The sequence below is a fragment of the Mesoplodon mirus genome (assembly GCF_964341445.2).
Source record: "Mesoplodon mirus genome assembly, chromosome: 3".
Classification (NCBI taxonomy): Eukaryota; Metazoa; Chordata; class Mammalia; order Artiodactyla; family Ziphiidae; genus Mesoplodon; species Mesoplodon mirus.
In genome coordinates, this window is record NC_138978.1 from 38709407 (window position 1) to 38848540 (window position 139134).

The following is a 139134-nucleotide window of genomic DNA, read 5'->3' on the forward strand; positions in this document are numbered from 1 at the left end:
AATGTGTTTATTTGTGCACAAAGTGACAGAACCTAGTAAAGTGGAAATAGCCACCATTTTGTCACAGTTGCAAGGCAGACAGTCATTTCTTGGCAAATTACACCTTCCAGCGGCACTGGTATGGTTGTTAAGCACTTGGGTTCTAAAGCTTGATGTCCTGAGTTTTACCTCTTAGGAGGTGTGTCATCTTAGGCAAGTCTTTATTTGCATCTCAGTTTCCTCATCACTCTAATGGAAATAATAAGACTATTATGAGGATTAGCTGAGTCAGTAGATATAAAGTGCTTAACACACGGCAGCATTGTAAGTAGCACTCAGTAAACGTTGCTCTCCATGCTCATGATACACCCTTCTACAGCAGTGAACATGGACACACATAGAGGCTTATTCTGCTTTTGGTACATGGTCAAAAAAATGTAACCCCCCCATCTCCCTCCCACCACAGGCCTGTATCCTCTCTTTCAAATTCCTCCTACCCTCCTGCCCACTCCCACGCCCCCTCCCCTGGCCCCCGGCCCCAGTGTGGTCTGGATGGGCCCCACAGGGGCAGGGACAGGGACAGGACGTGGGGCTGTATCTGACAGGAACCTGAGGGGCTGGCCCGGGAGGGGATTGGGGCCCGGCTTCCTGCAGGGAGGATGGGCTAAGGCAGGCACACAGTGCCGGAGAAGATGCCCTCCTGGGCCCTCTTGGTGGTCATCTCCTGCCTCCTCCCGGCCCCCCAAAACCTGGCACAAGTCACCAGCCAAGGTGAGGTATGTGGAGGGTGGAGATCACCTATACCCAGGAAGAGGGAGCCCTGGGAGGGGGATGTGCAAAGTAGGAGGCTCCCATTGGTCCCCGACTCTTGCCCACAAACACACCAGGGAGGACCCAGAGCCCAACTCACCAGCTATTCCTCAGATGCCTCCTTGCTGGCCTCGGACTCAGAGTCCCTGAACTGTTTCTCCCGAACATTTGAGGACCTCACTTGCTTCTGGGATGAGGAAGAAGCAGCGCCCAGTGAAATATATCAGCTGCTGTATGCCTACCCAGGGTATGTGCTGCATCATATATATCATATATATGTACCATGTATGTACCACTCCCCTGTATCTGTCCTGTACATACCACAGCTGAGCCCCATTCCAGTAGCTTCCCTGCCTTTGGCCCTGTCAGAGGACTACTCCAAGTACATGCCCTAAGTAGCCACTTAATGAACAGATGTGCTTTGGATGTACCCAGCTCACACCGCTACATAACCCCTAATCCCACCCAGGCACTGAAAAGAAAAATGGCAGTATTGGAAATAGAAGTTGGGTTTGGGCCCAGACCTGGGTCCTCAGGGCTGAACAGGTAGCCGTGTAGGTAGGATGGACTTCTCCTGTGCCCACAGGGAGAAGCCCCGTGCCTGCCCCCTGAGTTCCCAGCGTGTGCTGCCCTTTCGAACCCGGTACGTGTGCCAGTTTCCAGCCCAGGATGAAGTTCGCCTCTTCTCTCAACTGCACCTCTGGGTGAAGAACGTGTTTCTGAACCAGAATCTGACCCAGCGGGTGCTCTCTGTGGATAGCGTGGGTACGGACCATCCTCCTGCCATCCTGGCCCCCCTGTTTGCTGCCCTCAGGCCAGCTCCTAGAATCAGACTGAGCTGTGTTCTTTCAAGACGATGTGAATGTCCCCCCACCACCAGACCCCCAGAGGCACCTCAAGACCCCCTTCTCATTCCTCTTAGCCTCAGCATCCAGAGCTAGACTTCATTTCACACCAGAGACACCCTGACTTTCCCATCATTAACCTATTCATTGACTCACTCATTCATCAGTTACAGAATACCTACCATGTGCCAGGCACTGTGCTAGGTGAAAAGGATGCACAGATGAAGAGAGATCCCTGCTCTTGAGGAGCACTGAGCCTAACAAACCTGCAGTGAGGTCACTGTTCTTCCGAGGACAGGAGAACAGGATAAGGAGCCGCCCTGCCCTGCCCCAGGGGCTGCCCTCAATCCAGCCTCCAGTAGCCCCTCTCCACAGTCCACGGGTTGAGCTGTAGACTGTGGCCCCCAAAGAGTTCTCATGTCCCCTGTCTCACCTTCAGGCCTGCCAGCTCCCCCCAGGCTCATCAAGGCCATGGGAGGGAGCCAGCCAGGGGAACTTCAGATCTGCTGGGAGGCCCCAGCTCCCGAGATCAGTGAATTTCTGAGGCATGAACTCCGCTATGGCCCTAAGGATCCAAGGAACTCCACTGGTCCCACAGTCACACTGCTGCTGTCCACAGAAACCTGCTGCCCAGCTCTGCGGAGACCAAACCTAGCCCCAGCTCTGGACCAGTCTCCATGTGCTCAGCCCATGATGCCCCAACAGGATGTACCAGAGCAGACCCCCACAACTAGAGAAGTATCCTGGCCTTCTTCTGCTCCACCTCCTAATCTCCTACCTACAATTTTGCCCCCAGGAAAGGATAGGCCATACTTTGGGGATCCCAGACTGGGTTGATCCTTAGAGAGTTAGTATAGGCTCTGATTAGGAGCCATGTCTATTTAGGGATCTCCCACTTTGGGTCATTCATACCAACAAAATTGACAGCTTCAGGCCTCCAAGTTAATGGGGATTTCCCTAAAAAGCCCTGAACTCCACCTGAAACCCACTGACCTGGCTCCCAGTCTGTGTGCATATCTATCCAGTGAAGAACTGAGTGTCTCTCCACAGGCATGTTGTGGGGCTTCAAATATAAGAGGTGGAGGCTCTCTTGGCTGAGAGGCAGACCTAGATTCTGAGGCTGGGATTCTTCTCCCAAGGCTCCATCTCTGACAGTGAAGGGTGGAAGCTGCCTCATCTCAGGGCTCCAGCCTGGTAACTCCTACTGGCTCCAGCTACGCAGCCAACCTGATGGGGTCTCCCTCCGTGGCTCCTGGGGACCTTGGTCCCTCCCTGTGACCGTGGACCTGCCTGGGGATGCAGGTGAGTCAACAAAGGAATAGGGAGATGGGGAGGAGATAGAAAAGATCTCTAGAGAGGCCTGGGCTGGATATGGAAGCTCTGGGAACCATGGTCCTTCCTGATGACCTCAAACTTGCCACTAGACAGAATGAACTATGTTCAGGGAGAGAAGAAAGAATAGGAGTAAATGTCCCAAGTTATGTGTGTAAAGATGATCTGGATACCCTATAGAGTAGGAGCACGTGGGCTCTGATGCGACTTCCTTCTCTGACCCCAGTGGAAATTGGACTGCAATGCTTTACCTTGGACCTGAAGAATGTTACCTGTCAGTGGCAGCAACAGGACCATGCTAGCTCCCAAGGCTTCTTCTACCACAGCAGGGCATGGTGCTGCCCCAGAGACAGGTGAGAACTAAACTGCTGATTGAGCTTGATGTCATGGGAGAGAAGCACAACCTTGCAGAAAGAAGGGAGAGATTGTCTTGGTCCTCTTCACTCCCCTCCCTTGTCCGCCAAACCAAACAGCCTCCATGCTCTCATCCTCCAATGGGTATTGTATCTTTTCAACCTCTCTTCATACTCTCTGGGAATGCCTTGGTTTCATGCAGCTTTAATCATGTCACCTGTACCATTCCAACAGCCTACATTCTCATCTACCTCCGATTTACCCCCCATGCTGCTGACAGACTGACTTTTGTTAAACTCAAACTTTGCATGGCCTTTCCCTACTCAAATATGTACTGCAGCTTTTCACTATCTATCAGATCCAATCAAAACTTCACCTGGCCTTCAAGAATTTCCACCAAACACCTCACTGATCTGTCGCTTCCTTCATATCGAGTATATAACCAAGTCTTACTGATTTTACCTATTAAACATCTCTAGAATCTGTCCACTTTTGTTCTTCACTGCCATCATCCTAGTATAAGCCATCATCATCTCTCACTTAGGCTATTGAGAAGACTTATTAACTGATCACTTCTTGGCTCCTCCAAAACATTCTCCACACAGGAGCTGGAGTGAGTTTTTAAAAGTGCAAAAAATAGGGACTGCCCTGGCAGTCCAGTGGTTAAGACTTCGCCTTCCAATGTAGGGGGTGTGGGTTCGATCCCTGGTTGGGGAGCTAAGATCCCACATGCCTCACGTCCAAAAAAACCAAAACAGAAAACAGAAGCAGTATTGTAACAAATTCAATAAAGACTTTAAAAACGGCCCACATCAAAAAAAAAAATCTTTAAAAATAAATAAATAAATAAAAGTGCAAAAATAAATACAACATCCTCTGCTTAAAACTCTTCCAAGGTCCATAGCTTCCATTGATTTTAGGACAAAGAAAAGAACACTACTGTGACCATATAAAGTTCTAAAAGGCTCAGCCCCTATCAATGCCTTCAGTTTCATCTTATACTATGCTGCCTTTTGTGCTCTGTGCTCCAGTACTGGCCTATTTTCATTTTCCCCTACCTGCCATGTTCCCTCCTGCCTCTGGATCTTTGCACATGCTGTTTACCCCACTCTCCTATCTTTACTTAACCTTTATTTATCCTTCAGATCTCAACTCAAATGTCACCTCCTCAGGGAGCCCTCCCCTGACCTTCCTCCTTAGGTCCAATGGCACTATTATACATCCTTGTTGTACCACGTACTTCTCCTTCTTAAATACTTATCATAGTTACAATTTTACATTTATACCTCACATAGTTTTTTTTTTTTTTGGCTGCATTGGGTCTTCGTTGCTGTGCGCAGGCTTTCTCTAGTTGCGGTGAGTGGGGGCTACTCTTTGTGGCAGTACGAGGGCTTCTCGTTGCGGTGGCTTCTCTTGTTGCAGAGCACGGGCTCTAGGCGCGCGGGCTTCAGTAGTTGTGGCACGTGGGCTCAGTAGTTGTGGCTCGTGGGCTTAGTTACTCCGCTGCATGTGGGATCTTCCTGGACCAGGGATCGAACACGTGTCCCCTGCATTGGCAGGCAGATTTTAACCACTGCGCCATCAGGGGAGTCCCATGGTTATTTGATTGATAACAAAATTCTGTCTCAGAGCTCCAGTTGAGAAAGGCTGATCTTGACTATACATGATCCATGAGGGCAAAGTCAGTGTCTGCTTTTACTCACCAATATGTTCTCAACTTACACCGTGCCTGGAACACAGTAGATGCTCAGTAAAAAAAAAATTGTTGAATGAATGAATAATGAAAAAAACCACTATTAACAGTTTTAATGTATTCTTCCAGATTTTATATGCATTTACATATGTCTATACACAATATTCAATTTTCAATATAAATTGGATCACATTATATGTATGATTTAGTAACTTACTTTTTTACTTAAAAATATGTCTTGGAGATCATTACAAAAAGATGTAACTCATTCTTTTTAATAACTGCACAGATTTCCATAGTATGGAGGGGCCATGAATGGATTATGAGGTGGCAAAACCGAATTCACATATTCCCTACCAAAACCTGCTCCTCCTCTTCTTGTCCATCCTGCTATCAACTCAGTTTTCCACCCTGAACTTCTGCCATTTCTACACCCTCCATATCCAATCAGAAACGCTTGTCATTTCTACCTCTACAGTATCCCTTGAATCCATCTATTTCCCTCTACCCCAACTACCACAACCCTACTTTCAGATCCTCATAACTTTGCATGTAAAATACCATAACATTGTCCTAATAAATTTCTCTGCTTCTAGTCCACCCTCACAAGTCCTCTCTTACAAACTGCAGTTAGAGTGACTTTCCTAAAGTACAAAGCTAATGATGACAATTCCTGTTTAAAATCTTTAAATGTCTCCATCATTACTGCAAGATTAAGTTTAAGCTCCTTAGAAAGGCAATAAGGCCATCCGTGACCTTGGTCTGCTCACATTTACCACTCCCCACCAGACCCTCTATGCTAAAAGCATTCTGCACCACTTAGAATTTCCCCCAGAGTACCATATCTCTTATCTGTGTACAAGCATGTGCCTGGGATGTCTGTTTGTCCCCGTTGCCTGTCCTATTTATAGTCCAGGACTCAGTCTAAGCACTGCTTTGCACGGGAACTATCCTCTGACCCTCCCCATCTGGGTTAGATGATCCTCCTTGATACTCCCAACCCAGCCCGTGCACATCACAGAAAAATATCATCTGTTTGTTTTTCTACCTTTCCCATTGAAATGACAGGTCCTTGAAAATTATTCCTCTGTGTATTCATAGGGCCTATCACAGTGCCTGGCACATAGTATCAATTATTTGTTGAATAAATTAGTAAACATAAAAATATATAAAATGATAAATAATTTTAGTAATAGCTAGTCATTTAGGGGTTATAATCAGGAAGGAGACAGGATTTATTTGTTCAATAAACAATTATTGAAGGTGACTATGTTCCAGGCACCGGGGATAGAGTGACAAAACAGAAAAGCTTCCGGCATTGTTGGGGCTTCCATTTTAGTTGAGAGGAGGGAAGAGGGGGTGAGAAACAAGTAAAGAAATAAAGGAACAAGGTTATATGATAGAGACTAAGTGGGAGGGTGGGGGAGGGGTGCTAATTTCAACTGAGTGGTTGGAGAAAACCTTGCCAAGGAGGTGACAGGTGAGCTGAGACCCAAGTGGCAAGAAGAAGTGAGTCACGGGAGATCCAGAGGCAGGGCAACCCAGGGCAAGGTGAGCTGCAAAGACAGTTCATCTGGTATATGTGCTGCACAGAGAGAAGGACTGTGTGCATGAAGGGTGGTAAACTGGTGTGAGAATTGTAGGAGATGAGAATGGGGAGGGAGGGAGGAACTCAACCGTATGGAGTCCTATAGGCTCTGGTATGGAGTTTGGATTTTATTCCAAGGGGGATGGGGAGCCATTGAAGGATTTTAAGCAAAAGAGTGACATGATATGATTTACATTTCGAAAAGATGTTTCTTTGTGCAATTAAAAAGAAGTAAGAGTGGAAGCAGGATCACCAGTTAGAAATTTGCCTTAATCCAGGCAACAGATAATGGTTTCATCTAATGCAGCAGGGGTAAAGATCAAAATAAATGGACAGATTTGTCATATATTCTGGACATTATCAGATCAACATTTTGGATCTGGTTGCTGTGTGGAGAGTAAATTGAAGGGAGTGGCAGAAATGGAGGCAGAAAAGCCAGTGAGGAGGCTGTCGTAATAATCTATTAGTAAAATAACATTTAGAGGTGACTAAGAGGGCCGCCTAATGAGAACAGGTTAAAAACATGTTTTCCTCCAGAAAGATGAAAGCTCTTTAATCTCTGAAATAATATCATTCAAAGTAGGCATTATTAACCCATTTCACAGATGAGGAAACTGAGGCAGAGATAAATCAAGTAATTTGCCCAGAGTTATACACCAATAAGCCAAGACCTGAACTCTATAGCCCATGCTATTTTCCTATCTCATCTAGCGTTTTCTTGAGAAGAGGCTGGACACCAAAACAAACCTCAGAAAACAAAACATTATGACACGGGAGAGAAAGCCCTGTAGGCCCATCCAAAGAACAAGTTAGATTATAATCCAGTCCCCTGTGGGATGGGGGATATCAGGATTAGTCTCTGAGGCAAGCCTGATTCAATGACTCTATGGGACTGATTTGTAGGGACCCCGTCTGGGAGAAGTGTGAAGAGCAGGAGAAAAATCCAGGATCACAGCCCTCCCAGTTCTCCCGCTGCCACTTCAAGTCACGAAATGACAGTGTTATTCACATCCTTGTGGAGGTGACCACAGCCCAGGGTGCCATTCACAGCTACCTGGGCTCCCCTTTCTGGATCCATCAGGCTGGTAAGAACTTTCTCCCCTTCTCCTCCCACATAGTTCCCACCTCTACCATATCTGACCCCATGCCCAGGATCACCAACTCTGATACTTCTGACCCGTGGCCCTGGTGACATGATGTCTCATGCACAGAAGGGCTTAGGCCAGTCCCTGCTGACGTCCCTGTAGTGCTCATCCCCACCCCAAACTTACACTGGAGGGAGGTCTCCAGCGGGCAGCTGGAACTGGAATGGCAGCATCCATCACCCTGGGCAGCACAAGAGACCAGCTATCAGCTCCGATACACAGGAGAAGGCCATCAGGACTGGAAGGTACAGTCAAGGAACAAATGCCCCCAGACCTCATAATCAGGGTATCCCTGAGTTTCACTGTATCTGTTATCAGGAGTGAAGGTGTCTGTGTATTCATGTCTGAGCTTGTTTATCTATGTCTTATCTGATTCAACTGGTGTCTTAATCTCTCTTTGGCATCTGACATGCCAAAGACATGGCATCTGACATTCAACTGGTGTCTTAATCTCTCTTTGGCATCTGACATGCCAAAGACATGGCATCTGACATACTCCTATTTAAACTTTTCTCCTTCCTTTCCTTTTGGGATATCAGTCTCTCCTAATTCTCGTACCACCTCTCTGACTGAACCTCCTCGCTCTCTCCTGGCTCCTCCTTTCCACACTTCCTTTATAGGTTGTGCTTCCAACAGTCCCATCCTAGACTCTTTTCTCCTCTAGATAAATATATACGCTCTCCCTAAGTGAGTGCTTCAACTCTGTGGTTTCAATGACTATACGTTAACCATCCCAAACTTATCATTCCAACACCCATATGAAAAGGAACTTCTATACCATAGGTGAATTACTTAAATTTTTGAAGTCTCAGTTTCCTCATTGGTGAAATGGGGATAAAGCTATGTACTTTCCAGAGTTACAGTAAAAAATAAATATATAAATATTTAGCATACTGCCTGGCAGATAGAAGGTGCTCAATATACATTAAATATTAGTTTCTTTCTTTATTTTTATTCTCATTCACCACACATATATACAACTTCTTACCAGACAGTTCTATCTAAAAGCCCGCAGGGCATTTTAGACTCAGTATATCCAAAACTGAACTCATCTTCTTCCCCCAACTTATTTTACTTTTTTACTGAGGTATAAGTTACATAAAGTAACACAAATCTTAAATATACCACTGATTAATTTGTACATGTGTATACAGCCATGTAACCATTACCCAGATCAAGACAGAGATTACTTCTAGCACCCCGGAAGTGTCTCATGCCCACAGGTCACATACGCACACCCTCCAAGGAAACCACTACTCTGACATTACCACTCATAACTTCTGACTGTTGTTGAACTAATAAAATAGAACCATACAGCATTTCTTCCTCAGACTTACCTCTCCTGTTCCTTGTCTCTGACAGTGGCACCAACACTTACCCAGTTACCCGAGTCTGGAATTATCTTTGACTCTTCTCCCTTTTCCCTTCCCTCTATTTATCAACAAATTAGTTGAGTTTATTGTACTAATAGGTCTCATGTCCCTACTACCACTGGCTTAACCTCACCTTTGACCATCCAGCCGGCCCATGCACGCTCTTAGTACACAGAACACTCTGTAACCTCCAATCAAGCAACTCAGGCAGCATTACACTCTTCTTGGTGCTCCCGTGGTACCTTACTTATATCATTATTATTGCACTAATTATTTCTTGTAACTATTTACTCGTTTGGGTGTCTTATTCTTCATAAATGTTTGCTAACTGATCAAGTTAATAATGTCTCCCTGCTTGTACACACGATTCTTGTTCCCTGTGCTTGGAATCTCTCCTCGTACCCCCAGCACCTAGCACAGTGCTGGCATCCTCTACTCAAAGGATGTTATTTGTGGCCTGGTCTACGTGGCTCCGAGCATCTGAGCGTGTCCGGGGTTTCCATCAGCCGACCTGGTCTGGGGCGTGCCTGGTCACTGTGCGTGTACCATATCTCTGTCGGTTTCTCGTATGTATATGTGTCAAGATGAGTAGTCCTCTGTGTAGATGAGTCTGTGTGTCGGGGGTGTACCGCGCCAGGCAGGGCGAGGCTCTCTGTCCTGGTGTTCTCTCCAGCCAGCTTCCGCCGGGATGAGAGTTTTTTTCTAGCGAGGCTCTCGGGGGGGAAATCTCCGGGGGACTCAACGCAGTAGGATTTCGGTCAAACAGATGCCGAGTTCTAGAGGCCCCGACGCCGGCCCACCCGGACCGGGAGCCTGACCACCCGCTCGCTTCTCCTCTGCGCAGGTGCTGGAGCCGCCTCTCGGGGCCCAGGGAGAGACCTTAGAGCTGCGCCCGCGCTCCCGCTACCGTGTACAGCTGCGCGCCAGGCTCCACGGCCCCACCTTCCATGGGCCCTGGAGCGCCTGGTCCGACCCAGTGAGGGTGGAAACCGCTTCCGAGACCGGTGAGGGCCGAGCCAGAGCAAAGGCGGTCAGCGGCTGCGCGAGCGGAGGGGCGCCGGCTCAGCGAGGGGCGGGGCCGCGGCTGAGCCGACTTACCCGGCGCCCCGGGGCGGTGAGGGGTGGGGCCTGGTGGACTGGGGCGGGGGGCTCCTGCCAGGCGTGGCCCCCCGAGATCTCACTGCTTTTGTCCATTAGCCTGGATCTTTCTGGTGACCGCTCTGCTCCTGGTGCTGGGCGTCAGCGCCCTCCTGGGCCTGCTGCTGCTGAGGTGGCAGTTTCCTGCGCACTACAGGTACCGCTCCGGTCAGGCGGGAGACGGGGCCGTGGTCCGGGCGAGGCCAGCGGCCTCTAAAGAAGCATCCCCGCGTCACTCTATGTCACCCGCCCTCCGGACAATCCCACATCCACACCTGTGGCGTCAGCTGCTCCCAGCGCGTCTTCCCCGGGAGTCGCACTGCCTCCTTACACTCTAACATGCCCACTATACGGGACACCCCAAACAGACCCACCTTCTGACTCCTCATCTCAGTAACAAGGCTACTGTCCCCCTGTCACCCAAGCCGGAACACTTAGGCGCCACCCTCGCCCTTATCCAGTCTGGTCCGGTCATTCCACCTCCTAAATCTCGCTCAAACAATAGCCCTCTTTCTCTAGCGGTACAGGCACTACCTGACTCACCAAAACGGAGCCCCTTCTCCCTCCAATCTAGCCTCACGCAGCCACCAGAATAATCTTTCTAAAAATGCACACATGAAGGTGTCACTCTGCCTCCTTAAGTCACATTATTAGCTCCCCAGGATAAAGTCCAGACTCTAGAATGACAAGGAAGGCTGTGCAAAATCTGGCCCCTGCCAGGATTTCCACCCTCCCACCCTGTGCATCAGCCTTGCCAGACTGTTGGTGATTTCCTCCCCAAGTCAAGGCACTTCTCAGTGCCTTTGCACATAATGTCCCGTCTGCCAGGAATATCCACCCTGGATGACTAATACCCATTTATCCATAAATAACTTTCTTCCCCAACTCCTAGGAAACCTTTCCTGACCTTCCCCTATTGGCTACTTTATTTGTGCCCCAATACAGACTTCTTCCATAGTACCAGAAGCATTTTACTGCATTCATTTCTTTATACGTCTTCCCTGTGCCTTACTTGGTCATCCTTAAATCTACAGCACAGGGCCTGCTAAATAGCACACACTTAAATAAATATTATTAATGAATGACTTGTTTATGTGGGGAGACTAAGGCTGAGGAGAATTGTCATTGGAAGTTATAAACATAAAGGACAGAATCCATACCACCTCAGTCCTTCAGTTGGTAACATCTCTCGATTCTTGAAGACTCAGCTCAGAAGGTAACTCCTGCACGTGGCCTCTTTAGATGGCCCTAGGCTAGATTAGATGCCCCTCTTCTGTGCTACATCTCTCCTTGAACATGTCTTTGAGCTTTTAATCCACTCATATGTATGAGTAGACTGCAATGCAGCCTCTATGCAAGTAGCCAGATCCAACAAAAAATTTGGGAGAGAGGAGGGAGGTGGTGCTGCTGAACCAGGCGTACTCAGTTCCTTTTCCCCAATTTACCAGATACATCACTCCTCCTTCCCTGGAGAGATACGAGTGAGGTCACAGAAGAGGCCTGAAATGTCGTTCAGCTAAAGTCCCTCCATGTGGAAATATGAGCCTAAGGAATTGGAGGTTCCCCCAACGTACCTTAATCCACGTTCTTCCTGGAGAGACCACCTTACCCAGTAACTTAATAAAAGCCCCATTGGTTCTCTCCATTCATTCATTCAACTAATTTCTTGAGAACCTATTATGGGCCAGACACTGTTCTACACCCTGGAGCTACAGGAGTGAGCAAATAGACAAACTCTTTGCTCTCATGGAGTTTACATTCTCGTAAATGTGACATATATAAGGATCTAATAAATACGCAATAAGTCAAGTGCTATAAAGAAAAATAAGCAGAGCAGGAGACAGAGAGTGATGGGGAAGGGAGGTGGTTCTATTTTAGGGCAGTCAGGGAAGGCCTCCTTGTCAGGATGATGTCTGAGCAGAAACCTAAGTGAAGTGAGGGAACAAATCAAGTGTTCCAGGCAGAGAGAACAGGAAGTGCAAACGCCCTGAGGCAGGAGTGTTTGAGGACACTCAAATCCCTTTTTTGAACCTCCGCACTGCTGAGTTCCCTCTGCCACCAGAGGTTTCCTGTTCACCTATGCTCCACTACCTTACTTTACTGCCTTGACTACACTGTTACCTCTCCAAGCTTGCTCCTCCACCTCACTGCCTCCCCCCACGGCCCCCCCTCAGGGATCCCCTCCTAACTCACTCCCACAACTCAGTCTCCTTCTCTTCCTTCTCCTCAAGGAGCCTGAGGCATGCCCTGTGGCCCTCACTTCCAGACCTGCACCGGGTCCTAGGCCAGTACCTTAGGGATACTGCAGCCCTGAGTCAGGTGAGTGCACCCCTGCTCTCCACCACCCACCACCAGCCCTGTGTGGAACTGGATCCTTGCCCTACCACACAACTTTTCCAAGGCCCTTGCCCACCAGCATACCATCCCTGGGCCCCACCTCCAGCCGAACCCTCCTTTCTATACAATCCAGGTCCTGCTCCCACAAGACCTGCTCTAATCCAGACCCCTTCCCTCCTCTCCCATCTTTCCCAGCCCAAGGCTGCAGTCTCAGATGCCTGTGAGGAAGTGGAACCCAGCCTCCTTGAAATTCTACCTAGGTCCTCAGAGAAGACTCCCTTGCCCCTATGTTCCTCCCAGGCCCAGATGGACTACCGGGGATTGCAGCCTTCTTGCCTGGGGACCATGCCCCTGTCTGTGTGCCCACGCATGGCTGAGACAGGGTCCTACTGCACCACTCACATCGCCAACCATTCCTACTTACCACTCAGCTGCTGGCAGGCCCCTCTCTCCCAGTACCCTGGACAGATGCAAACCCTCTAGTCCTTCCTTCTGAACTTCCCTACCCACCCCATCCCAACAACACAACCATCTCAGACCTCATGTCCTTCCCGGTTGTCTACCCTCCTAGCTGGGCTTCATAACACTGATCTTTCAGTGCTGCTGCTGACATAAATCCAGGACAAGGCTCACTTGACTAAGCTCCTCTAAATTTCACCTCCTTTCTCTCTCCTCTTTAATGCCAAACTCCTTGAAAAGGAGTCTCCACTTCCTGACTCCCATTTGCTCTCAGACTACTTCAATTCATCCCCCTACTACCACTCTGCTAATGAAACTACTCAGGCAAAACTCACCTCAAATTTTTCTCATCACAAGATCCAATCGGATTTTGTTAATTCTCAATCCGTTTGATCTCTCTGTTGTCATTTGTCCTGGTGACTACTCATTTCTCCTTTAAATTCTCTCCTCCATGGCTTGCATACATCACCATCTCTCCTGGCTCTGCTCGGGCCTCTCTGAGTATACTAATAGTTAAGAGCATAAGCTCTGGAGTCAGAGCTGGGTTCAATTCCTGTCTTTCCCATTTGCTAGCTGTATGGCCTTGAGCAAATAAAGTCTTTGAGCCTTAATTTTCTCATCTATAAAACAGGGATCATAACAGAACCCCGCAGAGTTGTAAAGAGCATTTAGTGAGATAATCTCAGTAAAGCACAGTAACTAGGACATAGTAAGTGTTTGATATGTCTAAACTATGGTAATTATTCCTTCCTAATTTTACCCTGGAATCTCTTCCACTCCTTAATTACTACAGTCCCTCAAGAGTCCATTCTTAACAGTCTCCAATCCCATCCGCTCTCATTGCGTTTCCTATATGCTGACCATTCCAAAGTTCTTATCTCCAGCCCAGACCTCTACTACAGCACCTGTAATGGTTTATGCAAGTAACCGTTTACATGTCTGTCTTCTGTTACTAGATTGTGAGCTCCTTGAGGGCAAGGGCTGTGATTTATTTGTCTTCCCTCCAACCCCCACCCCCCAGCACCTGGAGTAGTGCTTGGTGCATGGTAGTAGGCCTTCAATAAATGTTTTCTAAATGAAGGAAATCTTTCTGGACAATGCCGCCTTAACCCCATGCCTCTCATCCTCTCTGCCATCCGTATGCAGCAGTAAATGTGCTTAGGCCATTCTGATGATGGATTCCCCTGACCCATTCAAATTCTCAAACAAACAGTATTTTTTGCTGACTCCAAATATACCCACTGTGTCAGTCAGGGTCTTGGCAGAAATAGATGACGCACTCAATCTGGGTATCTGGATGAGAGTTTAATAAAGGGCATATTTATAAAGATGAGGCAGGATTCAGGAAAACCATCAAGGAGTAGTGCAGTACCCCGGGGCTAACAAAAGCTGGGAGCTGGTACCCACCACACCCCACCCTGGGCATCGAGGGGTAACGGGAGAGAGTAGTTATGAGACAGGGAGAGAGTAGCTACAGAGAGGGCCGCCTGGCAGGAGCTGTGGCAGAGAGCTACAGCCAACCTGTGGGGATATGGCGGGGATGGAGCCAGGGGAACAAATAGTTCATGTCTGCCCTCCCCTTCCCCCAACCCTCACTCTCTGATCTCCTGACCTCCTCCATCTGCCCTAACAAAGTACTGCAAACTTGGTGGCTTAAACAACAGACATTTATTATCTCTTAGTTCTGGAGGCTAGAAATGCAAGGTGTCAGCAGGGTTGGTTGCTTCTGAGAGCTGTAAGGAAGAATCTGTTTCATGCCTCTCCCCAGCTTCTGGGGGTTTCCTGGCAATCTTCAGTGTTTGGATTGTAGAAGCGTCACCCACACCTCTGCTTTCATCTTCACATGGTGTTCTCCCTGTCTGTGTCTGTGTCCAAACTTTTCCGTTTTACAAGGACACCAGTCATACTGGATTAGGGCCCAGCCAAATGACCCCAACTTAACTAATTATACCTGGAGTGGCCCTATTTCCAAGTAAGGTCACACTCTGAAGTACTGGGGCTTAAGTATGCAACATATAAATTTGGGGGGGGAGAGACACAATTTAACCCATAACATCCTCCCATTGGTGGAATATAAACAGAAACCAGGGCCCAAGGGAATCCATTGATGCAGGCCATATGAGTCAGCCTCACAGGGCAGAGTACAGGATGAAGAGTGGACCTGCATGGGACAAATGGATGACATCCGGTATACTCACTTTCCATAATTCCTTCCCCAAGCCACGTTCAAGGCTCCAACTCTACTCCTAGGGACTCAAAACTAGGATTGAGATCCAAACCACTGAACCTCTTACCTTTACACCGATTCAGCCATCATGTCCTGACTCCTTTTACTTCCTAAATTCGGCCTCCTCTTCTCCGTCTCCACTGAGCTATTACTACAGCCTCTACCTAATATCTCTGCCTCCAGTCTCTCTCCCTAAATCCAACCTGTATGTTGCCTCCAGATTGATCTTCCTGTTCATCTCACTCCTTGCTCACTCCTTACCTCTAAATCTTTAGCTTGACCCTTCAGAACTGATCTCGTTCTCTTCTACTATTTCCCTGTGTGAGGATTAACGGTGTTAACACAATGCCATGCATATAGTAAATAGTCAGTGTTTACAGGGTTATCTTTTTTTTAAATTAATTTTTAAATTAATTTTTGGCTGCATTGGGTCTTCGTTGCCGTGTGCAGGCTTTCTCTGGTTGCGGCGAGCGGGGGGCTACTCTTCGTTGCAGTGCGTGCGTGGGCTTCTTATTGCGGAGCACAGGCTCTAGGCGTGTGGGCTTCAGTAGATGTGGCACACGGGCTCAGTAGTTGTGGCTCGCAGGCTCTAGAGTGCAGGCTCAGTAGTTGTGACGCACGGGCTTGGTTGCTCCGCGGGCATGTGGGATCTTCCCAGACCAAGGATCGAACCCGTGTCCCCTGCTTTGGCAGGCGGATTCTTAACCACTGAGCCACCAGGGTAGTCCCTACAGGGTTATCTTTATTTTTATCCCAACTAGGCTGTTCCACCCGCTGAATATCTCCTATATTTTATTCCCTCCATGCCCTCTGCTTCCCTACATTCAGGTCCTTCTGCTGGGAGTTCCCCAATCCAAGCAGATCCTCAGCCTCTAATTATCTATCTCTAAAGCCTTCTTGTTCTCCTTCTCTCCAGCCTAAGAGGAATTGATCTTTCTCCCCTAGACTGAAAAAGCTCCCTGTGTTTTCTCTCCCCTTTCTTCCTGGGCAAGGGGCTTGTTCTACCCTCCTCCATTTCCTCTGGCTCTTCACCTTCAAAGATGCATAGGCATCTTGATGCTGGCATTCCCTCCAGCTCCCATGCACTGCCCTCTTTTTCACTCCCAAATTTCTTATACAAGTAGCCCATGCTTGCTGCCACCACGTTCTCCCCACCCTTCTTTCTGCAACCCCTTCCAAACGGAACCCAAGCACCACCTCGCCTGATCCCTTTCTCTCCAAGGTCACCGAAGACTTGTTTCCCAATAGCCAACTCTGACCTTTTCTGTCATCACTCTATTTGACCATTTTGTATCATATTAGAATCCCTCCAACTTCAAGGTCCATGTCAGTTATAATCTCCACTGGCTTCTTTCATTCCTTTATTTTTAAATGTTCACATTCCCTGAAGTTGTACTCTCATTTACCCTGTTGTTCTTTTCCTCTACAGTGACCCTTACACCAGAAGCTGCAAATTGCTCGCTATGTTCTGCCCTCAGAAATGTTTTGTTTGGCCCTTACCTGCACGGAAACTCTCACTGACTCCACAATGCCTGGCAGATAAAGTCCAAATTCCTTAGCTTAACATTTAAGGCCCTGACCAGCCTGACCTTTCTACGTCCTCTGGGGTTCAGGGACTCCCCATTTCCAATCCCAGGACATCTAACTCCTTGTTTTCCAAAGTAATTGGAAAGAGACAGCATGAATGCTTCAAAATTAAAAATAATAACAATATCATTTGGGTTAAGGGCCCCCAAATTTTCTCTGTCATCATCAGAGTTGATCTTAGGCTAATGATTGTAAACGTGCTTTTTTCTAGCCTCTCTCTGGGGCAGTGTAGCATATGGTTAGATTGCTGAGGTTAGTTAGATAGTTTGGCTCCACTAATTATTATGGCCTGTATGCCTTTGGACAAGTTTCAAACCTTTCCCTGACCAGGTTTCTTTTTTTGTAAAAATGGAATAAAGCATCTGCTTTAAGGGATTAAGGATTAAACGCAGTAATGTATGTAAACTGTTTAAACACTGCAGTTAGCAGATGGCCAGTAAATGGTACCCATGATTATTTTTATTATTGCTGCTTCACCTCTAAGCATATCATACAATTCATTGAAATCATTATTAGAGCACGGATTGAATGGGAGTCAGGCCTGGACTCCTAACAACATGGGACCTCAGGCAAATCCTTTCTTGGGCCGTGGTTTCTTCACCTGTAAAATATGGATATGGGGCTTCCCTGGTGGCGCAGTGGTTGAGAGTCCGCCTGCCGATGCAGGGGACACGGGTTCGTGCCCCGGTCCGGGAAGATCCCACATGCCACGGAGCGGCTGGGCCCGTGAGCCATGGCCGCTGGGCCTGCGCGTCCGGGGCCTGTGCTCCGCAACGGGAGAGGCCACAGCAGGGAGAGGCCCGCGTACCGCAAAAAAAAAAAAAAAAAAAAGGGTATGTTGCTGGGACGGGGAGGGTGCACCATGTGCACATTAGACTAGCGGATCTCTAAAATTCCTTACAACTCTAAAGCCCCATGGGGGTGAGCCCCTGTTTCCCTCACAGGGCAGTCCAATCTTACCTCCCAGATAGGCAGATATGAATCCTGAATCCTGATCTTTTTTCTTGACCATAGGAATTCACCCCTCTTTCAGCCTCATTTTTCTTGTTTGTAAAACAACAACAAACAAAACAGTTTTTAAAAACAAACAAATGAGCTACTTCCTTCCTATCAGTGTTTCCGCAGGCACTAAGCTAACAGTGGACGCTCCCGCCTTCTTTCTGCTTCTAAGCTGCTCAATCAACTCCTGCCCCCGCCTCCCCGCCCGCGGGCCGGCTGGCCGGCCACTACCTGTAACCTTCTCTAAAAAGGCTCAAGTGCTTTAGGTCATTACGCCGAGTCCTGCACTTTGTATCATAAACACGACCCACAAGCAGAGTTAACTGTGAAGGGCGGGTGCGGGGAGGCTGAGGAATGAATGGAAGCGACGGGGGAATGCACGCAGCTCAGGCCCCGCCCCCAGACGCGACGCGCCCAGCCCCGCCCAGCCCCGCCCAGCCCCGCTTTCCGACGCCTGGTGGCGCAGGACCTGCCTTTGCCTCTCTCCCACCCTTCAAATCCCGCTCCACTGCTGGACTCCCGTGAGATCTGCGACTTGCCCCGGAAGACCCGCCCCCTGTGCCGTGGAGGCCAATGGGCAAGGGCGACGATTGCGACGGTTGGGTTTTGAAGGAGCCAATGAGTGCTCGGAGCGGAGAGTTTAAGAAGCGTAAATCCGCACTGCTAAGGCCGGTCTGGGATCCGAGTCTGCTTTGAGCTGACGGTGAGAGGCGGCTGGGCCGAGCAAACCGGGGTGAGGCCGCGGCCGGGGGTGCCGGGCTGGGAGGGGCTGCGGCCGGGGTGGCCCTGTGTGGTCGGCCGTCCCAGAGCACGGTCGCCTTTCTTCCTCCGGGGCTCAGCGGGTAGCCTCTCCCTCCAGACACTCCCATGGCCCAGTTCGTGTTCGAGAGTGACCTGCACTCGCTGCTGCAGCTGGATACACCCATCCCCAATGCACCCCCTGCGCGCTGGCAGCGCAAGGCGAAGGAAGCCGCGGGGCCGGCCCCCTCGCCTATGCGGGCAGCCAACCGATCCCACAGCGCCGGCAGGACCCCGGGCCGAACTCCCGGTCAGTGGGGTGCGGCGGGACGCGGGCAGGAAGAGGGAAGGGCTGAGAACAGCCTTCACGACTGCTCCCATGGGAGCCTGTTGTGACAGTCTGGCTTCCCTCTCCCTGCCCCAGGCAAATCCAGCTCCAAGATTCAGACCACTCCCAGCAAACCTGGCGGTGACCGCTATATCCCCCATCGCAGTGCTTCCCAGATGGAGGTCGCTAGCTTCCTCCTGAGCAAGGAGAACCAGCCCGAAGACAGTCAGACGCCCACCAAGAAGGTATGTGTCCCAGGGGGGCTTAAGGCAGGAAACCGATCTGTATAATCTGAATAATACCACCACCTCACCACCACCTTTATGTGCCAGGAACATCAGAAAGCATGGGCTTTGAACCTGAACGGTTTTGATGTGGAGGAAGCCAAGATCCTTCGGCTCAGTGGAAAACCACAAAATGCCCCAGAGGGTAAGACTTGAAGTTTTCAGCTCTTGGAGGGGAGGTGTCATTCCATCCCCAGGGCTCGGGATAGATGAGATGGCTCTTCCCACCTAAGACTGAGGGGAGGGAAGGTGCTTCTCTGGCCTTCCTGGTTAGGGGCAGGGGGAGGTGTCAATCCTCCCAGTGTCTAGACCCACTCCGTTGCCACAGGTTACCAGAACAGACTGAAAGTACTCTATAGCCAGAAGGCCACGCCCAGCTCCGGCAGGAAGACCTGCCGTTACATTCCTTCCCTGCCAGACCGGATCCTGGACGCCCCTGAAATCCGGAATGACTACTGTAAGTGCAGCCTTCTCCCTGTCCGGTGGATGGAGAAAAAGGGAGAGAGAGGGACTAGGCAAACTCGAAAGCTCATGCTCTTCCCTTCCCCTTCTGGCAGACCTGAACCTTGTGGATTGGAGCTCTGGGAATGTACTGGCTGTGGCTTTGGACAACAGTGTGTACTTGTGGAGTGCTAGCTCTGGTGACATCCTGCAGCTGCTGCAATTGGAGCAGCCTGGGGACTATGTATCTTCTGTGGCCTGGATCAAAGAGGGCAACTACCTGGCTGTGGGCACCAGCAGTGCCGAGGTGCAGGTGAGACTTGTCCCTGTGCCGCAGCTCTATTGTTCCCCACGACAAGACCCCCAGGGGTCCTGCCCAGCAGGAGGATGTTAATGCCAAGTCCTGATCTTCATGGTCTTCTCTCTCTGTAGCTATGGGATGTGCAACAGCAGAAACGGCTTCGAAACATGACCAGTCATTCTGCCCGAGTGGGCTCCCTCTGTTGGAATAGCTATATCCTGTCCAGGTTAGTGGTTTTTGCTAGTCTGTCACAAGATCAGTCTATGATTTTGGCCCCCTCTCCCCGGACTGTACACCTCTGAACTGAAGCAGCTCTGGCCTGCTGGTGGCGTTTGGCACTGCTCTAGGACCTGATGCCCTTCTCCCCCCCTGCAGTGGCTCACGCTCTGGCCACATCCACCACCATGATGTTCGGGTAGCAGAACACCATGTGGCCACATTGAGTGGCCATAGCCAGGAAGTGTGTGGGCTGCGCTGGGCCCCAGATGGACGACATTTAGCCAGTGGCGGCAACGATAACTTGGTCAACGTGTGGCCTAGTGCTCCTGGAGAAAGTGGCTGGGTTCCTCTGCAGACATTCACCCAGCATCAAGGGGCTGTCAAGGTGAGAGTGGGGCTGGGCTGGGCTGGGCCTCTGCAGACTCTCACTCAGAACCTCTGGGGACATGGGATGGTGGCATTGGACTGGGTTAATCTGTGAGCCCTATAGCTCTGTGTCTAGCTCTAGTACCTGCTGACCCCAACTTTTTATCACACCTAGGCTGTAGCTTGGTGTCCCTGGCAGCCCAATGTCCTGGCAACTGGAGGGGGCACAAGTGATCGACACATTCGTATCTGGAACGTCTGCTCTGGGGCCTGTCTGAGTGCTGTGGATGCCCATTCCCAGGTAGTCTTCCTCATTCCAGCCTCTCACTCCCAGATGTGTTCTTAATTCTATATAGCCGTCCTGGGCAACCACGTCCCCTCCAGCGGCTTCACCGATGCTATACCCTGATGGTTTCCAAACTTCTAACTCAGCTCTCCCTCATGAGCGCCAGACCCACGTTTCCAACAGTCCACAGAGAGCTTGTCTCTAACGCCATGTGCTATAGGTGGCACCACCCTAATATGTCCCAAATTAAACTTGTCACTTCTCCTTGCCTCCCTGAAATGTGTTCCTCCTCCTCCTGTGTTGCTGTGAGGGACACCACTCAGAAATCTGAAAAACCTAGAATCTTTCATCCTCCCCACCTAGTCACCAAGACATTTCAGTCTTACCTCAGAATATCATTTACACGTGTGCCCTCCCCTCGGCCTCATCCTTCTCCCCAGTGGAGGCTCACAGCACTGGTCTTTTCATCTCTCTCCCGGTCTGTCCTCTACACTGGTCTGGGTGGTCTGTTTCTGTCCTCTGTAAACCCTGCAAGGGCTCCCTATCACCTACAGTATATAATCCATATGCTTTAGAATGATATTTGAGGCCCTTGCTGGTGTGTCTCCCTGCAAGCACTGCAGCTTCCTCTCCTGCCACCCCCCTGCCCAGCACATGCAGCCTTCATTCTAACCTTGGGCTCAGGTTCAAATTCTGGCTCTGCCTCCTACTAACTTAACTTGCATGTGATCTTAAGCAACTCGCTGAACTTCCTGCTGCTTGATTCCTGATCTGTAAAGTGAGTAACAGTTATAACTCTCAAAAGGCTTTTGTAAGGACTACAGTCATTCAAGTCTGAGTCCGTAGCACCTGGTAGGGTGGCTAACACCACGGTGGACTTGGTTCTGATTTGAGTAGCGTTGGCCCTATGTACGTCATGCCCATGCCAGTCCCTCTCCACAGGTGTGCTCCATCCTCTGGTCTCCCCACTACAAGGAGCTCATCTCAGGCCATGGCTTTGCCCAGAACCAGCTGGTTATTTGGAAGTACCCAACCATGGCGAAGGTGGCTGAGCTGAAAGGTAGGTGCTAAGTGACAGAAGCCAGAAACAAAAGGCCATGTATTGTATGACTATTTATATGAAATGTCCAGAAGAGGCAAATGCAGAGAGGGAGAAAACAGATTAATGGCTGCTAGAGGCTGAGGGGAGAGGGTAATGAGGACTTTCTTTATGGAGTGATGAAAAAATTCTGGAATTACTGTCGTGATGGTTGCACAACTCTGTGAATATACTAGGAACCAATGAACTGTACACTTTAAAAGGATGAACTTTATAGTGTGTGAATTGTTAATTATCTCAGACTGTTATAAACAAGCTCTCAAAATTGGAAGGCTATAGGTATCTACCTTCATTTGTACTGCTCTCACTTTTTCCCTCCTCATGCCCCAGGTCACACAGCCCGGGTCCTTAGTCTGACCATGAGCCCAGATGGGGCTACAGTGGCATCAGCAGCAGCAGATGAGACCCTGCGGCTGTGGCGCTGCTTTGAGTTGGACGCTGCCCGGCGGCGGGAGCGGGAGAAGGCCAGTGCAGCCAAAAGCAGCCTCATCCACCAAGGCATCCGTTAAGGACCAACTCATCTCAGTTTTTTTGCTTTTTTTTTTTTTTTTTTTTTTTTTTTTTTTTTTTTTTTTTTTACTTTTCTAATAAAGTCACGTCTCTCTCTTCTCCTGGCATGACCTCTGTCCCAGCAGCCTTCCCAGGGGCTCCTCTCTACTGCGATCAGAGAGCTAGAAACATCCATCCTGTGGGCACCTTGACCATCCCTCCTGTTTGCAGACAGGCTGGCAGGCTTTGTACCCACCTCCTCCATTCACACATGTACACACACAGCCTCAGCGGTTTCCTCTGTCACTTTTAATGAAGACATAAAGGAGTGAGCAGCCTCCACAGGCTGTATTCCCAGGCCCCCACCACCCTGACCTTTGGCCAAGAAGCTCCTACTTCAGTGTGGGGTGGAGAAGGAGGGAGCCTGGGTCCACGGTGACAGATTATTGCTGACCTCTTCAGTGTGAGGAAAAAGGCCACAAGACCCTGGTGGGGGCCAGCCCTGAGTGCTCCTCCGCCACGTGTAAGGCAGGGAGGGGGAAGTAAGTGTCCAGCCCTTTCAGCCCCTGGCTCTGCAGTGGCAGAGGGCAATGAGGCCATGTCCCTGGGGCTGGCCAGAAGAGGAGGAATGGAAGCAGTGGCCCGTGTGTACCAGCTGTGGGGAGCAGAGGGCCTGTCCCCTGCTCAGTCCTGACCACATAAGCCCTGGTCACAGGTGTAGCTGGGGAGGACAATGACAGATGCTGCCCGAGGTGCAGTCCTGAGGCACTTAGGTGGGCGCCTAGCTAGGCCACGTTTCTCAGTTAGCCTTGACTTTGGCAGTACCTGGAGCTCCGTTTTGCTGAAGTACACGGGGCAGCCGCTTGCCTTTGGTGTAAGACTGATACCAGAAATTGGAGAAGAGCAAGAAGAAGATGGTGCCGTACATCCAGATGAGGTGGATGATGATTGGATACTGGTAGTTACAGCTGGGCATGAAGTAGTACTGGGAGATGTGCAGCGAGACCAGGACAAACTGGATCTAGGACAGAAAGGCAAGGGTCAAAGGGCACAGTGAGAGGACTGGAGGGAAAGGGGGTAGAGAAACGGAATGCCGAGTAGGGAGGGCTGGGGTCAAAGGTGAAGTAGGCTGGCTAAAGGTAGGATCCAGACCAGAATGTTCAGGGGACGGCTGTAGGTCAGGCTCAGGCCCCTCACCAGCTGGACAGCTGTCATGTGCTTTTTCCACCAAAGGTAGGGCTGAGCCACAGGGCCAAGGGCAGACAATCCATAGTACAGGTACATGACGACGTGCACAGAGGAGTTGATCATGGCGTGGAAAGAGCCCATTCCTCCTGTGCATGGACAATCAGGACCTGAGTTGGGCCTCTGGTCCCCAGTGCCCGTCCCTTCTCCCCCAGTGGTCTTCACCACTCACCTGGGGCAAATTTTACCCCCCACCACCAGCTCCAGGGAAGCACTGAGTGGTGGAAGACATGTAGGAAGGTCACCTGTCCATCTTTCTTCCGGAGAATAAAGATCACCTGAGAGAAGAGGTGGGTAAGGGGTTTCAGAGCCAGGGCCTCTCACTCCTTTCTCCCCACAAGTTCTCGAATCTCATGTAACTACTCACCGTGTCCATCAGCTCAATGAACTTGGAGAACAGGAAGAGCCAGGCCACTCGAACCATCTGTAAGAAGTCAGGGCTGCCTTAGGACCGCCAAGAGCCTCTCTAAACTGGCTCATGAGCACAGGGCACGTCCAAACTGCTCCTATCCCCAGGTTGCTAAGGACCTGGCCTCCGTCCCCACTTACCCTCAGTGCCTCCGGGTTGTTGGAAAAGTCCACTGGGTCGCAGCGCCAGGTGTAGGTACTCAGCCAGCCAGACATCAGGAACTATGAAGGGGTGTGGATTAGACGGCCAGACTCCCCTCCCTCCCCCAAGTCTCTTCTGTTCTCTAGACGGAGAAATAGAGCTGAGCCTCTCTGGAAAGGAGATGCCATGCTCTGGCCCTAGGGCCTGCCCCTTATCCTGCCAGCAGGAATTAAAGCCTAGGCATCCTGGAGGCCCACCTCATAGACGATGTAGAGGGAAAATGCCACCAGTGAGAAGTTGTAGACAACCATGAAGCTGCGGAGCTGGAAGGGCTTCCGATTGGCCATGATGCGAGGCCCAAGTGAAAGAACGAAGTACACGTAGGTCAGGAGGACAGAGGTCATTAGCAGGGGGGACCCCATCAGAGGGTAGCCCTGGATCCGGGGATCTGTGAAAAAGGGTCAAAGGAGTCAGGAAGGGTCACAGAGTCCAAAGGGTCCCCACCAGGTGTACAGACATGAGGTCAGGTCACAAAGGGTCAAGGGATTTGAAGGGACTCTCCACCATTAGGAGACAGCCCTAGATCCAGGGATCCCAGGATGGGAGGGAGAAAGGGTTGGAGGACAGCATCTCACCTGCATGCTTCATCATGTCCTGGTACAAGTTCACAACAGCCTCCATCCTGGCTAAGGACTCTGGCGAGGTAGGGAGGATGGGTGTCAGACAGGGCCGACTGTGTTCCCCCCATCCCCCAATTTCACCCCTGACCCACAGACAGGACACAGACCAGACAGGACAACTCCCAACACCTCACTGCAGAAAGGACAGAGCAGTGAGAGGAAGGAATGGCTGGGGACTAGGGTGAGGAGGAGGCCGCTCGGGGTGGGGGGCGGGATCTGCTTCCCGCATACCCTGCCTGCCTGGGAAGGGCTCTTCCGCCCTTCCTCTCCACACCTTCCTCTCCTCTCCCTACGCTCTGCTCCTCTCCAGAGATTTTTACTTCCTGACCTCCCCTCCCTTCTTCCACAAGAGGACTCTCAATTTCTGGTCTCTTTCCAGAGAGTCTTACCTCCTCCCAACAGGGAACTCACCTCCAGAATGAACCTCCTCTCCCTTCCTCGCCAGTCCCTCATCTCTCCAGCCCTGGGGTCTTCCTTCTCTCCAGGGGTCCTCCCCTTCAACTTCTCCTGCCCCATTTCAGGTGGCACATCTCCCGGGATGGTCCCTCCTGTCCTCTCCCCTGCTGAGTCACCCCCTCGGGCTCTCCTCCTCTGCCCTCCCTGGCTCTCACCTCCAGCCTCTCCTCTCTGGCGCTCTCCTCTCACCCTCCCTCTCCAGGAGCCTGGCTCTTTTGAGACTCCTGCCCTGGCGGCTCCACCTGTCTGACTAGATCTGGCAGCAGCCCCGCCCTCTGCCTGCCCCGCTGTACTGCACATGGGGTGGAGGGTGGGTCCAGGCCACAGGTCAGTACCTGGGGGACCCACCAGGATTGAGAAAGCCAAGTAAAGCCCAGGACTCACCACCCACCCACCCCAGACCAGTCGGATGAGCTAAGGTTCTAGGTTTTGGCTAGAAACCTCCCAGGACGCCAGCCCCAGGCCTAGCCTTGGCCCAAAGAGAACTGCTGAAAACCCACACCCAGCATCCCCTCCTAAATTCTCAGTTTGTCCTACTTCAGAATGGGTACCATCACCCTTCTCTCCCAGGGAGGGGCAGGGAGTGGCATGTGAGGAGGTGGGGAGTGGGGGAGGTCTCAGGAATCTTCCCCTCCCTCAAGGAAGGGGTCCTAATGGGCTAGGCCCTCTTCCCCTCAGAGCCTGAAGGAATGTCGGGGGAGGGCTCACCGGGACACAAAAGCCTTGGCCCAGGCGGAGGACAGCCTGGGACTCGAGGCAGTCCCGGAGGGGCAAGGCATTCCCCGAACAGCCAGGACAGCAGATGCTCTGCGAGCTGCCTGCACTCTGGTCGGCCAGGCTCCCTCTACCCAGAGAAGCACCTGTGCAGGTACTAAGTGAAGAACACACCTTCTGACACAGCTACGGAGGCTGCACATGCGCCCCTCACACACACATGTCACAGACGCTCCCCCAACTTCCATGCCGACCCACAACTGCCCCATCAAGGTCAGGCTCCAAGTCCTCCCATACACACAGCCCCTGTCACAGCTCCCCGCCACCAACGACAACTCGCCAGTGGCTACAGCACACACGTGCACACAGAGCCCACCTGGCTCCTGCAGGCTGCAAGTGCCCTCCTCTGACACTCTGACCACCCGGACAAGTCTTCATGGACTTTGACATGCATGGTCTCTAACACTCAGGCCTGCTCCTAGCTACGTTCACACTGGCAAACACACCCAAACACACACACACTCTTTCACAGGACCCGCATTACCATGTGCAAGTGCTTGTGCTCAAACGCAGGTTTCCTCACACGTCTGAGTCTCAGATGAACGTGGTCACATACATAAACTCACACAGCCCACCTGCAGGTGAACGAACGCAACATCACCCACACCGTGTGCAGACATATACCTGTCCTGGGTCCGGCACACCCACAGCTCTCTTTTCACGGATGGCAGTCACCATTCTTCATTCATTCATTCATTCACAATCAGACTTTTGTTGGCTGCTTATTCTGGGGTAGGGCCTACCCAGAGGCACGCGATCTAACACACAGTTCCTGCCCGACCCATGTTAACTTGCCAGCTTGTTATCTCCCAGGCTCTCTCAGCCACCATCCCCAAGTTCACCTCCCCCCAGCCTACACACGCATGCACCCTGGAGGTCAGGGGTGGCTCGGGGCTTCTGGAAGGACCTCTCCCCAAGTTTGAGCAGAATCTGGGTGTGTCCCCAGTGGGGGAACTCAGTCTGGTCCTTCCTTCCTTTCAGATGGATGAAAGGGAAAGGCAGACAGGCAAAGGAAGGGGGCGGTGGCGGTGCACAAGGGCGCCAAGGGGAGGAAGGAGTAAGAGGGGGAGAGGGGCAAGAGAAGGAGGTGGTAGAGGAAGGCCCAGGTTCAAGCAAATGGGGGCCTGACGGGAGGGAGGCTGCTGGGGAGGCCCAGCCCCGGAGAGCTGGGACCTCCCACCCACCCTCCCCAGGAACGGCCTCGCCCACAGCCTGGGCAGGGCAGGGCAGGGCAGGCCGGGCGGCCCAGCGGGGCAGGGGCCTGGGCACGTGGCGAGCCCGCCCTGGGAGGTCCCGACTCACCAGTGGGGGCCAGGCGGGCAGTCGTGGTGGGCTCGGAAGGAGCAGGGCCGGAGAGGTATCCCCAGGGCCAGGCTGCCTGGCACTTCCTCATCTGCTGGGCCGACTTTCTGTCACCAGAGGGGGAGGGGGCGGGCCGGGTCGGGGGCGCCCGCTGATTGGGCCGCGGGCTGAGGCAGGAGGGGCCGGCCAGCCCCGTCTCTGCTGGGCCCGCGGGGTGGGGGCGGGGGCGGGCCGCCGGGCCCCGGGCAGGAAGCACGCCCAGCCCCTGCTCCCTACCCTTTCCCGCCGCATCGCCTCCCGTCTCCGTCAGCTCGCGCGGCCTGGCTCCGGCCCGCCCCAGTTGCACCCTGCGCCTTCCTGACGTTCAGCCCGCGCATGGCCTCACTCTGGGCCCTCTGGGGGTTTATCCACCAGCTAGACCAACACAGCTTCTTTCGTGGCCGGTCCACCCGGCCTGGGACCCTGGGAAAAGTTCCAGGGTCAGCCCTCCCCGCAAAGAGCTCCCTCTCTAGAGGGTGGGACCGGAGGGGTGGGCTGCAGGCAGCCTGTGTGTGTGCGGAGAGCGGACTCGGGGCAGCGGGGAGGTCTCAGCCTGAGGGAGAGGCTGCGCGGGGAAGCCTTCCCTACCAGCCCATAAACTTGGATGAGCCTAGCGTTAGGAGTTGCTGAGAGGATTGTGTGGACTGGAGGTGGGAGAATACAAGTAGCCTGGGGCAGCAACAGTTAGTGAATCACTGGCTACACTGGCCTTCAAGGTAGTACAAGGAACAAAAAAGGGAAGTGAAGCCAGCTGTGGCTGAATGTAGCGGTCTTGAAGGCCAAATGGAGCAGTTTGGCTTCTTCTGGAAGCAGAGGACAAACAAGAGTTTTGAGGAGGCTACAGTCAGACCTGTATTGTTAAATATTCATCACATATTTATCGACCACCTACGGGGTTAAGTGCTGGTGGTACATCAATGAACAAGGCAGGTGCCGTCCCTGTATGAGGTTTACTGCCTAGCCCAGTCACTTTGCTCTGGCATCCAGTGAGATGAGGGTACTGGGGGGGAGACCAGGTGAGAGAGCACCCTGACCTGAGAAGGTTTGGAAGCTTGACGGGATTGGAGAAGCAGACACTGGAGATTTCCCCAAGACAGCTGGACCCTCTCTGTACACTTAGCTGTGTGTCTGGCTCCGTGCGCTCTCCCCTCCCTCCTCCACACACTCACCAACTAGACTGAACTATTGGGGGTGAGGACTAGGTTTCTGCGAAATGAAATCTGTATCTCCAGCAGCTCCTGAAACAGTGCTAATAACTGCATACAGGATTGTATGATGTACACGTGGAATTCAGAGGAGGTGGTGGTTTGGAAGAAACAATGTATTCGTCGGTGGTGGGATCTAGCTATGTGGAAGTTTAGTCGTAGAGTTAAGAGGTCAGAGCCAAAGGACAGCTATGATCGAGCCCATTAGTACCTACGCTTGAAAGGAAATGGCAAAAGAATTCAACTATTCAAAAGGCTCAAACTTCTTAGCATGGTACACGAAGGGCTACCTGATCTGGCCCTCAGCCTCCCATTCTACCAGTGCTATTCTCCTGGGCCACGTCCTATGCTTCAACTGTTCCCCAAGGATATCAGCGTCTTTCATATCCCCCCCACCCCTCCAAGCCTTGTCTCCTAACTCAATACAAGGTACCAGCCACTCTCCCAGGCAATAAATCAGTCCCTGCCTTCGCTTCCACAATCTCCCTGCTATGCAATTATCTGCATGCCCCCTCACTATGTTTTAGTTGTCTCTGTACCCCTAGCATCTGGCCTAATGTCAGACTCATTTGACCCTCCACAATGTTTGTGGAATATTAGAGTGAATGAGAAATGTGAGAAGTGGAAGAGAGGTCAAGGGACCCAGAGTCAAGTGGGGAAAACATTAGGAATTCAAAAGTCTTTCTACTTCCCTTGGGGTGGCACTACCTGTTGAGTCAATAAATATTTACTGTGTTAGGTATACTTCAGTGGCTTTGGGGGTCACACCTAACGCCAAAGGCCTGAATTTAAATCTTCCAGTTAGTACCTATATGACTTAATGTAAGTGGCTGAACCTCCATAAAATGTGAACAACAGTACCTGTCTCACAGGATTGTTGTGAAGATTAAAGGAGATGACCCATGTAAAGTGCTCAGCACTGCTTCTATCTTGACATATCATAGACAAGGGGGGAAGCAAGAAGGTATATACTTGTATGTAGATTCATGAGCATTCATTTAACAAACATTTCCTAAATGCTTACTGTGTGCAAAGCACTGTTCAGAGAGCACTATTGAGAGGTTTTGGACTAAGTGTCCATCTAGAGATGAACAAAGTAGACTATTATAAATGATGAAACAGTTCCAGAGGTCCGTTAGAGATAGAGGACTTCAACTATCCATTACTCATCTGGACCACATGGGTAAATGACCACAGCAATCCCTCAGTAAATGCCCACTGACTACATGAATGAACATGCCCAAAGACTCACTTCCTTCAGTTCCTGTCCTAGTCCTAGGAGAAAGCGTCTTCAAATATCTGATATAGACCACCTACCCAGGTCCTACCAAATGGTATCTCCATGGCCCTGGGGTTACTGCAAAATACTCACAGTCTAGACGAGAAGACAGACATCTAAATTAACAATTACAGAAGCGTGTGGTGAGTATTCCCACAGAGATAAACCCAGAGAGTTAAGAGAGCACCGAGGGGGGCACCTTACCCCAAGGTGGGGATTAGTTCTTGAAGGCTTCAAAGAAATGACACCAAAGCTGAGCATTAAAGGACGCTTTCTAGAAGGCAGGGAAACGTATTCCAGGCAGAGGGAAGCATGTGTGTGAAGGCATAGAAGCAGGAGATGTGGCAGGTTTGGGGAGCTCTGGGTAGTTTGGTGTGGCTCCAGCCCAAAGGTCGTATAGCTAAGGGGGAAATGTCAGCAAGAGTCAGTTACGAAGAGCCCTGTATGCCTCGCTTGGTAAGAAGTTTGGATTTAGTTGTTTATCTTTTTCAGCCCTGGCTACACACTAGAATCACCTGGGAAGTTTTAAAAATATCAGCCTGGCTCTCACCTCCAGATTGATTCTAAGGGTTGTTTTTAATGGGAAAGGGCTTGAGCGTGTTTATGTGCTGTGTGGAAGACAATGAGATCCAGCACACACGGAGGGGATAGCCTTTGGCTCAAGAGAACACCTCACAGGCTGAAATATACAGAAAAGAAGGATAGGGCTTCCCTGGTGGCGCAGTGGTTGAGAGTCTGCCTGCCGATGCAGGGGACACGGGTTCGTGCCCCAGTCCGGGAAGATCCCACATGCCACGGAACAGCTAGGCCCGTGAGCCATGGCCGCTGAGTCTGCGCGTCTGGGGCCTGTGCTCCGCAACGCGAGAGGCCACAGCAGTGAGAGGCCCGCGTACCGCAAAAAAGAAAAAAAAAAAGAAGGATAACTTTGTCAGTGGACTGGGAGGAAATGGGACCATTTGGGACCTGCAGAGAAGCTAGAATGGAGGCCTTGGAGGTATGAGGGTCCGCAGAAGGGTACCTACACCAGGGGCAGGCTGATGAACTGGAGAAGCTGAAGGGGTCCAGGAACTGTCTTGATAAGGATAAAGGCCAGGTGTGCGTGTGGGTAGGGAAGAATAGGCAGTCCAACAGCTGAAACTCCCCCTGAAATACCTGGCACCTTCCTGACTAACAGGAAGTGACGTGACAACTTCCCCTTGGCCCCATCGTCTCTGACTCACATCTCACTCACGGCTCTCTGAGGGGCCTTTCTCCATCCTCTTTCCCCAGAAGATAAACTACTGATTTACCGTCTCCAAGGTTCAGCCTGAAAACCACCATCTGTATGAATGCTAACAACTCTCCTTCCCCGATTATGCAGCTTTACATGTTTCTGCAGAAAAACTAAAGGTAAATGGGATCACAGAAGCAGGAAAAAATGGGAAAAGGTATGCCTGTATGTGCATGAGTGGGTGAGGGAGGGAGCAGGTGAAGCCGTGGAGGGAACAGGGCATGGGATACACAGGGGAACTGGCTGAGAACAAGAGGCACTGAGGGTCGAGGCTGAGAGACAGCAGGAGTGGCAGGTAGAAAGGGAAGCAGCCTCCCAGGGCCTGTGTCAAGCTTCTCCCTTCCCCATCCTGTAAAGGGCAAAGGGCGCTTTCTACACAGTACCCACACAGGGGAGCTGAGCAGAGGGCTGAGTCCGTGAGGACAGTGGAGTGAAGACGAGGGTGAAGGGCTCATCAGTTAATCATTCTGCATGTCCCTGGGCCTTAGCTCACTAGTGTCCTCTGCCTAAGGCTGGGACCTTGGCTGAAGGAAAGACATCTGGCCAGCAGAAGATAGAGACTGCATGCAAACAGTCATCACACCATCTGAAATTTGGGGATTGCCTGGACCCTTGAGAGGTCAGGGGCAAGGTCTGATCCATCGTAGGTAGCCAATACCAACGCATTATGGGTATTGTTCAGTGTTCACTGAACTGAAGCAAAGAAACTCAGCTTGGGGGAGAGGGCTGTGATAGAATGTGCAGGAAGAGCTCTGGAGAGAGAAAAGGGAAGGCATTTGGTGAGGGGACAATCCAGGGGAGGTTATCAAGATGGAAGAAAGAGAGTTGGCAAGATCTGGAAGATGTGGGAGAAGGGCCAAAAGGGGAAAAGAGGAAACGCAGCTTACTCTTCAATACTTTGGCAAGTGTAGGGCCAGCTGCTTTCCATATGCTCTTATGGTTCAGTCCTGTAAGGTAAGTACTATTATCACTGCTTAACAGATGGAAAAAAAACCAAAATCAGAAAGGGTGAAGGATTTTCTCAAGGTCACACAGCAAGTGAGGTGGAAGCAACATAGATGTTCCAAGCTGAGGAAAAAGTGTGGACAAAGGGATGGATGGAGGGAAGCACAGGACGGGAGTAGAGAATTGCAATTGATTCTGTTTGGCTAAAGGATATGGTGAGTGAAAGGCCTTCATTTGCTAGGTTAAAAAGGAGGTTGGCCCCAAATCATGAAGTGTTTTAAATGAAAGACTGAGGAGTTTTATTTGTACTGGGATGTCCCTGAAGATTTTTAAGGGGTTGGTATGATCCCCATTGTTATTGATAAAGAAAAACCTGGTGAGTGAGATTATCAAGAGGAAAGCAGAGGAAGGGAGAGCAGGTGGGAGACCAGCTCAGAGGCACAGGTGTGACACAGTGAGGGCCTAACCTAGAGCAACGGAGTGAGAAGGAAGAAGAGGGGATAGAGCAGAGAGAGGACCCAGAACTGGCAGCAAGCTTGGCATGCTGGATAATGCAGGTGGAGCAGGATGGAGGAAGTGAATGCAGTTTGGGACATCCGGAGTTTGAGGAAGGGTGGCACATTCCTCAGGCAATCTGAAACACAGTACTGTAAGCTTAGGAGAAAGGATGGGGTTCGGGGGGAAAAATATCTGCGGATTGTCTGTAGAGATGAAACCACACAAAGTGGACCGTAGTAGCTCTAGGTCTGGTCGTATACAGATACTGTCCCATCCCCCTGCTTTCATTTCCTTTAGGGAATTCCTGTCCCGCTCCACTGGCCCTTTAATCATGGTGTTCTCTCCACTTCCCCCAATGCTCCTAATGGCACAGAATCCAAGCAGCAACAATCAGAGTTCTTTCATGGGATGAGCTACATGCGGTAGAGTGGAGAAACGCAGAGACAGAGAGCCTAGATGACACTGGAGCCCCTGACCCACCTGGAGCTGGTCACCCTTCAACTCCACATCCGCATAACCCAAATCCAGTTGGGTCTCTCTCTCTCTCTCTCTCTCTCTCTCTCTCTCTCTCTCTCTCTCTTTTCAGTTAAGCTAGTTTAATTGTAATATGTTGCAATCAAATATACCATGTGATAAAAACGAGATTGCTCAGGAGAGAGTAGGAGAAGAATATTATTAGCACTTCAGTGCTAACTATATGCCTGGAGGCCCTTGTGTGCTCTTCTAAGAAGCTTGGACTTTATCCTGTAGAAAATTAAGAGCTACTTAAAGGTTTAAATTGAATTTTAAATATGCTCGGTGGAAGGTACCTTTCTGAGGTCGGTGCTATAATCCCATTTTACAGAGGCAGAGATTGAGGTTCTTGGAAGTGAAGTAACTGGCCTAAGGTCACACAATGGATAAGTGTCCAGGTCAGGTATAATTTAAGAATGGTCAAGTGTACAGGGGAGGAGGTGGTAAAGACTTTACAGAAGTAGGTGCCACTGGGAGGATGAATTGTTCACTAGGTGAACAGGGGTTTGGAGCAGGAAAAAGAGAGGGCAGACATACCAAGGAGAGGGCAGAGCATGTGTAAGGTATGGAGGTGTGAGACAGCACCTGACCTGCAGGTGTTGCCGACAGCTTAGAGTACAGTGGCAAGAACCAGGAAGTTGCCATGGCAAAACAAGGCCTGAAGCACTGGTGGTGAGTGTGAGGAAGAGGCAAGCATGGAGCTCTGGTTTGTGGTACCCAGTGAATCACACAGCCACCCGTGAAGACCTGAGCCCGGATTGAGGAAGCACAGACAGAGGAGAGAACACATCCCAGCTGCACAGAGAGACCTCTGAGTGGTGTAGGGCCTCCTTTAGAGATGGGATGTAGGCAGACTGTGGAACTGAGTCTTCAACTGGTGTGGACAGGGAACAGACACAGTTTAGAAGGGAGGAAAAGGAACATTGCCAGTGAGGGAGCTTGTCATCTGATCTCAAATCAAAATCACACAATTTAAGAGATCAAACTGGGCTTTAATAGAAGAGTGTAGGTGACAACTAAGTGCGAGAAAGTTCACACAACTAGATTTGAAAATGACTTATCACATCAGGCAAACCAATATAAAAATGCTCCAGTGCCTGTTCTGCACTGGCCCCAGAGGGTCTCTCCTGACACGTGAGCATAGCTGTATGCACAGATGAGCTGCAGAGGGAGGAAGAGTTACCTCCTCATAGAGGGACTGGTCAATCATTGACTTAAGCAACAACTACTGACAGCAGACTTCTAGACACTACCCTGAAGACAGTTAATATTTACTGAGCTTCTACTAGTGTCAGGCACACTATTCTAAACACTTTGTATGTATTCATGTATTTAAACTTCACAGCATCCCCCAAAATAAGGAAACTGAGGCACAGAGAGGTAAATCAACTTGCTTAAGGCCACGCAGCTAGTCGGTGGCACGGCTAGAATTTGAACCGAGGCAGTCTGGCACTAGAAACTGCTCTTTTAACCAAAATGCTACATTATACTCTCCCTCCAAAGTCAACCTTATAATAATAATAATAGCAGCAACTACCACTTAACGTGTTTATGATGGTCCAGATGCCATAGTATGCCAGGCATGCACATTTCTTGCCAAAGATCATATGGCTCCCAGACGGAAGAACTGGATTCAAACCTTGGCAGTTCAGGGTGCTTGAACTTGGGGGACAATAAAGAGCAGCAGGAGCTAGAATAAGTTTGTACAAGTACAAATGTGGAGCGGAAAATAGGAGGTCATTGACCTTACCTGGTGGAAGCGGCACTGGGTTGTAGACAGACTGGGTTGATGGAAAGCTTCACAAAGGAGTGACTCGTGAGCTGAATTTTGAAAGATAAGATTGAGTATTCATCACAGAACGATGGGGCAAAATGTTCCATGCAGAGGGAACAGTGGGACTAAAGGAATGGAGTCTGTTACATTCAGGAAACTTCAAGCAGTTTGAAGTGGGTGTCAGGACAATACAGAAAATAAGTCAGAAGTCAGGGGCTAGATCACACAGAATCCTACTTGCCTTTCCAGGAAATCTGAGCTGTTTTTCAAACTTCCACTGAAGTAAATGTGAAAAAAAAAAAAAAAAAAAGGAAGAAGAAAGAAATATCCCCAGAGAATCTAATGGCTAATTATGAAGCCCTTCAGACTAGTAGGAATTCTTTGAAGTCTATTTTCTTTTACCGCATGCATGATAATTCTGCATTCTGCTTAAATTATTTACCCTCGAGTAAAATGGGCATTCTAGGATGATTTTTTTTAAACATTTACTTATTTATTTATTTAGGCTGCTCCGGGTCTTAGCTGCGGCATGCGGGATCTACATTGCAGCATGCAGACTTCTTAGTTGTGGCATGCGGACTCTTAGTTGTGGCATGCATGTGGGATCTAGCTCCCTGACCAGGGATCGAACCCGGGCCCCCTGCATTGGGAGTGTGAAGTCTTACCCACTGGACTACCAGGGAAGTCCCTCTAGGATGATTTTTATCCTGAAACTTTCAGTATGCCTAGCACATTGCCCCTACCAACCTGCCAGGTATGTGGACCCCAGTTTGAGAAACATGGGAAGGAAACTATCAAAAGGATTTTAATCAAGGGAGTAATGTGATCAGACCTGCAGTTTAGATAGATGTATCTGGCAGCCATATGGAAGATGAGTTGGAGTGGGCAAGACTGGATACAGGGAGTCTGAACAATACTTTTAGGGTGAGAGGTCCAGGGCCTAAACTGCAGGGCAGGATCCTGGGGAGACAGAATTGACAGGATTTAGTATCTGATTGAGTTGGGGGGAGGTTTTAGGATGGCTTCCATAGACCTGGCTTAGGTCACACTTAGGATATTAGAAAAGAAACAGGTTTGAAGGGAAAGATGATTGGATTTGGACATTGAGAACCTGAGGTACTTGTGGATCATATGAGCAGAGATACCCAATAGGCATCTGCAAGTCAGCAAAGAGGTCTGGGCTGAAAATAAAACCTGTTTGAGTTATGTACATAAAGGTGGTGGTCACAAAGAGAGCAGGTAGAATAAGAAAAGAGGGTTAAGGACAGAGTACTGGAGAATAACAACATTCAAGAAGCAGGCAGAGGGGGACTTCCCTGGTGGTGCAGTGGTTAAGACCCTGTGCTCCCAATGCAGGGGGCCTGGGTTCCATCCCTGGTCAGGGAACGAGATCCCACATGCATGCCGCAACTAAGAGTCTGCATGCCACAACTAAGGAGCCCGCCTGCCGCAACTAAGAGCCAGCGCAACCGAATAAGTAAATAAATGCTTTTTTTGAAAATAAAAAATAAGCAGGCAGAGGGACAAAAGGCCAAAAGCTGCAGAGAAGGAATGGCCAGAGAGGTGGGAGCCGGTGAAGGGCAAGAGGTGAAAAGTTAATGGCCAGCACTGTTAAACACCATGGAGATACGTAAGAAATATAAGGACTGATAAAAGTCTGGATTTAGCCATCAGGTCAGCAGTGATCTGAGACAGGGTAGTTCCCGAGGAAGGGTGGAAGTGGGGCTAAAGAGCAAATGGGGGGTGTGCAGGAAAATGATAGGCTCTGTATTTCACGAGCGTGACTGTGAGTCCGTAAGTGGGGACACGGGCTCAAGAAGGACTAACATGGAAGGATACTAACCAGGGCCATGAAAATGGGTGCAGCCCAGAGAAATTAGTACAAAAAAAGAAATAAGGATGCTCTACATTTGGGGTGTGGGCCAGAGAAGAAGAAGAATCAAAATGACCATAAACTAGGGAAATTCGGGTGAGGGCCAGGGAAGGCAGTGGAATGGCCGAGGGAAAGCGGGAAGGGGAGCAGCCTAGGGCTCCTTGGATTTGATTTAGTAGGGAAGGTTATCATGACATGGAAAAGTATAATTTACTGCTTTCATGGGGGAGTCTCTCTGGTACATATATCTTGCCCAGGGGAGAGAGGGGGATACCTGAGTGGGAAGGTGACTTCTGGCATTCAATGCATTTATCTCTGTGGTAACTTATTACCTCTTTGATGAATTTTCACTAAAGAACTAGTGAAAGCTAGAAAGCAATTTTAGGGAAGTGATCTAGAGAGATGTGGGGTTTTTTGTTTTTGGTTTTTTTTTTGCGGTACGCGGGCCTCTCACTGTTGTGGCCTCTCCCGTTGCGGAGCACAGGCTCCGGACACGCAGGCTCAGTGGCCATGGCTCACGGGCCCAACCGCTCCGTGGCATGTGGGATCTTCTTGGACCAGGGCACGAACCCGTGTCCCCTGCATCGGCAGGCGGACTCTCAACCACTGCGCCACCAGGGAAGCCCCAGGGATGTGGGTATTTTAAACTGCAGGTGACAGGGAACTTTAGGAACAGTTTGGAGGGGTTCAAGGGATTGGCGGGCTGATCTAGGAAAAACCTAGCCTATAATAACATAGTCATGCAATGAGGAATATGAAAAATGCCAGGGATAAACAGGCTGGAGAATCATTGCCAGAGACTTTAAAGCTAGGAAGGATCACTGGGAGCACCTAGGTGAGAAAACCGAGGCCTATAGGGAAGTCAGGGGCCTTGTCCATGATGTACTTGGGGAAGTTGCCATGTCCAAGTGGTAGGCGACATCTTGAGAATGTGTGAACTCATCAAGAGATGACAACAGGGCTTCCCTGGTGGCGCAGTGGTCGAGAGTCCGCCTGCCGATGCAGGGGACACGGGTTTGTGCCCCGGTCCGGGAAGATCCCACATGCCGCAGAGCGGCTGGGCCCGTGAGCCATGGTTGCTAAGCCTGTGCGTCCAGAGCCTGTGCTCCGCAACGGGAGAGGCCACAACAGTGAGAGGCCCACGTACCGCAAAAAAAAAAAAAAAAGATGACAACAGAGATCCAGGACCTGCCTCAGAGACGCACAGGAGCTCAAGAACAAAAGAGAGATAAGTTAAAGGGAAGAAGAGAGGAAGTTTGTCCTGTGGGACAAAACACATGTTGAAGCAATGGATGCTATGGCCCTGTCTGATGGATTGGAGTTCACCTTCTGTTCCAGTTAGAAAGCCCCATCTGCAGGGTGGCAAACCCCTTCCAAGTGTTAGCCCCTGTGTGTTCAAAGCTGACAGGCCAGAGCCACATCGAGCCTCCATAGGTTGGCACAGTAAACCCTCCGGACTGAACCAGAGAGGGACCACAGCCCCCAACCCTACTCCTGGCCCATTGCTAAACTTCAATAGGCTAGCCCTCCAAATCTGGAACAGATGGAAGAAAATGTACATCCCTTGGTAGTTTCTCTGAACCGTAATCGGGAGTTGACCTCGGGTGGGCATTTGGAAGGACCTAGGCATTTGGAAGGATTCCGCCTCCGTCCTGCCTGGTGCTGGGATCAGCTCACACGGCTCCTGTGTCCACAGGGCACAGAGAATACATTGTCCATAAGGAGGATTATTCTGTACAAGCAGCACAGACAAAGGGAGAGGTTGTTCCCAGCTGCCTGGGGGAGGTGAGAAGGGGGTGGGAAAGGGACCAGCCTTGCACTGGGGCATTCCTGCAGAGCTCAGCTTCTTCCCTTCAACAGCACGACAGCAGGTGGGCGCTACACCCGCTGCAGCTCGGTCCTAATGGCAGGACTGATAACGGAGTTAGAAGGAGCACTTAGCTAGAACAACCTAGCTATCTTGGCGGTTTCCCAAGAAAATGCAAGGTGAAGTTAGGTAACCTAGCTAGGTAGGGCAATAGACACCAGGAGGGGAAGAGAACAGGGTGACTGGGGCAGTCAGCAAAAGGGACATTCAACAATGACTGAGTCCCAGCCTCAGGGCAGAGCTGGAGAGGGAGTGGTCCTAGCAATGGGTGTCCTGCGAACGCTGATGTAGTAAGCTTCCGCCTTCAGCAGGATGACCTCTGTGCTACAGAAGATAGAAGTTTCACAGCTGCTGCTTCTTTCGCCATCCCAGACACACACCTGGGAGACGATGGCCTCATCTCATTCTCCCGGGGCCCCAAGAGTAGGAGAAAACACCGGCCCCAGGCCAAACAGAGCCATCAGAAACTGAGCAACACTACCAGAGTGGAGCAAGAGGGCCACCTTTTGCAAATCTGAAATCTGAGCAAGGGAGCAGGTCAATGTCCTCTTCTTGAAAGGAAACTCTGTATTCCCTCCTTTGGGAATGAGTGTGTTAGGGATGGGAGATACTCTCCATTGAGGCATTTATTTACTGGGCTGTATGGGCCCCAAAGTTGGTAATGCTACATAGGTTTGTGCACTCCAGAGGATCTGGGGTTGAGGGGTTGGGAATGAGAGCACGTGCTCCCGGAGTGAATATAAAGACATGAGTGCCTGCAGAGTAATGACTGTTGGTTTAAGGGCACAAGATGTAGGTGGGGTCCTGCGTATGTCCCTGTTGGCGCAGGAGGACATTTCCACTCTGGGAGGACAAGGAATCCATTTCAGATGGTACTTTGGGAATGACGTCGATATTAGCCTGGGACAACAAAGAAACTTGGGGTGGTTTCAATAGGTCCAAAAACTTTTCAAGAAACTTTCAATAGGAAGGAATCTTTTGGCAGAATAAAGGACGGCAGTCACCAAATATGCTCCAGGGGTTTTAGAGAAGCACACCTTGAACTCTATCCAATATGACAGTTAGCTCTGACACTTCCAGTGCGAAGGGAAGAGAAGATAAGGAACATCTGAGTGGGCTGACAGACCAGTAAGGGAGCACTGTTGAAGTGGGGGACCGGTCCGACATTGCCTCAGAGCTGATGGCAGGACTTTCTGTGCTCTTGTGTACTATCATCAGTGAGCTGTGTGAATACCATTTCTTGTCTTAATGGAACAGGAATGGATGTGACATCTGCAACCACTTTTCCAGCCCTTTGCTGCCACAGCCTGGCAGAATTCTGCCTGGCACTGAACAAATGCCAAAGTACTAATGTGTGACAGAAGAGAACAGAAAAAAGGCAGCTGGAAGGTGTGAGAAGGGCCTCCTATTACCTCTCAGGACATTTAGATCAAAGCTAATCAAAGATAAGAAAACTTTTTATTGGAAAACAAATTAGAATTGCCTTGCAGCAACGTTGAAAGTCTCTGACATGTAGTCTCCAATCCCTACGTAGCTGTCTCAGTTTATCTGTCAGATTAACCCTGACACAGTGGCCATCCACTTAAATAACTTTATTCAGGGAAACCCCTTGGTCCACTTCTGCTGACTCAACCCCTGCCCTAGCTCACAACAGAGAGCTAAGCAAGGCAGCTTAAGCTGGAGACCCAAGCCCACTCTGCTCTCAGCTTTATAAAAGCAGGCAAAAGTACTGGCGGCTGCCACCTCCCGCCATCCATCTGGCCCTTATTGGAACCACAGGCTCAGTGTACTGGAGAAAAAGCATCCTGGCTGGAGCCCAGGAACTAGGCATGTTATGAGGATAACTCAACCATGATGAAAGATGGTGTGAGGTGCAATTCCCCTCTCCCTCTAAAATAAGAAAAAAAGAGTCTGGGGAACAAGGGACTTTTTCATCTGCTAAGAAAAACCCTTTCTCACATAGTCCTGCCTGGTAGAGCCACTTCCTGAAGAAGCCCCCATATACCGGGCCTTCGACATCGTCCTTCGTGTGTGAAGGGTAGGGTAAAGGATAGGGTACTTTGTGACTATTTCCCAGATAAGAGCTGAATTGGCTTCTCCGAGGATGGAGAGTAGAGCAGGCCTGAGCTTCTCCAGAGCCACAAGTGGACAGTCTGTCTCAGCCCAGAAGCCTCGTCACCTGCAGCTTGGAGAGATGGCCGGGATGGAACCTGGGCAGGAAGGCCTGAGGAGACAGTAGACCTCGAAGGACATAGAGGCTGTCACCGTTTCTGGCGGCACGAAATAAGCACAGGCTTTCAAACAGAGCTGAGCGGTCCATGATCTCGTGTCCATCAGCCCACCACAGACATGAAGCAGTATCAGATCAGGATAAGTTCTGGATCGAGGACTGAAGAGGGGAGGGGGCGGTGGGGAGAAGTGGCTGTAGAAACTCTCATTTATTGAATACCCATTATTTCATAGACTGTGCCAAGTGTTTTACATTCATTTTCCCATTTTAATCCTCACAACAACCCTATGAGGTAGGTATTATCACCATTTATAAACAAGAAAACCGGCTCAGAAAAATTAGGTCACTTGCCCAAGGTCACACAGCTAGTCGGCAGTGGAGATGGGATCTGTCTGTGGCTGAAAGCCCGTATTCTTTTTATTATACCCATCTAGGTCAGCTTTGGGCAAAAGGCAGTTTCACTGCCCAACTCTGCAAAGAGCACCTGGGAGTGGAGGTTGTCGGCCACACTCACCGCTGGTAGGGATGCATGGAAGCTGACTTGATGTTGGTTTTTATTCCACTTGGCATTTTCCCTAAAAGGAACATGAAGAAAGACACCTGAAGCACAGTAACACGTTCATGGTAAATCAGAAATGTGGTCCCTCAGGTTCCCTTCTGCACCTCCGCTATCATCTCAGAATCTCTGTGGCATCTGACCCTGGACGGCAAGGCTCAGAGGTATGGCTCTTCGTCCAGCCCTCTCCCTGAAGGCGTCTAGGAGGAGGAATAGTGGGAGGGGTTGGAACACACCCGGCTCCTGCTCGTCCCCTCCTAGAAAAAGAGAACTAAATCTGTGGGACCCCCATTTAATGTCACAGGTAAAAGAGTGATATGTTCTCTTATTTTAATTGTCCCTTTGCCTAGACAGCTTGGAAGAAAATACCTCTTCTAGCTGCTTGCATCTGAACTCTGCCAGGCTGTTCTTATAATTACTAAAAGCGAGCAGGAGAGACAGGATACAGAGAAAGGAATACACGCAGCACCAGAAAACTTGCCTGCTTGTCCATTCCCAACACACCTACCCAATGGTCCTAATGAAGGTCTGACCATTCATTTCTCTACCTAAGACAAGACAGTGAAAACACACCTAATATCCAGAGCTAAAGGGGACAGAAGGGTCGTTGAGACCGAGGTCTGAGATGCGGTGGGAGGCGAGAGCAGTTTCTGCTCGTCAAAGTTCTTCCTCATTGTCTGGTGCCTATTAAGAGTCTCAAATGAGACTTTTACTCCAAAAGTTTTTTTTCTGGGTCACAGTCCAAAGGGAGAAAAGGAGAATATCTCCAGCTCTGGGGATGCTGGGGCCCCAGATAACCCAGTTTATTCCCACTTCCCTGCTCAAGGTCTGCCACCATGCCAATCCCTGTCACCTTACCTGGTTGACCTGCTTGGGCCATCTGCACCCCACTGAGCATTGGCTGCTGCTGACTTGGAGCTCCTGCCATCTGCACCTGCTGTAATCCTGAGGCTCCTGCGAGGATTGTCCCAGCTCCTGGCTGGCCCGGCTGGCCAGGACCACTGCTGCCTGAAGGCCTCCAATTAGACAGCCCCTTCCCAAAGGCAACAGCTGCCACTAATGCATTGGTGTCTGCTGGGTTAAAGGTCTGCTTGTTTGGCCGGAGACCTGAAGAAAAAGGTAAGTGGGGACCCCGAGGTATGCCTCTGGCCCTGGACCGAACCTAGCAGCAGGAAGACCAGTATGGGTACCAGGGCTTGGAGTTCTGACTTCAGCAGAATCTAGGCTCCCTGGCAGCCCAGAGGAAGAGCCAGAGGACCCCCATGACTATCTCAGAATACTCCCTTCTCCCTTTGCCCATTTCCTCCACCTGCTCCAGGGCTGGCCAGAAATACAAAAGGCTAACAGAATGGACGCATACCTTTTCCTAAGCAGCACATCCTTACGTCCTCACCTCACCACTACCAACACCACCCTTCCTATTGATCTTATCCCTCTTTCCTCCTCCGTTTTGCCACCAATCCCTCCATACCTCCACTCTCTGCTTCTCGTTCCTCTTTGCTGATTTTCTCCAGAAGGTTTGAGCACATTTTATTCAAGCTCTGGATCTGCTTCTGCAACACACATAAATTTGTGCAGAGATTAGGGCAAGCAAGAAATGATTACGGGGAAGTTTCTTCCTTGGGCTATTCCAGGGGCAACTGAGGGGTAACCAGCTGTGCATCCCTACCACACAGAGGTGGTAATGCCCAGCTTCTCATGATAAAACTTGGGGTGGGGGCAGCAGGGCAGTGACTCAGTCCAACCTGAGCTGCATCAGCACCAATGCGGGCAGCATCCGTTGTCAGCTGCTTCTCTTGCTCTTCTACCTCAGGGTCAGGCTTGGTTCTCAGATGGTCAGGGACCACCTCATGGCTAAAAACAGGGACCCGTCCTTCAGTCTGCCTCTGTAACACACAGATTTTATTGATCCTACTGTGCACTCCAAGAAGACTCAATCTGGCCTGATATATACAGAGTTCCTTCCACAGGCGAACAGTGCATTTTCAGGGAAAACACAACCTGAGACTAACAATATCTGGCTTCCTAAGACACTATCCCCCTCACTCCATCCTTCGGTTCTGTCTACTCACTCCCCTATCTCTACCAGACCTAAGGATAAACCTCTCTCTGCCATATTTAAATCAAAGATTGAAAGAGAAAAAGTCAGGGACTTCCCTGGTAGTCCAATGGTTAAGACTCCGTGTTTTCACTGCAGGGAGCACGGGTTGGATCCCTGGTGGGGGAACTAAGATCCCACATGCCGCGCAGCTCAGCCAAAAAACAACAACGACAACAAAACCAAAAAAAAGAAAAAAAAGAAAAAAAAGAAAAAGTCACAAAAGGACATGCTTTCTGCTCAAGACAGGTGTTGGAGGAAACGGGTCTTTGTCTTGGTGACATATGCCTCAGATTAATTCAGTTTGGGAGTGGCTCTCCCAACTCCAGAAGGACAAAAAGCAAGGCCTCCAAAAGTGTGTCGCTTCTTACTGCCACACACTACTGCAGATTCAGGACTTCCCGAATAGCCAACCAACCACTGTGCCCTCGGTCCTCATCTAAGAACTTAATTTCCCAAGTTGCACCCCTCTCCTCCTCTTACCATGAGATCTTCATCTCGGTCTGGGGACAACACCAGAGGGATGATGACCTGGTTACGGAACAGTGGTGTCTTTTCATGCTTCAAGACCTTGTTCAGAGTGTTCAGCTGTCCAGAGAGCAAGGCAAAGCTGTCCAGGACAGATGGCCTGGCGGTGGAAAGAGGGTGTCACAATGTTCCCGGTAAAGGAGCCTCAAAGGGGTCCTTCAGACTAGGAATACCCAGACTCACCCCCATAACACTCATAGCCCTATGGCTGGCCTGGGCAGGAACTAGCCTGGCTCACAGGGATTATGGGGTTAAGAAAGAGGGACACACTTTCAGTTTCTGATACAGATGGAGAAGAAAGGCAGGTCATTAGAGCAGGCCCCCCTTATCTGCAGTTTCACTTTCCGAGGTTTCATCTTACCCGTGGTCAACCACAGTCCAAAAACATTTAATGGCAAATTCCAGAAAAAAACAATCCATAAGTTTTAAACTGGGCGCTGTTCTGAGCAGCATGATGAAATCTTGCTTCATCCTGCTCTGTCCCACCCAGGATGTTAATCACCCCTTTGTCCAGCATATCCATGCTGTATACGCTACCCACCCCATTAGTATAGAAAAAAAACATAGTATATACAGTATACGTATCAGTACTATCACAGTTTCAGGCATCCACAGAGGGTCTTAGAATTTATCCCCCACAGATTAGGGGGGACTACTATATTTGAATGGGGGTGAGGACAATGGCGAAATAGGAACCATGGCTACACTATTATCACTAAAACTTCAGAAACTGGGTAAAAGTCTCCCTTCTGGCTTAAAAATAGTATCCACACTTCCAGAGTAGATTGGACCTAAAAGACTCAGCAACATCCATGGCAAGAGATCCAGTATGAATACTGTAGTGGGAGGACCCACTGCGGGAGGACCTCCTCCCAGAGAAGTCAAAGGATGAGAACCAAAAGCTAGTGAGAACCTGGGCTGGGAAACTGGGCATTTCTCTACTTCCTTACCATGGGGGCCCAAAGCCAACTCCAGTGTTAAAGGTTGGGAAACCCAACTCTTTCTAAATCAAGAGATGTTTGCAAACTGATAAATGCTTAAGTCACTGGAGATGTCCTATCCAGCAGATGGCCTGGCCCCCCCACCCATGGAGCCCTCCCCAGCTTGCCCTGGCAACCCTTACCAGGTCAGCCGGTCATATTCATTCTCCAACTTGTAAATGAAACTCCCCAGTGAATTCTTCAGATCAGCCACTTGACTCAGCAGTGCATCTAATGATGCCTCAAGCTGCTTCTCCTCCCTCTGCACCAACAGGAATAGGTTGGTTACTCAGATGAGTGTGAGGATGACACATATAGAGGAAGGCTGAAAAGCCAGGATGACAGTGTGCAACACCAGTCCAGTGACACAGGATCTCATTGGCATAGGGAGAGCCAGGTTGTTTACTTTCTTTGGTATTAGGGTTACAGACAACGTCAACCCTTAGACCTTTAAACCAATTCATCTGACCTCAATTTCTCCTACCTACTGATTCTTTTCTCTCATTGCTCCTAATCCAGGCCTGGTTTTTCTCTGTATTAGGTACACTCTATTCTCTCCCACTGAGTAATTTTCACCAGACCTAATGCCTGGGGTTTATTATCTTTTGGGCACCTCTGCAGCATACATACTCTGACTTCCTCTGTCCTAAAACCTGCCGGTGAGTCTAGCCGTTCTTGCCCATGATACAATCTCTGGAAAATCTACCTACACATGAAGGCTCCTCTGAATACCTGCCACTGCCACCGCCACCACCGCTGCCACCCCCCACCTTCATTTGCCCTCAGTCTTTGCTGCTTCAACCTCCTCCTTGCTAAATTAATCTGCACTCATTTTATCTCTGTGCCAATATTCCTGTTCCCCTTTCACAAGCTTAGTCAACCTATAAAAACTTACGGAGAGGCTACCAGCTGCAAGAAACTAAGTGACAAATGAAAAACGGGCACAGACTAGGAAGAATGAAGCAAAACTGTCTTACCAAATTGCCAACGTGCAGGACAGGAGCCTTGATCCTGGGTTCCACCCACGGCCTCAGATTATATTAGTCTGGCTTTTGGCCACCGCGGTCCCACAATTCCTTCCACCCTCGGGCTTCTCTCCAATTACAGATTACCTGTTCTGTCGGCATCCAACAACGACCATCCAACAGCCTAGGCCAGGGCCTGAGCCGATCCACCACTTTCTTGAGCCGTCTTCCTTGGACTGCACCTCAGCCTTCCCAAATTACAACCTGATCCTTTCCCACACCCTAGCAAGTCAATGCTGCCTTCTCCCTCCCGACTTAACCGCAGTCTGTCTCCCGTCAGCCGGGCTCCACCCCCATCTCTCATCTGCGCCGCTCCCTCGCCAGTGGGCCTCTGCCCCATCGCGCGTCCCCTTATTCGACGGTCGAGGGCTCTACCCCCTCCTCTCAGCCCCAACTCCTCACTCCCTCCTCCGCCAGCCCACTCTCGGTCCCGATACCCGAAGCTAGGTAGCGGTCACTAGCGCCAACCGGGCCCTCACCTGCATTGCGGCAACAGGGGCGGTGTCAAAGACTTCCTCTTCCGCTTCCCAAGTCAGCTAATCAGAAAGCTCAGGACTCGGACCGCCCCCTCACTTCCTGTCCCGCCGGTCGCCAGGCCGCCGGGTCAGGGGTCACGAGCGGAGCAGCTTCTCTGGCCCGGGCCGGCGCGGGAGGGCTGTGTGATGGCCTCGGAGCGCCCGGAGCCGGAGGTGAGGGGCGGGCGGGCGCAGCGCTGGGTCCCGAGATCCGAGGGGGAGGGTTCGGCGGCCGGGCGCGGCCGTGGCCTCCTCCGGGTCCGGGGCCGCCGGGCCAGCCCGAAGCCCAGACAGTCGTATCTCCTCACCTGCACTTTCCTCGGGGGGCTAGAGGAGGAACTTGTCGCTGTTTTGTTTGCCGAAATTTCATCCACGACGCCAACTCTAGGGCTCTCGGGTTCTTTGACTTCGTATTGGTATTAAGAGAACCTGTATTCTGATTTTCCGTTGCAGTTTCAGTGGGCAGCTTTGCCAGTTGCTGCATTTCTTCAAATATTGGAATGCCATAAACAGCATGAATTTAGTTCTAGCGCTCATGCTTTTGGAAAGCAGCTTTGGTTTCATGAAAAAACATTTGACTCAGAGAGAAACCTCGTTCCGGTATTGGCGCTGCCGTGTAACTATCTGTGCAACTTCGGGCAAGTCTTGACTTGCCGGCTTGTTTCCTTCTTCATAAAGTAATTGTCCTTGGTGTATTGTTAGGGTCACATGTTTTAAATCAGAAAATGCAAATAAAGTATCCATAAGGTGCTAAGGACCATGCAAGGAACTTTATATACATTGTGTCATTCAAACCTGTGCAAAGGAAGGTGGCAATACCCACTGTCATTTACAGGTAAGAAACTGAATATCGAGAGAAGTACCTTACCCAAGTGCTACTCTCAGCTGGGGTGTAGCAGAGTTTTGGAGTTAGAAGATCTGAGTATAAAATCTCGGATTTGCAAAGAACAACGTCACTAGGAGAGGGGCCCAGTGTTACAAGAGAATATATGAGTAGATGGGAAGGGTGAGAGATGTGTATACTGATGCAGATAGTTGTCCTTACTTATTGAATGGTTACTGTGTGTCAGGGACCATCTCAGCACTTTACCAACATCAATTAATACTCTGCACCCTACGCAGTAGACAATATTATCATCCCCATTTTTCAGTTGAGGAAACTGAGGCACAGAGATAGATATTAAGAGTAATAAAGTTGCACAGCTAGTAAGTACCAGAGCCAGGACTCCAAAACTGGTGGTCTGCTGTAGATCTTGTGTTCTTAGTCATAATGTTTACAGTATAAATAATAAAGTAACCACAGGATGGTAAATCTCCAATTCAATGTCACGAGACCCAAGATTAAATATGGTTGTAGGAAACTACCCTATTAAAAAGGATCAGATGTGTCGACAGGGGTGATGGAGTAGCCTATGCATCAGAAATATCATTGAGAAAAACCGATGAAGGAATTTGGAGTATGTTTTGTTATGGATTAAAATGAGAATGGAGGGATGTTGTGGTGAAATACAACATACCTTTTAGGCAGGTAGTCTAAAACAGCATTGCATCCAAGGCAAGGCATATATGTCAGTTTTCTAGTAGCCACAGTTAAAAAGGTAAAAAAAAAAAGGAAAATTAATTTTAATAATATATTTTTCTTTAACCCCATATTTCCAAAACATTATCATTTCAATATGTAATAAATATTAAAAGTTATGAGATAGTTAACATTCTTTTATTGTACCAAGTCTTTAAAATCCAGAGTGTATTTTACAGCATATCTCACTTTGTATAGCAACATCTCAAGTGCTCAGTAGCCCCATATGGTAATGGCTACCATACTGAAGGAACCTGGAGTCAAGACATACGCTCCTGGAGGTCTCATTCAGCCAAAAGTTCATTTGTTGAATTCTTGATTTACATTTCCGAAAATTTTATCTCAGAAGGTAAAGGGAGTGAAGAGTTCTGCCCCTGAGCAGAAAAGTAACTGATTGTTAGAGATTATTACAATTCCAAGAGAGAAATATTGGGCATAGTCAGATTTAAGAAGTCATTCATTCCCTAGATACTTAAATTATTTTATGCTGCTGCTATGGACTCAGAATTGTGCTAATTATCAGGGTGGATATGGAGCAGTGTAAGACACATTCCCTATTCTAATGGAGTGCACACGTTGAATTATGATAATAAGCGCTTCCAAGGAAAAGTACAGAATGAATGAGTGTTTAACAGGGGTTCTTAACCTAATCGGTCCGTGGAGGGGGTGGACCAGAAAGCCTCAGAGGAATGACATTTAAGCCGGAAGAAGGAGTGGAAGGTGGCTGTGAGAAGAGGCAGAGTGCATTACAGGCAAAGGGAGCAGTGAAAATCCTGAGGTGAGGAGGAGCTGAGAACCTTCAGAGAACTAAGACGAAGCAGCTGCCAGTGGGCGCAGTGGCAGTGAGAATAGCTAACACGAGTGCTTACTGAGTATCATCAAATACTGGGAAAACCCCTGTGAAATAGGCACTGTTGGGACTTCCCTGGCAGTCCAGTAGTTAAGACGAAGCCTTCCAGTGTAGGGGGTGCGGGTGCGAGTTCGATCCCTGGTTGGGGAGCTAAGATCCCACATGCCTCGCGGCCAAAAACCAAAACATAAAACAGAAGTAATATTGTAACAAATTCAATAAAGACTTTAAAAATGGTCCACCTCAAAAAAATCTTAAAAAAAAAAGCACTCTTAATATCCCTGTTTCTCAGATGAGGAAATTAAGGCAGAGAGAGTTTAAGTAACTTCACCAAGGCCTTATACTAATAAGCAGCAGAACCAGCGTTTGATCCGAGGCACTCGAACTCAGGTGGAGGCGGGTGAGAGAGAAGGCTGATGAGGAAGATTCAGGTTGAAGCTGTGCTGGAGGTTCAGGACTTCGGCATAAGTACAGTGGTTCAAGGGCAGGTGGAGACTACGTTATTTTGTGGGATTCTGTTAACAGAAAACAGCACAGGGGTTGGAAAAGTCTCCAGGAATAATTTATACCTTAACCACCAAGGGACAGGGGCAATGAACAAACAACAAATTAACAAGATGGACAGTGTTTGCTTCATCCTGGTATCCATGGTATGCAGCACAGTGCCTGATCATGTTTTATTCATCTTGCTATAAATGGTATATAGGCCTCAATAAATGTTCCAAAGAATGATAGGCTTCCTCTATCATCGTTCTGACTCTCCTGATTAATTGCCACAACATCCTTCTGAAGTAGATATTCTTTTCTTTTTTTTTAATTTATTTATTTTATTTATTTATTTTTGGCTGCACTGGGTCTTTGTTGCTGCACGTGGGCTTTTCTCTAGTTGCAGCGAGTGGGAGCTACTCATCGTTGCGGTGCGCGGGCTTCTCATTGCGGTGGCTTCTGTTGTGGAGCACGGGCTCTAGGCGCACGGGCTTCAGTAGTTGTGGCACTTGGGCTCAGTAGTTGTAGTTCGCGGGCTCTAGAGCACAGGCTTAGTAGTTGTGGTGCACGGGCTTAGTTGCTCCGTGGCATGTGGGATCTTCCCGGACCAGGGCTTGAACCCGTGTCCCCTGCATTGGCAGGCGGATTCTTAACCACTGTGCCACCAGGGAAGTCCCTGAAGTAGACATTCTTATCCACATGTTATAGATGAAGAAACTGAGGCCTGGAAAAACTAACTTGTCCAAGCTCACCTAGATAGCAAGTAATAGAGCCAGACTTAAATCCAGATCTCTGACTTCGAAACCCGGCTTTCTCTTTGCCAGACTGCTCCAGTGCACTTCAGACTCAGAAGGATTAAGTATCAGGGATTAAAGCTCCATATGAGTGTGGGTGCTGGGAGAACACAACTAATTCAGGGATTCTCAAACAGTAAAGCGGAAGAATCACTTGGGGGAGCTTGTTATGTATAGCTTCCCAAGCTCTCTCAGCTCTTAATTCAATTGGTCTCGGATGGTGCCCAGGAATCTGCATTTTAACAAGCACATCAGGTGGTTCTGATGCTGCTGGTCCTTGGATCACACTTGGAAAAATACCATTCTCGCTGCTTTAATTAAATCCTGAGTCTTTAGTTCTGTTAAATCACCTCCTGAAGGTGAAGAAAACTTAGAGATGATGTTTGTGAAAATGTAGTCATTGACTTGGAAGGATCATGTGTGGGGGGAATGTTGCGAGAAAACTCGAGTTAGGAAATGTTCCAGGTTTCAAGAGAGTGGATTCTATAAGAACTGATTGGTGAACTAGACTTCAGTTTGGCCTTGAAGAGTCAGTCTGTCATTTAAAATAACCTTCGAAACAAGGTGAAGAAATGGAAGCTGCACAGCAGTGGAATTAAGCAGTCTACTAACAAATAGTGTAAAGAAAATCTTCTAATAGGACAGTGCTTGTTTATATCCTCCATCTGGTGTATTCCCCTTTCCCTCCTCACTAGGCCAACCCTGCCCAGTCTTCAGGGTCACTTTCTCTTAAGACTCTTGCCTGAGTCAGGTTACTTTGTTACATGCTGTCATAAAACCACATTCTTATCCTTGGCACACTTAGTTTGTATTAATATAGTATTTAGAGTGATTATTTGATTAGTTTTTTCCTCCATTATAGGGTAAATCTTGCAAGGGCAGAGAATGCCAATTTTTGCTTTCCATTTTATCCTTAGGACCAGCCCAGTGCTAGCGTGTATCAGGCTCTCCGTAAATTTGTTGATTGATAAATGAATGCATGCTCACCTTGCCTTTGTCCTCTTGGGACTTGGATGAGGACTTGATGGCATCCTGATCAAATTAGCAGGGAAATTAAGCTGGAAAGAGATTTACTAGAAGACAAAACAGCAGTCAAACTTCACAATAGAAAATAGGCTGGATTTATCCAACGTAATAGGACAAATTGAATAATTGTGTGTGTCCCAAAAAAGCCAGCTGCATGAGGAGAGAATGGGGGATGTGTCTAAGCAGCAGCAGAAGCGAGAAAGTCAGAGAGGTTTCTCGGGTCAGTAGCATGGTAAAGCTTCGCCTGAAGTAAATAGAATCTAGGAGATTCTGAATCTGTGACCTTACCTGGGTATTGTGCTCTATTCTGGCGCCCACATTTTAAGTTGAAAAGTAGACCAGCCAGAGTTCATTTGTAGGCACGTGATCTAAGATATAAAATAGTGAGGGAACTTGAAATCATGCCGTTTGAGATACATTTAAGGAACCTGGAGATGTTTATTATGGAGAATCAAAGACAGAACCATCATCAGATGTTTGATAGCTTCTCCTTTGGCAAAGGTTCAGATTTTTCCCTGTGTGGCCTCAGGAGGTAAAACCCAAAGTGAGTTAGATATGTTCAAGAGAACAGATTTCAAGAGCAGGTCAAGGTAATATCAACAAGACAGATTCTGGCTCAGTGTGAGGAAATTTCCAACTCTGCCAACTAAGCGGGGGTGAGCCAAAAAAGCTCAAGGGAACGGCTGTGCAGGACTTCCTCCAGACTCAAAGAAGCAGCACCTTGTTACTACTACTATGTGCATTTATGTGACACTTTTAACTTTACAATGTGCTTTCACCCATCATTGGGGTAGGTGGTGGTATTTTATAGAGGAGGAAACTAAAATTCAAGCCCAGAGTCTCAGCTATCATATCACATTTTCTTTCCCTAATACTGTAATTCTGTCTAAAACAAATCTATTCGAGTTTATACTACAACTCCCCTTCCCCCGATTCCAGAATTGTAGAAAAGAAGATAATACCAGTAAAGAACATACTAGTGGAAAAAAAACTTGGTAAAAACAACTTTCATGGAGGCAAAGTCCAAACAACAGACTGGGTTAGTTTTTCCATAAAGCAGATGAGGAAGGATGAGAACTCTTTAACAACAAAAGCCAGATGTTGATAAAAATGGAAAATTAGGAATCTCTGGTAAGCTACTAAGAACATAGCTTGAAATAGAGAAGAGAACAAATATTCAAACCCTTAGTGTGTCTTGCACTAGTTACTAGAGATACAACAAAGAACAATATAGACAGCCCCTACCTCCCTGGAGCTTCTACACTTGTAGGGGAAACCAACATTAAAAAATACACAAATTCGGGGCTTCCCTGGTGGCGCAGTGGTTGAGAGTCCGCCTGCCGATGCAGGGGACACGGGTTCGTGCCCCGGTCCGGGAAGATCCCACATGCCGCGGAGCGGCTGGGCCCGTGAGCCATGGCCGCTGAGCCTGCGCGTCCGGAGCCTGTGCTCCACAACGGGAGAGGCCACAACAGTGAGAGGCCTGCATACCACAAAAAAAAAAAAAAAAAAAAAAAAAAAATACACAAATTCTTCATTATGAACTGTGGTGGATGCTATTAAGAAGTCCAGACTGCTTTGTGAATGCCTAGCAGAGATAACAAACAGTGTAGGGAATCATGGAAAGGTTCATTTATTAAACCCAGAGTGGCCAGGATTTTAGTCCTAGAAGATGAAGTGACCAAGTGTCCCCAACTGTCCTTATGGTGCTCCCTCCTTTAACCCTGGCTCAATATGGGCCAAAACTCCTTTCCTGGATATTTCCTTGCATAACTGAAACAGGCTGGCATTTGAAAAAAAGTCTTCACTAAGCACCAAAGAAGAACAAAAGGAAAAATATGGAGACTAGTGTTAAGATTACCTTATCTTAAGAAGAGTTGTACTGCCTCTGATTCATTTTAAATGCCGCGTTTGCTTTGCTTAGCTTAGAACATATAGTGAATTCACTTATTCAGCAAAATTTTATTGAGCTTCCTATTGCCAAGCAATGCACCAGGCTCTGGGGATAGAGTGATAAACAGAAAGGGCTGCTGAGCTGGGATATCCTTCCTATTCTGATAATACTGAGCCCAGCCCGTCCTTTTTTAGATAAGAACCTTGGCAAGGATCCAGCATCATCAACTTGTAGACGAGAGAGGTCACTAATATCATACCCACACCAGTTCAGCCACTCCTGAGGGAGAGGTTGCCTACTGGCATTGAGCACAGTTGCTCTTTCTCTGAGAAAGCCAAAGCCCAATACAAATGAATATATTTTATGGTGCTTATTGGTGCTCTAATCATACATATGGAAGCCATCAGGCCTTGAATTTCTTATAAGGGTGTTGACAAAATACCAATGAAAAGTTAATATTAAATGTTTTACAGTACAATATGTAAGTATACCCAAGTTAATAGACTAACACTGTGGGAAAGAAATTAGGCAATCTGGCAGAATTTTCGAGATGTTAATCAGGGAGAAGACTGTCTTTTCTATTTATTTATTTATGGGAGTATCTTCTGAGACCAAGGATCAGAGAAAGAGAGGGCAGGTCATTGCTGCAGTTTCCTTCTTTGCCAGTAGGCCCCTTTTGTCTTTTTAGGAGTTTGGCAATAAGAGCGCTCAGTTTGATGGGACCTTTTGAGGGGGATGGTGGTTAGAAATGATGGGAAATAACTATATCTGATTTCTCTAGCTAACGGAAATCATCCTGCAACTTACTGGTTTCTGATGTTGCCTTAGTCATCCTTGACACCTTGTTTTTTTGGGGGGTTTTTCTTTTTTTGGTTACTTTCCTCCCTACTTCAGTTAATCACCAGTTCTTGTCCATCTTATTTTAAAGATTCCTTAAAGTACAGCTGAGCTCACTTCACTTGCTCACTTGTCTTGAAGGTTAGTTCAACTGACTTTTCCAAGACCCTCTCAGTGAAAGGCAGTGCTGGTTTTACGTTCTAGCACAACTACTTGTCTCCTCAGGAAGAGTCTCAAACGGTTCACAGAATGGCTACTTTGAGTAGCTCTGGTCTAGGCCATTGTCATCTCCCCTGGTTGTTAGGGGATCTTTCTAAATCATGTGGTAGCCAGACGGAAGTCTTTTTGAATGCAGATATAATAGTACTGCCCTGCTGAAAAAAGAGTTTGGTAGCTTGACCTAACTCTTGGATAAAATCCAAAATCCTAGCCAGGGCCTGCCTCAGGCCAGTGCAGGGAAACAGTACAACAGAGAGTAGTATTTCCCAAAATGTGATTTTAGATGGTGTAGGGACAAAACACAAAATAATACTAAATCACATCATATTGATGTTTAAATTGTCTTTTTGATTATGTCAGAGCATCCTTTCTATTTATAAACCCCCATCATGTTCCTTCTTGTAACCACTTTAAATCTTTTCTGCTCTTAAGTCCCCAGTTCGATCCAGTTGTCACACTCAGTAGATGGGTTTTGCAGCTCATCAAGCCTGGGTTTGACTTCCGACCCTAGGCCTACGAATTCTGCTAAGAATTCTGCTGAGAAATTAACTTTTTTGGACCTCAGCTTTCTTCTATTAAATGTTTTGTGTGAAGACTGAATGCAGTTACTTAGGTAAAGAGCCTAGTATTGGGCCTGGTAATAACCTGTAATAGTTGACTTCTATTATATTCTTATAAGTACCATGCACCATGCTGAGTGCTTCATATGCACGGTTTCCCTTCATCTGCAGAACAGCACAATTAGATTGGTATTAGGATTTATCTCCATTTTACAAATGAGGACACTGAGGCTTAAATAGTTTAAGTACCTTTTCCACAATCTCACAGCTAATAAGAGGCTGAATTGGGATTCAAACCCAGGCTGTTTGAATCTGAAATTCTTGTACTTAAGTTTTACAATGTACTATTGAATGTATTTTAGGTGCTCAATAAATATGAGTTCCTTCCCTCTTCTTCCTTCTCCTCTCATCCATGCCATTTCCTAATATCTGTTTCTGAGGAAGAAAGAATTCCTTCATCTTTAGTCATTGCATCTCTGCTCTCCACACTCTTCTCCGACATCAGGCACCCTTCATTATTGCTTTTCCAGGACTTTTTCCATCTCTTCTCCATGTGTATTTCCCCATTATTGAAAAAAAAAATCTTCACTTCCTTTCAACATCCCGTTTCTCAACAGGTAGTCACTGACTTCTGCTCACTTCCTCACAGCCTGTCATTTCCCCCTCGCTAGGAACACCGGAGGAGAAATTTGCAGTTTGTCTAAACAGGAGGAGAGTAATGTTTTCACCTGAGGCAAGAGTAAGAGGGTAAAGGAATGTTACAGATAAGGGTTAATCTGGAGGAAACATTGGGGGAGTTCAGACCAGTTGACCCTTATTTTCTCTGCGAAACAGCAGGCAAATTTATCTGCCGGGATGGCGGGTGTTGAGAGATTGGAAAACCTGAGGGGAATAAGGAAAGGTTACTGACCAGGGAGAAAGAAAAGGGTTGGTAAAGGCCACTAGAAGTGGCACCACTGGCGAGGTGACAAGTTTCTTTCTGTCGAAGTACAGCTGGTGTGGTATTTGTGTGGATAAGGAAGAAAGTCAAATTCATCCTGAGTCACGATTTAGCTGGGCTTGTGTAGCGACAGGTGAGGACACGGGCAAGGGAACTGACACTTGTTAGGACACAGTTGAACCGACTGCCCATGAGGCAGTGGAAGGAAGGAACTAGAACGTTGACAGCTGAGAAGGGTGTGGGTGGGAGACTGTGACCCACAGAAGTTGGGCTTTGAGGTCTTTAGTAGGCTTGCCATTCACCCAGTGAAGATCCTTTAGTGCCTGCTGTTGTCAAGGCTTATTAGGAGAAACTGCCAGGCATTATTGTCTGCTTTGTTTTAAGCAATTTGCTAAGCACAGGGACACAAAAATAGAGCAAGACACAATCCCCACCCTCAAAGAACTTAGAGTTTATAGGAGAAACTCACATATCCGAGTGGGAGCCAAGAGTTGAGAATTGGATCCTTGGGAAGCCCTTGCACTGAGGTGGGGGGTAAACGTTTCACTTCTGCTGCCTTGCCTCTCACTAATGGATTCTGAGCTCTTTGGACAAGTTACTTGCACCATGATCTATATGTACTAGGAACTAGTGAATTTTTATGGATTTATTAAATGTCTCTTTGTCCCCAGGTGGAAGAAGCTGGGCAGGTGTTCCTGTTGATGAAAAAGGATTATCGAATATCCCGAAATGTTCGCCTGGCTTGGTTCCTCAATCACCTGCATCAGACTGTGCAGGCCACGCCCCAGGAGATGCTGGTGAGGCCCAGAGACACACAGGATGTGAAGGGCTAGCCCCGAGGATCTGTTTTTTTATGAGGGTGCTGGAAACACACAGGAGGGCAGACTAACTCTGAGGGGTCTGATTCTAGGAGGGTCAAGTGACTTTGCCCACAAGATGATTCCCCAGGGGAAATCTTGTTTAATTGTTTTTCCAGCTCAGAGGAGTGCTTGGTTGGGTTGCAGAAGGTAGAACCAATGGTGTGTCATTTTGGATATGGAAGTCAGGTCCTGGAAAGAAAGGGGTGACTTCCTGACTCTTCCCTTTCCTCCCCATCCTAATTGTCAGCTTCAGTCTGAGCAGGAGTTGGAAGTCCTCAGTGTCCTGCCTCCTGGGTGGCAGCCAGATGAACCGGTGGTCCCCAGGCCATTCCTCCTTGTACCATCCACCCGGGTCACCTTCCTGGCCTGGCAGTATCGGTTTGTCATTGAGCTGGACCTCAGCCCATCTACTGGCATTGTGGTAAGGGGTTGGTTGAGGGGAGACAGTGGGAAGAAAGGATTGGGTGGGAAGTGAGGAGAAGAGGCGGGGCCTGGGATAAGTGAAGAATGATCCCACAATGATGCCGTTTTGGAAAGGAGACAGGTTTCCTTTACACGACGGAAGGAGTGGTGGGTGTTTGAAGACAGATCCCTTTCATCTGTGGCACTGTATTTGGATGTGTGATCAACCTTAAGAGTCCCACTGACCCATGGAAGCTGCTTGTTTCTACCCTCTGCTCAGGGCTGCCTTTGGTTACCCTTGAGAGACCTTTCTCTGCATTGCCCTCAGGATGATTCCACAGGGGAGATCTTGTTTGATGAAGTTTTCCATGCCCTCTCCCGCTGCCTAGGCGGGCTGCTCCGGCCCTTCCGAGTGCCTGGATCTTGCATCGACTTCCAACCTGAGATCTACGTCACTATCCAGGCCTACTCCTCAATCATTGGCTTGCAGTCCCACCAGGTATTGCATCCTTTCTTCAAGTTTGTATCCTCAGACCTAATTTCAGATAGTCCACCGACCAGGTCCTTATCCTGTCTCCACTCTCCGTGCCCAAAGTCCCCAGCTCTCCTCGAACCTGTTCCTAGTCGTCTCTGTGAGTCTCTCTCCTCTTAACCATTCATTGCTCTGGTCTTAAAGGGCCTCCCCATAGCATTGGGTGAGTTGACATTGAGTGGACAAATGCCCCTCTCATTCCTCCTCTAAGTCTCTGGTTCTGGCCACTGACGGACTGTTTTCTCTCCCCCGCTCCCTCTAGTTCCATCAGAAGGTTATAGCTAATGTCCTAACTCCTTGCACTAGTAGCAGGAGAAGCAAAGACCCAGAAACATAATTTCTTCCAAGGACAGAGGAGGGTCATTTTTCTCCTAGAGCCCTGTGAGCTGCTGGGTATAACGCTGACCACACAGATAATTACAGGGCTTATCCAGCACCCAAGCAGGCCATCAGAAGGCACTCCTTTTTGGAGAATGGCCAAGTCTGTTACTGGAATATCTGTATTGGGCTTAGATAAGCGTTGGTCCAGTTTCCCTTCATCTACTCTTAACCACCCTCAACTCACTGGTAGAGGCTTACCCTGAAATTGTCCCTGGTAGCTTCATTGTCACCTTAGCTAGCAAACTGGCTTTGCGAGAAGGGGATGCAAGGAACAGTATCTGAGGGGCTGAAATATACACAAGGCGATTGGTACATGCCTGTATCCCAGCCCTCTGCCCTGGTTTAAAGTGTTCTCCTAGTGCAGGCGTTAGGACTGTTGGTTGTGGGCTACATCCCCAGACTTTGCAGGTGCTCACAGTCAAGGCCGGGAAAGCTTGGATATTAGGTAATCACTGAACACTTGGTTCACTTTGACAAACACTTACTAAAGCCTGATTTATGCCAGGCCTGGGCTAGGTCCTGGAGACACAGATGAATCAGACCCTGTCCCTATCCCGATGGGAGGGGTTGAGAGTTAGTTTCGGAGACAGATATTAAAGGGGATAATTTCAGCTGAATGTGATAAGGGCACTGATAAGTTTTGACTTGTGATATGGGAGCACCCAGCCAAGCCTGGGGCAGCAACAGGAGATACTTTTGGACAAAGAGGCATTTGAACTGAATCTTGAAGGATGAATTGATGTTAACTATTCAAAGAAGAGGAAATGGGCTTTCCAGGCAGAGGGGCCAGCAAAAGCAAAGACACAGAGCTATGAAACTGTGCTCTCAATCACAGGGGTTCTAGGGAACTACATGTTACTCAGCTGGACACAATGAAGTTTGAATGATGGGGGGAGGGTTGGGGGGTTGGTAAAGGGGAGACTGGAGAGATAAGTGGGGGCAGAATTATGAAAGGCCTTGAATGTCATGGCTAAGAACTTGTACTTTATTCTGTAGGGGAGTTTAGTGTGGTGGTGAAGAGCACTGGATCTGGAATAACAGTGCCTTATGTGCTTCCTGGCTATACCACTTACTGGCTGTGTGCTCTTATGCAAGTTACTTAACCTCTCTGTGCATCTGGGTCTTTTCTCCAAAATGGGGATATCAACAGTACCAGAATTGCATGGTGATTGAATTAATACATGTCAAGCATTTAAAATGGTGCCTGCCACATAGGAAACATGCAAATGTTAGCTGTTAAAACTATTAGCCATGGGTAGAGAACCACTGGAGGTTTGGAATGTCAGTGACAGGATCAGATGCGTACACTAGGAAGATCACACTTGTTTGTGGCCAGTGAGAAAGATGGATGGGGGACAAATTCTGGATTGGGGAGAACAGGCAGAAGAGTATTGCAGCATGGGAGAGGAGATAAGTCCTGAACAAGGACAGCAGCTGTGGAGAAGACAAGGACTGAGAACTTAGGAAAGCCTCCAGGGCCACTTGCCACTAAGTCAGCTAAGAAGTCAGACAGCTTCCTCACTGTCTCTGTAGCTCCCTCAAGGTGCATCCTGCTGTTTTTCAAAACAAGCAAACAAACAAAAAGTCACGTTTATAATACATGCCCAGTGAAGGAGATTTGAAAAATACGTAAAATATAAAAAACTCACAAAACTCACTCATAGTAACCACCCAGAAATAACTACTATTGACATGTTGTGGACTGTGTTTCTTCTCTTTGAGTTTGTGTTTACTTCCCTCACCACCACCACCCCTCCATCCAGAGAGAGGGGCAACATCAGGCTCATTCTAAACACACAGTTTTACATCCTGCTTTTTTAACGTATGATATGGGCATTTTTCCGTGTCACTAAATATTTTTGAAAACACAGTTTTTAATGACCACTTGTCTTAATATTTTATCATATTTTGTCATTATATATTTAGCCAAACCTTTACTGTTGGACCCTTAGGTTGACCCAGTTTTTACTCCTCTAAACAATACAGCTCTGAGCATCTTTTTCACCTTTTCACAGCCCCAGTTCCCACTATTCCTCTGATTCTGTTTCTCTTCTCACAGTCAGGCCTTCAGTGGTCCAGAGACCCGCTCTGCCCTCTTCTGGCTGTCCCCACCCACTCACCCAGTTCTGAATAGAGAGAAGAAGTAGCTGTTGCACTGGGAGGGCAGGGGTTGGGGAGAAGTGGGCAGGTTGTAGGAGTCTGATGGGGGCAGGGAGAGAGGAGAGATCCCGAGGGCCACCACAGGGACCACCAGGCTTTTATAAAATTTTTAGGATGGGGGCACTTATTTATGTCGAGAGTAGAAGGAAGGAAACCTCATGGAGAGAGAATGAAGCTATTAGATAAAAGATCCAAGAGTAGATGGAACGATTAGCTTTAGGAAGAAAAAGGAGGAAAAGGAATCTTTTCTTCTGAGCCTGAAAGGAAGAACTAGAACACATAGATATAAACGTCTAGCAAACACTGAGGACATTTTCGTTGGGTTGGAGAGTAGTACACCCTCAGGGTTAGGGTGAGTGGGTAGTTCCTGTTGACTTGTTTCCTTTCTTTGTGAAGAGGGGGGTGGGAATTATCTGCTCAGGGTAAAAGGAAGGAAGGAGCATTCACTGGGGGAATAAGATTTTGAGCTTAAAAAAGAGAAAAGGTCCAGAACAGCTTCTGTGTGCAGTGCTTAGAAATCAACAAGAATAAGAAAGTATGAGTCAATGAAAAAGGCTTTGCCTGGCCAGATAGGGCAGCTTATAGACAACGTTCCAGAGGCCAAGGTGGAGGAAACTGGAAGATCTTGTGGCGCCCCCATGCTTGGGGAAGCCCAGTGTGGAGAATAAATAGGGAGACCAGAGGGGTACTGCCCAGTGTCCCCCTGACCTTCACGTCTTGCTCTTTCCATTGTGCTTCTCAGGTGCTGGTCCAGGGCTGCCTTTTGGACCCTTCCCAGCGGGAGATGTTCCTGCAGCAGGTGTATGAGCAGCTCTGTCTCTTTGAGGATAAGGTGGCCACCATGCTGCAGCAGCAGTATAATTCCCAGAGCCAGGTATGTGGGAGAGAAAGTGGGTAGAGGCCACTTAGAAAGAGAAGCTGTTAAGGGACAGAGGGGAGAGAGGAAGGACAAGCCAAACATTATAGAGGGAAAAGACAGCAGAAAAAAAGGGCTAAAAGCCAGGGACAGAGGGAGCCAAGGAAAGAAGTGCTAGTGAGTGCACACAACAGGTTTCCTGCTGAAGAGGGCTCGGACACACTCCCCAAGACACACGTTCTTGCTGGGAGAAAATGTGAAGGCCATTTGCTTGTGTTTTTTCAGTCCTGGATCATCTCCCCCAGTGGCTCTGAGAAGGTGATCATGGGTGACTTTGATCTCTAGTATTTTGTACAATCAGTGATAAAGCTGCTTGGGCTCACTACAGTGCACTTTCTCGTTCCTTTAGATATCCTAGAAGTAGCCAGGCAGATAGCAGTTCTATATGTCTGAAGACTTAATCTGATTGATGTGTAAGGTATTTCATAATGGCGATGGGAAAAATATGGAAAAGGGGCCTTATTGGCAAAAGGTGGGGAAGCCCTGCTGCAGTACAGTGTGGTGCTTCATCTGGTGCTGGACTCCCTGCCCATCTGAGGGTCAGTATCCAAGCACACATTAGGGGAGGGAGCATAGTCAGGACTTGGCCGCACAGTAGGGGAATTGGGGTCCTCACAGGATTAGGCCCGTCTGGCCTGGGCAATGCTGGGCTCTAAATTCTGGTTTTGCTGTGGAGGGGGCAGCAGTGCCATCTGTCCCATTCTATCTTTTCTGTAACCTGAGCCAGGCAGAGGACCAGTCCCCAGCCTCAGGGGAGCCCCCGGGCCGGAAAGTGGGAGTCTCCATGGTGACAGCTGATCTTGGACTGGTCAGTATGATCCGTCAGGGCATCTTGGCACTGCAGTTGCTGCCGTCAAACTCCAGTGCAGGTCAGTAGAAGGAATGTTGGTGGGATTGGGGAAAAGGGGGAATGCAGGAAGGGAAGGGTTCCAGGGGATCAGTGGGCCCCAGGGAAGAGTGTCTGTTTCCTTGTTTGTAAAAGGTAAGTGTTTCTTAGTGTATATCTCAAGTACCCCCGCTCTGACAACCATCATGGACCCTAGTGGGGAGGAGTAGAGTACCGAGGTCGTCACTTAGGAGGAAGTTGGGGTCCAGCCCTCAAGAGGAAGGAACAGGAGGGAAGCAGAGAAGGAAAGGTGCTGGAGGGATCATAAAACACATTGGTTGGTGGACACTGAGGCCCCGTCCATCAGATGCCTCCCCGTGACTTTGGTCAGGCCAGGGTCCCCAGGTCTGAGTCTGATGCTTCCTGCTCCAGGTATCATTGTGATCACAGATGGGGTGACCAGTGTCCCTGATGTGGCTGTCTGTGAGACGTTGCTGAACCAGCTTCGCAGTGGCACTGTGGCTTGTTCCTTTGTGCAGGTGAGGACTTTCTGGGAAGGAGGAGAGGGAAGTGTCGTAGATCACAAGGTGGGATGTGGCTGGTTACTTTCTTGCAGGCAATGATTTCCCAGGTAAAGCCAATGGCATAGTTCTGGAGGGTGGGGGGGACATCATGTCTAGAACAGGGTAGGTACTGTGGTAGGAGAGGACTCTCATCTTTGTCCTCTTTCCTTAGGATGTGAGAGACAGCATGTTATAGTAAGAAGAATGCAGAATTTGCAGTCTGGCAGTCAGTTCCAGTCCCACCTCTCTTATTAGATTAATTATTACTGTTTTGGTTGCAAGGGTCAGAAAACCCAGCTCAAACTGGCTTAAGCAGAGGAGGGAGTAGGTATATTCAGGGACCTGCAGCCATTTTGGGTTGACAGACTATAGGATAGGAGGCAGAGAGCTGTGGGAAACAAGGCTGGAGGGTAGGCATAGGCCAAGCATGGAAAGCTGCTTCTACTGTGTTAGGCGTTCCAGCGTAATTCTGCGGGTGATACAGATATATGGAAGGAAAACCACTAGCTGGGTTTATGTTTTATAAAGGTCACTCTTGTTGCTGGGGGAAGGGCAGGAGAGAAGGCAGGGAGGCTGTTAATTGCAGTGGCCAGGTAAGAGAGGAACAGGGTTTAAACTGGGGGGATTCAGGGTAAGAGAGAAGGGGGTAGGATTGAGGAAATGAAGCAGTAGAGTCAACATAACTTATGATCAGCAGAATGTAAGGGGTGAGCAAGAGGGAGGGGCTGAGGGTGTCTCCAAGTTTCTGACTTCACTGATGACTGTGTATCTGGCAGAGCAAACAGAGAGCAGCAGCTGGGGTGGAGTGAGGACAGGACGGTGAATCCAGGTGTTGTGCATGTTGTGTTTGAGGTGCCTGTGGGTCAACAGGGTAGCTGTAAAGCATCACCTCTGGAGTTAGGCGTGCCTGGCCGGCATCCTGGCTTCACTTACTGGCTGTGTGACATGGGGCACATCACTGTCACTTCTTGGTTGGATTCATTTGTAAATGGGTGAGATGATGCTTTTAAAGGGCTTAGCATAGGGGCTTCCCTGGTGGCGCAGTGGTTGAGTGTCCGCCTGCCGATGCAGGGGACAAGGGTTTGTGCCCCGGTCCGGGAGGATCCCACATGCTGCGGAGCGCCTGGGCCCCTGAGCCATGGCCGCTGGGCCTGTGCGTCCGGGGCCTGTGCTCCATGATGGGAGAGGCTACAGCAGTGAGAGGCCCGCGTACCGCAAAAAAAAAAAAAAAGAGGGCTTAGCATAATGCATAATTATGTAATAAATGACTGCTGTTCATAGCAGTTAGCAGTTGGATATGCAGATCGGATACTCAAGAGACAGCACTAGCTGAGAGATAGCAAGTTAGGATTTGGCAGCCGACACATGGTGTTTGAGAAGGGAGGAGGGTCCCCAAAGAACCTGGGGGCCACCAGTGTTCAAAGATCTTTCATAGGAAGAGGGCACAGCAAAGAATGAAGGGGAAGTCATCAGACAAGAACCAGGAGCTCTGGTGTCAAAAATTTCAGAGTTTGGGGGAAAAAAGGAGAACTTAACAGCATGAGATGCAGCAGAGAGATCATGTAAAATGAGAAATGAAAAGTGCCCTTTGGGAGATCAGCTTGGTGCTTTGTGACCACTTAGAGGGGCAGGATAGGGAGGGTGGGAGGGAGACTCAAGAGGGAGGAGATATGGGGATATATGTAAATGTATAGCTGATTCACTATGTTATAAAGCAGAAACTAACACACCATTGTAAAGCAATTATACTCCAATAAAGATGTTAAAAAAAAAAGAAGAAAAAAAAAAAAAAAAGAAAAGAAAAGTGCCCTTTGGGTTTGGCGATTAGGAGGTGGTTATGGGGATTTTTTCCAGGCCATTTCAGTGAAGAGGTGGCGAGGGAAATGACTGCAGTGGATTGAAGAGTGTATAGAAGAGAAGGAAGCAGAGAAAAGTGTTGACACGCAGAATTTGGTTGTTCAGATCAAGTGGGGAGCGAGAGAGGGAATGGCAGCCAGAGGGGAGTACAGGGTGGAAGGAGAGGGGTGTTCTGCTTTGTTTTGTTTTTTAAGCTAGAGACTCCAGCATGTTTCCAAGGAGCTGTGGTGAAGCAGAGTTTGAAAATAAGGGAAAGGAAAGGAAGCCGGATGGAGTAAAGTCCCTAAATTGACAGGAGGGCATTGGCTCAAGAAACAGATGGAGGGACTCTTTAGGAGCAGGAGAGTGTCACTCCTTCTTTGAGACTGGATAGAAGTGAAGGTGTAGATAAATTCTGCCAAGGGGGCCTCTGATTTCTCTCCAAAGTAGAAGGTGAGGATGTGAACTGGAGGGAGGGAGGCAGGGAGGCAGAGCCGGGAAGGAGGAGCGGCACTGAGGCCGGCCCTGAAGGACCAGCTGGGTTGGGTGTCGTATGTTCTGATGTGGTGCCAACCTACACAACTATGCAGGGTTTTTTTCCATTTGGGATTCATTGGGATCTCATTTGGGATCTGGGTATAGAACTTGTGATCCTAGTTGGGGTTTTCAGGTGGAAGCAGAGAAAAGGTGAAGACAGCCAGGGAGTTGAGAATGATGCCTAAGAAGTTGCTTGACCATGGGGTCCAGGCTGGGTTGAGAAAGGAGGGCCAGGAGGACGTGGATAGATTTGGAAAGAGTAGAGGTTCAAGGCCTGGGAGCCTTAATGAAGTCAAAGAGCAGGAGGATAGAAGGAACCTAAAACTGGGACAAAGTTGTGTGTAATCAGTCGGATGTGGCAATTGAATTTGCAAAGAGGAAATAGTTCCAGGTGAAGCCCAGGACCAATGTGTAGTCAGCGGGCAGGTGAGTGGAATAAGGTTCCTGGTGATAAGGGTTAAGGAGCAGAGAGGCCAGGGAATTGAATGAACCATCTAGAGTACATCTGCAAAGGGCCAACTAGTAAACATTTTTTTTTAATATAAATTTATTTATTTATTTATTTTTGGCTGCGTTGGGTCTTCGTTGCTGCACGCGGGCTTTCTCTAGTTGCGAGTAGCAGGGGCTACTCTTCGTTGCGGTGCACAGACTTTGCACTGTGGTGGCTTCTCTTGTTGTGGATCATGGACTCTAGGCATGTGGGCTTCAGTAGTTGTGGCACGCGGGCTCAGTAGTTGTGGCTCGCGGGCTCTAGAGTGCAGGCTCAGTAGTTGTGGTGCAGGGCTTAGCTGCTCCACGGCGTGTGGGATCTTCCCGGACCAGGGATCAAACCCATGTCCCTTGCATTGGTAGGCAGATTCTCAACCACTGCGCCACCAGGGAAGTCCCCCAACTAGTAAACATTTTAAGCTTTGTGGGCCATGTGGTTGTCACAACTACTCAGCTGTGCTCTTATAGCCTGAAAGGAGGCACAGGCGGTAAGAAAATGAATGGGCACGGCTGTGTTCCAATAAAACTTTATTTATTTATTTATTTTACTTATTTATTTATCTTTTTGGCTGCATTGGGTCTTTGCTGCTGCATGCGGGCTTTATCTAGTTGTGGCGAGCAGGGGCTACTCTTCGTTGCGGTGCGCGGGCTTCCATAGTTGTGGCATGCAGGCTCAGCAATTATGGCTTGCGGGCTCTAGAGCGCAGGCTCAGTAGTTGTGGCACACGGGCTTAGTTGCTCTGCGGCACATGGGATCTTCCCGGACCAGGGCTCGAACCCGTGTCCCCTGCATTGGCAGGCGGATTCTTAACCACTGCACCACCAGGGAAGTCCCAATAAAACTTTATTTACAAAAATAGATGATAGGCTAGATTTGACCACAGGGTATATGTTGTTTACCAATCTCCAGTCTTTAGGCTTGGTGCTCAAAATATGGTCCACAGTCCAGCAGCCTTGGCATCACCAGGGAGCTTGTTAGAGATCTAAAATCTCAGGCCCCACCCCAGACCTGCTGCATTTTAACAAAATCCCCAGGTGTTTTGTGTGCACCCTAAAGTTTGAGAAGCACTTTGTTAGACACTGTAGTCTTGAGATGATGACAGGAATCCAATGAACCAGTGGCCAAAATCTTTAGTGAATGGGGGCTGGCTGGTATTTGATGTGGAGCGAGGGGTGTGTGGCTAGATGGCATGGGCTTCAGACAGAAGGACTCAGGGAAGGAAAGCTGCAGAGCAGTGGTCTGTCTTGGGAGAACACTGGCCCACTTCCCACCATGTGGGTCAGGAATGGGAGCAGCCACCCAGCCCAGTGCCTCTTTTGAAGCTAGGTCTCTAATTGCTCACTTTCTTCAGGTAGGAGGAGTTTATTCTTATGACTGTAGCTTTGGCCATGTGCCCAACGTGGAACTGATGAAGTTCATCGCAATGGCAACATTTGGCTCCTACCTGTCCACTTGTCCTGAGCCCGAGCCAGGCAGCCTGGGTCTGACTGTCTACCACCGGGCGTTTCTCCTCTACTCCTTCCTGCGCAGTGGGGAAGCCCTGAACCCTGAATATTACTGCGGTGAGTGGCAGACTGGGGCAGGTGTGGGAACGGGGGGATATAATGTGGACCTAGAGATGATGCAGGAATCCATCTGGGGCTTGGGTCCCTGGGGCACTAGCAGTATAACTGGGGTTGGCGGCTTTGGCGCAGTTCTCTCGCGACTCAGTGTAGCCTCTGTTCCTGTGCCTCTGTCAGCTAACAGATAAAACACTTTCCCCTTCCCCGTCCTCACTGGTCTTCTAGGCTCTCAGCACCGCCTGTTTAATGAGCACCTGGTCTCCGCAAGCAGCAACCCTGCCTTGGCCCTGCGCCGGAAGAAGCACACTGAGAAGGAGGTGCCGGCTGACTTGGTCAGCACCGTGTCTGTGCGGCTTCGAGAGGGTTACAGTGTCCGAGAGGTGACACTGGCCAAAGGTAAGGGTTTAGGCCCTGCTGTATCCCACAAGTCTGAACAGAGCAGAAGACACGCATGTACCGTGCATGAGAGGGTGTCTCAGTGACAGATTCTGCCTGTCATTTGAGACAAGTGGGTTCTGAGTTGCCTTCAGGGCTTAGTTCTCTTAGCTTCCCAATTCCATCTCCTTTTGCCCCAGCTGAGTCAGCTGAGGATAGTGTGGTGTCCTGAACTTAGCTTTGTTTTCAGATTACTCCTACAAACTACAGTTTGTGTCAGTTGGCGGGCTCTGGGCCTGCATTCTGTGGAACCACGCTTGGAACCTTTGGCCAGGCTAGAGTTCCATGGGGTAGGTGGGGTTTCGGATAGGACTCAGTCCCATGCCCTCCTGCCCTAACCAGCTCTCCTGCTTCCCCTGAAGGAGGGTCCCAGCTGGAGGTGAAGCTGGTGTTGCTGTGGAAACACAACATGCGCATCGAGTACGTGGCTATGGCACCCTGGCCCCTGGAGCCTGAGGGCCCTCGAGGCACCCGGGTGGAAGTGACAATGGAAGGTGGCTATGACATCCTGCATGATGTGTCCTGTGCACTAAGGCAACCCATTCGCTCGCTGTATCGGACCCACGTTATCCGGCGGTTCTGGAACACGCTGCAGAGGTGAGTGAGGTCACCGCTCAGTGAGGGGTGCCCCATTTGTTGTGTGGAGGGACAGATGTGTGAAACTGGGGGCTAGAGAGGGTCACCCCGAGCATTAGGCTTGTGTCCAGGGCCCCCTGTGCCGCTGCAGCTCCCCTCCTCTGACTCACCAGAGTCCGGTGAGGCTCAGGGTTGGCACTTGTTCTGCAGCATTAATCAGACGGACCAGATGCTAGCCCACCTTCAGTCCTTCTCCTCAGTCCCGGAGCATTTCACGCTTCCCGACAGCACCAAGAGCGGAGTGCCTCTCTTCTACATCCCGCCCGGCTCCACCACCCCGGTGAGGGGCCCCAACGCTCACTCTCCCCATCTTGTGCCCACCCAGACTTGGATTGGCACTGCATCTAGAGCCCAGAACCACGTTCGTTTTCCTCGCCTCTCAAATCTGAGGCCCCCAAACCAGGACCCTGAGCTTTCGCCTTGAGAGCCCCCTCCCTCTTTCCACGCCCCTGGGGGAAGGAAGGGTCTATAGAGAGAGGCTGTGGTGTGTCAGAGGTAAAGACTTGCAGAATGTCTAGATGGTTTTCTCCCAGCCGACTGCGAGCCCCCTTGCCCGTCTCCATGTGGCATACTCTGGCCTCCCCCAGCACCTTCAGCCAACCACCATGAACTGTGCACTTCCTGAAGACCATGGCTCCCTTTTTTCTGTGCTTTCTCCGCACTCAGCCCCGGCTGTCAGCCTTGCACTGACAAGCAGGGGGCTTATGCTAGCAAATAATGGCCTCATCCTGGGGTCCTGCCATCACTCAGTGATGGAAGTTCCATCCTTTGCCTGGATTCAGCTTTAAAGGGCTACACAGCCTGTCCCTGGGCTCGTTCATCCTAATCCAGCCTTCGTATTGGAGGCCATTTTTGCCTCTGTCCCAGGCTGGGCCATGGGTCCCTTTAGCCTTACATCAGTGCCACCTCTGACCTCCTGAGCCGCATGGCTCTGTTTGCTGCGTGGAGGTTATTCATGAACGCTCCTACAGGGCTGTCCTTCCTGTCCCCAGGTGCTCTCCCTTCAGCACAGTGGTTCCGACTCCTCCCACGCCCAGTTCGCTGCCTACTGGAAGCCAGTGCTGTCCATGGATGCTAACTCATGGCAGCGTTGGCTGCACATGCATCGCCTGGTGCTAATCCTGGAACATGACACGTGGGTATCCGCCATAGCTGGGCCATCGTTGGGGTGGAGGGGCTGGGGTGAGGGGACAGGGAGTGGTGGAGAAGGGAAGCAGCAGATGAGCCCATACCGACCTTGGCCAAGAAAACTCGGAGCCGTCCTAGCCCTCCTGCTCATGAGCCTTCAGATCCTCAGACAGGACCTAGCAGAGAGAGGTAGCAGTCTGTGCTTCTGCCCCATGACTGGGGCTGGGGGGGCTGCCCTCTCTCCACACCCTCTTCCCAGGCCAATCCCCAAGCACCTGCACACCCCGGGCAGCAATGGCCGCTACAGCACCGTCCAGTGCAGGATCTCACACTCCTCGCTGACCTCCCTGCTCCGTGACTGGAGCAGCTTCGTGCTAGTCGAGGGCTATTCCTATGTGAAGCTGCTCTCCAGGTGGGCAAAGTGATGTCCCCTCACTCCTCCCCCCTCCCTCTTCCCACATCTCTTCCTCTCACCCCAAACCCTCTCCCTCCTACCTCCTAAACCCATCTTCTCCCAGCCAAGGGCTGCTCACGGACTCCCTCCCGTTTCTCCCCAGTGCCCCAGACCAGCCCCCCTCCTCCTTCTACATGGTCCGCATCATTTCCAAGGCCCCGTGCATGGTGCTCCGCCTGGGTTTCCCCATCGGCACACCAGCACAGGCTCGGCACAAGGTGAGCTGCTCCCCGACTCACTCCCAGACCAAGGAGCCCTGGAATGTTGACTAGCTCTTTCTCCCCAGACTCCCCAGGGCCAGGGCCAGTAGAGGGAGGAGCCCCCAGACCAAGTAAGGCTTGGGGTACAAGGCTTTCTCACCTTGTCTGTGGGCCCCTTCTCCACATCTGTAAGAGACAGGAGTAGGAGGATCCGATCACATTTTTCCCTCAGATCGTGTCGGACTTGCGGGAAGAAATCCTGCGCCTACGTTTCCCCCACCGAGTGCAAAGCAAGGAGCCAACACCCAAGGTGAAACGAAAAGGGCTGGGGGGCGCCGGTGGGAGCAACTCTCCCTCCAAGTCACCCCCCCTGCTGGGGCCACAGCAGGCCCTGTCTGATCGGCCCTGCCTTGTGGTCCTGCATAAGCCACTGGACAAGCTGCTCATCAGGTTGGTAAAGAGAGTGGGGACAGGGCCAGGAGCACGTGGGGGGCTGCGGCTAAGCTGGGTATGAGTAGAGATAAACAGAATTGCCCCCGTTGCTCAGGTATGAGAAGCTACCGCTGGACTACCGGGCACCCTTCTTGCTGACACTGGAGCCACCAGGGCCACTGCCCTTGGTGTCGGGCCGCTCGGCCTCTTCTAGCCTAGCGTCGCTATCCCGCTACCTCTACCATCAGCGATGGCTCTGGAGCATCCCATCAGGACTGGCCCCCGCTCTGCCGCTCAGCGCCATTGCCCATCTCCTCTCCATCCTCACTGAGTACGTCACCAAGCCTGCTGGGCAACTTGGGGCAGAGTCTAGTATAGACTCTGGGTTTGGAAGCTGGCAGAAAGTCTAAGCCAGATACTGCCCCGTCTCAGCCCCAGTTTCTGCTGTGGCCGCTGCTATGCAGAGGATCCAGCACAGAGCAGTGTGGGCTGCTGCCCTCCCCACCACGACTCCCCCGACTCAGTTTATTTTGGCCTCTGGCCCTAACTGGACCTGCCACCCCTGAGGGACCAGTCGTTTGGGCAGGGCCACCAGCAGACAAGTCTGCCTGGATGGCTGCTGGAAAGTGGGTATGTAAGTGGCGTGGGAAGCAGGGGCTGTACACTGAGTGTCTCTCCCCATCTCATCCTGTCCCCGCCCCCACTCTTGTGGGGCTTCAGAGTCCGGCTCTCGGAAGGGTTCCACTTTGCCTGCAGTGGGGAAGGAATCATCAACATGGTCCTGGAGCTGCCAATTCAGGTATGTGCTGTCCCTCACGACCCCTCCCACCAAGGTCCATCATCATCCCAGGGATACTCGCCTCTGAGCTGGGTTGGGACTGCTGGAAACGCTGCCTCACAGGGACCCTGTGGCCAGAGGACCCAAGGCCTGAGGCCAGTCCCAGGACAGTGTGGCAAGGGGACTAAAGTGCTGAGGGTCAGAGCTGGGCCAGGCCAGATCTCTGCCTGGGCTGAGGCAGGGCCAAGCTCTCCCATCCTGTCCCAGAATGAGCCCCCGGGGCAGGCTGCAGTCGAAGAGAGGCACACGTGCGTCGTCCAGTACATCCTCTTCCCCCCGCACTCTACCTCCACCAAGGACAGGTGAGGCCCAGCCCCTCTCTGAGCCGCCTTGCTCCACATCCCCCCTTCTTCCTACTGTCCCCTGAAGTTCTGTCTCCCAATGCTGAGAGTTAGGGTGGGAGATACTGTCTCCAGATGCTTTACTGGGCAGACGCAGGTCTGGAAAGACCATGTGTAAATTGTGGCTGTCCCGTGTGCCCTGGCCTTCCCACCCTCCGTGGACCAACTCCCAACCAGGTGGTGGTGGGTTGGACTCTCCTTTCTTCCAGGCTCAGAGCCCTTTCTCCTTTAGCTTCTCAACAGATGATGACAATGATGTGGAGGTGGAGGCCCTGGAGGGAGACTCGGAGCTCAACCTGGTCACCGAGGTGTGGGTGGAGCCGCAGTATGGACGAGTGGGACCTGGCCCTGAGAGCTGGAGGCACCTCCAGGACTTGGCGTACTCTGAGATCCCTCGAGCTGTGAGTGGCCTCAGGAGTACCCCACCACTTACCAGGTTGGGTGCATCCCCTTGGGAGCAGCACAGCTTGGTGGCTTCCTGGTCCCCCTGAATCTCCGTGTTCTGAATGTCCGTGACTGTGAGGGCTTCCTTGAGAGCTGGAGGCTGGGGTTTTCTTGGCCAGGAGGGGCTGACCCCTGCCCTCTGCTATTCCTCCTCTAGCTCCACCCTCGGGATGCTGCCTGCATAGGCTCCATGCTGAGCTTTGAGTACTTGATACAGCTGTGCCAGAGCAAGGAGTGGAGTCCCCTGCCCCCGGAGCCGAGGGTCTCTGACGGTCAGTGGGGAGGGGGCCCCTGGGGAGGAGCAGGGGAGAAGGCAGCCACAGACAGGGACTGTGGGCCTCACTGCGCTCTTGTCTTCCTTCCCTCCCTCCCAGGCTTGGACCAGGGAGGAGACGCCTGTGTCCACGAGATCCCTTTCCGTTTTGACCTAATGGGACTGTTGCCGCAGTGCCAGCAGATCCAGATGTTCTTCCTTCTGCTTTCCAGAGGTGGGTGAACCTTGTACCTAGAGCGCCAGCCAGCCAGGGAGTGTTAGAACACAGAGGGCAGATGAGTCTGCGTATGAGCGGAAGAGTGAGGGGGCAGGAGGGGGCTGGGAGGCTGCAGGAGGGGCCGGGCTGTTTGGGGCTGAGCCGGGGGCGCCGGGCAGCAGGAGGCCTTTGGTGCTGAGCAGAGTGTGTGTCGGGCAGAGCCAGAGGGCGTCCCTCTCGCCGAGGGGCCCTGTCCCGCCAACGACATGGTGCTGTGCCTGCTGCACAGCTGCCTGGGGCAGGAGCTGAGTGACCGGGAGATCCCGCTGTCCGCCGCCGACCAGGCCGCCTTCCCGCGTGAGGTGCTGCGGAGGAGCTGCCACAGTCCACGTGAGCCCCCGCCTCATTCCCAGCACCGGACTTCGGCCCAGCCGCTTTCCCCCACCCCACAGGGTGGCTTCTGTCTGGGTCTTGACCTCCCCTTCCCTTCACCTCAGAGCCCTGCCTCTCTTGCTGGCCCTGCTCTCTCCCACCCCCCTCTACCCCCATTGTAGGTCCAGAGGGGCCACCGCTGGGGGACTGTGGGATCCTGAAGGATGAAGCAGGCAGCAGCACCCAGGCCAGCGGAGACTCAGTTCTTCCCACCCGGGTCAGCACTGGTGCATCCCCTTGAGCCCTTTGTCATAGTGACCTCCTGCCGTCCCCACATATTCACACCCCAGCTTTCCATCACTGGGGATACTAAGTGTCCCCCTCCACTGACAGGATGCCATCGTTCCCCTCGGTCCCTGATCTTGCAAGCTATCCCTGAGGATGGACTCTCGGGTGGAGGAAGCGAGCGGGCATTGGATGGCCCCTTACAGAGGGCTCCAAGTTTGTTTCTCTCTTACAGAGTCTAGGCCCTTCTGAAACTCTCGGGCCTGTCAACTCTGCCCAGCCCGCTCAGTGGCGCTGCTATGCAAGGCTTGTGACCCCCCAGCATGTGTTTCTGACTTTCCTCCCTGCGACCTTCTCAGGTACCAACCGCTGACCTCTCTCACTTACCCCCTCAGATACAAGCCCTGGAGCTCCCTCACCAGTCCAGCAGGCGGCTCTGAGTTATGTCTTGCTTTTCCTCTTCAGATGTCCAGCATCTGGCTGCCTATGGCCTGGAGGGACCCTCTCAAGAGGAAACAAAGTCTAAGTTCGAGGACTGGAGTGGGGCTCCCAGCCTGAAAGATCTGGGAGGAACTGGGGTCAGGGCAACAAAGTCCCAGGTCCCCATCCTCAGTGTCACCCCAGCCAGCGGTAAGGCTGCTGACTCTTAAGTCAGTTAAGCAGCAGCGGGAATGGGAACAGATAAGAGGGCTCAAAGCCATGTGCCACCTCTTGCCCACAGACAGTGCCCAGAATCCAGGAGAGCTGAGCCCACCCTTCCATCGGGACTTACCAGCTTACACTGGGCGCCAGGCTTCACAGACAGAGGGTGCAGACGGGCCCCGGACCCGGTGTCCTGTCTATATCTATAGCTGTTCGCTGGAAGCGCTGAGGGAGCAGATGGTGGGTGTGCAGCCCCCTCAGGCACCCCGAGACCTCGTCTTCCGGTGAGTGCCCTCAGTGTTGACCTAGGTCCTCTCCCGACCCCCAGCCAACCGTGGCCCCCAGCTGTGGCTCAGATACATACTCGGGTACGGACAGACAGGTTGATGGTCAGTGGCAGGAACTCAGCTTCTGAGCCATGTCCTGCCCGTTTCGTGCTGGACTTCCTCAGCACATCAGTTGAGCTTGCTGGGCCGTGGATACATTTGGTAGGGACCTAGGGATGGTCCACTGGAAGGTTGAGGATGGTGAGTCTGAGGTGTCACCAGGGGAGCTGGCCAAGCCGTCTCTGTCCTCCTGTTTCTAGGACTCAGCTCCTCGATCAGCCTTCCCTCTCCTCAGCCTGGATGGAGCCCAGGCACAAGGAGGCAGCTACGCACTGTGCCTTGCTGCAGGAGCATGCACAGCGATGCTACGTCCGTGGTGAGTGTGACGCCGTAGCAGGGAGGAGCCCCCTTTGCAGGATTACAGGCATAGGGACTGGAGAGGCCCTTGCAGAGCTTGACCCTCGTGGCCCCTTCCACTTCCACCAGGGCTGTTCCGGAGCTTGCAGCAAGCACAGAGCGTGACCTCGCAGGACATGCTGATAGCAGTGGATGCCTGTGAGGAGCTACTACAGGAAGTAGACATCACCCCTTTTCTGCTCGCACTGTGTGGCCACACTCGGGGTTTGCCTCATGCACCCCCAAGCCCTGGTCCTCTCAGCCCTGGGCCCTTCAGCAGCAGTGTGGAGGAGGGCCCCGAGCCTCGGGAACGAGCTGTCTTGGCTTCTGAGTCCAGGTTGGGATGGTCCTTGAATGATGTATAAGGGGGCACACAGACAAAGTCCCTATAAGCAGGGGCCTTCTGACCTGGGGGAGTGGCTGTGCACGGTAGTCCCCAGCCGTGCTTTGTCCTGGCTTCCCACTCCTCCTGCCCAGGCTTCTTTCTCCCATTTGGCACCCACGGCGGTCTTCCTCTCCTACTCTCCTTGTTCTCCTGGTTCTCCTGTTCTGGTGTGGAGTGTTGAGCTAGATTAGGGGTGGGGAGTTGTCAGTGGCCATCAGTGAAAGTAGAAGTTTGTTCTGAGGACATTCACATAATAGTAATAGTCCCCCAAACTGTGAGTTTCGTAGAGGCAAAAACTGTTGAAGGGAGGGAGAGAGGCATGCAGACAGACGGCTACGTGTCTGGTGTCTATAGTGGATCAGCACTGGGGAAACAGAAGGAGCGGAAGGATGAGTACACTGATGATGCCCAGATCAGAAGCCCAGCCCAGTTCTCTCTCCAGAGGTCTAGATCCCACACCTTTCATGCCTCCTAAACGAGTGCACTTTCTTCCCACCAACCCTTGCTTCTCCGCCTGTGTCCCTCCTCCACGGTGAAAGATCTCTCCCTCCACCCACTGGTCCAATCAGAAAACTGGGAGTCAGCCTTACTCATTCCTCTGTTTCACAGAAATGTCCAGCCACTAAGAAATGTGGAGGTTAGAGCCAAGACGGGTGGGTTGGTTCTGGCCTCTTCCCGCCCATGTCGTGTGCTCATAAGCACCCTTCCTAGAGGCAAAGACAGACAGGTGTGTGCTGCTCCCACTCGGGAAGCAGGCTCATTTAGGCCTTGATGGTTCCTAACACTTCACTGTCCCCCACCCCTCCCTGACCACTCAGCATAGAGACCGAGGACCTAAGCGAGCCTGAGTTTCAGAGCACCCGTGTCCCTGGCCATCCAGACCCTGGCCTGGAGATATCTCTGACAGACATCTGCCAGCTCAGAGGAGAGGCACATGATGCCCTTCATAGCCTCATCCAGGTGAGGGTAGAGAGGGCAGAGTCCTGCCTGCACAGGGGGGCAGTGGTCTCTCCTGGGTTGGGGGTGTATAGGTGTCTGTTCTAGGGTGGGAGCAGTGTCCTGCCGAGCAGTGACTGACATCGTAGCCTCCTTCTAACCCCCAAACAGGAGAAGTTCCTGGAGATCAGCGGTCTCTACTTCCGCACAGTGCCCTCCAATCCCCACTACTTCTTCTATTGCCCTCCATCCAGCAGGCGTGAGGTGAGTGGCTTTCTCCCTGACCTCCCTCATGGCCGCAACCTGTAGCCCCAGAGGCCCCGCTTGACCCACCCGGATCCTCTTAACTCGGTTCCCTGAGGCCCTGCCTTGGATCATACCGTCTCTTTCTTTTGCCCAGGATGAGGGCCCCCGGGACGCAGGAGACAGAAAAGTCAGTGACTTGGAGTTTTCAGAGGCTGAGCTCATGGGAGAAGAAGGTATATAGGCAAGCAGGTAGAGGTGGAAAGGCTGCTTCAAGCCAGGATTCGGGGGCCTTTGCTGCCAACCTATCCTGTTGACCACATGACGTGTATCTCTAGGAGACACATCTGCCTGCTGTGTGGTCACCGAGAGTGACCCAGAGCTGGAGGTGGAATACCTCGAGAGCCGTGAACCAGACCTGGGGTCTGCTGGGCTGGACTCCGCCTCATTGTCAGACGCAGATACGGTGAACCCCGATGAAGACTCCTTCAGCATCCTGGGGGGCGACTCACCCACGGGTCCCGAGAGCCTGGCACATGACCTGCCACCACTCTTCCTGCACCTCACATGCTCCGTGCGGCTACGTGGCCAGCACAGCTCAGTACCCGTGTGCAGCCTGCCCACCTGCCTGGGTGAGTTTGGGGTGCCTAGGGGAGGACCACTGGTCCGATGCAGCCTGTCTGCCTTCCTGGGGGTCAGGGAGAACCTACGGGTGTAACTCTTTAGCCCTGGAGACTCGGAAGCTGTGTTCATCCCAGGGCTGCAGTAACCCCTGACTTCCCCCCTTTCCCAGGCCAGGTGCTTTCTAGTCTGGAAGGCCCCCCCATTGGAGGCCGAGTTCCTCTACGGGACCTCAGTGTCACTCTGGACGTCTTTGTGCTGACCTTGCCCCTGGAAGTGGAGCTCCCCCCGACCTCAGACCCTCAACACCACCGGTGGGACAGCAAGTTTGGTGGGGGGTATCTGGGGTCTTGTTGGAGTAGGGGGACCATTAAGGAATCTGTGGGCACCTGGGGACTAAGGGTACCTTAAGGATTCCAAGAAAGGAATGCTGAGGAGGCCCTAGGAGGGTAATAGCTGCTGACCTTTGACCTTTGCTCCTACCCTGTTTCAGGTCAACGTCTGAGAGCAGTACGTCCTTCCCACGATCCCCAGGACAACCATCCGATGATGGCCTGGGGCCCCCACTGCCACCTCCAGGAGAAGACAGGTAGTTCCTTATGCTCCCTCTCTGAGTTCCTTGTTCCCTGTTGGTTTTGTTTTCTGGAAACCAATATCTAAACCTTTCTTCCAACTAGGCACCCAGGACTATCTAATTTGGCCACACCCCACAGGCTGGCTATTGAGACCACCATGAGTGAGGTGAGGGCCTTCCCTCCCCCAACCTAAATGACAGCCCCTCAACACTGTAACTGATACCCTTTCCATCAGATGGTGAGGTAAGGCACCCTGTTTGTGCTGGGGTCCAAGTGAGACCTCTCTCAGTCTGTGAGGTGGAGTATCTTCCAGTATCTTCTAATCTAAGAGTGCAGTGATGTCCCAATCAGCATGGGAGGTGCCCTTCACCACTTCCTGGATTGCTCTCCACCTGTAGATCCGCTGGTTGCTGGAGGATGAGATGGTGGGGGCACTCCGAAGAGGGGGCCTCCCCCAGAGCCCTGCCCTGCACCGTGCAGCTGCCCACATCCATAGCTCTCTTGGACGCTCCACCTGCCTTCGCCAAACTCTGCCACTGAGCTTTGTGTTCGGGCCAGAGCGTTCCCTCACACAATTCAAGGAGGTATGCTGCCCTCAGAATGCTCCCTGGTCACCTGGGGGCCCGTCCATCCCTGGACTCCACATACAGAACCGGAAGGCCCTCTCTTGGTTTGAGTTCACCTCTTCACCTATTGTTTGACCTTTACCCCATGCCTGGCAGCCCAGCTCAGTGGGAAGAGACCCAGCTCAACGTTGCCACTGGGCCTGTTGAACCTTAGGCAAGACACTGAGCCTTTTTGTAACTCAGCAGTAGGGACGCTAGTGTCTGTTTCACCAGGTAGTTGTGAGGGTCTGATGAGGAAGTGTGGGGTGCCATGATCAGGGAGGGCTGTCCTGCTTAACCTCTGCCCTTGGCTCCTGCTCCCCAGGAGTTCCGCCGCCTCCACCTCCCTGGGCATGTTCTTCTTGAGGACGCTGACAGTGGCTTCTTCTTTGTGGCAGTTGGCCAGGAGCCAGGTGGGTCCCATGGGGAGCCCCCTTCGGCGACCTGGGCTTGGCACAGCCAGGAGGACAGGGCGGAAGGCGTCGAAGGGGAGGTGAGTCTTTCCTGGGCTGACCTGGGAACGGAGCAGGTGGTGGTGGAAGTGTGGGGCCTGTACTCCGTCCTGACCTCCTGCCTCTCAGGCCCTGACAGCCAGCCCCCAAGCCCCTGGCTCTCCAGAGGATTCTGAGGGACCCCTGCTCATCAGTCTGCCCAGCCCGCCCCAGCAAGGTAAGAGAGGACTTGCACCTCCCTGGCCCTGCTTCCACGTTCAGAGGGCATCCTCAGCAGGATTGAGAGAGGCTCCAGGCATTTCCCTTCTCTTCTCAGGGAGCCAGCCTGGGCCCAGCCGGGGACTCAGACTCATGTCCAGTCAGGGCAGTGTGGACTCAGACCACCTAGGTAAGCTCTGGCAGGACACAGAAGACTAAGCTGATGGGAAGTGGACTCAGGGCTGCACAGTGAAACGTCTGGGCAGGGCCATCAGATGGGATTAACCTGGAGGGGCCCACTGAGCTGATATACTTGGGGCTCAGATGAGCCTAAGGATGGGGTTGAACTTCAGCACGTTTGACACAGGTTACGACGGTGGCAGCAGTGGCTCAGACAGTGAGGGTCCCAGTGAGACCCCAGGGGAGAAGGCCCCCTTCACGCTGCGGACCCCGCCTGGCCCGGCACCTCCACAGCCTTCGCTTGCGGGCCTCCCTGGGCCCTGCCTGCCTGACTTCTGGCTCATCGTCCGGGTGCTGCAGGACCGTGTGGAAGTGTATGCACACGCGCGGTAAGGAGCAGCAGGGTCCTACACCCGACTCTGATGTTTGCTTCTTCTCCCTGGTCCCACGTCACCCCTCTTCAGTGTCGTTAGAAGGCTAGACTTGGAACTGAGGGTTTGGGTAGGGGTCTGACTTGTATTCTAAGGCTGGGAGCTCCTGACCACTTCCCACAGATTGTAGCAAAGCACATCACTCTACTTTCCTAATGGAGTTGAAAAGCTGATGAGGATTTTGGTTCCTAGCCGAGCATTAAGAGCATCTGTAGTTCACAGCAGCTTCAGGAGCTGTAGATATATAAAAATAAGGAATAATAGATAATATTTAACAAGTACTTGCTATGCGGCAGGCACTGTTCTAAGTTTTTTACATGGATCAATTCATTAAATCTGTAACAGCCCTATGAGGTATTACTATCCTCGTGGTCTGAATGAAGAAACTCCAGCACAGATAAGTTAAACACTTGCCCAAGGTCTCAGTTCATAAGCGGCAGCGCCAGGATCCATACCTAGGTATCTGGTTCAGTACTGCTCTAGTCACAGTGTTGAGAGGGGTGGGGGTGTTGAGAGAAGGGAGGACCCACCATTCTGAGGAAGAAGATCTGAGGGTAGAGAAGGTGAGCTGCATGATGGAAGCCTCAGTATGGCAGCTGGTGAGGCAAGCATGGAACCCAGGCTTCCAGAACTGCTATCGAGAATTCCATCTTTCCCAGTTCCCATCTTGTTTACTTGCCCTTGTCCAGTCCTCCTTCTTCTTCATGGTTCCTCTTGGCGGCAACGCCCATGACACCCTCCCCCCACTCCCTTCCCACTGCAATTCTGTGTCTGATCCATCCTTCCCAGGAGCCTGATTCGGGAGGATGGGGGGCCAGGCACCGAGTGTCGCCACCTGCAGCAGCTCCTGGTGAGACGAGTTGGGGAGATCTGCAGGGAGGTCAACCAGGTAAGAGGCAGCCGGGGGCAGGGCTTTCCAGGCATGGGCCACAGCCCAGATGAGGAAGGGGTTTCCAGGAACTTGACCTTCAGAGGCCGTTGATCCATCTTGGATGTTTTCTTTGACCCTTAGTTACTGGGATGCTGTTACTCCCCAGGCTCCCTACAAACTGGGGAGCTCTCCCTAACCCACCCCCAGAGTGGGTTACTCTCCCGTCCCCTCCCAGTGACTGTGAGATGCTCCCTCTCATTGCACTGTGCTACCATGTGGGACATGATAGTGAACAAGACAGAGGGAAACCCTGACTCTCTGGAGCTTACGTCAAGTGGAGGAGATAGACATGGAACAACTAAAACACACTAACTGCTTCTGCTACAATTGTGAAGGCTTCTACAGAGGAAAAGCAGAGACTGGTGTGAGAGCATATAACAGGGATCTGACCACCTGCAGTGTCAGGGAAAGCTGGGAAGAAGAGATTTTTTTAAGATGGTGAGCAGATTCTGGCAAAGAGGAGGGACAGATGTTCCTAACTGGGCTTCAGTGCTCAGAGCCCGGAGCCCAGTGACTGTCAGACGTCATCACTGAGCTCCCAGTGGTTACAGGTGCTCTTTTTGACTTCCTACCTCCAGTGATAATGGGCGTTCTCTCCAGCCTTGGATCACCCCTCACCACCCCCACCATTGTATGGGGGAATATTTCCGTTCCCTGAGACCTTGCTCCTTCTTCTCCCAGCGGCTGCTTCTTCAGGACCTTCATGACAGTCACGTGTGTAACTCTCTTCTGGTGGCTGAGAGTGAAGAAGATCTATGGCGCAGCGAGACCCCCTTCCACTCCCGTCAGCGGGCACCACTGCCCAGTGATGGTGAGTCCTGCCCAGTGATGGTGGGTCCCACCCAGGAGCCTCCCTCCCCAGGGGATGCTGCTGCCCTTGCCTTTATCGAAGACTCTGTTGAGAAGCTGCGGGTAGAGTCACCATTAACTGGCCATCGGTGCCAGGTAATACAGGCAGGGCAAGGAGGAGAGGACAGAAAAAGATCAGCAGGTTTGGCTGTTGCGAGTTCATCAGTGACTTTAGTGAAAATGCTTTCAATGGAGAGACGGGAGTAGAAACCAGAGGAAATGGAGACATGAAAGGATGTTCGGGAAGAGGAGCTGGGACTAATTGGTCTTTCAAGTAGCCTGGCAGTGGAGGAGGAGACAAAGTAGATCCGGCAGAAACTAAAGCAAGGTGGGAGGCAAGGCAGGAAGTTAAAGTAAGGTAGAAACTTGAGCACCCTTATGTTCCATGGGAAAGAGCCAGCAGAGGGGGAGAAATACAGGAGAGAAGGTACACGGAAGAGGCCCCTGCTGTGACCTGTCTTCCTAAATGCACGCCTCTGCCTGGCCCTACCTTGTTTTCCAAAATGACCGTCTTTCCCCTGCAGGGTAATAGACAGGGCCGAAGAAGGGGGCAGGGGCATCCTGGACAAGTGGGGCCAGCTCACAGGGGAGAAAAACAGAGGGGTGGAGCCTGAGGGCCAGTAGAAGGATTTGCCTTCTGATTGGCTGTCCCTCCAGGCAAGCAGGCAGGCAGGCACAGAACCCTTCGGGGTTTCTGAGATTTCTAGTCGTGGTTAGGAAACGTGATAATCTACTCGAGATGGTAATTGAAGTCTCCCCAATTCTGCTCCCTTCTCTTACTCCTCATGACCTCTCACCCCAACTCACAGAGGAAAGCCGGATCATGCCATTCCTTTGCCATTGTCTCTCTGTTATAAAAGTCAGATCACTCCTTATCTTTAACATTCTCAGCAAGTCTGTGGATGAACGTTCCTAACAGCTCCGGGAGAGTACATCTCTCAGCTCATCCTGGAATGTATTCCATATCAAAGCAGAATCCCCATAATTGATGGACTTCCCAGGGTTTTGAAGCATCTTCTGCAAATCGAGTATGAGCTGCGACAGCCAAGCAATTTTACTTCACAATGGCTCCCAGCAGCCCAGGATGTAAGATCAGTCAGAATCCAGACCCAGCCCTTCCTCATTTTAGTCTCTCCATATGGTTTTGCTGAAACCCTTAGCAACCAGCATTCCATTCCAGACTCTGCAGCCTCCCAGGTGTCCTGTATGCTGCTCACATCTGACAGCAGCTTCTCTGGGAAACCAAATTGCCACCTTGACCTACCAGAAGGTTCCTCATCGACCTGGAAGCCTAAAAAGGGTGGATTGAGGCCATGGGCTATGGCCATGGGCTCTCGCGTAGAGCCACACACACTGCCCTTTGGGTTCTCTGGGATAGCTATCCTCCAAAGCATAGGACGTAGTTTTCCCCCACTTTGCTGCACGTGTGTGTAAGCAGTCATGCCCTTTTTGTTGGGGTTATTGTTGCAACTCCCAATGAGTACACAAGTGGGGTGTATGTTGTGTACCCCGTATATGTTTATGTATGTGTATATGTATACGTATATGTATATGTTTTGACAGGCTCAGAGTGTCTTGGCATTATCTTCATGATTTTCTCATGCTTTGCCTTGCCTGACACCTTTTCTTAGCTCCTTCTCCACATCTCCCTGACATAGTTCTGAAAACCTTTGTGCTGTGACTTATCTTCCTAAAAGCATGGTCCTATCTTATTACCCAAAATGACCATCTATCCCCCCTGCAGAGTAATAGGCCCGAGGAGTAGGGGGAGTGAGGACAGGTAGGCCGGTTCACAGGTGAGAAGTCTCTGAGGGCAGAGGGCTGTGTCCCATTTCTGATCCACTGTCTCCCTTCCCCCAGATTACACTGCTGATGAGAGCTGTGGACCCCGAGGATACCTAGCAGCCACCATGCAGTTTGTCCCTGGCCATTTCTCCTGTGACGTTGTGTGGGGAACCGTGATTCGAGTCCACTCACGCCTCAAAATGGGGCCCAGCATGGGGGTCTCTCGGGGTATGTGGTTGACATGAGAGGGCAGGTAGAGTTCAGGGGGGTCGAGGTGGGGGCAGATCTGGAGAAGGGAGTTTCCTGAACCCATGTTCCTCCCACAGCCATCCAGGCCCTGCGCTCTGTGCTCAATGCCTTCTCCGTGGTGAACCGGAAGAATATGTTTGTTTATCAGGAGCGAGCAACGAAGGCTGTGTACTATCTGCGGTACGTGGGCCCTGAGAAGATGGGCTACAGCGTGGGTTAAGGTTGGCACAGGAGGAGCTATGTCCAAAGCCCTTGCCACTCTTTCCCAGGCTCCTGGAGACGTCCTGCAGTGAGCGGCCATGGGACGGCGATGCCCTGCCCCCGTCCCTAGCTCTGTCCCGAAGCCAGGAGCCCATCTGCTCTGAGGAAGCCTCGGCATGTATCCCCCCACTCCCTGATGACCCCGTGCTCCCTCCTACTTTGCTCCCTGGAGCCGGGCCCTGACCAGAGTTTCCCTGCAGGGCCCTCGTTCCCCCCTGGACATGGCCTCCAGCCGAGGTTCAGATGCTGCTCGTCCTGTGGGCCAAGTGGACAGACATATCCAGCTGCTGGTGCATGGCGTAGGGCAGGCAGGTGAGGGCCATGAGGAGGGGTAGGGGAGTGACCAGATAAGGTTCCAAAGTCCTCTGGGACTTCTTCTTATGCCAGCTCATGCTGTGCTCTGGGCTTCTCTCGAGCAGGAGCTGGGTGGGAAAGGACAGGCTCCTGGGATGTTTAGGGATAGGACCTGTCGCTGACTGAAATGCAGCTTAGGGAAGAGGAGCTGTAAAAGTTGACACCCAGGTGTCTGTCCTGGGTGACTGTGTGGAGAGATGGTGGTACCACTGGCCGGGTACTGGGGCAGGTTTGGGGTGAAGATGATGGGTTCGGTTGGGATACGTTGAGCCTGAGGCATCCAGTAGGCAACTGGCTCATTTAATTTATTTATGGCTCAAAAGTGTGCACTAGTCTTGGGCTAAGACTGCGACGTATGAGGTAGTTGCTATTATTATCCCCATTGTATTGAGGGGGGCACCGAGGCTTTGAGAGGTTAGACTCACTTGTCCACGGTCACATAACGAGTAGCTTGGCAGAACCAGAACCAGAACCTGGTGCTGGCCGCCTCTGGTGCATGGGAGCCTGTTTGAGTCTGGGGTTAAGGGCTGGGATGGGGGTAGCTGGATCCTCCACCCGTGTTCCCACCTTGCCACCGTGGCTGTGTCCAGGTCCCGAGATCACAGATGAGCTGGTGCGGGTTCTGCGTCGGCGCCTGGATGAGGCCACCCTGGACGTCATCACAGTCATGCTCGTTCGGAACTGCAAGCTGACGCCAGCTGACGTGGAGGTCAGCTCCCTCCCAGGCTCCCTGCGTGGCTCCCCTGCAGCCACAGGGACGGTCTCCGCGGGAACCTCTTCCTTCATCTCTGACTCCCCTTCCTTCCCTCTCTCTGCAGTTCATCCAGCCCCCAGGAAGTCTGCCCTCGGAGGTGCTGCATCTGGCGCTGCCACCCTCCTGCAGGCCCTGGCTTCCTGCCCTGGCCTGGTACCTGCGGCAGAATCTGCTCATCTTCCTGCACTCGCCCAAGTACACAGACAGCAACAGCCGGAATCACTTCCAGGTGAGACCGCACACACCTCTCCCCACCCGCGTGCACCAGGCCCTCCACCCACCACACACCCTTGCTGTGTAACTGTTTGCTACAGATGCCCCCTGCCAATGTACCTTTGCCCATGGACCTGTGTACACCCAGGCCCCCCTTCCCCGGCCTTTATTATCTACCTGTGTCTTCCTGTGCTTCTACGTGTAGCTGTCCCCCACTTCTCCTTGTGGATACCCGTTCCCTGATGGCATTTGTCCATTTGCCTGGTCTTAGTGTTCGGTGGCCGTTCTCTCCCCAGCATCCACTCCCACCACAGGGTGGCCTCCCCGACTTGGACATCTACTTGTACAACAAGCCTGGAGGACAAGGCACTGGGGGCAAAGGTACAGTGCAGGGCCTGGGCCCGTGGCACCACCAGGCATGGGAAAGCCTGTTCTGTCTCGCGGCTGAGGGCCTTTCCCAGCCTTGCAGCTGAGGGGGGTTGGGTGGGGTGGGGTGGGGCCTGGAAGTCCCAGACCTGAGCTTTCCTGTGGATTTCTACCCAGGGGTCGCCTGCATCACTCTAGCTTTTGTGGATAAGGAGGGAGCCCCCATCTCACTGGCATCATGGCCCCCCTCTTCTCCGGGGCCCCCAGACCCACTGCAGGAGGAGGAATTTGAGCAGCTGACTCAAGTCACTCGCTGCCCAGTCGTGCCGGATAATTCTTCAGGTAGGGAAGCTTGGTCAGAGGAGGGGGTGTTCATTTAATGCTGTAGAAACCAGGGACACACTCAAGTGGCCCCTATTCTCTCCTCCAGCTCCGAATGGGGCCCCACGGCTTCGACTGGATGTGTGGGAAAAGGGGAACATCAGTATCGTGCAGCTGGAGGAGAAGCTCCGAGCAGCAGCTCGCCAGGCCCTGGCTGATGCCATCATGGAGCTCCGGCTGCTGCCAGCTTCTCTATGTACAGAGGACACGTCCCCAGGTATGCAGGGTCTGGAGAACCTCACAGGTCTAGGTGCAAACGTGAGAGTCTGGGGAGACGTCACAGAGGCCCCAACTGAAATACATGTTCACAATTGTCCATCACCTTCCCTGCATCAGCAAGGTGATACGCCTTGGTAGAAATGTATGCATGCTGGTCACTCACTCAGAGAGGGGGAATATATGGTCAGGAACTCCCTTCACACAAACACACACAGCCACGCACCTTTACTTGCATATACTGCCATTCAGGAACAGGTAGAGTAAGTGGCACATCACTCTCTTACCAGTCTTGGGGCTAGATTGTCTGAAATGGGGATTGATGGTCAGTGACAGGAGTCTGTAATGTCTGGTGCCCACAGGAAGTCTCAAGAGCGGGTCGTTGGAAACCAAGAGCCCTGCAGGCCGAGCTAGCATCTTTCCCCCTGGCCCTGGCCCTGGGCCTGGCTCTGGCCCTCGTCCCGGCGAGCCTGTGACACCCCCAAGCAAAGCTGGCCGACGTAGCTTCTGGGATATGCTGGTAATGGGAGCAAGGGAGGTGGTGAAGTTGACATCTGCCTTCTTGTCTGCCTCCTGTCTCCCCTACACGCCCCTACAGGCCCTGCCCCAGATCTCCTGTTGTGTAAAACTGCCCTGTGCCTTGTATAGGAGTGTGCAGAGTGTGGCAAGTTCTCACTGATACAGAGAGAGCCTCAGCTTGTTAAGTGCTTTCACTTCCACTTTTCCTGTCGGATCCTCACAGCCTGCACGATTGCAGCAGGCCTTTCACCAGTGAGGCAGCTGAGGCTCCGGAAAGTTGAGTAGCCTGTCCAAGGCTGCTTGGCCAGCCTCCAGGGCCTGAACCCAGGCCTCCAAATCCTCCAGGCTCTTGTTACCGTTCCATGATGCCTCCGTCCTCCGCCCCATTCCCCTTCCCTTTAGCCCCTCCTCATTCACTGCATTGTTCCCAGAGTAAAACAGAATGTGGGGACTTGGGTTCCCCGAAAACAACTGATGACATTGTCCTGGATCGGCCAGAAGACACTCGGGGCCGGAGGCGTCACAAAACAGAGAGTGTTCGGACTCCTGGTGGGACTGAGCGGGCAGCAGGCCCAGAGTCTGGAGCCCAGAGACAAAGGTGTGTGTGTGTGGTCACAGGGGATGTTGGGTGTGTGTAAACACAGCCGTCTTGTATGTGGGTACAAGGCTGTTACTCCTGCTGTGTCTTCAGACGCAGGACCACACAGCTGGAGGAGGGTGAAGCGGGCACCCTGCAGCCTGTGTTTGCTCTTGTCGCTCAGCGCTGGATGGAGTTCATGGTTCAGATGGGTGAGACCCCAGCCCTTGCGTACATCCATCTCAACAGTCCCACCCTTAAGCTCCTGCCCTGGTCCCCATGCCACAGCCCCACCGTGACTTCTGTGTCCTGGATCCAGGATGTGCCTCGGTGTCCAGGAGCTCCACTCACATGGTGTCCCGGTTCCTGCTCCCATCTGTCCTGTCTGAGTTCACCACTCTGGTCACCTCAATGGCTGGAGACACCAGTGTCCGCATCTTTGAGCAGCATTTGTGAGTTTGGGGTCTCATGGAAGCTGAGGTAGGAGAGGTGGGGGCCTGGCCCAGGAGGAGATAACCAGGGAATGGGGCCATGGATGGTCTGCTTTCTGTCCGTCCCTCCCACTAGGGCTTCTGAGCCAGAGATCTTCAGTCCTTGTTCCCTTGGACAGCTGGGCCCAACTCCCCGCCCGGCAGCTGAGCGGCATCTGCTGCTTCTGGGAAGGAACTTCTCGCAGTGGAGGAGACCCACCCAGCAGGGTGAGGCCACGGCCCGGAGGAGGGTGGGCTCAGAGTGACTGACCCTGGAGCCGCTGACCCTGTGGGAGGCAGGGTGGGATCGAGGGGTATCACCCCCAGACCCTCATTTTGCCCCTCCCTGACCCCGCAGCTGCCAAAGCCGTACAGCGCTTCGAGCCAGGAGGTGACGGGAGCTTGGGGCGAAATGCTCCCCGGCAGAGGTTCTTGCTGCTGGAGGTCATGGACAAGAAGGTAGACATGGGACCAGAGGCTGGCTGGGAGGAGGGGCTCCATGATCCCACTGACGCTGAGCCCTGACTTCCAGCTGCAGCTGCTGACCTACAACTGGGCTCCAGACCTGGGGGCGGCCCTGGGCCGAGCACTGGTTCGCCTCGTGCAGTGGCAGAACGCACGCGCCCATCTCATCTTCTGCCTCCTCAGCCAGAAGCTAGGGCTGTTCCACCACTACGGCCAGTTGGACTTCCCAGTGCGTGACGAAAAGGTGCCTGCTGCTCAGGTTCCCTCCTCTCCTGAGTGGTCAGCTAAAGGAAGTAGCAGTTCGGGAACAGGAGAGGGGACAGGCTGAGGGCAGGGGCAGTGGGGAGGGAGAGTCTGAGAGAGGAGGCCACGGGGGCGGTGGGAGAGGAGGTCTGAGGGCAAAGGCCATGGACTCCTTGTGAGGCTCCGTCTCTCTTAGGAGCCAAACCCATTCCTGCTGCCGACCGTGGAAGCAGAGACCCTCATCCGGAGTGCAAGCCCCCCTCTGAGCCGCGAGCAGGGACGGCTGAGTGGGTCCTCTCGGGGTGGGGGCCCCCTTTCTCTGGACACATTCCCCTTCGATGAGGCCCTAAGGGATATCACGGCCGCCCGCCCCAGCTCCTCCCTCGGCCCTGTGCCCAGACCGCCCGATCCTGTCACCTACCACGGACAACAGTTCCTGGAGATCAAGATGGCAGAGCGCAGAGGTGAGGGCGCTGAGCCGGGCAGCAGGCAGGGCGATCTGTGGAGTCTGGCAGGGCGAGGGGTGGCCACTCCTGGGGGCTGCTCCTAATGCCTCCACCCCCCAGAGCTGGAGCGCCAGATGAAGATGGAGAACCTGTTTGTAACGTGGCAACAGCGCTCCGCCCCAGCCAGCATGCCCATCAGTGTGAGTGGCCAACCCGCGTCCTCTGGGAGCGCCCCATGACCCTGCCCTGGCCACCACCCCGGTGCTCACTGCCCATTTCCCCAGGCCGGGGAGCTGGAGACCCTGAAACAGTCGTCCCGCCTGGTGCATTACTGTGCGACGGCCCTGCTCTTCGACCCCGCAGCCTGGCTGCATGGGCCCCCAGAGACCTCTGGGCCCCCGGAGGGGCAGGTGAGGCTCCAGACTCTGGATTTCTCCTGTGGGACCTCCCTTTACCCAACAGGGACCTCCATTCCTCCACCCCTGCTAGGGTGGCTGATGGTGGGTAGAGCCTTTCTTAATCTCCACTCCCACAGCGGCGCCACCGCCCTGAGTCAGGGTCTGGGAGCCGAGAGGCCTCCGCCAGCTGCGACTCCTCGGACGGGCCTCCACCGGGCGCCCGGGAGGAGCCTTGGCTGAAGGAGCTGAGCTTAGCTTTCCTGCAGCAGTACGTGCAGTATCTGCAGAGCATGGGCTTTGTGCTGGTGCCGCTGCGGCCCCCCTCGCCCGCCCGCAGGTGAGCGCGTCTCGTCTCCCCACCCTCCTCTTCTCCTCCACAGCAGGTGAGGCCCCACACACCCTTCCTCTTGGGTCCTGTTTGGGTAATTTGGGCCTTGCGTACATCCATCTCATCAGGCCCGCACACACACGTGAGGATCTGGGACACCTACCTGCAGCTCTCAAGCACATTCCGTAAGCCTCACACATCTCGTGGAACTCATGGCCATGTTCATACACAAACTGGGTACATTTTCACAGAGCTGCTTGCCCACATGTGTCTTCTGCACTTTCACGCTGGTGTCCATCCACACACACCAGTCCTGTACAGGCTCTTGGACCTGGGTCTTAATGATTGTTGTCCTGGTCACCTCCTGACCTCTCCAGAGATTTACATGGTTCCTGGCCCAGGAAGTTCTTTTCTCACCATGTTTTTTTTGTTTGTTTTTTGTTTTGTTTTTTTCTCACCAAGGACCCCCGCAATGGGCCTACTCGCATCACTGTCCTCTGGCCTGTTCTTGGTCATGTTCACTCACTGGCCAGTAGTGAGAGGTCTGAGTCCTGGGAAGTGGTAGACAGCTCCTCTGGCAACACCTTCCATCTCCCCAGAACGCAGTGAAAACTCTGCAGCCACCTTTCCCATCCTGTGTCAAGTCTCAAATTCCCATTTCTGTGGCCCGTGCCCTATGCCCCTCTCAACGTCTGAGCCTCCAGATTCTGTGTTCCCAGCTCCTTCCCAGTGGCTGCATGGGAAAATGTCTGTTCGTGTTATGCCGTTGCTTTCATGTATCCAGATGTGTGAGTTTTTTTTCTCCCTCCTCTCTGCTTTCAGTTTGATACTTTTTCAGACTAGTAAATATAAGTTGTAGTTCCTTACTCAAGACGCCCTCTTGGCCCAGAAAGCCAATTCCAACTCCTTAGCATTTTTGTAACCAGCTCTCTACCTCCCAGGCCTCCCTCTCTTTTCCAGGCCTTAGGAAGAGAGGACAGGCCTGCGCCTCTGGGACATTTCATTCAGCGCCCCTCTCATTTCTCAGTGACAGACCCCAGGAGGAGCTCTCTGCTCATTGCCCTCCGCAGCCAGTTCCCAGCTGTAGGGATTTCTCTGGAGTTCGCATCCTTCCCATTCAGTTATGTTCTTCCCAGAAAGCAGAATTCCCTTTTAAAACCAAAGATACTAGGATTAAAAATATGTTTCTAGAGGAAAATTTAAAGTCAGGCCTTCCTTCCTCTCCAGTCTCTAACCATCACCAATCACTAGTTAGGTCTGGTCCCTATTTCCTTGAGGATTAAGTGGGACATTTCTCGCCAGAGGCTTTGAACCCCCAGCAGGAGTTCCAGTGGTTTATAGCTCCTGAGTATGAGTTGGTCCCACTGGCCCTTTCTACTTTGTCCTCATTCACAGTATTTCTCTTTTCCCTTTGCCTCTGAGTTGAGAAACGAAGAACAGCAGGCCTGTGGAACACTGAAAATGCCCTTCCCAGGTCAAAAGAGAACCCCTTTTCCCTCTCAGGGGAACGTCCCTAACCAGGGCATCAAGCATCTGCTTGCGCTTTCCCCATGAAATCTTAGACAGACATCACAATCTCCCCTCCCTTGCTGTCCACAGTAAGCAGGTATCTCCATCCGCTCATAGGTGTCTCTCCCCAATCACAGCAGCCTCTGCGGCTCTACCCTCACCCTCTCACTGGAAGAGAGGGGCCTGGTCTCCGCCTCCCCCTTAGAGCAGCAGCTGCTGTGGAGAGAGCCCCGCCCCACAATCGAGCCCTGGACTCCTGGCCTAGCCTTGCCACTTACCCACCGTGGGACCCCAGGCAGGTTTTTCCCTTCTCTGGGCCTGTCTCCTCTCCTGCAGAACGATTCCACGTGAAATGGGTTCTGGGTCTGATAGCCGTAACCCTTCACCCCACTGGCCCGCCTCACCCCCTTGTCCCTCTTCCTTTTCTGCAGCACCAGCCGGCTGCGGGCCATGGCTATCCTTGGAACAGAAGGTCGGGGCTCCTTCTCCTGCCCGAAAGCCAAGACTGAAGGGAGCCCCAAGGTAACACGTCATCGTGTTCCTTCCCCAAGAGTGAAATCAGTGATGCCTCAGACACCAGCATTACTAAGCCTGAATTATTTGCCCAAGGCCTAAAGCCAGGGGCTCTGGGTGATGACTGAGGCCATTGATCCCAGCCTGACACCATTAAAGGCACTGACCCAGGGGACTTTCCCTGATGGTCCGAGGCTGGTGAGCCCCCTGCCGTTGCCCCTTGCCCCTGAACCCCAGTCTTTTTCCTTTCTGCAGAGCACTGGCTGTCCCGTCACCACATACCACCTGCAGCGGGCACTGCCCGGGGGCATCATCCTCATGGAGCTGGCCTTCCAGGTGAGCAGAAGGAGCTCTACGTGGGGAGAGCCAGGCCCACCTGTCTCTCGCCCTCCTGACCTCATCTTCGTCCTCTCTCCAGGGCTGTTACTTCTGTGTCAAACAGTTTGCCCTGGAATGTTCCCGAATCCCCATGGGGCAAGCTGTCAACTCCCAGGTATGTAGTGGGGATGGAGGGCTGTGGGGTCTCAGCCGTAGTCAGTGCAGCCCCTGTGACCATCTGGTGCTGCAGGCGTCTGGGCCATTCCAGTGCTGTGACTGCCTCAGGCACCAGTCTTACACTGTGGTAGTCCAGAGCTGTATTCAGCCATGGCACTGGGGGCAGAAGGCAGTGCAGCACAGTGGCTGGTCTGGCCCTGTGGTCATTCTGGCACTGACCATAGATGGGTAGACAGGACATTTGAGCAGAGCGGGTAATCTGACACATGGGTGGGTCGGTGCCATGGGCAGTCCTGGCCTCGTCTAGGGCTGGGGACAACCTGGCACTGTCCATATAGTCACTAACACTTAGAATGTGGACTAGAGTCCCCACCCACACAGCACAGCCCCCCACACTCAGTTGTTATTTCTGTCCCTGTCTGACTGCCTGAAGCCAGGGCTTCTGCACCCCATGAGGTTCTGAGCACTCAAGAGGGCTCAGAATGAATGAGTCGCGACTGAGTGTGGTCAGAGACCCGAAGCCCTCCAGCCTTGAGTGAGTTCGGCCCCTTCGTTGTTAGGCTTCTGCCTTCCTTGTGCCTCGAGTTGAGTTTCTGAGAGATCAGGGTCTGACTGGGTGCGGTCTGTCGCCCTCCAGTACAGATGGCACAAACTCTTCCCGTATCTGGACAGCTCAGATCCAGCCCACATGTGGTTGCCTTTGACTTGGGTGTGGATGCCTGGTCTAGTCATCACAGGATAGTGAGATCCAGGAAAGCTTGGTGACTTTAGTGCAGGAACCTACCTGGGCCAGGGCACAGAAGGGAGATTGGACACGCAGGTACTCTTTCACACTTTGCTGTAGTACCGGCGGGAAGGACCCACCCCATTATTCTCTTGAGCTTCCTGAAGTCCTGGCTGCCCTGCCCCCTGATCTCCATCCAGCTTAGCTCTCTCTGCACCTACATATCTAATCTCTAACCTTACTTAGATTTCTCAGTTGCTTTATTATAGCTATTATGTATTTATTAACTGCTTAGTATACATGCTAAGGGAAGAGGAGAATCTTACTCCTACTGTACAGATAAGGAGACTGAGGCCCACGGAGGTTAAGTGATGTGCCCCAGGGCACACAGCTAGTTGCTGGCAGTACTAGGGTTGCAAGCTGGGCCTCTGACTCTGAGGCTCATCCTTGGTTACTGCAGTTTATCATGCGGCTCTAAATTTATGAGGACCTTTCCTTTATCTCCATGGTAGATGAGGAAACTGAAGCAGAGAGGTTGTGACTTACCCAAGGTCACGCAGCTACTCTGACTCCTAGGCCACTGCTGCTTCTACAGTCATGGTCAGGTAGATTCTGCCATTCTAGCATCACCTATCCAACTGTTAACACACTCTCAGTAACGCTGATTTACACCAAGAGGAGCACCAGCTCTGTGTCTCTGCCCTCCTTTCTTCCTCCATCACTGGTTTGTTCGTTCATTCATTCATTCACAGATGAATTAGAGGAGGCCAGCCCTGGACTAGCCTTGGCAGGATGTCCCAGATGAAGCTTTACAAATGAGTGGGAGTTAGCCAGCTTTGGGGATCAGGGGGAGCAGCATTCAGGCAAAGAGAACGGCAGGTACAAGAGTGTAGAGAAAGTATGTGGTATACTTCGGAAGACCAAGTAATTTGATGAGAAGATAAAGCTGGAGAGATGGGAGGCGACCAGGAAAACCTTTCCAATAGTGAGTAATTACACACCTGGCCTACCCTGAACGCCCTGTTTAAAACCACACCTGCTTTATTTACTGCTTGATTTTCCATAACCATCTACTAACGTGCTATTTACTCATTTACTCTGCCTAATGTTTATTGTCTTATCTCCCCACTACTAGACTGTAAGCTCCTTGAGGGTAGGGGTTTGTATCCCCAGCAACTAGAACAGTACCAGGTAGGCACGTGGTAGGCACTCGACAAGTATTTGTTATATGCGTGAATCTGTGCCAGACTTGAGTGGAGACTGGGATACAGAGTAAAAAAGGTTCATGTCTCAAAATGGTCAGTTCATGTAAACAGAGTTACAACACTGTATAATGTAACGAGGAGGGCTTCTCATAGAAGCGTTTCTGGCAGAGGGGCCCACGGCGACGGGGTGAATCTTGAGCTGCTGTTTCCCAGGCAAGAGGAGGGAAGTGAGATGTGCGGGCAGCCTGCCACCGTTTCCTGACCTGGTCCCCCCCAACCTCCCCAGCTGTCCATGCTGTTCACGGAGGAGTGTGACAAGGTGCGGGACCTGATGCATGTGCACTCGTTTAGCTACGACTTCCACCTGCGCCTCGTGCACCAGCACGTGCTGGGTGCCCACCTGGTGCTGCGGCACGGCTACCACCTCACCACCTTCCTGCGACACTTCCTGGCCCACCACCCTGATGGGCCCCACTTCGGCCGCAATCACATTTACCAAGGTCAGTGCCCAGGGGCAAGCCAGTGAACCCGAAAAAGAACAGGCCGCCAGGTGTCTCAAGCCAGGGCCGGGGGGACCACTTCGGGGGCCAGACCTTGTCTCTGCCTCTCCTGTCCTATATGGTCAAGTCGCCTCATGTCGCCTGGACCCTGTCCCCATGTCTCTGTCTCAAGTTCTTCCCAGTCTGTTTTCATAGCAAGTTTGGTTTAATTTTCATAGCAAGCAAAGTTTGGATCCTGTGTCGTGTGTACCCTGCCCCCTGTGTGTCCTGAGCCACTTCTGTCCCATCTCCATGTCCCTCAGGATCTCCCCAGAAAGAATCGGCCTGCCAGCCGATCAGAGCCTCAGGGATTCCCATCCTCCGGCCCCACCAGATCACTGTGTCTGTCCCAGACTCAGTGTCTCCTGTAACTCGCCCCTCAGGGACCCTGGAGCTCCCCACTCCGCTCATTGCTGCCCACCAGTTGTACAACTACGTGGCCGACCATGCCAGCTCCTACCACATGAAGCCACTGCGGATGGCCCGGCCAGGAGGCCCCGAACATAATGAGTACGCCCTGGTGTCGGCGTGGCACAGGTAAGGCGAGAGAGGATGCCTGGAGCCAGAGTCGGGGTCATCCTTGCAGTGGGGGACCTGCGTTTTCTTGGGCAGAAGGGGTGGGGTTGGCTTCATCAGAACCTCAGGCTTGACCTCTCCCCAATCCCCACCGCACAGCTCTGGCTCCTACCTGGACTCTGAGGGACTTCGTCACCAGGACGACTTCGACGTGTCTCTGCTTGTTTGTCACTGTGCCGCACCCTTTGAGGAGCAAGGAGAGGCCGAGCGGCACGTTCTGCGGTCAGCAGATCCCCTGCCTTGAACTTGCCCATTGCCCAGCCGCTCCCTGCTGTTGCCCTGTGTCTCTCCTGCTGTGACCGTCACACTCCTGCCCTCTCCCCCCCCAGGCTGCAGTTCTTCGTGGTGCTCACCAGCCAACGAGAGCTCTTCCCCAGACTCACTGCTGACATGCGCCGGTTCCGGAAGCCGCCCAGACTGCCCCCTGAGCCAGAGGCTCCTGGGAGCTCAGCCGGTAGCCCTGGGGAGGCCTCAGGGGTTGGTCTGGCCCCTGGACCGGCTCCCCTCTTCCCCCCACTGGCTGCAGAGGTGGGCGTGGCACGGGCACGGCTGGCTCAGCTGGTACGGCTGGCTGGAGGGCACTGCCGTCGGGACACCCTTTGGAAGCGCCTCTTCTTGCTGGAACCACCAGGACCTGATCGGCTGCGACTAGGGGGGCGCCTGGCCCTGGCCGAGCTGGAGGAGCTCCTAGAAGCAGTCCATGCCAAATCCATTGGGGACATCGACCCCCAGCTGGTAAGCAGCTGTGGGTTCCAGAAGGGGCTGGGATGGATGCTAGGAATTCCACTGGCAGCCAGGGTAGAGGTTGCAAGGGTCTCAGAGGTGGTTCTGGAACAGCAGATCCATGCCTGTGGACCTTCCCCTAGGACTGCTTCCTGTCTATGACGGTCTCCTGGTACCAGAGCCTGATCAAGGTTCTCCTAAGCCGCTTTCCGCAGAGCTGTCGCCATTTCCAGAGCCCAGACTTGGGAACTCAGTACCTGGTAAGTCTCCTTGACCTTCCTCTGAAAGGGGAGACACAGCAGAAATCCTCATCAGAGAGATAAGGTCCCCCTCAAAGAACCCCAGTCTGACTAAACAGGGAGGCTGACATGGAGTGACCACACCCGTAGATAGATGTAAAACCCTTCAAGCACCAAGCCACAGCATGTGATTCACTGAGAATAACCTAGAGCTGTGCCCTCAGGGCTAACAAAAAGCACAAACCTTGGCTAGCGATCCTGAGGCCCAAGCTCTGGAACCTTGGGAGTGTTTGCTCTTGGAGGTTCCAGTCCCAGAAAAGACTTCCTGGGCTTTCAGGCCTTTTTACCAGTGTGCTCCTCACACCAGCAGCGTCAGCACCACCTGGGCGCTGACTGAAGTGCAGACTCTCAGACCCCACCCTAGACCTGCTGGCTCAGAACCTGCCTTTCAGCCAGATCTGCAGGTGATTGGTGCACACCGTAGAGGTTGACAGGTTGCTGGGAAGGACAGGTAGAGAGGAGAGCTATGGCAGTGGGCACAAGCCTGGGGATTGAGAGCCTAAAGGATGGCCCCAACGAGAGCAGTGATCAGGAGAGGAGACATTCAAGAGAAGATTTCAAAAGAAAAGGTACTTGGTCTGTGGTAAGGGGTCCTGCGGCATAGTGCTTGTGGGGAAGACTAGTTTCAAGGTGTGACAAAGCATCACCCAGAGAAGCTGAGGTTAGTTAGGGTAAGGCTGCGGTGGTGCAGGTGGGTGTGAGCACATGGGGATGCTTCTGTGGGTGGCGGGAACGCTGAAGCAGGAGTGGGTTTGGGGGAAGGGTGAATTGAATCTGAGGCCCAGGAGGACCTTCGAGGACCACAGTCTAGAAGGTATATGGACATCGGGGATTGGAGCTCAGGAGAGAGATGTAGGCAGCACTTATACAAACAGGTGGTGACTGAAGCTGGGCATAGAAGAAACTGCCCAGGGAGAGATCACAAAGCTGAGCACCAGGGACAGGCATCAGGGAGGCCAGAGACATGAAACCCAGGAGGAAAGGAGGGCTCATGTCAAGGGGAGAGAACCCTCCTTCGCTGATGGGCTTCAGTGTGTCAGCTTATGCAGGGCCTTCCAGTCAAGTACCACTCGCTCATTCTGATGAGGCTGGACAGGCTAACCGGGAGCCAGTGAGGACGAGGACCGAGATTGGGCTTGGAGGAGGTCCTGGGTGACCGTACGGTGCAGGTGGGGTCAGGTGTGGTGATGGAAGCGGGCCTTCCTCAGACTGGTCCCACTTCAGGATGCCTTCAAGGAGGGTCTGTGCCTCACTCCACACCTCGTTTTGTCTTTTGCTGCAGGTTGTGCTGAATCAGAAGTTCACCGACTGTTTTGTGCTAGTGTTTCTGGATTCCCACTTGGGGAAGACGGTGAGTACGGGAGGGGGCGGTAAGGGGCTTTGTGTCAGCCTAGTGGGAGGCTGTACCCCAAACGCTCCATCCCAGAGCCTGCTGAGGTTGGGGAGCCCTGCTCCCTGGGCTCAGCCTGCCCTCCCCTCACCACCCCCGCCCCGTGTTCCCCACAGTCTCTGACAGTGGTTTTCCGAGAGCCCTTCCCGGTACAGCCCCAGGACAGCGAGAGCCCCCCTGCCCAGCTGGTCTCTACTTACCACCACCTGGAGTCCGTCATCAACACAGCCTGCTTCACCCTCTGGACCCGCCTCCTCTGAGGGATGGACCACTGAATGTCCTCGAATTATGGCTCTGTAGGATTGCCCACTTGCAGCAGGACTGACCAGCCCTTCTGGGCCCCCGGGCAAGACTGGACACTGAGGGCTGCTAAAGGTTGTGTGAATGTGTCTTGGGGACCTGGTAGCAGGAGCTGCCCTCCCTAAACACTCGCTGCCACTGACCAGCCCAGGGATCCAGAAGGTCCGGTCACCTCCCTGAGGTGCCCATGCCATCTCAGGTCCCTGGGCCCTTCCAGAAGGAGACTCCTCCTCCCTGCTCACTTGGTAGAGTCTGGGAATTCTCCACATCAGGTGGCACGTAGACCCCTTAGAGTTCCTCTGCCTGAATCCTGCCTCCGAGTCTCGGTTTGCTGTCAGCCACCCGCCTCCCCCACCCCCATCTTGAGCCCTGTGGTCTTCACTTCCCACTGGGACATCATTGCTGGCCAATTGCCACTGAGATAAGACACCTGGGTTCCAATCCCAGCTCTGCCTTTGAAGCATCTGTGACCACGGGTGAGTCCCTTTGCTCTCGGACCCTTGGTTTCTCATCTGTACGTGAGGTGGGGAGCTCAAAAGCTCTCCCATCTCCACAGCAACACTGGCACAGACTGGAGGACTTGAACGTGAGCTGTATGTCCCTTCTCTGCAGGAAGGAAGTGACCCAAAGAAACTGGAAAGTTAGGCACTGTGTGTCCCTCCCCCTCCCCCTCCAATAACATACACACATGGAAACCTTCAGCAGATTGTCTTTAATTCAGAGGAGACTCAGGGTGTGCAGCTCACCATCCCAGAGGTGTGTGGCTGGAGCGCAGGACCTCACTGGCCAGCCTGTGGGCGGCCCCGCTTATCCCAGTACGAACGTAGCCAACTCAAGCCCTCTACCGTGTCTCCTGAGGGGAGAGGGACCCGAGGCATCTCAACCCACGAGGAGGAAAACAGCCCCTGCCTGACACCTGTCCCTCCAGAGCCCCTTCCCCAGGGCCAGGCCTGGAGCTCAGCCCACCCTCACCTCGAGGCTGGTACTCGCAGCCCACAAAGCCTTTGTAGCCTTCATCTTCCAGCAGTTGGAACAGATAGGGGAAGTTCAGCTCTCCAGGGCTGCCGGGTTCCCCTCGGCCCGGGACCTGTGCCACCTGCACGTGCCCTGGGAGCAGATGGTGGGGGTAGAAAGAGTGGGAGGACAGAGGAAGCAGCATAGCAGACTAGGAAGAAGCCAAGAAAGGGGCTCTCACCAACGAGGGGCAGGAACTCCCGGATGTTCCCTGTCAGGTTCCCGTCCATGATCTGCCAGTGGAATATGTCCTGGGGCAGAGATTCCGACAGTCACAGACCCTGCAGGCCACACCATTCTGCCTGGATTTGGAGAACACAGGCCCATGGGCCCTCTGAGAAGCACTCCCTCTCTCCCACTTACCATCTGTAACTGGAGGTTGGGTCTTCCAACTTTCTCTAAGATGGCTGCCGCTGGGAGAGAAACCGGGGAGGGGGCCATGAGACTCAAGGAGGGCGCAAGAATCAAGGGACAGGAGGAGACACAGGGCTGGGGTCCTACCCTGCTGGGGCGTATCCAGGAAGTACCGGGGGTCCGTGATGCGGGTGTTGATGGGCTCCAGCAGCCCCACAAGGTTCTCCTAGCACCAGGCGGGATCCGTGAGAGCTCTCCCGGAGGTTTGTACCCCCTCAATCACCGATCAAGCCCGTCACCAATCCCTCCGGCCTGGACCGGGGCCCAGCCTTGTGCCTCACTGCTCTCCCCACTGTGCATCCCCTCCACACACACACACACATTCATGAAGCATGTGTGTCTGTATGTGTTTTCACCGTCTCACCTGAGCCAAAACCCCAGCTGCGTGCCTCAGGTTCTCCAGAAAAACTGTCTCCATTTCACCCCTGACTGCTGCTCGATCAGCCCCCTGGGGCACTCGGCCAGCCATCAGGTGAATCCTGTGGGGAAAATGGGCCTGGAGGGGGCTGTGGAGTCCATCCTCGAAGCGCGAGCCTTCACTCCGTCGCTCCCTGGGTGCACCTCTTCCAGCTGCTCTCCCATCATGCCGGCTTCCCATCTCCCCAGGTCTCTCACTTAGCCCCTCCTGTACTTCCAAATTCTCCTTTTCCGTGCCCCTTCTCCTCATGCCTACAAACATGATTAAGTCTCACCTTTAAAAAATTACTTTGACCCTTAACCTTCCCAGGAATTCCACGCTGCTTGTCACTCCTCCTTGCATCTGTTTCTTAGCTTCCCATCTGTTTTCTGCACACACACCCCTCCACCCCCTTAATAACCCCTTGTTGCCAGTTCCTTCTCAGCCTGGTTGCTCTGTGCAGGATTTGACATTTATGAGATCAGCCCCACTTTGAGTCCCCCTCACTTCACCTCCTGATCCTTTTCAGCCACCTCCAAAGCAGACAGGTTACATTTCCAGCCTCATAAACTCTGCAGAACACAGCAAGCCCCTCTTGCCTTTGGCCCCTGCATCCTTGACTGGAATGCTCCTTACCTCAAGCAAGTGCCCACTAGAGACCCACTACTTACTACCTGTAAGAAGCTTTCTCTGATCCCAGGAAGAGTTACTGCCTACCTGCTCCCACAGCCTCCTTGAACTGACCTGTCCTCAAATGGATCACTCCGTTTGTTTACTGTGCTATCTCCCAGGTCAGACTAAGCTCCCAGTATGAGTTGAGCAAGAAAGAGTTGCAAACTGAGAGTGACACACAACAGATGAAATACAGGAGGCAATTTACAAGGGACCCGGACGGAAGGGGCGAAGAAGGGCCAGTGCGCTCGGACCTCTGAGCCTCTCAAGCCCCGGCGGCCTGTTCTCTCGTGGGTCATGGGGGCGGGGGATTGGAGAGAGGAGGATACCTGGGACAGCCCAGAGCCTTGGCGTACAGCACAGCCTGCTCCAGCCCATTTCGGAAGGCCGCCTGCCTCCCGGGAACGGCCCCCAGCCCCATCTCCCCTTTCTCTCGGTCTCCTGCGGAGAGAATGGGCCTCAGTTCCCGGCTCGCTCTCCCGGCTCGCCCCGCCTAGGCCCGGGCCCCCACGGCGCACCCGGGGGCGTGTTGATCAGCACGAGCTGTAGCCCCACTTCCTGCGCCGTGCGCGCCAGCGCCTCCGGCGGCTCCCCGTACGGCCAGCCGACCTCGGCCGCCTCGAAACCCGAACTGCCTGCGGCCCGGAGCCGCGCGGTGAGGCCGGGGAGCTCGGTGAACAGCCACGACACGTTGGCCGAGAAGCGCAGCGGAGCCATGTCCGCCCGGGAGCGCGGGTTGGGCAGAATCCGCGCAGCCGGAAGGCGGCAACCGCGGGCGGGGCCGGGGAGGGGAGGGGACTGAGGGCCCGAGCGGGGGGCGGGGCGGGGCGGGCTCCGAGGCGGCGGAGGAGCCCGGCCCCGCCGGGCGGCGGCGCGCTGTCGCCGCGAGCTGGGTGCCGGCTCTCTCCGGCTGGGAAAGCCGTGCGTCGTAAAAACCGCGGACTGGCCGGAAAAGTGCACTTTCCCTGACGGGAGAGGGCGGCGCGGGGAGGACGTGCGGGCCCAGTTAACGTGAAGGAGCGTGGACGCTAACAAACGCTTCGTGTTTTTCCTTCATTATAACCAGAGTACCTGTTCATTATGGAACACTTGAAAGTGTGTGCCGCACCACTCACCCGTTAACTTTCCCGTACAGAGCAAAAACTAAACACGTGCAGTCTTTTCTTAGAAAACCCTGATCATAGTGTATATGTGATTTTATGGCATATTATTTCGTGAGCATTTCCCGTGAAAACCTTGAATTAGCTGCTCACTGTTCCGCGCCTGGACAGCCCAGAATTGATCATGCTACTCTGTTGATGGTCGTTAGGGATTTCAACGTGTGTGTGCGCGTGCGCTATAAAAGCACTTTAATGCACTTCTTGGTCCCATCTCTGAATCGTTTTCTTAGGTTTCTTTTGTAGGAACAAAGTACGAAGTCCTTTATAAGGAAAACTGCCCCCATCCCTGGACTCCGCACTGAGCGGCTATGGGCGGGCTGTCCCCTCTCAGCCCCGACTGATTGGACCATGGGAAGACATCTGATCCAAGGGCAGCCAATCCATAGAATAGCCCAAGACCTTTGATTTGTCCAATTTGGAAAGATAGTCTGACCAATCAGGTTCCCTCTTGGAGAGTTCAAACAAGGAAATACTGAGAGCCAAGTAGGAGGTGGGTTTGCCAGAAGATGACTGTGGCTGTAGAAACTAAATAAGCAGGAGTCAGGTGGTAAAGAAAAGCTAGAGCAGAGCGGGTGGGAAACTGAGCACTATGAGTAGGGGTAGCACGTTGAGATACCGCTGCTGCAGAGTTCTCAGGACTGGCCAAACCCACGGCAGCTCCCAGGTCTACGCTTCCCAAGGCCAGGATGTTTAGACTTTCCCGGGTTTCTGTGTCTGTAACCTCTTAATGTTTCTTCAGATCATTCGAATGACTTTATCAATATTTCAGCCACACTAAACCAACTGAATGGGCAGATTCCAAGGTGGGTGAAAAAATAGGAGCATGCTTAAGTTCTTGACGACTGTGCTAAATGGCTTTTCAAATATATTGTCAGTTTACACTTGGACAATACATTCATAGACGTCATCTTGATCTGCTTCCTGTACTAGCTTTGACAAAAAGCAGCTTGAAGTGCAACATCAGGAGCACCCAGCGTCCACTGTCTTCCTGTCACTGCTGTGCGGCATCCCAAGTCAGGCTCACCCAGTCACCTGGGGTCCAGACTCAACTCAGAGTTAATCCAAGTGCCTGGCAGGTACTGTTTCTTCAGCACTGCCTCCAAGCAAGGACTGCCACCAGCTATGACTGATCACCTGATTTCTTGCCCCCCTGCAGCTGGCATTATACTTGGAAATCAGACTCCTCCTGGAACGTGTTTCTTGGGTACTGTCCAATCAGGATGTGACCTCACTAAATTTAACATTTTAATCAATCCCAACTTCAGCGTGTTTATGGTCCATTGTTGGCAATACAGAATAACATCTAAGGTAAGTAATTCCTTATTAACACTTCACTGTAAATCTCTGAGTATGCAAATTCTATTTAAGACTTTCAAAGCACCACCATCTGCTGGGGTCTGTACCAGAAACAAAACTTGTCCAGCCTCCAATGGTTCCACCCCTTTTTCGTTTGTATTCCCTGTAGGGCAGCAGAGATGATGTATAAACTAGATGTGCATGACTCACTTTTCCCCTTAATTCCCTTACAACCACCCTTACATAATGTATCAAACTATATACAAGAGAGGTACAATGCCCATGACAATTATTTTCTTTAGTCACCATTTGTCTATATCTTAACCCACTTTGCAACATAAGCATTACACTAAGTTATTACAAATCTTGATTCTTTGCATTTAACTTTTAATCAAAGAACTTGTACAGGTATGATGATCAGTTAAGATAACAACAGCTTGTAAATAATTACATGGATAATGGCTGACACGTGCACGTAGAGTTCAGATTCGCATTTGACCACTGGATTGCACTTGCCAATGTCGTAAAAAATAGTACAACTAATATGTGAAATGCAAATCAAAACCTCAATGAAATTTCATTTTATACTTTCCAGATTGGAGGGGGAAAAAAAAACCTTAAAAGTCAGACAATAGCAAGTATTGGAAGGGATCTGGAACAACTGCAACATTTATTCACTGCTGATAGGAGTATAAATCACTACAACCACTTTGGAAAATAATTTGGCATTATTTCTTAAAACTGAACATTCATATACCTTTGATCCAGCGGTTCCTTGCCCGGGTTTATCTCCTGGAGAACCTTGTGCACGATTGTATCAGGAAATAATTCAGTGATGTTCATAGCACCACTATGTAGCAAAAATAAGGAATTAACTCAAATGTCCCTTGATAAATGTATAGATGTGTTGTTGTATAGTCCTACAGTGTTGTTTATAAAAGTGAAGAAAAAGCTGGTGACTCAAATGGTAAAATTGAGTTTGCTCCTGGATTAGAGTAATATATGAAAAGCTTAGTGACGTTTGGGTCGAATTGAAAGCATCAGTATGAACACATCGAATGGATAAATCTCAGAAACATAATCGTAAGTGAAAGAAGCAAATCACAGGGAAATATATACAGTATGATTCCATTTTACATGAAGTCAAAAGCAGGGAAAACCAAACAATACCTTGTGTAGGGCTACAAACATCTGTGGTAAAACTATAAAGAAGAGCAAGTGATAATGACCACAAAATTCAAGATGATAGTGACCTCTGGAGTGGGAGGGAAGGGAGTGGCATTGGAGACTTCAAGAGTTATGGTTGTCCCCTTTCTCTGGTGTGGTGTGATTGCACATCTTTGTTTTATCACTACTCTTTATATCTTACATATATTTTATAAATATCATTTTGTATCTGTTTCATATTTAATAAGAACAAAATTTTAAAACTTTCTGCATGCATTATTACCACCTGTTAGCACATTTTCTATTAACATCCTCATTGTAGTATCATGAGAATCTCAAGGTTTTTCTACAGACTCAGCTTGTTTGTATTGGACTAGAATTACTACTTTTTGGATTCAATGTGTCACTGCTCAAGCTAGTGGTCTTTGATCGTATTACCTGCTCAGAACCTATGCTAGGCAGCCTGTGAAATGGTCCCCGGTGATCTCCACATCCTGGTCTCCATGCCCCCTCTGCTTGAATATGGGCTGGACCTCGAGATTCACTTCAAACAAATAGAATACAGCAAAAATGGTCCAATGTCACTCAGAGATTAGGTTACAAAAAGGCTTTGGCTTGTGTCTTGGGTGCCCTCTCTCACTCTTTCACTCACTTGCTCTGAGGAAAACCAGCTGCCATATTGTGAGCTGCCCTATGGAAAGAGCTATGTCAAGGGGCTGATGCAGCCTGTGAATGAGTTTGGAAGCAGGTTTGCTCCCACTGAGCCTTAAGATGACCGTGATCCTGACCAGCACCTTGACTGCAGCCTCATGACAGATAAGGTCTGAGTCAGAGACATCCACCTAAGGCACGCCCAGATTTCTGGCCTACAGAAACTCTTTGATAGTAAACATTTGTCATTTTAAGCCACTGAGTGGCGGGGTAATTTGTTAGCAGCAATAGATATCCAGTAGAGATTCCCTTTCTTCTTCTGGGAACTGTTCCCTTGTTTGGGGGAATTATCACTTTCACCACTTCTTCATCTTAAGTGTGAATAGGTGCTGTCATCTTCTTATAAGATCCTCTCTTCCCAGCCACAGTGATTGGTCAGTGAGTGGGCACCTGACCCAAGCTGGACCAACCAGAGAACCTGTTATAGACATTGTAGGTTGCCTACAGGTAGGTTCTTTTCTCCTTCTTAATAGAACCATACCTCATGGGGACACTCAGGCAGAGAGAATAGAAATGATGTACAGAGAGACGTGGCAAGAAAAACCGAGAGAGGCATTGTAGTCGCTTGGAACATCTGTAAGGAAATCAATCAAGCTAGCCTTCCTGCTTCATCTTAATTCTTTCCAAAAAAGAGATGTCTCAGAACTAACTTGCTTTTCCCATCCCAAGAGCAAGCATCGTGCACATTTCAAAAAACACGTGGTGCTTTTGGTAAGAAGCAATTTGAAGACCTGGACCCTGGGCACTTGGGCTATGTATTTGTATCATTTCATGAGTTTATATCATTTCATATAGCTGGTAGTGGTAAACTGGATGACTGATAGCAACTTAGGGATCTCAGTGTCTATGAGGGAATCTTTATCTTTCAAAGTTATGAGTTTATGCTGATGATTTTTATTTTACCCGATCTTCATTAAGCTTTTTCCTACCTTGCTCTAACACAAGAGCATCTTCATTTCTGTTTTAACTTTCTTATTTGAGCTCCCAGTCTTTTTATCACTTTTATACATCATGTTCAAATCAGGCTCCATATATCATGTTATATATTTTCACATCCAACCATGTGTTCAGAATCTAGTGTCACTTTATTATTTGTTTGAACCATTGAGTCTGCATTTCTAAGGCTTCGGAATTTAACTTTCCCACTTTACTCAATTTTACCAGTAATAGTCCATATCACACAGATTCATGATAGCTTGTAACTGTGTCAAAAAGGAAACTAAAGCTTTAGTAAAGTTTTTCTTTCATAGGTTTCTACTGTATCCAAGTATGTCATAGAGGGATATCCGTGATACATCTATTATACATTAGGACTCGATAACTAAAATTTCAGCACATTTACACAGAATCATTTCACACACACAGTACATTGAATAATAACATCATTATACAAAACAGCATTGAATCACTTTACAAAATTTGTGCTTGCATGAGTGATCATTATATTCTTGGAAGAATATAATAATATTTGCTGTTCCACGTTATACATCCTTATCTTTAAAAGAAGGCTCCTATAACTGGCCCTTATCTTTAGTTTCTATTCTATTACTGGGTAGCTGGATTGCATCCAGAAACTCTTCTTGTGCCGTTCCCCTACATATGCATGTTGTTAGAAACACATGAAGGCTCTTGGCCATATTATTTAATAGAGTGTTAGCTAATTACATACCCATCCACATGCAATCTTTAAACTTAAATAAAACCAGTGAATGTATGACTCAAAGAATACAAGTGTGGATAGTCAGAAAGGTTTTTTTTATCATGTTTAGAATTTTGAAAAATCTCAATAACCCTAACTACAGAATCTTATTCTTCCCTTGTTTAATTTTTACACTCATGAATTCTACCCATGGTATTAGGTGTATATTTTTTGCAACTTGTTTTTTTTTTCCACTTAGCATTATATATAGGAGGTCTTATAGGATGTCTTTCCTTTGTGCGGGGGAATATATATATATATATAAACTCAATCTGTCTTACTGTTCTTCCTTTCTTTGGCCATTCTTTTAACTGCATTTTATTCCAGAATATGAAAATTTTTTTTTTTTTCGGTATGCGGGCCTCTCACCGCTGTGGCCTCTCCCATTGCGGAGCACAGGCTCCGGACACGCAGGCTCAGCAGCCATGGCTCACGGGCCTAGCCGCTCTGTGGCATGTGGGATCTTCCCAGACTGGGACATGAACCCGTGTCCCCTGCATCAGCAGGCGGACTCTCAACCACTGCACCACCAGGGAAGCCCCAGAATATGAAAATTTTATGCTTCCCCTATTGATGGACAAAAAGATTGCTTTCAATTTATCACTATTACAATAAACATCCTTGTATATGCCTTTCTGTGTGTGGATACAAATATGAGTATTTCTCCAGTATATATCTCTGAAAGTGGACTTGCTTGGCCAAAGGATATGCACGTTTAAAGTTCTAATTCACTGCCAAATTGCCCTTCAAAACGCTTTATCAGTTTACATTCGTACTGACAGCCTATGAGCGCCTGTTTCCCTACATCTTCATCAAGGCTGGATTCTTGCCAATCTGAAGCGGAGAAAAAACATTTAAAAAATCAAATCCTTCATTATGACTGAAGTTGAACATCTTTCCAGATGTTTATTTGCCATTAGCATTCCCTCTTCTGTGAATTGCTTATCTGTAGACTTTGTCCACTCTTCAGTAGGATTCTTAATGTTTTAATTAATCAGTTTGTAGATGTTCTTTATAGAAATTCTGGATATTAAGCCTTTGGCTGTTTTTTGCTTACCTTTGACTTTATTTAAAGTATCATTTGCTGTTCAGAGTGTTGGAGGAGTGCCACCTTTCTACCAGGCTTCACATTCCCGTTTTGAAGGAGGTCTGCCCGCTATAGAAGTCTCTGGGCGCCTGCCCCGCCTTCTCGGTCTTTCCCAGGGGAAGGAGAGTGACTCCTTTGGAAGAAAGGAGTAGCCAGACTGCTCAGCTCAGTCCCATCCTCCCTTCTCTCTGTAAAAAAGCACACTCCCTACTCTACCCGCCTCTGCCATAAGTTTTACAGGAATAAACCCTCACAGGGCTGACATCAGGGGTGAAATATTAGCAACCTGCTTGCCTAGCAGACCTAAGCCATATTGTCCAGTGTCAGTTGTAGTGGTAATAAAGGTAATATTTGTATCTCCATCTGCCATACTCCCGTGCCTATCTCTTAATAGGTTCTTGTATCACTGAGTCCAAACAGAAAACAGATGGCACACTCAAATTAGGATAATTCAGAAGATTGAATAAAGGGACTATTTATGAAGGCGTGGGCAGGCCGTATGGGAGGTACATGGGATAGTGCAGCAACCTAGGGCTGGGAACAGCAGAGCTGTTACTCCTCCTAAGCCTGAAAGCTTGAAGGGGATGGGGACATGGGGACTGAAATCCGGGAGGAGAAAGTCGTGCAGAGATAACTGTCCTACGAGGAACCGAAGCCCTCAATTGCAGGACACGGGCAGCCTGAGGCAGCCTGTAGGGAGGAAACCTGAGAAATAAATACCCTACCTGACTCTCCTTCTGCCCTGTAATCTCCTGCTGGGCCTCCCCACTAGATAAACCAACCAGAGCCCAAGGACAAGGGAACCCATTGATGGAGCCAACATCAGTCCCTCTGTTTGGGCAGAAAGCAAGGAGGAAAACAGAATGAGGGACAAACAGGAAATATCTGGCAGGGTTCTCTTCTTTCCTCCCTCAGTATGCCCTCTCATTCTTCATCTGGGTGAAAAATTCGCATCCCCATCAGCGGGATGCACAAAATCCCACTGACTACCATTTTATCAAGCGGCGATCTCAATCCAGAAAAACCTCTCTGGAAACCTAAAGCTTTACTACCACTAGTGTTCTTCAAATAAGGAATCGGGTTAAAGTGAGGAGAGGTGTGGTAGGCAGAATCCGGAGATAGTCTCCCCAGATTCCTGCTCCCGGCTGTACACACCCGGAGTGTGTTTTCTCTGTTTTTCAATCAAACACTAGTCTAGATACTGCTATGAAGGGATTTTGCAGATGCAGTTAAGGTCCCAAATCATTTATGAAAGGGAGACTAAGCTGGGTGAGCCTGACCTAGTAAAGAGAGCCCTTAAAAGTCCCAGGGCTCTTCCTGGTGAAAGAGATTTGAAGTTAATGCGTGAAAGTTGTCCATTGGTGGCTTTGGAGATGGAGAAGGAATATGGGTGGCCTTGAGGAGCTGAGAGTAGCCCCTGGCTGACAGCCAGCAGGGATAAGGAAGCCTCAATCCTTTGGCCATGGGGAACTGAATTCTGCCACAACCAAGTGAGCCTGAAAGAGGACCCTGAGCCCCAGATGGGAATGCAGCCCAACACCTTGATTTCAGCCTTTTGACACTTTGAGCAGAGAACCCAGCCATACATGCCGCGCCTGGACTTTTTTTTTTTTTTTTTTTTTTTTTTTGGCCGCGCCACGTGGCTTGCAGGGTCTCAGTTCCCCGACCAGTGATTGAACCCAGGCCATGGCAGTGAAAGCCCAGAATCCTAATCAGTAGGCCACCAGGGAACTCCCTGCTCCTGGACTTCTGCTCTACAGAACTGTGAGCTAGTAAATGGGTGTTGTTTTAGGCTGCTGAATTTGTGATAATTCATCAGATAGCAGTAGAAACCCATACGGGAGCAAACAGTAAAGAAACATAGACACAGCTGTTACGGTCCCCATTTTTGCAGCTGGTAATAGGGCCTAAATTGGTAATCACAGCTGTCTTCTTCCAGCACTCAAAGCAAGTTCCCTTTGCCCTTTCCAGCACCACAGCTGGATGGGTTTCTTTACCTGGTGGAATGACACATGCCTTCATTGCTGTAGGATCCAAGTCTTTGGTGGTCTTGACAGTATTGGGTTGTCAATTTCCACTGACCAGAACTTTAGAGCAAGAGAAGAATTAGAGTTGTCTTAAACCAAGTCCTCCTCATCCCCGCTGTGTAGCAGCAACACAATTTTCCCTGGTGATCAGGATCAGCCACCTCAGCCAAGCTAGAGAACCTCTCCTCTGACTGTTTAGTGGCATGTGGAGCCTAAAATGAACAAGGGAAATCTCAGCTTCTAGTTCATTGGAACCATGACCATGTTTCCTGGCAGAAGAATTTACTGCTGTGGACACTAGAAACTTCAGATCCACCAAGCCTTTGGTTGCAAGGATGGAAAACAAAAAAGTCTTCTAGTGAATGATTAGGTGAAACAGTGAGAGGGACCACTCCCAGAACCCTTTGTTCTCTGGCCACGAATCCTGCCATGGGAGAGATGGCGCCAAAAACTGACCTCCGGTTTAGAACATATACTGCTGGAAGGCTGTTTTCTTCCCTCTGGCACTGTAACCGAGTGCTTAGTAATCCACTTCCCGTTCTCTCCGGCTGTTTCATTCTAGGTGATCAGCCACATGAAAATATCAGTGAATTTCATGGGCATGAGCCTGTTGCCACACTTGTTTTGTTTTGTTTTTTTAATTTTTTAATTTAATTTTATTTATTTTTTTATACAGCACATTGTGATTGGTCATCCATTTTATACACTCTATACATGTCAATCCCAATCTCCCAATTCATCACACCCCCACCCCCACCCCCCGCCTCTTTCCCCCACTTTGGGGTCCATACATTTGTTCTCTACATCTGTGTCTCTATTTCTGCCCCGCAAACCAGTTCATCTGTACCATTTTTCTAGGTTCCACATATATGCATTAATATACAATACTTGTTTTTCTCTTTCTGACTTACTTCACTCTGTATGACAGTCTCTAGATCCATCCACATCTCTACAAATGACCCAGTTTCATTCCTTTTTATGGCTGAGTAATATTCCATTGTATATATGTACCACATCTTCTTTATCCAGTCGTCTGTCGCTGGACATTTAGGTTGCTTCCATGACCTGGCTATTGTAAACAGTGCTGCAATGAACATTGGGGTGCATCTGTCTTTTTGAATTATGGTTCTCTCTGGGTATATGCCCAGTAGTGGGATTGCTGGGTTGTATGGTAGTTCTATTTTTAGGTTTCAAGGAACCTCCATACTGTTCTCCATAGTGGATGTGTCAATATACATTCCCACCAACAGTGCAAGAAGGTTCCCTTTTCTCCACAGCCTCTCCAGCATTTGTTGTTTGTAGATTTTCTGATGATGCCCATTCTAACTGGTGCGAGGTGATACCTCATTGTAGTTTTCATTTGCATTTCTCTAATAATTAGTGACGTTGAGCAGCTTTTCATGTGCTTCTTGTCCATCTGTATGTCTTCTTTGGAGAAATGTCTATTTAGGTCTTCTGCCCATTTTTAGATTAGGTTGTTTGTTTTTTTAATATTGAGCTGCATGAGCTGTTTATATATTTTGGAGATCAATCCTTTGTCCGTTGATTCCTTTGCAACTGTTTTCTCCCATTCTGAGGGTTGTCTTTTCGTTTTGTTTATGGTTTCCTTTGCTGTGCAAAACCTTTTAAGTTTCATTAGGTCCCATTTGTTTATTTTTCTTTTTATTTCCATTATTCTAGGAGGTGGATCAAAAAAGATCTTGCTGTGATTTATGTCAAAGAGTGTTTTTCCTATGTTGTCCTCTAAGAGTTTTATAGTGTCCAGTCTTACATTTAGGTCTCTAATCCATTTTGAGTTCATTTTTGTTTATGGTGTTAGGGAGTGTTCTAATTTCTTTCTTTTACATGTAGCTGTCCAGTTTTCCCAGCACCACTTATTGAAGAGACTGTCTTTTCTCCATTGTGTATCCTTGCCTCCTTTGTCATAGACTAGTTGACCATAGGTGCATGGGTTTACGTCTGGGCTTTCTATCTTGTTCCATTGATCTATGTTTCTGTTTTTGTGCCAGTACCATATTGTCTTGATGACTATAGCTTTGTAGTATTGTCTGAAGTCAGGGAGTCTGATTCCTCCATCATCGCTTTTTTCCCTCAAGACGGCTTTGGCTATTTGGGGTCTTTCGTGTCTCCATACAAATTTTAAGATTTTTTGTTCTAGTTCTGTAAAAAATGCCATTGGTAATTTGACAGGGATTGCATTGAATCTGTAGATTGCTTTGGGTAGTAGAGTCATTTTCACAATATTGATTCTTCCAATCCAAGAACATGGTATATCTCTCCATCTGTTGGTATCATCTTTAATTTTGTTCATCAGTGACTTATAGTTTTCTGCATACAGGTCTTTTGTCTCCCTAGGTAGGTTTATTCCTAGGTATTTTATTCTTTTTGTTGCAATGGTAAATGGGAGTGTTTCCTTAATTTCTCTTTCAGATTTTTCATCATTAGTGTATAGGAATGCAAGAGATTTCTGTGCATTCATTTTGTATCCTGCAACTTTACCAAATTCATTGATTAGATCTAGTAGTTTTCTGGTGGCATCTTTAGGATTATCTATGTATAGTATCATGTCATCTGCAAACAGTGACAGTTTTACTTCTTCTTTTCCAATTTGTATTCCTTTTATTTCTTTTTCTTTTCTGGTTGCCATGACTAGGACTTCCAAAACTATTTTGAATAATAGTGGTGAGAGTGGGCATCCTTCTCTTGTTCCTGATCTTAGAGGAAATGCTTTGAGTTTTTTACGATTGAGAATGATATTTGCTGTGGGTTTGTTGTATATGGCCTTTATTATGTTGAGGTAGGTCCACTCTATGCCCAATTTCTGGGGAGTTTTTTTATCATAAATGGGTGTTGAATTTTGTCAAAAGCTTTTCCTGCATCTATTGAGATGATTATATGGTTTTTATTCTTCAGTTTGTTAATATGATGTATCACATTGATTGATTTGTGTATATTGAAGAATCCTTGCATCCCTGGGAGAAATCCCACTTGATCATGGTGCATGATCCTTTTAATATGTCGTTGGATTCTGTTTGCTAGTTTTTTGTGGGTTTTTTTGGAGTACGCGGACCTCTCACTGTTGTGGCCTCTCCCGTTGCGGAGCACAGGCTCCGGACCCTCAGGCTCACGGGCCTAGCTGCTCTGCGGCATGTGGGATCTTCCCGGACCGGGGCACGAACCTGTGTCCCCTGCATCAGCAGGCAGACTCTCAACCACTGCGCCACCAGGGAAGCCCTGTTGGCTAGTATTTTGTTGAGGATTTTTGAGTCTATATTCATCAGTGATATTGGTCTGTAATTTTCTTTTTTTGTAGTATCTTTGTCTGGTTTTGGTATCAGGGTGATGGTGGCTTCATAGAATGAGTTTGGAAGTGTTCCTTCCTCTGCAATTTTTGGAAGACCTTGAGAAGGATGGGTGGTAGCTCTTCTCTAAATGTTTGATAGAATTCACCTGTGAAGTCATCTGGTCCTGGACTTTCATTTATTGAAAGATTTTTAATCACAGTTTCAATTTCATTACTTGTGATTGGTCTGTTCATATTTTCTACTTCTTCCTGGTTCAGTCTGGGAAGGTTATACCTTTCTAAGAATTTGTCCATTTCTTCCAGGTTGTCCATTTTATTGGCATGGAGTTGCTTGTAGTAGTCTCTTAGGATGCTTTGTATTTCTGAGGTGTCTGTTGTAACTCCTCCTTTTTCATTTCTAATTTTATTGATTTGAGTCCTCTCCCTCTTTTTCTTGATGAGTCTGGCTAATGGTTTATCAATTTTGTTTATCTTCTCAAAGAGCCAGGTTTTAGTTGTATTGATCTTTGCTATTGTTTTCTTTGTTTCTATTTCAATTATTTCTGCTCTGATCTTTATGATTTCTTTCCTTCTGCTAACTTTGGGTTTTGTTTGTTCTTCTTTCTCTAGTTCCTTTAGGTGTAAGGTTAGATTGCTTATTTGAGGTTTTTCTTGTTTCTTGAGGTAGGCTTGTATAGCTATACACTTCCCTCTTAGAACTGCTTTTGCTGCATCCCATACGTTTTGGATCGTCGTGTTTTCATTGTCATTTGGCTCTAGGTATTTTTTGATTTCCTCTTTGATTTCTTCAGTGATCTCTTGATTATTTAGTAACATAATGTTTAGCCTCCATGTATTTGGGTTTTTTATGTTTTTTTCCCTGTAATTAACTTCTAATCTCATAGCATTGTGGTCAGAAAAGATGCTTGATATAATTTCAATTTTCTTAAATTACTGAGGCTTGATTTGTGACCCAAGATGTGATCTATCCTGGAGAATGTTCTGTGCGCACTTGAGAAGAAAATATATTCTGTTATTTTTTGGATGGAATGTCCTGTAAATATCAATTAAATCTATCTGGTCTATTGTGTCATTTAATGCTTTTGTTTCCTTATTAATTTTCTGTTTGGATGATCTGTCAGTTGGTGTAAGTGAGGTGTTAAAGTCCCCCTCTATTATTGTGTTACTGTCGATTTCCTCTTTTATAGCTGTTAGCAGTTGCCTTATGTATTGAGGTGCTCCTATGTTGGGTGCATATATATTTATAATTGTTGTATCTTCTTCTTGGATTGATCCCTTGATCATTATGTAGTGTCCTTCCTTGTCTCTTGTAACATTCTTTATTTGAAAGTCCATTTTATCTGATATGAGTGTTGCTACTCCAGCTTTCTTTTGATTTCCATTTGCATGGAATATCTTTTTCCATCCCCTCACTTTCAGTCTGTATGTGTCCCTAGGTCTGAAGTGGGTCTCTTGTAGACAGCATATAGATGGGTCTTGTTTTTGTATCCATTCAGCAAGCCTGTGTCTTTTGGTTGGAGCATTTAATCCATTCACGTTTAAGGTAATTATGGATATGTATGTTCCTATTCCCATTTTCTTAATTGTTTTTGGTTTGTTTTTGTAGGTCCTTTTCTTCTCTTGTGTTTCCCACTTAGAGAAGTTCCTTTAGCATTTGTTGTAGAGCTGGTTTGGTGGTGCTGAATTCTCTTAGCTTTTGCTTGTCTGTAAAGCTTTTGATTTCTCCATCAAATTTGAATGAGATCCTTGCCGGGTAGAGTAATCTTGGTTGTAGTTTCTTCCCTTTCATCACTTTAAGTGTATCATGCCACTCCCTTCTGGCTTGTAGAGTTTCTGCTGAGAAATCAGCTGTTAACCATATGGGAGTTCCCTTGTATGTTATTTGTCATTTTTCCCTTGCTGCTTTCAATAATTTTTCTTTGTCTTTAATTTTTGCCAATTTGATTACTGTGTGTCTCGGCATGTTTCTCCTTGGGTTTATCCTGTATGGGACTCTCTTGCTTCCTGAACTTGGATGTCTATTTTCTTTCCCATGTTAGGGAAGTTTTTGACTATAATCTCTTCAAATATTTTCTCGGGTCCTTTCTCTCTCTCTCCTCCTTCTGGGACCCCTATAATGTGAATGTTGGTGCATTTAATGTTGTCCCAGAGGTCTCTTAGGGTGTCTTCATTTCTTTCCATTCTTTTTTCTTTATTCTGTTCCATAGCAGTGAATTCCAACATTCTGTCTTCCAGGTCACTTATCCGTTCTTCTGTCTCAGTTAGTCTGCTATTGATTCCTTTTAATGTATTTTTTATTTCAGTTATTGTGTTGTTCAACTCTGCTTGTTTGTTCTTTAATTCTTCTCGGTCTTTGTTAAACATTTCTTGCATCTTCTTTTTTTTTTTTTTTTTTTTTTTTTTTTTTTTTTTGCGGTACGCGGGCCTCTCACTGTTGTGGCCTCTCCCATTGCGGAGCACAGGCTCCGGACGCGCAGGCCCAGCGGCCACGGCTCACAGGCCCAGCCGCTCCGCGGCACGTGGGATCCTCCCAGACCGGGGCACGAACCCGTGTCCCCTGCATCGGCAGGCGGACTCTCAAGCACTGCGCCACCAGGGAAGCCCTTCTTGCATCTTCTTGATCTTTGCCTCCAGTATTTTTCCGAGGTCCTGGATCATCTTCACTATCATTATTCTGAATACTTTTTCTAGAAGGTTGACTATCTCCACTTCATTTAGATGTTTTTCTGGAGTTTTATCTTGTTCCTTCATCTGGTACATAGTCCTCTGCCTTTTCATCTTGTCTATCTTTCTGTGAATGTGGTTTTTGTTCCACTGGCTGCAGAATTGTAGTTCTTCTTGCTTCTACTATCTGCCCTCTGATGGATGAGGCTATCTAAGAGGCTTGTGCAAGTTTCCTGATGGGAGGGAGTGGTGGTGGGTAGAGCTGGCTGTTGCTCTGGTAGGCAGAGCTCAGTAAAACTTTAATCCACTTGACTGCTGATGGGTGGGGCTGGGTTCCCTCCCTGTTGGTTGTTTGGCCTGAGGTGACTGAACACTGGAGCCTACCCGGGCTCTTTGGTGGGCTAATGGCTGACTCTGGAAAGGCTCAGGCCAAGGAGTACTTCCCAGAACTTCTACTGCCAGTGTCCTTGTCCTCATGGTGAGACAGAGCCACCCCCCGCCTCTGCAGGAGACCCTCCAACACTAGCTGGTAGGTCTGATTCAGTCTCCTATGGGGTCACTGCTCCTTCCCGTGGGTTCCGAGGCACACACTACTTTGTGTGTGCTCTCCAAGAGTGGAGTCTCTGTTTCCCCCAGTCCTGTCGAAGTCCTGCAATCAGATCCCGCTAGCCTTCAAAGTCTGATTCTCTAGGAATTCCTCCTTCCGGTGCCAGAGCCCAGGTTGGGAAGCCTGGCGTGGGGCTCAGAACCTTCACTCCACTGGGTGGACTTCTGTGGTATGTGTTCTCCAGTTTGTGAGTCACCCACCCAGCAGTTATGGGATTTGATTTTATTGTGATTGCGCCCCTCCTACCATCTCATTGTGGCTTCTCCTTTGTCTTTGGATGTGGGGTATCTTTTTTGGTGAGTTCCAGTGTCTTCCTGTCGACGATTGTTCAGCAGTTACTTGTGATTCTGGTGTTCTCGCAGGAGGGAGTAAGAGCACGTCCTTTTACTCTGCCATCTTGAACCAATCTCCTGCCACACTTCTTATGCTGTAAAATGTGTGCCCTTGTCAGAGGTGATGTTGTGTTTGATAGCAAAGTGAAGGATAAGGCATTCTGTAAGTCTACAAGTGATCCTGGAAGAAGAACTTCAGGCAGAGAAAACAATCGGAGTATGTATTTACGCCATGAGAACCAAGCTTCACTCCCTCTAAGATAGAGGGGTCCACAGTGGCCCCCCTCCAATCCCAGTGTCTCTCTTTCTTTCTGGTGTGAAATTCAAGAGGCCGCAACTTGTCTCTCCCTTTAGAAGGTTACCCCAGACCACAGAAGCCCTAGAAACTTCCCCTATATGGTGGGCCCCCCTCCACCTCAGGCACACGTATATCTTAAAAGACCTCTAGAGTGCTAGGCAATTCCCACTCAAAGGTCCAGTTAGCATAATACCATCAATGTGATGAACCAAGACATCCTGTCTGATATCAAGATACCTGAGTTTCCCTTACATAATATGACAGGGAGAACAAGACTTGACATTGTCCTGGTAAAGATGGTAATGGTATACTATTTTCCCTGCTATGTAAATTCAAATTGCTTCAGCTTTTCCTGGAAAGAAAATGTTTTCCAGGTCAAAAGCTGAATGCCAGGTGCCTGGGCTGTGTTGACTTGCCACAGTGAAGATTCCACAGTTGGTACTCTAGTTGTGATTGGCATCACTACCTAAGTTTACAGAGATTTACTCTCTTTCTTTATGTCCCATCTGGCTCTTGCACTAGCCAGATAAGTGAGTCAAATGGGGATGTGCTAGGGATCACTACATTACCCTTGCACATCTCAAGTTTTAAAGGTAGTACCAATCTCTGTAATTTCCCCAAGGTGGAAGTATTGCTTCTGACTTACCTTCTTGGTGTGGTGGGGGTGGGAATGGGGGAGTCGTTTCAGGAGCTTTCACTTTGCCTCTCTCATCATAATAGCCTTCATTTCATGAGTGAAAAGACCAGTATAAGAATTCTACCCATTATTAAGTATCTCTCTTTTCACCATATATTCTGGGAGTGGGGGAAAAACACAAGGTCCATGACCCCATGGACACTGTATTAGACTTGGTTCAGGACTCCATACATAACCTGACTCTCATAAGTTCCCAGTCTCACTGGTGGAACTTCAGGGCTCTGGGGATCAGCATGAATTCAGATCCAATATCTTTTTTTAAAAATATTTATTTATTTATTTGGCTGTACCAGGTCTTAGTTGTGGCATGCAGGATCTAGTTCCCTGACCAGGGATTGAACCCGGGCCCCCTGCATTGAGAGCACAGAGTCTTAACTGCTGGACCACCAGGGAAGTCCCAGATCCAATATCTGTTAACCTAAGGAAGATCATGTACCTTTCAGTAGTGCACAGTTACCTTGGTCAATGGCAGCAAGTCATTTGGGGACAACACATGGTATCTATCTGCAGCCACACTGCAGGGTCCTCCCTCAGTTGAGGGTGTCTGAATCTGTGAACTGACTTAATTAGATCTGGAAATTGAGTAAAAGGCCAAGAATACCCGCCCTCCCCAGTTTCTACCCAGAAATCTAGAATTTTTCATCTGTGTTTGTCAAGCAACACCTTAGCAGGCTGCCCAACTGTTTCATTTCTAAAAATCTTTGCCACAGTTCCCTATAGATCAAAGCACTTGGATTGCCATTCATGGCTTACCTGGTCTCTGACAGGTAAGCATGGCCATCTTTCCCTTTCTACTCTGGGATCCCATTATTCCCACTGAGATCAAGGGATATAATTCCTTTGCATTATCCCCAACCATCATCTCTAGTCTATAGATGACAGTCCAGTTACTGCAAGCTCTTCAAGGACTTCTTAATGCCTTCATGAGGGGAGTGTCCTCCAGGCCTTCCTGAGGGCTATGGTTGGGGAGAATTGAGCAGGTTTACCCACTACCATCATTCTCAAACTGTGGTGATTCTGATACATGCTAAAGTTTGAGAACCATTACGGTAGAACAGGGCTTCTCAAACTTTAATGTGCATGCAAATCACCTGGAGATCTTTTTAGATACAGAATCTGATTCAGTAAGTCTGGGGTAGAGCCAAAGCTTCTGCATTTTTTAACAAGCTCCTAGATGATGCCAGTGCTTCTGATCTGATACCACCATTTTGAGCAGTAATGCTATAGAGGAGGATGTCTGATGACTCAGGAAATGGGAATATAATGGATCTATTCTATCAGTGGTCCTCAAACTTTGGGGTGTATCAGAATCACCTGAGAGATTGTTAAAACATAGATTTCTGACCCCTCCCCAAAGCTTATGACTCTATAGATCTGAGGTGAGGCCCAAGAATTGGCATTTCTAACATGTTCACAGGTGATGCTGATGTTGATGGTACAGGGACCACACCTTGAGAACCTGTTATCTAACATCCTTAGAATTCACTACCACACATTTTCCCTAGATCCTTGTTTCTACACTTTGGCAAAGTTTTGTAGCCTTTAAGTGCATAGGCCATCTTCTTCTGGAGCAGCCCTTATACCTCTCCATCTGGGCCTTGATATGGGCCTGAAAGTGATAAGAGATAAGGAGATGGGGCCTAAGGAGAATTGACCTCAGCTTATGAGGCAACTGCCCTGGGTGCAATTATTGTAAGGCTTTTATACAAAGGAGAGCTAGTTTTTCCAGCCAGCAGAAGAGGTTCGAAGGAGTATGGAGGGTCAGAATTTTCAGCCATGTCATGTCTGCATCATGACTCCCTTTCCCATGTCTCAGAGTTTTACTCCTCCCATCAATAACCTTGACTGGGTGTAAGAAACTTGGCAGAGTTAAGCAGTTAATTGGTGTTGCAAATCTACCACCCTTACAATCAGACCCTAGGATTGGTTCTTAGCCATATTTCCTCTGCAATTAGTGAAAACAAGGGACTCCTTCATTGCTTCCATGGAGGTATTCTGGTTTTCCGTGCATATTTTTAATTGTATTTCTGTATCTTTTATTTTCTCTTTTTCCCTATGTATACTTTTCAGGGTGGTAAAAAGAATCCAGTTGGTTCCACTATTTTATAACCACCGTTCTTACCGTAGCAGTGAAGTGTCAGAGCCACTTGATCTCTTAATGCCTTGCCCTCCATCTGCATTTCATCTCATGCTGCCACCATTGATAATTTGAGTAATGATGATGCTACCAGATGCCATGGATTGCTTATTTCCTAATTCTTCTCCAACAAGGTTATCACTGTGATCCTCAAATATATGAGCAACTGAATTCCAGGATCCCATTTTGAGGGACTATTTCCTGATTCCACAATTACTGTATTATTCTGAATCCAAATAGGAAACAGATGGCTCACTGAAATTAGTATAATTCAAGGAGGGTTTTATAAAGGTACTATTTATTAAGGTTTGGGCAGTGTAAGTGTATAGGGGACCCACAAGGGATAATGTGGTAATCCAGAACTAAGAACAGCAGAACGATTAACACCCGTAGGCCTGAAGGGATGAAGAGAGGGAGTGGTTTCTGTAATCCTGAAGGAAATTCCGATAGAGTGGGTCAATTGGAAAGAAGCAATGACTTTTGATCGACGGACATAGCAGCCCAAGTGGACTTCTAAGGGAGATGTCTTGCTGGGGATCTGCATCGGCTGAACCCAACAAGAAGCCAGAAGGTGAAGAATCCACTGACATACTCCATGCAGGTCAGGCCCAAGGCAAAGAGCAGGGTGGAAAAATGTACACAGTGAATCTGGAGAGGCAAATATCCTACTAATTTTTTTCTGACATTCTTACTATTTATTTTTCTTTACATTCAAATCTACCATTTTATTCTTTGTTTTCTACTTGTTTCACCAAGTTTTTGTTCCTTTATTTCTCCTTTATTGCCGTCTTTGGGACTAATTGTTTTTTATTTTTCCATTTTTCCCTCCATTACCTTGTCAGTTTTACATTCTTTTCTTATTCGTTTAGTAGTTACCATAGAGACTGAATAATCTCCTTACATCCATATGAACTCATGTTTAGTTTAATATAGTTACAGATATAGAAATATATATTTATAAATATTTATACATACACACACATACATACTTATGTGTGTACACAGGCTAGCATACAGATATATGCTTCCTTACTCTGTCAGCTGAGAGGGCACCCCATTAGCAGTAAGCACAGCTAGTACTGAACCTTGGTTTCTAATGCCATTTTCATATCAAAGAAACCAGGGCTCTTTGGAGAAATGGCTGACTAAAATTGGAACAGAAAATATACAAGATAAGCCTAAATCATCGTGTAGTGCCAGAAAGTGAAGACGTGCTTTAAAAAAAAAAAAGGTGAGGGTATGTCAAAAGGACACAGGAATCAAATGAAGAGTTCGCAATGGCCAAAGCTGGGACAATCTGAGAAAAAAAAAAAAAAGAGTACTCTATTATAGCACAAAGTATAAAATAAATATCCATGAGCCCATACTGATATAAATAAATAATTGAATAAATAAATGAAGGAGAAAAGAGAAATCTCCCTGTACAAGAATTACAAATAATTTATATAAATACTCTGCCTTCAAGGAGGTAGAACATAATTCCCCACTCCTCAGATATGAACCATACATAGTCACTTCCTTCCAAAGAGTACGGTATGAAAAAAAGGAAAAGTAATTTTACAGTGGAGAAGTCTGAAACACACTACCTCAGCCAGAAGATCAAGATTAATATCAGCATTGATAGGTCATGTTGATGGTAGGTTCCCCTTGATATAATGTGAAAAAGGGCAATTACCAGCGTATTCGTCCTCTCCAAAACAGACAACCCCAATATAAATATGAGAAAAAAGTTAGACAAATACCAGCTGAGGGACATTCTACAAAATACTGACCAGTGCTCCTCAAAACTGTCAAGGTCATCAAAAACAAGGAAAGTGTGAGAAACTATCACGATCAAGAGTAGCCTAAGGGGACATGGCAAGGAAATGTCATGTGATATCATAGATTGAATCCTGGACAGGAAAAGAATATTAGATAAAAACTAAAGAAATGTAAATAAAATGTGAACTTTGGTTAATAATAATGTGCCCATATTATTAACAGTTCATTAATTGTGACAAATGTACTAATAATGCAAGGGCTTCCCTGGTGGCACAGTGGTTGGGAGTCCGGGGACACGGGTTCGTGCCCCGGTCCGGGAAGATCCCACATGTCGCAGAGCAGCTGGGCCTGTGAGCCATGGCCGCTGAGCCTGTGCGTCCGGAGCCTGTGCTCTGCCAACGGGAGAGGCCACAACAGTGAGAGGCCCGCGTACCGCAAAAAATAATAATAATAATAATAATAGGGGAAATTGAGTACGGGACCTCTCTGTACTATCGTCTCAAGTTTTCTGTAAATCTATTCTAAAATTTGAAAGTGTATTTAAAAAACATGACTCCTTGACTCAGTACAGTCTACCTTAAAGTAGTACTTTTTTTTTTTTTAAAGTAGTACTTTTGTTACTTCCCAAAAAATGAAAGAAACTTATGACAGTTTAACTCCATTTACCTGTCCCTCCCCACCTTTGGTGCAATTTTTGTTATCCTTTTTATTTCTATATCTGTTTAAATGCCACAAGACATTATTGTTGTTTTAAACAATTAATATTTAAACACACACCATCTATATCTATATCTCTATATCTATGTACACATGCATACATGCATACACAAAACCTCTGTGTGTGTGTATATATATATATATATACACACACATATATATATACTATGTGTGTGTGTGTGTATGTGTATATAGTGTTTCATATTCCTTCCTGCAATACTGTGCTTCCATATGGGATTATTTTCCTTCAGCCTGAAACTCCCTTTAATAGTTTTTTTTTAACAACTTTATTGGAGTATAATTGCTTTACAATGGTGTGTTAGTTTCTGCTTTATAACAAAGTGAATCAGCTATACATACACATGTATCCTCATATCTCCTCCCTCTTTCATCTCCCTCCCACCCCCCACCCCACCCCTCTAGGTGGTCACAAAGCACCGACCTGATCTCCCTAAGCTATGTGGCTGCTTCACACTAGCTATCTATTTTACATTTGATAGTGTATATATGTCCATGCCACTCTCTCAGTTCATCCCAGCTTACCCTTCCCCCTCCCTGTGTCCTCAAGTCCATTCTCTACATCTGCGTCTTTATTCCTGTCCTGCACCTAGGTTCTTCAGAACCTTTTTTTTTTTTTAGATTTCATATATATGTGTTAGCATATGGTATTTGTTTTCTCTTTCAGACTTACTTCACTCTGTATGACAGACTCTAGGTCCATCCACCTCGCTACAAACAACTCAGTTTCGTTTCTTTTAATGACTAAGATTCCATTGTATATGTGTGGCACATCTTCCTTATCCATTCATCTGTCAATGGACACTTAGATTGCTTCCATGTCCTGGCTATTGTAAATAGAGCTGCAATGAACATTGTGGTACATGACTCTTTTTGAATTATGGTTTTCTCAGGGTTTATGCCCAGTAGTGGGATTGCTGGGACATACGGTAGTTCTGTTTTTAGTTTTCTAAGGAACCTCCATACTGTTCTCCATAGTGGCTCTATCAATTTACATTCCCACTGACAGTGTAAGAGGGTTCCCTTTTCTCCACACCCTCACCAGCAATTATTGTTTGTAGATTTTCTGATGATGGCCATTCTGACTCTTGTGTGGTAATACTTCATTGTGGTTTTGATTTGCATTTCTCTAATGATTAGTGCTGTTGAGCATCCTTTCATGTGTTTGCTGGCAATCTGTATATCTTCTCTGGAGAAATCTCTGTGTAAATTTTTGGATTGGGTGGTTTGTTTTTTTTATATTGAGCTGCATGAGCTGCTTGTAAATTTTGGTGATTAATCCTTTGTCAGTTGCTTCATTTCCAAATATTTTCTCCCATTCTGAGGGTTGTCTTTTTGTCTTGTTTATGGTTTCCTTTGCTTTGCAAAAGCTTTTAAGTTTCAGTAGGTCCCATTTGTTTATTTTTGTTTTTATTTCCATTTCTCTAGGAGGTGGGTCAAAAAGGATCTTGGGGTTTCCCTGGTGGCGCAGTGGTTGAGAGTCCGCCTGCCGATGCAGGGGATGCGGGTTCATGCCCCGGTCTGGGAGGATCCTGCGTGCTGCAGAGCGGCTGGGCCCATGAGCCATGGCCCCTGAGCCTGCACGTCTGGAGCCTGTGCTCCGCAATGGGAGAGGCCACAACAGTGAGAGGCCCGCGTACCGGTAAAAAAAAAAAGAAAGAAAAAAGAAAAAAGGATCTTGCTGTGATTTATGTCATAGAGTGTTCTGTCTATGTTTTCCTCTAAGAGTTTTATAGTGTCTGGCCTTACATTTAGGTCTTTAATCAATTTTGAGTTTATTTTTGTGTATGGTGTTAGGGAGTTTTCTAATTTCATTCTTTTACATACAGCCATCCAGTTTTCCCAGCACTACTTATTGAACAGGCTGTCTTTTCTCCATTGTATATGCTTGCCTCCTTTATCAAAAATAAGGTGACCATATGAGTGTGAGTTTATCTCTGGGCTTTCTATCTTGTTCCATTGATCTATATTTCTGGTTTTATGCCAGTACCATGCTGTCTTGATTACTGTAGCTTTGTAGTATAGTCTGAAGTCACGGAGCCTGATTCCTCCAGCTCCATTTTTCTTTCTCAAGATTGCTTTGGCTATTCGGGGTCTTTTTTGTTTCCATACAAATTGTGAAATTTTTTGTTCTAGTTCTGTGAAAAATGCCACTGGTAGTTTGATAGGGATTGCATTGAATCTGTAGATTGCTTTGGGTAGTAGAGTCATTTTCACAATGTTGATTCTTCCATTCCAAGAACATGGTATCTCTCTCCATCTGTTTGTATCATATTTAATTTCTTTCATCAGTGTCTTATAGTTTTCTGCATACAGATCTTTTGTCTCCTTAGGTTTTTTGTTTTTTTTTTTTTTTTTGCAGTACACGGGCCCCTCACTGTTGTGGCCTCTCCCGTTGCGGAGCACAGTCTCCGGACGCGCAGGCTCAGCGGCCATGGCTCACGGGCCCAGCCACTCCACGGCATGTGGGATCCTCCCGGTCCGGTCCTGGTCATGAACCCATGTCCCCTGCATTGGCAGGCAGACTCCCAACCACTGCGCCACCAGGGAAGCCCCTCTCCTTAGGTTTATTTCTAGGTATTTTATTCTTTTTGTTGCAATGGTAAATAAGAGTGTTTCCTTAATTTCTCTTTCAGATTTTTCATCATTAGTGTATAGGAATGCAAGAGACTTCTGTGCATTAATTTTGTATCCTGCTACTTTACCATATTCATTGATTAGCTCTAGTAGTTTTCTGGTGGCATCTTTAGGATTCTCTATGTATAGTATCATGTCATCTACAAACAGTGACAGCTTTACTTCTTCTTTTCTGATTTGGATTCCTTTATTTCTTTTTCTTCTCTGATTACTGTGGCTAAAACTTCCCAAACTATGTTGAATAATAGTGGTGAGAGTGGACAACCTTGTCTTGTTCCTGGTCTTAGTGAAAATGATTTCAATTTTTCACTGTTGAGAACGATGTTGGCTGTGGGTTTGTCATATATGACCTTTATTATGTTGAGGTAAGTTCCCTTTATGCCTACTTTCTGGAGGGTTTTATCATAAATGGGTGTTGAATTTTGTCGAAAGCTTTTTCTGCAACTATTGGGATGATTATATGGTTTTTATTCTTTAATTTGCTAATATGGTTTACACACTAATTGATTTGCATATATTGAAGAATCCTTGCAACCCTGGGATAAATCCCACTTCATCAAGGTGTATCATCCTTTTAATGTGTTGTTGGATTCTGTTTGCTAGTATTTTGTGAGGATTTTTGCATCCATGTTCATCAGTGATATTGGCTTGTAGTTTTCTTTCTCTGTGACATCTTTGTCTGGTTTTGGTATCAGAGTGATGGTGGCCTCGTACAATGAGTTTGGGAGTGTTCCTCCCTCCGCTATATTTTGGAAGAGTTTGAGAAGGATAGATGTTAGCTCTTCTCTAAATGTTTGATAGAGTTCACCTGTGAAGCCATCTGATCATGGGCTTTTGTTTGTTGGAAGATTTTTTTTTATTAATTATTTATTTATTGGCTGCGTTAAGTCTTCGTTGCTGCGTGTGGGCTTTCTCTAGTTGTGGCGAGCAGGGGCTGCTCTTCGTTGTGGTACGTGGGCTTCTCATTGTGGTGGCTTCTCCTGTTGCAGAGCACAGGCTCTAGGCATGCGGGCTTCAGTAGTTGTGGCACACAGGCTCGGTAGTTGTAGCTTGTGGGCTGTAGAGCACAGGCTCAGTAGTTGGCCACATGGGCTTAGCTGCTCCATGGCATGTGGGATCTTCCGGGACCAGGGCTCGAATCCATGTCCCCTGCATTGGCAGGCAGATTCTTAACCACTGCACCATCAGGGAAGTTCCTGTTGGAAGACTTTTAATCAGAGTTTCAATTTCAGTGCTTGTGATTGGTCTCTTTATATTTTCTATTTCTTCCTGGTTCAGTCTAGGAAGGTTGTGCTTTTCTAAGAATTTGTCCATTTCTTCCAGGTTTTCCATTTTATTGGCATATAGATGCTTGTAGTAATATCTCATGATCCATCATATTTCTGCAGTGTCAGTTGTTACTTCTCCTTTTTCATTTCTAATTCTATTGATTTGAGTCTTCTCCCTTTTTTTCTTCATAAGTCTGGATAATGGTTTATAAATTTTTTTAATCTTCTCAGAGAGCCAGCTTTTAGTTTTATTGACCTTTGCTATTGTTTCTTTCATTTCCTTTTCATTTATTTCTGATCTGATATTTATGATTTCTTTCCTTCTGCTAACTTTGGGGTTCTTTAGTTCTTCTTTCTCTAATTGCTTTAGGTGTAACGTTAGGTTGTTTATTTGAGATGTTTCTTGTTTCTTGAGGTAGGATTGTACTGCTATAAACTTCCCCCTTAGAACTGCTTTTGCTGCATCCCATAGGTTTTGGGTCGTTGTGTTTTCATGATCATTTGTTTCGAGGTATTTTTTGATTTCCTCTTTGATTTCCTTAGTGACCTCTTGGTTATTAAGTAGTGTATTGTTTAGCCTCCACATGTTTGTATTTTTTTTACAGATTTTTTCCTGTACTTGATATCTAGTCTCATAGCGTTGTGGTCAGAAAAGATACTTGATGCAATTTCAATTTTCTTAAACTTACCAAGGCTTGATTTGTGACCCAAGATATGATCTATACAGGAGAATGTTCCATGAACACTTGAGAAGAGTTGTTTTTGGATGGAATGCCCTATAAATATCAATTAAGTCCGTCTTTCTTAATGTGTTATTTAAAGCTTGTGTTTCCTTTTTTATTTTCATTTTGGATGATCTGTCCATTGGTGAAAGTGGGATGTTAAAGTCCCCTACTATGAATGTGTTACTGTTGATTCCCCCTTTCATGGCTGTTAGCAATTGCCTTATGTATTGAGATGCTTCTATATTGGGTGCATAAATATTTACAATTGTAATATCTTCTTCCTGGATTGATCCCTTGATCATTAGGTAGTGTTCTTCTTTGTCTCTTGTAATAGTCTTTATTTTAAAGTCTATTTTGTCTGATATGAGAACTGCTACTCCAGCTTTCTTTTGATTTCCATTTGCATGGAATATCTTTTTCCATCCCCTCACTTTCAGTCTGTATGTGTCCCTAGGTCTGAAGTGGGTCTCTTGTAGACAGCATATAGATGGGACTTGTTTTTGTATCCATTCAGCCAGCTATGTCTTTTGGTTGGAGCATTTAATCCATTTACATTTAAGGTAATTATCAATATGTATGTTCCTATTCCCATTTTCTTAATTGTTTTGGGTTTGTTATTGTAGGTCTTTTCCTTCTCCTATGTTTCCTGCCTAGAGAAGTTCCTTTAGCATTTGTTGTAGAGCTGGTTTGGTGGTGCTGAATTTTCTTAGCTTTTGCTTGTCTGTAAAGGTTTTAATTTCTCCGTTGAATCTGAATGAGACCCTTGCTGGGTAGAGTAATCTTGGTTGTAGGTTTTTCCCTTTCATCACTTTAAATATGTCCTGCCACAGCCTTCTGGCTTGCAGAGTTTCTGCTGAAAGATCAGCTGTTAACCTTATGGGGATTCCCTTGTATGTTATTTGTTGTTTTTCTCTTGCTGCTTTTAATATTTTTTCTTTGTATTTAATTTTTGATAGTTTGATTAATATGTGTCTTGGCATGTTTCTCCTTGGATTTATCCTGTATGGCTCTCTGTGCACTTCCTGGACTTGATTAACTATTTACTTTCCCATATTAGGGAATTTTTCAACTCTAATCTCTTCAAATATTTTCCCAGTCCCTTTCTTTTTCTCTTCTTCTGGGATCCCTATAATTCAAATGTTGGTGTGTTTAATGTTGTCCCAGAGGTCTCTGAGACTGTCCTTAATTCTTTTCATTCTTTTTTCTTTATTCTGCTCTGTGGTAGTTATTTCCACTATTTTATCTTCCAGGTCACTTATCCATTCTTCTCCCTCAGTTATTCTGCTATTGATTCCTTCTAGAGAATTTTGAATTTCATTTATTGTGTTGTTCATCATTGTTTGTTTGCTCTTTGGTTCTTCTAGGTCCTTGTTAAACGTTTCTTGTATTTTCTCCATTGTATTTCCAAGATTTTGGATCATCTTTACTATCATTACTCTGAATTCTTTTTCAGGTAGGCTGCCTATTTCCTCTTCATTTGTTTGCTCTGGTGGGTTTTTACCTTGCTCCTTCATCTGCTGTGTCTTTCTCTGTCTTCTCATTTTGCTTAACTTACTGTGTTTGGGGTCTCCTTTTTGCAGGCTGCAGGTTTGTAGTTTCCACTGTTTCTGGTGTTGGTCCCCAGTGGGTAAGGTTGGTTCAGTGGGTTGTGTAGGCTTCCTGGTGGAGGGGACTGGTGCCTGTGTTCTGGTGGATGAGGCTGGATCTTGTCTTCCTGGTGGGCAGGACTGCATCTGGTGGTGTGTTTTGGGGTGTCTGTGACCTTATTATGATTTTAGGCAGCCTCTCTGCTAATGAGTGGCGTTGTGTTCCTGTCTTGCTAGTTGTTTGGCATGAGGTGTCCAGCACTGTAGCTTGCTGGTCGTTGAGTGGAGCTAAGTCTTAGCATTGAGATGGAGATCTTTGGGAGAGCTTTCAGCATTTGATATTATGTAGAGCCAGGAGGTCTCTGGTGGACCAATGTCCTGAACTCGGCTCCCCCACGTCAGAGGCACAGGCCTGACACCCGACTGGAGCACCAAGACCCTCTCAGCCACACAGCTCAGAAGAAAAGGGAGAAAAAAAGAAAGAAAGACAACAATAAAATAAAGTTATTAAAATAAAAAATAAAAAATAATTATTAAAAATTTAAAAGTAATTTAAAAAAGAAGAAAAGAAAGAAAGAAATATGAGAGCAACCAAACCAAAAAACAAATCCACCAATGATAACAAGCTCTAAAAGCTATACAAAAAAAATAATAAAAGGGGACAGACAGAACCCTAGGACAAATGGTAAAAGCAAAGCTTTACAGACTAAAATCATACTCACAAAAAGAGAAATAGGAAAAATATATATATATTGTTTCTCCCAAAGTCCACTGCCTTAATTTTGGGATGATTCGTTGTCTATTCAGGTATTCCACAGATGCAAGGTACATCAAGTTGGTTGTGGAGATTTAGTCTGCTGCTCCTGAGGCTCCTGGAAGAGATTTCCCTTTCTCTTCTTTGTTCGCACAGCTCCTGGGGTTCAGCTTTGGATTTGGACCCCCTCTGCATGTAGGTCACCTGAAGGCATCTGTTCTTCACTCAGAGAGGATGGGGTTAAAGTAGCAGCTGATCAGGGGGCTCTGGCTCACTCAGGCCGGGGAGAGGGAGGGGTATGGAGTGCGGGGCAAGCCTGTGGCGGCAGAGGCCAGCATGACCTTGCACCAGCCTGAGGTGCACCGTGTGTTCTCCTGGGGAAGTTGTCCCTGGATCACGGGACCCTGGCAGTGGCAGGCTGCAGAAGCTCTTGGGATGGGAGGTGTGCATAGTGACCTGTGCTTGCGCACAGGCTTCTTGGTGGCTGCAGCAGCAGCCTTAGCTATTCATGCCTATCTCTGCTGTCGGCGCTGATAGCCGCGGCTCGCACCCATCTCTGGAGCTCATTTAGGTGGTGCTCTGAATCCTTTCTCCTCCCACATCCCAAAATAATGGTCTCTTGACTCTTAGGCAGGTCCAGACTTTTTCCCGGACTCCCTCCCGGCTAGCTGTGGTGCAGTAGCCCCCTTCAGGCTGTGTTCACACACCCAACCCCAGTCCTCTCCCTGGGATCTGACCTCCGAAGCCTGAGCCTCAGCGCCCAGGCCCCACCCGCCCTGGCGGGTGAGCAGACAAGCCTCTCAGGCTGGTGAGTGCTGGTCGGCACCAATCCTTTGTACGGGAATCTCTCCGCTTTGCCCTCTGCAACCCTATTGCTGCACTGTCCTCTGAGGCCCCGAAGCTTCCTTCCAGCCACCCCCCATCTCTGCCAGTGAAGGAGCTTCCTAGCGTGTGGAAACTTTTTCTCCTTCACAGCTCCCTCCCACTGGTGCAGGTCCTGTTCCTATTCTTTTGTATCTGTTTCTTCTTTTTTCTTTTGCCCTACCCAGGTATGTGGGGGAGTTTCTTGCCTTTTGGGAAGCCTGAGGTCTTCTGCCAGCGTTCAGTAGGTGTTCTGTAGGAGTTGTTCAACATGTAGATGTGTTTCTGATGTATTTGTGGGGAGGAAGGTGGTCTCCACGTCTTACTCTTCCACCATATTGAAGGTCTCTCTCCTCGTCCCACCCTTTTAATAGTTGTTAATGTGGGTCTGATGGTGACAAATTCTCTCAGCTTTTATTTGTTGGAAAACAACTTTATTTCATTTTCCTTTTTGAAGCATATTTACACTGGGTATAGATGCTAGATTGGCAGGTATTCCATTATCTTATAGCATCCATTGTTTTGTTGAAGAGTCTGCTATCGTTCTAATGTTGCTTCTATGAAGGTAATATGTTTTTCCCTCTCTAGCCATTTTAAAGATATTTTCTGCCTTTGGTTTTCATCAGTTTGACTCTAATATGCCTGAGCATGGCTTTATTTGTATTTATCTTATTTAGAATCCTCAGAGCCTCTTGAATTTGTGGTTTTATGCCTGTCCCATTTGCTTCTGTCTCACTCTTCTCCTTCTGGAAACCTTACTATACATGTATTAGACTTTTCCATTGTATCTCATATTATCTCTTATGGGTTCTTTAAGTCTCTCTTTTAAAATCTTTTTAAGAATCTCTCAGTGTTTCAATCTATGTATTGTTTTCTAGACTGTCTTCCAGTTTATAAATCATCTGTGTGTCTAGTCACCTATTAAACCCACCTATTGAATTTCTGGGATTTAATTTAACCATTTCTTATAGATTCCACGTTTCTGTTGAAATACACTGTGTATGTTGTTGACTATATTAATAAGTTATTTTTGGGTCCCTTTCTAGTAACTCCAATATCTGAATCATGTATGGGTCTATTTTTCTCTTTATTTTTAAGCATTTGGTTCTGTTTCAGTCATGCTTCATAATTTTTATTGAATGCCAGTCATTGTGTATGAAAAATTGTTGAGGCTTTGATGATGTTGTCTTTCTACAATGAGGATTAAATTTTCTTCTAGAGGGTAGAGTATTGGCCAAATACCTCAATCCTGTTAAGGGTTGGATTTACCCCTGGAGCAGAGGCCTGTACCCAGGTCAAGAAACTTACTCTTAATGTGTGGACCTTACCCCCAGGAATGACTTTTCTGGAGTCACAACTAAAAGCCTAAGGCTTTTACCAAGACCCTTTCGCCCTGGCAGGACTTGAACTCCAACTTCTGTCTTCTCAGCATAATGCATTTGCTGAAATCCCTGCTCAACTTTTTACTCTATCAGCTATTCTTTTCTTCTAAGTCTCTTGGAGTCTTACTGTGTGCATGTCCATCTTAGGAGTTGGCCAAGATCTAAAGAGATATTAGGTGCAGAAAAATCCAACACAAGCTACTCTCCACTGCCTTTTATTACAGTTAGTTGTTTATCTTTGTTAAATTATGAAATATATAATACATTAAAAAGAGTATGTATAACATATAAATTTTCTAAAATAACAAAACATAAACCAATAGTGAGGTTAAGAAATAAAATAACAACAGAACCTTTGAAGTTTTTTATATGCCCCTCTTCAAATGCAAAGGCATTCTCCTCCCTGAACCCAAAGGTAACCACCATCCCAAATTGGTCTTCATCATTTTGTTGCTTTTCTTTATAGTTTTATCACATATATATGTGCTATATATTGTTTCATTTGGCTTGTAATTCTAATACAATATAAGTGAAAGCATATTGGTTTTTTTTCTTTTGTGATTTGCTTTCTATTCTAAACATTAATCTTTGAGATTCATTCTTGCTAATGTATGTTGCTAGTTCATTTTCATTGCTATATTATGTTGTATTAAGTAGTATTACATTGTATGGATGTATTGAAGTTTGCTTATTCACCAGTTGATGGATATTTGAGTTTCCAGTTTCATGCAATTATGAAAATCTGCTATAAACATTTGTATACAGGTTTTAGTGAAAACATAAGCTTTCATTTCTCTTGGGTAAATACCTAGGAGTGTGATTACTGACTCACATGTTGAGTGTATGTTTAACTTTATAAGGAACTTTCAAACTATTTCCCAAAGTGGCTGTATCATTTTTGCATTCCCACCAGCAATGTATGAGAGTTCCAGTTGCTCCATATCTTCTTCAGTGCATGGTTTTGTCAGTTTCTGTTTGTTTCTTTGTATGCTTATTAGCCATTCTAATAGATGTGCAGCAGTGTCATGTTGTAATTTTAATTTGCACTTCCCTAATAATCTTTTCATGTGCTTTTTTCCTATCCATATATCTTTTGAGGTAAAGTGTCCTTTAAAAATGTTTGCCTATTTTTAAATTGAGATATTTTCTTATTACTGGGTTTTGGGAATTTAAAAAACTTTATTCTGGATACATATTCTTTGACAGATATGTGTTTTGCAAATATTTTCTCACAGTCTGTGACTTATCTTTTCATTTTTCAACAGTGTCTTTCACAGAGCAGAAAATTTTAATTTTAATGAAGTCTAATTTATATTTTTTGTAATGGATCAAGGTTTTGGTGTCCTATATAAAAAATCTTTGCCTCCCCCAAAGACACAGTGATTTTCTTTTATGTTTTCTTCAAGAAATTTTATCACTTTGGGTTTTACCTCTAGCCTATAATCCATTTTGAGTTAATTTTTGTATAAAGTGAAAAATATGAGTCAAGGTTCAGTTTTTGTGTTTTTTTTTTAAAAACTTATTTCGTTGCACTGGGTCTTAGTTGCAACAGGCAGGCTCCTTATTTGTGGCTCACCAGCTCCTTAGTTGTGGCTTGCTGGCTCCTTAGTTGTGGCATGTGAACTCTTAGTTGTGGCATGCATGTGGGATCTAGTTCCCGGACCAGGGATTGAACCCAGGCCCCCTGCATTGGGAGCACAGAGTCTTAACCACTGCACTACCAGGGAAGTCCCCAAGGTTCAGTTTTTGCACATGAACATTCAGTAGTTCCAGCACTGAGCCAGGAAACAGGACCTTGGAGCCATAGCCACAAGAAACTGGATTCTGCCAACAACCTGAATGAGTTTAGAAGCAGGTTCTTCCCAAGAGCCTCCAGTTCGCCAACCAGGGATCAAACCTGTGCCCTCAGGACTGAAAGCTCAGAGTCTTAACTGCTGTACCATCAGGGAATTCCCCAGAATCCCCCACTTCTTGCCATCTCTGCCACCCTCATCCAAGCCACCATCATCTCAGGTTTATCCGCTGAGAGGGACTGGGGACGGCAACATCCCAAACCAAGGAGCCCACTTAGCAACCGGATCTCAGATTCTGAGTGCTAAGAAATCTGGCAGAGACCATCTTCATCAAATGAATCAAGTAAACAAAGTTAACATCACAAGGAATGCAACAAATTGAAATTGTGCACCCCCCGATAGGATGCAGTAGGAAGAACACAGCGTCACTTGAGTGATATTCCTGCCAAAGTGCATCACTTGAGACCTGTGACTTGCATGAGTGGCAGCTCCAGTGGAATCCTGTGGGACATAATTCATTTTCCATATGGATAGGAATTATCAAAGCAAAAACTACACTGGACAGAGTTATAGAGCCATGTGGCTGACAGGGTATTGGGGCTCTGGCCAGGTGTCAGGGCTGAGCCTCTGAGGTGGGAGAGCCAAGGTCAGGACATTGGTCCACCAGAGACCTCCCGGCCCCACGTAATATCAATGGGTGAGAGCTCCTGCAGAGATCTCCATCTCAATGCTAAGACTTAGCTCCACTCAACAACCAGCCAGCTCCAGTGCTGGACACCTCATGCCAAACAACTAGCAAGACAGGATCACAATCCTACCGATTAGCAGACAGGCTGCCTAAAATTATAAGTTCACAGGCACCCCAAAACACACCACCGGATGTGGTCCTGCCCAACAGAAAGACAAGATCCAGCCTCATCCACCAAAACACAGGCACCAGTCCCCTCCACCAGGAAGCCTACACAACCCACTGAACCAACCTTACCCACTGGGGGCCGACACCAGAAACAATGGAAACTACAAACCTGCAGCCTGCAAAAAGGAGACCCCAAACACAGTAAGTTAAGCAAAATGAGAAGACAGAGAAAGACACAGCAGATGAAGGAGCAAGGTAAAAACCCACCAGAGCAAACAAATGAAGAGGAAATAGGCAGCCTACCTGAAAAAGAATTCAGAGTAATGATAGTAAAGATGATCCAAAATCTTGGAAATACAATGGAGAAAATACAAGAAACGTTTAACAAGGACCTAGAAGAACCAAAGAGCAAACAAACAATGATGAACAACACAATAAATGAAATTCAAAATTCTCTAGAAGGAATCAATAGCAGAATAACTGAGGGAGAAGAATGGATAAGTGACCTGGAAGATAAAATAGTGGAAATAACTACCACAGAGCAGAATAAAGAAAAAAAAGAATGAAAAGAATTGAGGGCAGGGCTTCCCTGGTGGCGCAGTGGTTGGGAGCCCGCCTGCCGATGCAGGGGACATGGGTTCATGCCCCGGTCTGAGAAGATCCCACATGCCGCGGAGCGGCTGGGCCCGTGAGCCATGGCCGCTGGGCCTGCGCGTCCAGAACCTGTGCTTCGCAACGGGAGAGGCCACAACAGTGAGAGGCCCACGTACCCCCCCCCAAAAAAAAGAAAAAAAAAAGAATTGAGGACAGTCTCAGAGACCTCTGGGACAACATTAAACACACCAACATTCGAATTATAGGGATCCCAGAAGAAGAAGAGTAAAAGAAAGAGACTGAGAAAATATTTGAAGAGATTATATTTGAAAACTTCCCTAATATGGGAAAGGAAAAAGTCTACCAAGTCCAGGAAGTGCAGAGGGTCCCATACAGGATAAATCCAAGGAGAAACATGCCAAGACACATATTAATCAAACTATCAAAAATTAAATACGAGGAAAAAATATTAAAAGCAGCAAGGGAAAAGCAACAAATAACATACAAGGGAATCCCCATAACATTAACAGTTGATCTATCAGCAGAAATTCTGCAAGCCAGAAGGGTGTGGCAAGACATATTTAAAGTGATGAAAGGGAAAAACCTACAACCAAGATAACTCTACCCAGTGAGGATCTCATTCAGATTCAATGGAGAAATTAAAACCTTTACAGACAAGCAAAAGCTAAGAAAACTCAACACCACCAAACCAGCTTAACAACAAATGCTAAAGGAACTTCTCTAGGAAAGAAACACAGGGAAAGGAAAAGACCTGCAATAAAAAACCCAAAACAACTAAGAAAATGGTAATAGGAACATACATATTGATAATTACCTTAAATGTAAATGGATTAAATGCTCCAACCAAAAGACATAGCTGGCTGAATGGATACAAAAACAATACCCGTATATATGCTGTCTACGAGACCCACTTCCTAGAGACCTAGGAACACATACAGACTGAAAGTGAGGAGATTGAAAAAGATATTCCATGCAAATGGAAATCAAAAGAAAGCTGGAGTAGCAGTTCTCATATCAGACAAAATAGACTTTAAAATAAAGACTATTACAAGAGACAAAGAAGAACACTACGTAATGATCAAGGGATCAATCCAGGAAGAAGATATTACAATTATAAATATTTATGCATCCAACATAGGAGCACCTCAATACATAAGGCAATTGCTAACAGCCATGAAAGGGGAAATCGACAGTAACACAGTCATAGTAGGGGACTTTAACATCCCACTTTCACCAATGGACAGATCATCCAAAATGAAAATAAATAAGGAAACACAAGCTTTAAATAACACATTAAACAAGATGAACTTAATTGATATTTATAGGGCATTCCATCCAAAAACAACAGAATACACTTTCTTCTCAAGTGCACATGGAACATTTTCCTGTATAGATTATATCTTGGGTCACAAATCAAGCGTTGGTAAATTTAAGAAAATTGAAATCATATAAAGTATCTTTTCTGACCACAATGCTATAAGACTAGATATCAATTACAGAAAAAATCTGGAAAAACTACAAACACATGGAGGCTAAACAATACACTACTGAACAACCAACCAAGAGATCACTGAAGAAATGAAAGAGGAAATCCAAAAATACCTAGAAACAAATGACAATGAAAACATGAAGACCCAAAACCTATGGGATGCAACAAAAGCAGTTCTAAGAGGGAAGTTTATAGCAATACAATCCTACCTCAAGAAACAAGAAACATCTCAAATAAACAACCTAACCTTACACCTAAAGCAATTAGAGAAAGAGGAACAAAAAAATCCCAAAGTTAGCAGGAGGAAAGAAATCATAAAGATCAGATCAAAAATAAATGAAAAAGAAATGAAGGAAACAATAGCAAAGCTCAATAAAACTAAAAGCTGGTTCTTTGAGAAGATAAACAAAATTGATAAACCATTATCCAGACTCATCAAGAAAAAAAGGGAGAAGACAGAAATAGAAATGAAAAAGAAGTAACAACTGACACTGCAGAAATATGAAGATCCTGAGATATTACAAGCAACTATATGCCAATAAAATGGACAATCTGGAAGAAATGGACAAATTATTAGAAAAGCACAACCTTCCGAGACTGAACCAGGAAAAAATAGAAAATTTTAACAGACCAATCACAAGCACTGAAGTTGAAACTGTGATTAAAAATCTTCAAACAAACAAAAGCCCAGGACCAGATGGCTTCACAGGTGAATTCTATCAAACATTTAGAGAAGAGCTAACACCTATCATTCTCAAACTCTTCCAAAATATAGCAGAGGGAGGAACACTCCCAAACTCATTCTATAAGACCACCATCACCCTGGTACCAAAACCAGACAAAGATGTCACAAAAAAAGAATGCTACAGGCCCGTATCACTGATGAACATAGATGCAAAAATCCTCACACAATACTAGCAAACAGAATCCAACAACACGTTAAAAGAATCATACACCATGATGAAGTGGGGTTTATCCCAGGGATGCAAGAATTCTTCAATATATGCAAATCAATCAATGTGCAAACCATATTAACAAATTGAAGGATAAAAACCATATGCTCATCTCAATGGATGCAGAAAAAGCTTTTGACAAAATTCAACACCGATTTATGATAAAAACCCTCCAGAAAGTAAGCATAAAAGGAACTTACCTCAACACAATAAAGGCCATATATGAGAAACCCACAGCCAGCATCGTTCTCAATGGTGAAAAAGTGAAACCATTTTCCACTAAGATCAGGAACAAGACACGGTTGCCTACTCTTGCCACTATTATTCAACACAGTTTTGGAAGTCTAGCTGTGGCAATCAGAGGAGAAAAATAAAAAGAATACAGATTGGAAAAGAGGAAGTAAAACTGTCACTGTTTGCAGATGACCTGATACTATACATAGTAAGTCCTAAAGATGCTACCAGAAAACTACTAGAGCTAATCAGTGAATTTGGTAAAGTAGCAGGATACAACATTAATGCACAGAAATCTCTTGCATTCCTATATACTAATGATGAAAAATCTGAGAGAGAAATTAAGGAAACACTCCTATTTATCATTGCAAGAAAAAGAATAAAATACCTAGGAATAAACCTACCTAAGGAGACAAAAGACCCATATGCAGAAAACTGTAAGACAGTGATGAAAGAAATTAAAGATGATACAAACAGATGGAGAGATATACCATGATTGGAAGAATCAACATTGTGAAATGACTATACTACCCAAAGCAATCTACAGATTCAGTGCAATACCTATCAAACTACCAATAGCACTTTTCACAGACCTAGAACAAAAAATTTCACAATTTGTATGAAACACAAAAGACTCCAAATAGCAAAAGCAATCTTGGGAAAGAAGAACGGAACTGGAGGAATCAAGCTCCCTGACTTAAGACTGTACTAGAAAGCTACATTAATCAAGACAGTATGGTACTGGCACAAAACCAGAAATATAGATCAATGGAACAGGATAGAAAGCCCAGAGATAAACCCACGCACATATGGTCACCTTATCTTTGATAAAGGAGGCAAGAATATACAATGGAGAAAAGACAGCCTGTTCAATAAGTGGTGCTGGGAAAACTGGACAGCTACGTTTAAAAGAATGAAATTAGAACACTCCCTAATACCATACACCAAACTAAACTCAAAATGGATTAAAGACTTAAATTTAAGGCCAGACACTGTAATCTCTTAGAGGAAAACATAGGCAGAACACTCTATGACATAAATCACAGCAAGATCCTTTTTGACCCACCTCCTAGAGAAACGGAAATAAAAACAAAAATAAACAAATGGGACCTAATGAAACTTAAAAACTTGTGCACAGCAAAGGCAACCATAAACAAGACGAAAAGACAACCCTCAGAATGGGAGAAAGTATTTGCAAATGAAGCAACTGACAAAGGATTAATCTCCAAAATATACAAGCAGCTCATGCAGCTCAATATTTAAAAAAAAAACAACAATCCAATCAAAAAATGGGCAGTAGACCTACATAGAGATTTCTCCAGAGAAGATATACAGATTGCCAGCAAACACATGAAAGGATGCTCAACATCACTAATCATTAGAGAAATGCAAATCAAAACTACAGTGAGTTATCACCTCACACCAGTCAGAATGGCCATCATCAGAAAATCTACAAACAATTAGGGCTTCCCTGGTGGCGCAGTGGTTGAGAGTCCGCCTGCCAGTGCAGGGGACATGGGTTTGTGCCCCAGTCTGGGAAGATCCCACATGCCGTGGAGTGGCTGGGCCCATGAGCCATGGCCACTGAGCCTGTGTGTCTGGAGCCTGTGCTCCGCAACGGGAGAGGCCACAGCAGTGAGAGGCCCACGTACCACAAAAACAACAACAACAAAAATCTACAAACAGTTAATGCTGGAGAGGGTGTGGAGAAAAGGGAACCCTCTTGCACTGTTGGTGGGAATGTAAATCGATACAGCCACTATGGAGAACAGTATGGAGGTTCCTTAAAAAACTAAAATTAGAACTACCATACGACCCAGCAATCCCACTACTGGGCATATACCCTGAGAAAACCATAATTCAAAAGGAGTCATGTACCCCAATGTTCATTGCAGCTCTATTTACAATAGCCAGGACATGGAAGCCACCTAAGTGTCCATTGACAGATGAATGGGTAAAGAAGATATGGCACATATATACAATGGAATATTACTCAGCCATAAAAAGAAACAAAATTGAGTTATTGGTAGTGAGTTGGATAGACCTAGAGACTGTCATACAGAGTGATGTAAGTCGGAAAGAGAAAAATAAATACTGTATGCTAACACATATATATGGAATCTAAAAAAGAAAAAAAAAGGTTCTGAAGAACCTAGGGGCAGGACAGGAGTAAAGACACAGACATAGAGAATGGACTTGAGGATATGGGAAGGGGAAGGGTAAGCTGGGAGGAAGTGAGAGAGTGGCATGGACTTATATACACTACCAAACGTAAAATAGATAGCTAGTGGGATGCAGCTGCATAGCACATGGAGATCAGCTCGGTGCTTTGTGACCATCTAGAGAGGTGGGAGGGAGACACAAGAGGGAGGGGATGTCGGGATATATGTATACGTATAGCTGATTCACTTTGTTATATAGCAGAAACTGACACACCGTTGTAAAGCAATTATACTCCAGTAAAGATGTTAGAAAAAAAACAGTTCCAGCACTGTTTATTGAAAAGATTATCCTTTCTCCAAATTTGCATTTGCATCTTCGTACAAAATAAGTTTACCACAGTGTCAGTCAATTTCTGGACTCAATTCTGTTCCATTGATCTCTATGCCTGTCCTTTTACCATTATCACACAGACTTGATTACAGTATCTTTGAAGATCTTGAAATGAGGTAGTGGAGTTCTCCAACTTGCTTTTCATTATGGTTTTTAGAGAACAATATTTTGGCCTTCTTGATTTTCTCAGTTGTATCATTGTTTTCTATTTCAGCAATTTTAGCTCTTTTCCTTATTATTTCCTTCCTTCTCCATTAGGCTTATTCTATTGTTCTTTT

General features: G+C 48.7%; 6 protein-coding genes across 12 annotated transcripts; 3 read left to right on the forward strand and 3 right to left on the reverse strand.

The window, feature by feature from the left end:
• Positions 1 to 671: 671 nt before the first annotated feature.
• MPL (MPL proto-oncogene, thrombopoietin receptor) lies at positions 672 to 14154 on the forward strand (the record flags this gene model as incomplete). 2 transcript variants are annotated; one of them, XM_082614770.1, is made up of 12 exons in its annotated part: positions 672 to 750; positions 904 to 1036; positions 1376 to 1554; positions 2074 to 2372; positions 2774 to 2936; positions 3193 to 3319; positions 7505 to 7686; positions 7849 to 7991; positions 9964 to 10123; positions 10317 to 10413; positions 12488 to 12575; positions 12789 to 14154. In XM_082614770.1, the coding sequence occupies 12 exons, from the start codon at positions 672 to 674 to the stop codon at positions 13074 to 13076; spliced, it is 1938 nt and encodes a 645-aa protein (XP_082470896.1). In that variant the 3' UTR covers positions 13077 to 14154. The 2 variants fall into 2 exon arrangements, with proteins under 2 accessions (XP_082470896.1, XP_082470897.1); XM_082614771.1 differs by having other exon boundaries at positions 2074 to 2342.
• Positions 14155 to 18462: 4308 nt separating this feature from the next.
• Positions 18463 to 22503, forward strand: CDC20 (cell division cycle 20). 2 transcript variants are annotated; one of them, XM_082613335.1, is made up of 11 exons: positions 18463 to 18568; positions 18725 to 18913; positions 19028 to 19176; positions 19264 to 19360; positions 19544 to 19672; positions 19773 to 19969; positions 20089 to 20183; positions 20333 to 20561; positions 20718 to 20843; positions 21771 to 21888; positions 22258 to 22503. In XM_082613335.1, the coding sequence occupies exons 2-11, from the start codon at positions 18733 to 18735 to the stop codon at positions 22434 to 22436; spliced, it is 1500 nt and encodes a 499-aa protein (XP_082469461.1). In that variant the 5' UTR covers positions 18463 to 18568; positions 18725 to 18732; the 3' UTR covers positions 22437 to 22503. The 2 variants fall into 2 exon arrangements, with proteins under 2 accessions (XP_082469461.1, XP_082469460.1); XM_082613334.1 differs by having other exon boundaries at positions 18494 to 18598.
• Positions 22504 to 22710: 207 nt separating this feature from the next.
• ELOVL1 (ELOVL fatty acid elongase 1) lies at positions 22711 to 27569 on the reverse strand. 3 transcript variants are annotated; one of them, XM_082613338.1, is made up of 9 exons: positions 27424 to 27509; positions 26606 to 26696; positions 24847 to 24906; positions 24469 to 24659; positions 24211 to 24291; positions 24029 to 24085; positions 23834 to 23939; positions 23614 to 23750; positions 22711 to 23437 (listed from the first exon to the last, which is right to left on the reverse strand). In XM_082613338.1, the coding sequence occupies exons 3-9, from the start codon at positions 24890 to 24892 to the stop codon at positions 23216 to 23218; spliced, it is 840 nt and encodes a 279-aa protein (XP_082469464.1). In that variant the 5' UTR covers positions 24893 to 24906; positions 26606 to 26696; positions 27424 to 27509; the 3' UTR covers positions 22711 to 23215. The 3 variants fall into 3 exon arrangements, with proteins under 3 accessions (XP_082469464.1, XP_082469463.1, XP_082469465.1); XM_082613337.1 differs by lacking the exon at positions 26606 to 26696 and having other exon boundaries at positions 27424 to 27569; XM_082613339.1 differs by lacking the exons at positions 26606 to 26696; positions 27424 to 27509 and adding an exon at positions 26056 to 26167.
• A 12588-nt stretch (positions 27570 to 40157) lies between these two features.
• Positions 40158 to 46627, reverse strand: MED8 (mediator complex subunit 8). The gene is made up of 7 exons (XM_082612654.1): positions 46583 to 46627; positions 45222 to 45340; positions 44054 to 44198; positions 43218 to 43358; positions 42944 to 43025; positions 42331 to 42579; positions 40158 to 41491 (listed from the first exon to the last, which is right to left on the reverse strand). Exons 1-7 carry the CDS (start codon positions 46586 to 46588, stop codon positions 41427 to 41429), a joined length of 807 nt encoding a protein of 268 aa, XP_082468780.1. The 5' UTR covers positions 46589 to 46627; the 3' UTR covers positions 40158 to 41426.
• Positions 46628 to 46700: 73 nt separating this feature from the next.
• Positions 46701 to 97581, forward strand: SZT2 (SZT2 subunit of KICSTOR complex). 3 transcript variants are annotated; one of them, XM_082612374.1, is made up of 72 exons: positions 46701 to 46792; positions 56475 to 56600; positions 56911 to 57084; positions 57394 to 57564; positions 60881 to 61012; positions 61782 to 61923; positions 62313 to 62419; positions 66658 to 66868; positions 67094 to 67264; positions 67666 to 67900; positions 68090 to 68219; positions 68932 to 69074; positions 69327 to 69479; positions 69625 to 69739; positions 69954 to 70171; positions 70269 to 70484; positions 70874 to 70952; positions 71199 to 71293; positions 71565 to 71733; positions 71934 to 72048; positions 72151 to 72264; positions 72466 to 72636; positions 72801 to 72895; positions 73139 to 73262; positions 73369 to 73533; positions 73625 to 73829; positions 74132 to 74247; positions 74358 to 74604; positions 75471 to 75612; positions 75760 to 75852; positions 75989 to 76067; positions 76170 to 76463; positions 76625 to 76766; positions 76946 to 77041; positions 77130 to 77193; positions 77426 to 77611; positions 77958 to 78125; positions 78214 to 78301; positions 78401 to 78472; positions 78650 to 78851; positions 79683 to 79782; positions 80506 to 80635; positions 82534 to 82686; positions 82785 to 82887; positions 82977 to 83082; positions 83169 to 83280; positions 83913 to 84031; positions 84141 to 84305; positions 84586 to 84670; positions 84833 to 84997; positions 85086 to 85253; positions 85615 to 85772; positions 86203 to 86369; positions 86463 to 86560; positions 86668 to 86800; positions 86916 to 87046; positions 87177 to 87277; positions 87351 to 87527; positions 87723 to 87990; positions 88093 to 88172; positions 88257 to 88382; positions 88508 to 88707; positions 90639 to 90729; positions 90976 to 91056; positions 91139 to 91213; positions 93431 to 93644; positions 94067 to 94220; positions 94359 to 94481; positions 94589 to 94994; positions 95126 to 95242; positions 96564 to 96632; positions 96788 to 97581. In XM_082612374.1, exons 1-72 carry the CDS (start codon positions 46766 to 46768, stop codon positions 96929 to 96931), a joined length of 10311 nt encoding a protein of 3436 aa, XP_082468500.1. In that variant the 5' UTR covers positions 46701 to 46765; the 3' UTR covers positions 96932 to 97581. The 3 variants fall into 3 exon arrangements, with proteins under 3 accessions (XP_082468500.1, XP_082468501.1, XP_082468502.1); XM_082612375.1 differs by having other exon boundaries at positions 87351 to 87512; XM_082612376.1 differs by lacking the exons at positions 46701 to 46792; positions 56475 to 56600 and having other exon boundaries at positions 57036 to 57084; positions 57455 to 57564.
• Positions 97582 to 97664: 83 nt separating this feature from the next.
• Positions 97665 to 100204, reverse strand: HYI (hydroxypyruvate isomerase (putative)). Its single transcript, XM_082612377.1, has 8 exons — positions 99987 to 100204; positions 99798 to 99909; positions 98764 to 98878; positions 98487 to 98565; positions 98349 to 98398; positions 98167 to 98236; positions 97944 to 98078; positions 97665 to 97824 (listed from the first exon to the last, which is right to left on the reverse strand). Exons 1-8 carry the CDS (start codon positions 100183 to 100185, stop codon positions 97751 to 97753), a joined length of 834 nt encoding a protein of 277 aa, XP_082468503.1. The 5' UTR covers positions 100186 to 100204; the 3' UTR covers positions 97665 to 97750.
• Between the last annotated feature and the right edge of the window lie 38930 nt (positions 100205 to 139134).

Bases quoted from the DNA above. Each gene is read 5' to 3' on its own strand.
- SZT2 (XM_082612374.1), top strand. From the start codon at position 46,766: ATGGCCTCGGAGCGCCCGGAGCCGGAG. The intron at 73,263-73,368 runs GTACCAACCGCT...TTTCCTCTTCAG, and splicing joins CCTCCCTGCGACCTTCTCAG to ATGTCCAGCATCTGGCTGCC. The intron at 75,613-75,759 runs GTGAGGGTAGAG...ACCCCCAAACAG, and splicing joins CCCTTCATAGCCTCATCCAG to GAGAAGTTCCTGGAGATCAG.
- HYI (XM_082612377.1), bottom strand. From the start codon at position 100,185: ATGGCTCCGCTGCGCTTCTCGGCCAACGTGTCGTGGCTGTTCACCGAG. The intron at 98,566-98,763 runs GTGAGACGGTGA...GCCTGGTGCTAG, and splicing joins CAGCTGGGGTTTTGGCTCAG to GAGAACCTTGTGGGGCTGCT. The intron at 97,825-97,943 runs GTGAGGGTGGGC...CTCTCCCCTCAG, and splicing joins CTGCGAGTACCAGCCTCGAG to GAGACACGGTAGAGGGCTTG.
- MED8 (XM_082612654.1), bottom strand. The intron at 43,359-44,053 runs GTAAGAGGAGGA...TGTGTGTTACAG, and splicing joins ACCGAGATGAAGATCTCATG to AGGCAGACTGAAGGACGGGT. The intron at 41,492-42,330 runs GTAAGGTGACAG...TGTTCCTTTTAG, and splicing joins GGCCCAAGCAGGTCAACCAG to GGAAAATGCCAAGTGGAATA.
- CDC20 (XM_082613335.1), top strand. From the start codon at position 18,733: ATGGCCCAGTTCGTGTTCGAGAGTGACCTGCACTCGCTGCTGCAGCTG. The intron at 18,914-19,027 runs GTCAGTGGGGTG...TCCCTGCCCCAG, and splicing joins GACCCCGGGCCGAACTCCCG to GCAAATCCAGCTCCAAGATT. The intron at 20,184-20,332 runs GTTAGTGGTTTT...CCCCCCCTGCAG, and splicing joins AATAGCTATATCCTGTCCAG to TGGCTCACGCTCTGGCCACA.
- ELOVL1 (XM_082613337.1), bottom strand. From the start codon at position 27,514: ATGAGGAAGTGCCAGGCAGCCTGGCCCTGGGGATACCTCTCCGGCCCT. The intron at 24,292-24,468 runs GTGGGCCTCCAG...ACCCCTTCATAG, and splicing joins CCCTCTACATCGTCTATGAG to TTCCTGATGTCTGGCTGGCT. The intron at 23,438-23,613 runs GTGAGGGGCCTG...TTTCTGTCCTAG, and splicing joins ACATGACAGCTGTCCAGCTG to ATCCAGTTTGTCCTGGTCTC.